Raw genomic sequence first — 144179 nt, 5'->3', positions numbered from 1 at the left:
ATGCGCTTCGTCAATGATTAATTCACGAAGGTCATGGAGGGTCGGGATCCAAACCCGATTTTTGAAGTAGAGAATTTAGTCCACGCGCTGTTCGAAATTCTTCTCATTGCCGTAAAGTTCCTCCTTTTCCAATTGTCCCTCTTTCAACGCCTCACGTTGAGCGACTCGAATCAGATCCGAAAAGTTCGACTGGACTATCATCCCCAACGCCCTCATTCGCAATGGCTTAACCCGATCGTTCCTACTCAAGGCATCGGTTACGACGTTAGCCTTGCCGGGTGGTAACGGATGTCATAGTCATAATTTTTTTTAACAACTCAACCCATCTTCGTTGCCTCATATTTAGTTCTTTCTGATCGAATATGTGATGCAAACTTTTATGATTGGTGAAGATGGTGCACTTCGTATCGTAGAGGCAATGTCTCCACATTTTAAGTGCATAGATAACCCCTCCCAGTTCTAAGTCGTGAGGAGTGTAATTTTACTCGTGTACTTTTAACTGTCGGGAAGCATAGGCTATAACCTTAATATACTGCGTCAACACGCATCCTAACCCTTTACGCGATGCGTCACAATATGCGACAAAACCATCGTCTCCATCAGGGAGACTTAAAATCGGCGCTTGGCACAACTTTAATGGTTTCTATCTTATTTGGATCTTTGTGAAATCCTTGTTGCTTTACAACATGACCAAGGGATTATGCATTCTTTATTCAAAATCACCTTTTGAAAACTTCGCGTACAACTCCCCTTGTTTTAACACTTCCATAATTTTCCTTAACCGTCGATCGTGCTCTTCTTTACGTTGCGAATATATTAAAATATCATCAATGAATGTTATGACAAATTTGTCAAAATAAAGTTACAGACTCGGTTCATGAGTTCCATGAATGCTGCCGGCGCATTTGTTAGCCCGAAAGGCATAACTAAGAATTCATAATGGCCGTAGCGAGTCCGAAACACTGTCGTTGCAACGTCTTCCTCTTGGATCTCTCATTTGGTGATAACTATATCCACGATCAATTTTTTTTTTCTAAAAATAAATCGTCCCTTGCAGTTGGTTAAACAGATCATTCACTTCGAAGAAGTGAGCACCTACTCTTGATCGTCATTTTATTCAATTCTCCCTAATCAACACATATCCTAACACTTCCGTCCTTCATTTCCCAATTAAAACTGGTGCACCCCATGGTGACTAACTAGGTCGTATAAAATCTTATCCAGCAATTCTTGTAACTGATTGGATAATTCTTGCATATCGGACGGTGCAAGTCAGCAGGATGCTTTAGCAACAGGGCCAGCTTGAGACATTAAATCGATTCTTAATTCGACCTGTCGGGCTGGAGGTAATCCAGGGAGTTCTTCTGGGAAAACTTGTGGAAATTTGCGCACCACCGGGATATCTTCTATATGTTTTCTTTTAAATACTTAGGCAATCACGTTTGTTAAATACACCACGTCTTCTTGTCGTAAATATTATAACATCTCAAGATGAGATTTGAGTGGCAACATAATACCGTACACTTTTCTCTGTATTTAATCGCTTCATCGTCCGAAAGAGAGCTTCTAATCATCTTCTTTTCATATTTGATTTCTGCTTCATGTTGAGTTAGCCAATCCATGCTAACTATTACGTCAAAACTTCTTTGCTTTACTGGTCGTAGGTCAATAAGGAAAGGTTAATCGTTCAGAATAATAGGACAATTCCGTACAATTTAGTTAACCATTAGGGATTTACCGTTAGCGATTCTACAGTATAGGGTTCTATAGTTTCACTAATCGGTATCTTTCCAAAGGGTAGGAGGTTAGCAGGAACTAACTTCTATCGACGACCGTAAAAATATCACTGAAGCCTATTGATTTAAAACTACAACGTACTTAATACTACTTTTGGATCATGACGTGCTTTATTTGAATTACTCACAAAAGCACGGCTCCTTGCTTGATCAGAGGTTGATGCTTGTCATGAGGTTCGTCTTCCAATGACACCTTGGTTCAACTTTGGGCAATTTCTCTTGAAACGTTCTGTACTACCACATTCATAGCAAGTTCCACTGTTTGGCATTCTTTGATTTCTTTGGATGGATGGTTATTGAAGCTGTTGGGTTCGGAGTGGTTGTACACGAATGGGTTGGGGTCGCCGGTTCACATGGCTTCAATTGGTTCTACAATTGGGGCATTACGTCCATCTTTACCACACCTGTGGCCTACTATCACTCGACATTCTTCTTTCTGCCGATAACCATATTTTCCACATTTAGGGAAGGACCTTTCATGCAGTTCATGTTTTCACACCAGAACTAGTCTTAGTATAATTCTGGGTTGTAGGACATACTTACTTATTCAAAAGCCCATCTTGCACTATACCTTTATCATTTCTCTTCTTCAACACTCGACGTCTCACCTAACGTCCTTCCAGTCCGCTTCCATAGTGTCAAATATGTCAATGCTGGCTTGTGACACAACCCTTCCGAAGGTTGTATGTTTTACAGGATTGACTATACTCGTTATCGATGGAGTTAGTCCCCGATATAGCGCTCACTTCGCTTAGTTTCAGGAGTAATTAGCCATGTTATTAGACATGACAATTCCTTCAAACGATTAGAGTGTTCTAAGTGATCAGCACACAACATTTCTATCTTCCATAGCTCAGTTTCCAACTCTGAACTCAATTACTCGAATAAAAGTGCTCTAGCACAAGAATTTTAAATTCTGACCATATCATCTGAGTAAAAATTTTCTAACTATAATTTTGTACCATCGTGTTCCCTCACGACACAACATAATCTACCAACATATCTGTAGCATATTTCACTACACAATGTTTTAGACTCTTACCAATATCCTTAACCATTTCGATCTTTTCTATCCACTCGCTAATCTATCCCTCCCTTTACCATCAGTAACTATTAATGATTTCCTTACCACAAACAATAACATATCCTTCATACCGGATCTAATTCATTACGACTACTATTCATGTTTAGTTTATAACTAATACCCGTAGTCATAAAAGCATTCGGTGGGACATTATCACTCTTAGTAATACCACTAAGGATTGAAATATTCATAATCATGTGATTGCTCGATCTATAATTCTGCGTTCACATTTGCATCAACACTAGCAGTGATCTGTGATACTACATTCGGTATCATCATCTGCTATCCTTGAGCAATCAACTGAATCATATCAATCTCCATCATTGGAGTTACTCTTTTTATGTCATTCTACCGTACTCATCCCGTACGTAGTAATCAATACTAATCTCACCGTATAACTCGTTACCAGTTCAATCATAACAGCAGGTACACATACACACCAAACATTATCATATATATTACACATACCGGCATCTAGTATAAATATATGTCCCACAAATATAATAACATACGGACTTAACCTGACGTCGGTTAACTTTTAAATACGCTTCATAACCCTTGTCACTAACTGACATAGAGATCTTCTCAACAAAGATCAATGTTTAATATGCTTGATTTCAATATCCGTCTGCATGTCAGCATAACCGATACATGCTCACCGTGAGCACCAAACGATTACATACCACGGAGTTATAATATCCTTGTCTATTCGTATATTCGGCATACACGGCATGCTACCTACGAACGAATATTCAACAACGCTATAATGATTCCAACACCTCTTTGTGTATAGGTAATCATTCTATTCGAGTATACATAGGTGTAAACATCTAACGGATGTAAGGATAACATAGGAAGTTGCAAGGTTCAAGGTAATCGCGCAACATGGGTTGCCTTCAAATATTATTAATTACTATTATGGGAAATTCTACACTTGCTCAGTCAATATCCTCAGGCATTCTAGGTTCGTTGAAATCGGTAATTCTCGATCTGGAGGTGGTATGTCTCATATGTTTGAGAGTGAGAAATACATATATATACTTCTATATATTATTTTTTATCTGCTGATTAATTATCAAATTTATTATTATCATTATTTATTTATTTATTTACCTTAATGGAATAAGAATGGGTTCAAGTACGGATCCGTCCGTACGTGAGGGTCGACGGTTCGGGTGAACATCTGGGGTTATTAGAATATACGGTACCAGTGTTGGTATGGTAAGGAACTTATCAATTTTGGTTGGGAGTGACGGTTACTAGATATTTCTGGTTAATGTCAAACGGGAGATCTAACTTGGTACTATCATAACTATGACCCGATAAGTCAGACTCATCATCAACCGATGCTCTTAGAAATTTCAGCATCCTCGGTACTTTTATTATTTCATCCCTCGGTTCCTTATCCGGGTCCCATTTCTCAATACATGTACCCACAAGATATGTACACATATATATATGTACACATTAGCACGTATAAATAATATTATATACTTTACACATATGTTGCCATTTTTACCTATTAATGTACCCCGTGACTTCCCCTGAATTCCCTCGTGCGGACAAGTCTGTTATTATGTTCCGGACCATAACAACTCACTTGTCCATCCAAGTTCATCCAGACCTCGTCACTATAAATTATTAGTTGATATTCAGATCCTATAATACTTGAGCTACTGGTTATATTTTAGGTATCTTTTAAAGACATCCTAATTCTTTTATAACCAATGGCTCTGATACCAAGTTCTGTAACACCCCGTAACCGCAGCGGAAACGTAAACGGGATGCGACAGACACCTCTGATATCAACCACATTGTTTATAAAGAAAACCGAATGCATTAATATACTTCAAAATTACATTATCTCGTCTTTCATTACCGTCTAGGTGATACACACATCATACAATACGGTTCATAATTCTATCTGTTATAATGTATCCTAACGTCCAGCACGCAAACCTTACACACATCAAGCACTTAGCACGTAATCAATCACTTTATCTTAGTTGTACCTGAAAAGCAGGTGAGAAAACGGGTCAACTACGAATAGTTGGTGAGTTTCATAATTTTAGTAAACCATGATAAATCCATATCATAATATAATATTATATCGGGACACTGTTAACCCATAAACACCTTTAATAACCTCTGGGGACACTGTTAACCCAGAACACTTCCAGTAACCTCTGGGGACACTGTTAACCCAGAACACTTCCAGTAACCTCTGGGGACACTGTTAACCCAGAACACTTCCAATAACCTCTGGGGACACTGTTAACCCAGAACACTGTTGCGGGACCTTATAATATTAACAACTCAGACAATTACCATTTTAATACATTACCGTACGATTCCCATACAATAAACATTATATAAATACATTCATTTCCATGCGATCAGCATGTACTTAAACATTTTGATAGAAACATGCTTTCCGCCCCGGGAAAATATTTAAAACATTTCAGTAAAAAGGGGCCCGTGAAACTCACCTTAGCACATGCAAGCAGGTAACGACAATCATTATCAATTAACACGTCCAATCTGTAATATGATCCCTACGATCGTTATTATACAATTATTGTTTATATAATCTTTAACCTTATCAATCGGTACATCTGGGGACACTGTTAACCCAGTACTGTACCTGTTCCGGGGGCAATGTTAACCCAGAAATACTTCTCCGGACTCAGATTGTGATGTCGTTTAGAGTTCCATGGTCACAATTTCTATTAGTCGTTTTCTCGTTTTGCGTGCCTAGCACGAATATCCGTTTTATGTTTCAAAAATGAGTTTGGTCACACACGACCCGAATATAGTGGTTGTCTGATAATTTAATTCAAAATGTGAAATCATAGCTCGGTTTAGACGTCCCGATTGGCCGCGGGACTCGTTTCCGTCTTTGGCGTACCGGAAACCGTTAAAATCGGTTAAAAATACCCAAATCATCCGACTTATTTTCGGATGATTCATTTTTACTTGTTTAACTCAATTATATGAAAATAGTCCATTTTTAAGGTTTTTATACACCAGTCAGCTCGCTTAAGCGAACTTCACCGGTTTACGCGTTTTAACTTTAAAAGTTTGATAATCTGCACGATTAATTATCCGTTTACTCTCGGATCTTGAAATTTTGCACAAATCACTTTTTAATAGTGGGGAATTTTATAAAAATATTTCCAGAATTAATTCTTATATTTAAAATTTATTTATCTATTTTTAAACACCATTTAAACACTAAATATGTCGTAAATACCAAACGACCTTAGAAAAATGCCAAATTTTTCCTGGATGTCCCCTGCCATCCACATAGTGCCCTGTAATTTTTCCAGAACCAAAATCTTCTTTTACATGCCCTTTTTCCAAAATCGAGCTAGAAATCCCTAGAACTCGTTTAACCGAAAAGCCTACTTAGACTTCTACAACGGACCTCAAATTTTGTGTGTGACTTATACATGATATGAAAAGCTTATCTGAAATTTTCCAGAATTTTTCATGATATTTAACTATTTTTCACCATTTTTGGCCAAAACCGAGCATTAAATTCACCAAATATTCATCCTTTATCCAAAAATTACCAAAAATTCACAGAACTCATCTTTTCATGTGTTTAACACCTCTGTAAAATTTCATGACCTAACTCTAAAACATCAACAATCTGTCCACATTTCCCAAAACCGAACATAACCGAATATACCTTTCGTTTTCCGCCACTACAAGCTACAAACTCATCTTTCCGCCTTAACTACCACTAAATACAGAGCCTACAAACAACATACCACAATACCAAGCAAGTTACATGTCACACCCCGACTAGGTAGTTGCGGAAGCGTAATACGGGAATGTAACAGATAACACTGGTATCAACAACATTGTTTATAAAGAAAATTCAACAGCTAATTTACATCATATTACATGGGTAGGTACTATGTTTACAAACTAGGTGAAAAACACATAACCGGTTTACGAGCTTCTAAAACAGTATTATATCAGCGTCTATTCACAGCTATTCAACTTGTCTTTCTAACACCAAGCATGTAAGCAAATCATTCCACTTTTGCTTTACCTGAAAAGCATGTTAAAACGGGTCAACTACGTCTAGTTGGTGAGTTTCAAGTTTCACGAGTATCAATGAAATCAGTTCACGAGTTCGTAAAGTTTACAGTGTGTATGTATATATGTCTGTGTATGATGCATTATACTAAGCCACAAGTGAAACCGAAACGAGCTATACTGCATGGCCTCTCCTGCCCATGCACTCCTGTTGGCATTTAACAGCCAATTTGCCCCATGTATGTACTATGTCTAACACCACATAGCAGTATGTAAATATATAATGACAATGTGCAACTGGTTTTTACATATGTTCCGGCTTACCCCACCGGCTCTGTCACAGTTGGGTTTGTCAAACCGATAGTACTATCCACACGCCACCGGCACGAAGTTAATCACTTGTGTTTGTGGGGACTTGTCAAGTGTTAGTACTTAGATAATCCACATCATCACACGTTTTCAAGTATATCAGTATATGTAAACATGCTTTTCACCCCAAAAGTTCGTAAAACAGTTTAGAAAGTGGGGGTCGTGAAACTCACCTTATCGTAGTTCGCACAGAAATCACGTATCAAATAGTCAGATGTCTCGTTTATAGCCTGATTCCTATAAACGGTATCGTATTGTTATTACTAGTACAGTGTTTAAGCTAAGTCGGGCTGTATAGATAATCTGGGTATAGCTGTTAGGCCCAGAACATGACCATAGTCTTAGATTGTGACGTTGTATACCATGAAATGTTTAAAACTGGATTTGGCTCAGTTTCACCGTTTTCCGAGCCTAGCTCAGTTGATCGTTTATACGTTTCGGGATTAGGTAAGATCACATAAAACTTAAGTAAATATATTGATTGATAAAATAAGTTGATTTATGAAAGAATTTTAAAGTTTCGGTATCTGGTTTGATTGCAGGGCTCGAATCCGTTTTCACACGGGTTTGATTATACAAAACGCGCACAATCCACCCGAATTGTCCGGAATTTTCGTAAAAAGTTTGTTTTTATTAATATCATTCAAAAATATGATATTTGACCACTTTTGATATTTTGACATACCAGTCAGTCCGTTAAACACAAAACTGCCGGTTTCGTTAAAACAATTATAATTTAAATCTTTGATAAATCATAACTAAATATGTAATTATATATAAATTATGTAAATTTTTGTAAAAATACGATAAGACATGGAGAATTTTATAAAAATATTTTCAGAAATTTTATGATTATTTATTTATTTATAAAAATTCATTTTATTGGTTATAATCGTGTAATAAATGGCCCGTTTATATCAAACGACCTCCGAAAAATCCGATAATTTTTACCAATGGCCTCAATGTCATTACATAGCCCCTGCAAAATTTCCAGAACTTAACTCTTTTGACAAAATGCCTTTTTGTGCGTTTTTCGGCTGTTAAAATTCGGTTAAACCATGATCGTACAAACCATACTTAGGCATTTCCAATGATTCCCAAACTTTACCAGTGATCTTACCATCCCATATCAAACTCCAAAACCAAGTTTCATAATTTTTCAATATGTTTAGCTATTTTTCCCAAATAAACGCTCATAAACGGGAATAAATTCACCAAATATTCTCCGTTTTTTGAAAAATTACCAAATATGAACAGGGACTCATTTATATGATCCCTAATGTCCCTGCAAATTTTCACAAGCTAACAACAAGCACGTCACAACCTAATACTAAACAGCCCCTAAACGAGTATTACGGGTTTACCTTGTCGGTTTTCGATGAATTTTGCTAGCTTAAACGACTTTCCGGGTCTCGGGTTGCAAACTCAGTATATCTACATATCATATAACATCAAACCAAGCATAAATCATCCATGTAACAGCCTTGATAATTAGGGTTTCGGTTTTGGGTTCAAACCGAACTTTCTAACCGTAAAAACGTTGTATACATGTTCTAATCCGCGTCTTTGACCAAAAAAGTATATGTTCCAGGTTTGTAAACATGTTTAACATCAAAACATAATTTTAGTTGATTTTTAGGGTTTTTGGATGGTTAAACATGTTTAACATTAACTAAAACATGTTTATAAGTTAATTATATGCATTAAACTTGGTTCAATCTTTATATATTTTGAGCTTACCTTAGGGTTTTGGGCAGGGGTTTGGAAGAACAGAGCTGCTGCTGGACTTGAAATTTTGTGATATGTTATAATGAATAAAAAGTCTTAGGTAATAAGTTATTTAAAAAGAAATGTGTGTGTGTGGCTGTTCCGATCGGAATGCTAAATGGAGCCTTAATGGGCTGTTTTGGCCCATCAATTATATATATACCAGCCCAAACATGAAAAGCCCATTTTAAGTTTAGTTCGGGTTCGGTTTTTCGCAAGAAAATTAATTCGGGTGTGAGAAATAACGTAAAAACGTGTGTTTTTCAGCTTGTTTTTGTAAAATAAGAAAAACGTACTGACTCGTTGTAAAATTCCAAAATATTTTCACGGATGGCTTAGAACATGTCATATAAGTGTTTTATAAATCTTTTTCGGCTTAACGGATGCTACAATGCTTGTTTTGACATTAACGATTGCGTTTAAGCTTATAGCGTATCGATAAACGAAACCTTTTTCGTTTAAAGAGTTTTAAACGTACCGAGGCCTAAATATCAATATGTTAGCCTCTATAACATATATATAACTCGTATATGACCCCTCAGTATATATACGGGTCATAATTAGTATCGGTCGGTTACTCGTTTAAGCACTACGAATTAACCGATTTATCGTTTACTTGTTACGTAAAGAATATAGTATACCTCGTTTTATCATGAATGTCACATTCTCCCCCCGTTAAGAAATTTCGTCCCCGAAATTTAATGTGTCATCGGTTTTCTAGGGAACAGGTGTGGGTATTTCTTTCGGAATTCGTCCTTTCGTTCCCAAGTATATTCGGGTCCTTGTTTTGAATTCCACCGAACTTTTACTAATGAAATTTTGTTGTGTCGTAACTGTTTGGTTTTCCCGTCTACAATTTCTACCGGTTCCTCTACGAAGTTAAGCTTTTCGTTAATCTGAACATCTTCCAGTGGTACTATTGTCGTTTCATCAGTCAAACACTTCTTCAGATTCGATACATGAAACACGTCGTGAATAGTGCTCAGTTCTAAGGGTAGTTTTAATCGGTAAGCTACGGGACCAATTTTTGCAACAATCTCAAAAGGTCCGATGTATCTCGGGGCTAGTTTACCAGTCTTTCCAAATCTTATAACACCTTTCCATGGCGATACTTTTAAAAATACCTTATCACCTATTTCAAAAGATAACGGTTTCCTGCGAACATCGGCATAACTCTTTTGTCGGTCACGAGCAGCTTTCAATTTTTGCTTAATCTGGTGAATTTTATCGGTGGTAAACCAGGCAACTCGTCGGGGAATACATCTGAATACTCGTGTACCACTGGGATGTCCTCTATTCGTTTTCCCTCGGGTTCCTTAACTGTCACGCTCGCCAAGTATAATGTACAACCTTGGCGTAAATATCTCAATGTCTTAAGTTGAGATATGAGAGGCAGTACTGTACCAGATTTCTCACCTTGAACAATTATAGCCTCATCATTCGAAAGAGGTATTCTAACGGTCTTATCCTTACAAATAATTTCAGCTTTATACTTAGATAGCCAGTCCATACCGACTATAACATCGAAACTTCCCAATTCCACTGGGAGTAAATCAATAAGGAATGGGTGGTCGTTTAGGATAAGGGAACAGTCTCGGACTATTCGGTTAACAAGTATAGGCTTACCGTTAGCGAGTTCTATAGTATATGGTTTTGTTAGTTCATTAACCGACATATTTTCTAAAGGTAAGAAATTAACAGATACGAAACTTCTATCGGCACCCGTATCAAACAAAACTGAAGCATACTGACCCGAAACGAAGAATGTACCTGTCACCACATTCGGATCTTGACGCGCTTCACCCGGTCCTAATACAAATGCGCGTCCCTTAGCTGTGTTGGAGGTTGATGCTTGTGCTTGGTTCTGCCTTTTCACTGTACTCGGGTTCAAATTAGGGCAGTATCTCCGAAAATGTTCCGTACTGCCACATTCATAGCAGGCACGGAGGTTCGTGGTAGGTGGGGTTTGTTGGTTGAGTTGTGGGCGGTTTGATTGAGGTCGAGGGAGTTGAGTTGATTGCGGTGGACGGTTAACAGTGTTGGTGGGAGTTCTACAGTTGGGGGCATAGTGTCCCGTTCTTCCACACTTTTGACAGGTGATCGGTTTGCAATCACCCACATGATGAAGATTACATCTTCTGCACTTCGGTAACGTCCCTTTATAGGACTCTTGTTTTACATTAGAACTGGTCATGGCATAACTTCGGGTATTCGGACAAGCCCGTTTGTTCTGAGGGTTTCCTTGTATTCTTGTCCCATAATCAGTTCGTTTTAAACTTGTTGTTTCACCTGGCATCCTTATCACTCCACTTCTCATCAAATCAAAAGTAACGACACCCGTTTGAGATACAGCACTTTCTAATGTCGGGTGGGCAACTGAATTTACTATACTTCTCACAGCAGGGGTCAGTCCCCAGATATAACGTTCAATTCGCTTCGCTTCCGGTGTAACTAACCATGGGACTAAGCGGGACAGTTCGTTAAAATGATTCGTGTATCCCACATGATCCGCTCCTTTCATTTCCAGATTCCATAACTCGTGTTCCAACCTCTGAATCTCACTTTTAGGACAAAAATGCTCTAACATGAGGGTTTTTAATTCAGTCCATGACATACGATTAATGGCATCTTGTCCCCTTATTTGGACTACTGTATTCCACCACATCAGCGCTTGGTCTAGAAACATACTGGTAGCAAATTTGACTACGCGGTTCGGTGGACACTCACTGATATTAATTACTGATTCGGTCTTTTCTATCCATTTGACTAGCCCGCTAGGTCCTTCAATACCCTTAAACTCAATCGGTTTACATGATGTAAATTGTTTGTATGAGTACTCCTGACGCGGGGGTTCTCAGTTATTATTATTAGTTGTGTTAACAACCGGTACAGGGTTCGGGTTCGGGATATTATCAGGGTGCACAACAGGTTCCGGGTTCCCAGTGACATTCATAGTTGGGAGAGTGTTATTATTATTTATGACAGTATCAGTATTCACCGGGGTAGTAACACCCGGGGCTACATTAGTGTCCGGCGGAGGTGTATTAACAGTGGCCGTGGTGGTGCTCGTAGGTTGATTAACAATATTGTTAGCACGTATGCCTGCAGTGACTTGGGCTACAATGGTTGGTATCACTGCTTGTAGTTGACGAGCAATCATTGCGGCCACTTCCGCCTCAGACAAAGTGTTTGTTTTCTTTGGGGCCATTCTATAAAATAATCAATTATGTAATAATCAACATCGTTTCACCATGACCAGCACAACTTTACGATATCACACTTTCACAACACATAACTATGCCAAAGAAAACACGTTTGTATTAATTATAATCATTACTGTACATATGCATCCAAAATTAGCGCATAGGCTTAACCTGGTATAGGCCAGCGCTTGTATATGCGTATCAAAATTTGTCACTAAGTGACATGTAGACTTAACCCGATAAGGGCCAGTGCTTGAGATAGTACTAAACCACCAACAACTCCCAAGTCAGCCCAACATGCTGTACAAAATACTACTTGGGATATCAAAAGACTATATACATAAGACCAGACTACTAGGTCCTATCCATTCTTTGTAACATGGAACCACAACCAAACAACAGCAGCCACTAGGGCCGCATTAACCGCTAAACACGCCCCCAGTAGTATCATCGCTCGATCCTGACGCCCGTGGCTGTCAGCACTGGATCTTTGTACAATTCTGATTTCCTGCTGCATATACCTCATGTGATCATACATATCGTGTCTATGCTGGTTTAGACTATTTATCATGTGTGAGTGTTCTAAGAGCTGATCAGTTGCTAAACCAAACCATGCTGAATCAGAATGACAGGGTGGCTCGGGTACCGGGGCGGGTAAACCCCAAGTAGGAACAGGTATCTCTGTTACCCGGACACGCGATGTTTCTCCCCTATGGTACGTAGATCGAGGTGGGAAAGAAGTGTGCTCAGGTGGACGCACTGAAATACGAGCGGTCTGACGGTTTCTAATAGTGGGTGGAGGTACTGGTGTATGCTGTACAGGTGGAGTAGGGGATCTGGGTGCTCTAACAGGTGAACGATAAGCGCTAGTAGCTCCCTGTTCTACTACATTCCTAGGGGATTCCCTAGGGGGATAGGTGTCACAACGATAACCCGATAAGTCGGGTTGATCCGCGGGTACCTCGTAAGGAATTACCGCATCTGTACCTTCTCCTATCTCCTCTGGTTCTTCCTCAGTTTCTTCCTCCGGATCCTCCTCCTCCTCCTCAGGCCTTGTTGGTAGGGTATTAGGTACACGATCAATGGATCTTGACATATTCCTGCACAATGGTTAGTGATAAGAATAATATCCTTCTATATTAATCATAGTAAGATACGTGCAGGTATTTATACACATAAGCACAAATAATCGTTTATATACACATATGTTGCTGTTTTTACCTATTCGATTGTTTATCGACTTCTTCTCGAATTTCCTCGTACAAACAAGTCTGTTATTACGTTCCGGACCATAATAACCCACTTGTCCATTCGCGTTCATCACGAGAATCATTGGTGTATATTAATTAATATTATTTTATTCCCAGAGTTAATCGAGCCTACGGTTATCTTAGGGTATCCTAAGGGACATCCTAATTCTTTATAACCAATGGCTCTGATACCAACTTCTGTCACACCCCGACTAGGTAGTTGCGGAAGCGTAATACGGGAATGTAACAGATAACACTGGTATCAACAACATTGTTTATAAAGAAAATTCAACAGCTAATTTACATCATATTACATGGGTAGGTACTATGTTTACAAACTAGGTGAAAAACACATAACCGGTTTACGAGCTTCTAAAACAGTATTATATCAGCGTCTATTCACAGCTATTCAACTTGTCTTTCTAACACCAAGCATGTAAGCAAATCATTCCACTTTTGCTTTACCTGAAAAGCATGTTAAAACGGGTCAACTACGTCTAGTTGGTGAGTTTCAAGTTTCACGAGTATCAATGAAATCAGTTCACGAGTTCGTAAAGTTTACAGTGTGTATGTATATATGTCTGTGTATGATGCATTATACTAAGCCACAAGTGAAACCGAAACGAGCTATACTGCATGGCCTCTCCTGCCCATGCACTCCTGTTGGCATTTAACAGCCAATTTGCCCCATGTATGTACTATGTCTAACACCACATAGCAGTATGTAAATATATAATGACAATGTGCAACTGGTTTTTACATATGTTCCGGCTTACCCCACCGGCTCTGTCACAGTTGGGTTTGTCAAACCGATAGTACTATCCACACGCCACCGGCACGAAGTTAATCACTTGTGTTTGTGGGGACTTGTCAAGTGTTAGTACTTAGATAATCCACATCATCACACGTTTTCAAGTATATCAGTATATGTAAACATGCTTTTCACCCCAAAAGTTCGTAAAACAGTTTAGAAAGTGGGGGTCGTGAAACTCACCTTATCGTAGTTCGCACAGAAATCACGTATCAAATAGTCAGATGTCTCGTTTATAGCCTGATTCCTATAAACGGTATCGTATTGTTATTACTAGTACAGTGTTTAAGCTAAGTCGGGCTGTATAGATAATCTGGGTATAGCTGTTAGGCCCAGAACATGACCATAGTCTTAGATTGTGACGTTGTATACCATGAAATGTTTAAAACTGGATTTGGCTCAGTTTCACCGTTTTCCGAGCCTAGCTCAGTTGATCGTTTATACGTTTCGGGATTAGGTAAGATCACATAAAACTTAAGTAAATATATTGATTGATAAAATAAGTTGATTTATGAAAGAATTTTAAAGTTTCGGTATCTGGTTTGATTGCAGGGCTCGAATCCGTTTTCACACGGGTTTGATTATACAAAACGCGCACAATCCACCCGAATTGTCCGGAATTTTCGTAAAAAGTTTGTTTTTATTAATATCATTCAAAAATATGATATTTGACCACTTTTGATATTTTGACATACCAGTCAGTCCGTTAAACACAAAACTGCCGGTTTCGTTAAAACAATTATAATTTAAATCTTTGATAAATCATAACTAAATATGTAATTATATATAAATTATGTAAATTTTTGTAAAAATACGATAAGACATGGAGAATTTTATAAAAATATTTTCAGAAATTTTATGATTATTTATTTATTTATAAAAATTCATTTTATTGGTTATAATCGTGTAATAAATGGCCCGTTTATATCAAACGACCTCCGAAAAATCCGATAATTTTTACCAATGGCCTCAATGTCATTACATAGCCCCTGCAAAATTTCCAGAACTTAACTCTTTTGACAAAATGCCTTTTTGTGCGTTTTTCGGCTGTTAAAATTCGGTTAAACCATGATCGTACAAACCATACTTAGGCATTTCCAATGATTCCCAAACTTTACCAGTGATCTTACCATCCCATATCAAACTCCAAAACCAAGTTTCATAATTTTTCAATATGTTTAGCTATTTTTCCCAAATAAACGCTCATAAACGGGAATAAATTCACCAAATATTCTCCGTTTTTTGAAAAATTACCAAATATGAACAGGGACTCATTTATATGATCCCTAATGTCCCTGCAAATTTTCACAAGCTAACAACAAGCACGTCACAACCTAATACTAAACAGCCCCTAAACGAGTATTACGGGTTTACCTTGTCGGTTTTCGATGAATTTTGCTAGCTTAAACGACTTTCCGGGTCTCGGGTTGCAAACTCAGTATATCTACATATCATATAACATCAAACCAAGCATAAATCATCCATGTAACAGCCTTGATAATTAGGGTTTCGGTTTTGGGTTCAAACCGAACTTTCTAACCGTAAAAACGTTGTATACATGTTCTAATCCGCGTCTTTGACCAAAAAAGTATATGTTCCAGGTTTGTAAACATGTTTAACATCAAAACATAATTTTAGTTGATTTTTAGGGTTTTTGGATGGTTAAACATGTTTAACATTAACTAAAACATGTTTATAAGTTAATTATATGCATTAAACTTGGTTCAATCTTTATATATTTTGAGCTTACCTTAGGGTTTTGGGCAGGGGTTTGGAAGAACAGAGCTGCTGCTGGACTTGAAATTTTGTGATATGTTATAATGAATAAAAAGTCTTAGGTAATAAGTTATTTAAAAAGAAATGTGTGTGTGTGGCTGTTCCGATCGGAATGCTAAATGGAGCCTTAATGGGCTGTTTTGGCCCATCAATTATATATATACCAGCCCAAACATGAAAAGCCCATTTTAAGTTTAGTTCGGGTTCGGTTTTTCGCAAGAAAATTAATTCGGGTGTGAGAAATAACGTAAAAACGTGTGTTTTTCAGCTTGTTTTTGTAAAATAAGAAAAACGTACTGACTCGTTGTAAAATTCCAAAATATTTTCACGGATGGCTTAGAACATGTCATATAAGTGTTTTATAAATCTTTTTCGGCTTAACGGATGCTACAATGCTTGTTTTGACATTAACGATTGCGTTTAAGCTTATAGCGTATCGATAAACGAAACCTTTTTCGTTTAAAGAGTTTTAAACGTACCGAGGCCTAAATATCAATATGTTAGCCTCTATAACATATATATAACTCGTATATGACCCCTCAGTATATATACGGGTCATAATTAGTATCGGTCGGTTACTCGTTTAAGCACTACGAATTAACCGATTTATCGTTTACTTGTTACGTAAAGAATATAGTATACCTCGTTTTATCATGAATGTCACATTACACTCATGATCAAGCCATTTCTTTCATGGTTACGGTTATGATACTAAAAACAAAGATTTAACCGTAAAAATTCGTTTTTGATTCGTTTAACTCATTTCTTGGACCAAGATCCCTTGTATAACCCGTATACATCACTTGATCATGCAAGAATCGGTTTTCATCTTTGAAACCTCATTTTCTTGCAAACAAACTCAAGAAACGAAGATGGAAACGTATATAATTCGATCTTTACCTTGGTTTTTCTTGTTAAAAGTCTCAGTTTTTGATCAAGGAGTTGAGAGGATTTGATGATCTTGAATGTTTTGATGTAGAAAAAAGAATTGAAATGGGGTATAATCCCCCCCCCTATACCGATCGGAACTCACGGAGGGTGGGGTGGGGCCCACCTCTCCATTCTAGGTCACATGTTTGGATTTCGGATATCCGGATAATGTTTTGGATAATCTGGTTCAGTTCGTTTCTCGGTTAAACGTTTAATTCGGCTTAAAACGAGGCCAAAACGGTTGTTTTTCGGCTAAAAAATGAAATTTATATAAAACCGATTTAAAACTTAAACCATGATATTTATTAACTTAAAACATCATAGTATTAGTTATTACGCATCTTTTTCGGCTTGATCGATCGTCTCTTGCTCGGTTTGGTATTAAAGGTTTCGTTTAACGTACCGACGTACTATTAAATCGAAATCCTTTTTCTGTGCTTTAATCCACTTACCCCGAAGCTTTAATACTTCGTAACATCACTAAATATCATATATCTCGTCTATAATTGAACCCTCGATTCATTCGGGTTTCAATAACTATCGATCGTTTGATCGCATATTCAATACGGTGAATTATATATTCACATACAATCAATACAATGAACCATGTATTCTCGTATAATTACCATGGTAACTCATGTACCCGACATTACATATGACCTAACTAACGTCTACCGGTTAGGGTATACCTGGTTTCGTCGGAATCGTTACACGTACAGCGCTTCAAACGGCGCTGCTTTAATACTTGCGTGGTAGCTGTTATTATACGAAAACTCTACCAAAGGTAAGTGAGGTTCCCAACTTTTTCCGAAATCCAACACAGAGGCACGCAGCATGTCCTCTAAGGTCTGAATAGTTCGTTCACTTTGCCCATCCGTCTGAGGATGGTATGCTGTGCTCATATCAAAACAGGTGCCTAGTGCGCTCTGTAGTGACTTCCAAAAGTGCGAAGTGAAAAGAGAATCTCGATCGGAAATGATTGAGACAGGCACTCCGTGTCTAGACACCACTTCTTTCATGTAGACGCGAGTCAGTCTTTCCATTTTGTCCGATTCCTTAATCGCTAAAAAGTGTGCCGACTTAGTCAACCGGTCAACGATCACCCAGATGGTATCGCATCCCGTCGGTGTCTTAGGTAATCCCGTGATGAAGTCTATTGAAATGTGTTCCCATTTCCAAATTGGAAGTTTCGGTTGTTGTAGTAGGCCAGATGGTTTCTGGTATTCTATTTTGACTCGGGCGCAAGTCAAGCATTTGCTTACGTAGGTGGCAATGTCGGCTTTCATGTTCGGCCACCAGTAAAGTGCCTTTAAGTCATGGTACATCTTATCTGAGCCAGGGTGGATAGAATATCGGGACTTGTGTGCTTCGTCCATCACTAGAGTTCTCAACTCTCCGTATCGTGGAACCCAAATCCGGTTCTCAAAATATTGGACCCCGTCCGATTTGGTTTCAAGTTGCTTGTTCATGCCCCGCATGAGTTCTGATGGAAGATTATCATCTTTCAAAGCTTCGAGTTGCGCCTCACGAATTTGATCGGGTAAGTTGGCATGAATTGTGAGTTGCAATGCTCGCACTCGCATGGGTTTATCAGTTTCTTTCATGCTGAGAGCGTCGGCCACTACATTGGCCTTGCCAGGGTGGTACTTGATGGCACAATCATAATCCTTAAGCAGCTCGACCCAACGACGCTGTCGCATGTTCAGCTCCTTCTGATCGTAGATATGTTGGAGACTCTTGTGGTCGGTGTAAATGGTAAACTTGGTACCGTACAAGTAATGCCTCCATATCTTAAGGGCAAACACCACAGCTCCGAGTTCCAAATCATGGGTCGTGTAGTTCTTCTCGTGAACCCGTAGTTGTCGAGAGGCATAAGCTATAACCTTCTCGAGTTGCATCAGCACACAACCGAGACCTTGTATCGATGCGTCACAGTGTACCTCAAAATTCTCCGTTCCCTCGGGTAGGGCTAGAATAGGGGCGCTACAGAGTTTGGTTTTCAACAGTTGAAAAGCAGATTCTTGCGCGTCACCCCAATTGTACTTAGTACCTTTGTGAGTCAAAGCGGTGAGGGGTTGCGCAATCTTTGAAAATCCCTCGATGAAACGCCGGTAGTAGCCGGCCGGTCCTAGGAATTGCCGCATCTCAGTCGGAGTCTTAGGCGCTTCCCAGTTTTTGATGGCCTCTACCTTACCGGGATCGACATGGATACCATTCTCGTTGATTACATGTCCTAAAAAGTGAACCTCGCGAAGCCAAAACTCACATTTAGAGAGTTTTGCGTACAGTTGTTCCTTCTTCAATAATTCCAGAATTACCCTTAAGTGTTCCTCATGGTCACCCTTGTCCTTGGAGTAGACGAGGATATCATCAATAAACACAATCACAAACTTGTCGAGGTACGCCTTGCATACTCGATTCATGAGATCCATAAATACGGTTGGTGCATTGGTTAGACTAAAAGGCATAATCGAAAACTCAAAGTGACCATACCGTGTTCTGAAAGCCGTCTTTGAAATATCTTCCTCACGCACTCTAAGCTGATGGTAACCGGATCGCAGATCGATCTTCGAGTAATAACTCGATCCTTGAAGCTGGTCAAACAGATCATCAATTCGGGGTAAAGGATAACGGTTCTTGATCGTCACCTTGTTCAACTCCAGGTAGTCGATACACAATCGGAAAGTCCCGTTCTTCTTTCTGACAAATAAGACAGGGGCTCCCCATGGCGATGAGCTAGGTCGGATAAAACCCTTATCCAACAAATCTTGCAACTGAGTGGACAGTTCCTGAAGCTCCGCCGGTGCGAGCCGATACGGGGCTCGTGCTATGGGTGCTGCACCGGGTGTCAACTCGATTTGGAATTCGACTTGACGAATAGGAGGGAGTCCAGGCAAATCCTCCGGGAAAACTTCCGGAAAATCTCGCATAATCGGTATATCTTCAATTAGCTTCTCCTCCGCGGGTTTCTCAACAATATGCGCCAAAATTGCAGGATGACCCTTTCGTAGATACTTCTGCGCCTTCATGAGGGTAATGACGCTGGTGGTCATGCCGCTTCTCTCGCCCCGGATCGAAACGATCTCGCCGGAAGGGGTAGCAATGTGGACTATCTTGTCGTGACATATAATCTCCGCTCGGTTCTCGGATAACCAGTCCATGCCGACCACGACATCGAAACTACTAAGCGTAAAAGGAATATGGTCGATATCAAAGACATGACCTGACAGTTTTAACTTACATCCCGCAAGTACATGAGTCGTTACTATAGTCTTACCGTTAGCTAATTCAACATGAAACTTAGCATCTAACGGGGTTGGGGTTAAGTCTAAGAGTTGGCTAAAGGCTTTCGACACAAACTCCTATCAGCTCCAGTGTCAAACAATACAGAAGCAAAACAATCGTTCACAGGGAACTTACCAGTCACCACGTACGGATCATTGCGGGCTTGACCCGACCCAATAACAAAAGCTCTTCCTTTACCATTGCTTCCACCACCACTGCCACTTCCATTACCTCCATTGTTGTCGTTCTGTTTCAGCTTAGGGAAGTCCTTCTTAAAATGTCCCTCTTGTCCACACTCAAAACATCCATTGGTTGTCATGGGTGGTTTAGGAGCACCCTTTTCCGCAAGGTCCCCTCTACATTCCTTTGCCTGGTGACCCATCTTTTCGCATCTCAGACACTTGACACGGTCACACGGGCCAGCATGATGGTAGTTGCACCTGTTGCACTTCGGATATTTCCCAGCATATCCGCTCGAACACTGCCCGTTACCTGATTGTTGAAGCTTCGAGTGAATTCGGGCTTGCGGTAGTGTTGTTGTTGCTGTGGGGGATTCGAGGATGAGGATCTAGTATTGTCAAACTTTCTCTTCCCGCTGCTCGGGTTGCTGTTGTTGTTGTTGTTGTCAGTGCTCGGGTTGTCACGGGCTTTAGTGGTCGAACCCCTAGGTGGTAACGCACCTTGGGTCACTGCTTGATCCATCAGTTTTTGAGCTAACCGGATCGCTTGTTGAATCGTGGTTGGTCTGGAAGACGTCACCATGCCCAGAATTTGCGGTGCTAACCCATCAATATACATTTCAATCCTCTTACTCGGCGGGTCTACCATCCGCGGACACATCACAGCTAACTCGTGAGAACGGGTAGTGTAGGCTTCGATTTCCGAACCCACCATCTTCAATGACCAAAATTCTGACTCCAACTTTGCAATCTCCTCTCTTGGACAGTACTCCTCTCGCATCATGTTTTTAAACTCCCCCCAGTTCATCGCGTTAGCCAGTTCCAATCCAAGGATCTGTACGTTCGAATTCCACCAAGTGAGGGCAGAATCTTCAAGTGTTCCAGCAGCAAATTTGACCCTACTTGCAGGGGGACAATTACACATCTCAAATGCCGACTCGACCTTCTCAGCCCACCGCAGAAAGCCTATAGCTCCCTCAGTGCCCTTAAACGTACTGGGCTTGCAGTCAAGGTAATTCTTGAAGGTACACGTTCCAATTGGACCTCCAGCCTGGTTCTGTACATGTGCAGCTAGAGCGGCCGCCGCATGGTCGTTTAGCAGAGTTTGGAGTTCTGCTGCAGTCAGGTTGATGTTACCACGTTCGTGTCCAGCGTTTCATCCTGCCATTTCCTAGAATCACAGTATTAAATGTTAAACATGAATTTTTCTTTCATATGCAACACACCATACACGTAATAAAAAGATAGGTAAGAAAGAAATAAGAAGCAAACATCACATCACAACCATATATTTATCCAAATAATAATTCATGATTAAAACCATTGTATTCGCTACAAAGTATTAAAACCAATCCTTAATATCATAGAAAAATAATAGTTTGGATGGAGACAACCCCTCCATCTAGGTGTTATCATCACTAGATGTCATCATCTTAGGACACCTCTGAGTGTGCCTCCTCCTCAGCCGGTTCTTCCTCCGGTTTTTCTTCAGTTCCTCCTCGGGATCCTCCTCAGGTTCCTCTTCGGGATCTTCTTCAGGTTCCTCTTCAGGCTCTGCCTCAGGCTCGGCTGCGTTCTGAGCAATCTGCATTTGTAAGACATCGCAACGCTCTAGAGCTATCTCGGTTAGGGTCCTTACTACTTGGAGTTGCTCTTGCAAGTCTATTATTTCGGCTTGCATCTTTCTCATAATCTTCATCTGTTGATCACTAGCCTCCTGCATTTCCTTCATGGTCGCTGCCATGCGGGCAATTTCCTCCTTAGTCTCGGTTCCGTCTTTTAACAGTCCGGAAACGTTCGCTCTCGTATAGCGCATGTAACCCACGTCACGCTCCAAGCATGAAACAACAGCTGCGAGAACTCACTCTACGGGTTCGGTTATGGGTGGTAGGGTGTTGGGGTAAGCAGGATGGTTCGGGGGTGGTAATGGGGGAACTTGTTCATGATAGATCATACGTCTGATCATATTAGGGTACCAATCCCAGCTAACTTCGTTTTCGTACATGCCTCCGGATAAGCGATACCTCTTCGGTGCGGGAGCTTCGAGTTCCGGGACTACTCGGGGTGGCGATGCGGTAGGTAACCTCGGTTCCTTCCCGTGAGCATGAGTCATCGGATCGGATGATGATGAGGATGGCGTCGACATCCCTACAGGTAAGCCGTGTATGTGCGCGTATGAGTGAAAGAGGTAAAGAGATAAGATTACAAAGACTACACAAACATATGCAGTGCGTATCATTATAACTAATGGGTCGTCGCGGTTATAGTCTAGTATGCATGCAGCTTTTAGTTCGCTATAACCAATGGCTCTGATACCAATCCAATCTGTCACACCCTCAAAATCCACTAATGGAGTTTTACCGTCAGATGGTGTGAACTAACAGGATCGGAATCATTAGTTATAATCAAACCATAAAACAAAGTTTTAAAACCATGAAAACGTTTACGAGTAATAAAATACGGAAGCGTAAAACCATAGAAACCAATGTTGCGTCACGCAAGACGACTTAAAACCCAATGATAACAGTTTAAAATAAGTTTGCATAATTAAAAGTGTTTCAAGCAATGCATGATCTTAAACCGCGCGCCCGCCTAGGCTACCTGAGAATAACATACTAAAAGTGTCAACACAGGGTTGGTGAGTTCACGAGTTCAAATAAAATAAAGCGTTAGCGTTTGCATTCAGCGTTTTACGTTCAGCGTTTTGCGTTCAGCGTTTTGCGTTCAGCGTTTTGCGTTAAGCGTTTTGCGTTACCAGATAGTGTTATGTCAATTATATATCTATAGGTAGCTAGCCTATAAAACAAGTATTACTAAGTGTTCGACACCAAAGCTGACTGTTTATCATTTGCCTTGCCACCAGGTCTATCCCGACCATGATATGTGTTTAGCCAAGATTACACCCACTCGACCTCCAGTCGAGTTTAGCGTTGGGTGGTGTTTGTCAAACCCAGTAGTACTACTCAACAATTACTCGCTATTATCCAATATTAAACGGTTCGATGTGAATGAAGGACTTTTGTTAACGCGTTTGCCACTTAGTCTTTACAAGTGATATATAATCTATATTAACAAAATCTTAAATGCGTTTTCGGAGTATGTTATCTCCCCCAAGAGAAAAGCGTTTGAAAACAGTTTAAAAGGGGTAAGTGAACTCACTGTTTGCGAAGTATTCCCAAAATAAATCACCAAGATGCGCGTCACAGAAAAACTCTCTCTAGCGTTCTAAAACAACAAAGAGACTTTTCTAAGTGTCGGAATATTATTGAGTCTCTAGACCCGGCACATAATACCTATGCACACAGCATGTTTCGTGTTTCGTTTGTGAATCGTGTGTGACCTTAACAAGTACATTTGTGATACGATACGTGTGTGAGCAATTATTTACGTGTCATGTATTAATAATGTACATCACTAGCAATTACTCCCCGTAAGGGCAATTTGATCACACATAACAATTAACTAGCAATTATACCCCACGAGGGCAATTTGGTCAAATCATGACAATCAATTAGCAATTATTCCCCGCAAGGGAAATTTGGTCAAAACACGATAATAAATTAGAAATCACGTTGTTTCATGCAACTTTCACAAAATTCAGCAACTAGTTTCATCGAGACAGAAATTCTACTTGAAAGATTGTACTATTCCACCAATCATAGCGTCTCAATTAATTTACCAAAAATCATCACTAAAGAACATATGTCTTAGGTTTCCAGAACATATTTTATTATATTTTTATTCCACATAGGTTTCTCACAATAATCAAATCATTACAGCAAACTCATAACAGTCAAATTCATACGCAACAGAATGTTATTTGAAATTTCCGTTAAACGAAAAATCTAATAAATGCAAGACCACTTGGGTTAGGTTCCTAACTCAATAAGTCAACTTTCAGAAGTGGAACCAACCCAATTGGTCTCGTAGTTCATGAGATATAACATTTACAAAACAACCCAACAGCAGGTTTAACAACTCAACTTTGCACAACGTTTTTGTAAAATCATAAAGGTTAACTTTTACACGTCCAAAAATTGAAAATTTACATTCTTTAGAAACTAGACTCAACCCAGTTTACTGTAGTATCAATTATCGCAATCAATTTTCACTTTTACAACCCGTTAAAGTCAATCAAACATCAACAACACAATCTGTCCAGAAACTGTTTGCATCCAAACTCAACAATTTAACTATATATGGACAACAAATCATTCATATAACATTCTAGATACCATAACTACTATCCATGCATATCAATTACACCATACATACATAGTTAGGGTTTTATTTGATCTCAAACTCAAAGACACATCAATTAACATGCAATAATATCAAAACTAGTTATCAAATCATCATCAATACATCATCAAATCAACAACAATCATATGAACACCATACATACAAAAATCGGCCCCTAGGGTTTTCAATTAACCCATTAAAAATCGAAATTAAGTATAAAGGATGCAAGGGATAGTCGTTTATACCTTCCTAGCACCTTAATCTCCAATCAAAAGCTTGAATAATTGATTGTATGTGTGTATATGAGGCCGATCACAAGGGGGGGATCTAGAGTTGCCGTCGGGTTTGGGAGAAGTGGGAGAGGGAGCTAGGGTTTGATAATATTATATAATACTAACATGTTACACTTTAGTCCCTAAACTTCCAAATGTTACATCTCTAGCTTAATTAACTTAGTTTTGCACATTGAGTTAACATTATATAACATGTTATCACATAACACATAATCCTAACACATAATTATCACATAATTATTGTTTTGACGTTTCTCGTTTATTCACCAATCGTTTGCGTCAACTCGTTTGCGTTTCGGTGCAATTCCCGAAAGACTACACATGTAGTAAGTGTCAAGCGTCATTTAAACCCTAGTTTAAATGTAATGAGGTGTGCGTTATAGATTCAGTGATCTAAAGTTTGAATTGACGGAGTTGAGTTAACGGAGTTGAGTTAACGGAGTTAACGGAGTTAACCTGAAATTGACGATTGTCACATAATTCCCATGTTAAAGAATTTTCGTCTCGAAAATTTGAGTCAAGTCGTGATGAGTGTCTGAAAAGGTAAGAAAAATTTTCAGTTTGTCATATCATCCCCTAGTAGAAAGAAATTTCGTCCCGAAATTTAATTCATACCTCCGGTGATTTCTGACGGTTTGCCACGTTTCGCGGTTTTCTGTGTTTGGTCAGCCCTTCAAAAAGGTGAGGATACTTTTTCATCATTTGATCCTCGCGTTCCCACGTGAACTCCGGTCCATGTCTCGAGTTCCAACGAACCTTAACAATTGGAATTTTGCTTTGCTTGAGCGTTTTGGTTTCCCAATCCAAAACCTCAACTGGTTCTTCAATGAAGCGTAACTGTTCATCAACTTGCAGTTCATCCAAAGGGACTACTTGAGTTTCATCGGATAGGCATTTCTTTAAATTCGATACGTGAAAAACATTGTGTACACTGCTGAGTTCCGCTGGTAAGTCCAGCCGGTACGCCACTGGACCAACGCGTTCCGTTATCCGGTAAGGACCAACATATCGTGGGTTGAGTTTGTTTCGCTTTCCAAAGCGAACCACACCTTTCCAAGGTGAGACTTTGAGTAACACTCGATCGTTCACTTGAAATTCGAGAGGTTTTCGGCGCTTGTCGGCGTAACTCTTTTGGCGATCTCATGCTGCTGCCATGCGATTTCGGATTTGAACAATCTTTTCCGAAGTTTCGAGTACCAGTTCTGGACCAGTGATTTGGCTGTCACCCACCTCTGCCCAGCAGAGTGGTGATCGACACTTCCGTCCATACAGCGCTTCAAACGGCGCTGCTTTAATACTTGCGTGGTAGCTGTTATTATACGAAAACTCTACCAAAGGTTAGTGAGGTTCCCAACTTTTTCCGAAATCCAACACAGAGGCACGCAGCATGTCCTCTAAGGTCTGAATAGTTCGTTCACTTTGCCCATCCGTCTGAGGATGGTATGCTGTGCTCATATCAAAACGGGTGCCTAGTGCGCTCTGTAGTGACTTCCAAAAGTGCGAAGTGAAAAGAGAATCTCGATCGGAAATGATTGAGACAGGCACTCCGTGTCTAGACACCACTTCTTTCATGTAGACGCGAGTCAGTCTTTCCATTTTGTCCGATTCCTTAATCGCTAAAAAGTGTGCCGACTTAGTCAACCGGTCAACGATCACCCAGATGGTATCGCATCCCGCCGGTGTCTTAGGTAATCCCGTGAGGAATTCCATTGAAATGTGTTCCCATTTCCAAATTGGAAGTTTCGGTTGTTGTAGTAGGCCAGATGGTTTCTGGTATTCTATTTTGACTCGGGCGCAAGTCAAGCATTTGCTCACGTAGGTGGCAATGTCGGCTTTCATGTTCGGCCACCAGTAAAGTGCCTTTAAGTCATGGTACATCTTATCTGAGCCAGGGTGGATAGAATATCGGGACTTGTGTGCTTCGTCCATCACTAGAGTTCTCAACTCTCCGTATCGTGGAACCCAAATCCGGTTCTCAAAATATTGGACCCCGTCCGATTTGGTTTCAAGTTGCTTGTTCATGCCCCGCATGAGTTCTGATGGAAGATTATCATCTTTCAAAGCTTCGAGTTGCGCCTCACGAATTTGATCGGGTAAGTTGGCATGAATTGTGAGTTGCAATGCTCGCACTCGCCTGGGTTTATCAGTTTTTTCCTGCTGAGAGCGTCGGCCACTACATTGGCTTTGCCAGGGTGGTACTTGATGGCACAATCATAATCCTTAAGCAGCTCGACCCAACGACGCTGTCGCATGTTCAGCTCCTTCTGATCGTAGATATGTTGGAGACTCTTGTGGTCGGTGTAAATGGTAAACTTGGTACCGTACAAGTAATGCCTCCATATCTTAAGGGCAAACACCACAGCTCCGAGTTCCAAATCATGGGTCGTGTAGTTCTTCTCGTGAACCCGTAGTTGTCGAGAGGCATAAGCAATAACCTTCTCGAGTTGCATCAGCACACAACCGAGACCTTGTATCGATGCGTCACAGTGTACCTCAAAATTCTCCGTTCCCTCGGGTAGGGCTAGAATAGGGGCGCTACAGAGTTTGGTTTTCAACAGTTGAAAAGCAGATTCTTGCGCGTCACCCCAATTGTACTTAGTACCTTTGTGAGTCAAAGCGGTGAGGGGTTGCGCAATCTTTTAAAATCCCTCGATGAAACGCCGGTAGTAGCCGGCCGGTCCTAGGAATTGCCTCACCTCAGTCGGAGTCTTAGGCGCTTCCCAGTTTTTGATGGCCTCTACCTTACCGGGATCGACATGGATACCATTCTCGTTGATTACATGTCCTAAAAAGTGAACCTCGCGAAGCCAAAACTCACATTTCGAGAGTTTTGCGTACAGTTGTTCCTTCTTCAATAATTCCAGAATTACCCTTAAGCGTTCCTCATGGTCAGCCTTGTCCTTGGAGTAGACGAGGATATCATCAATAAACACAATCACAAACTTGTCGAGGTACGCCTTGCATACTCGATTCATGAGATCCATAAATACGGCTGGTGCATTGGTTAGACTAAAAGGCATAATCGAAAACTAAAAGTGACCATACCGTGTTCTGAAAGCCGTCTTTGAAATATCTTCCTCACGCACTCTAAGCTGATGGTAACCGGATCGCAGATCGATCTTCGAGTAATAACTCGATCCTTGAAGCTGGTCAAACAGATCATCAATTCGGGGTAAAGGATAACGGTTCTTGATCGTCACCTTGTTCAACTCCCGGTAGTCGATACACAATCGGAAAGTCCCGTTCTTCTTTCTGACAAATAAGACAGGGGCTTCCCATGGCGATGAGCTAGGTCGTATAAAACCCTTATCCAACAAATCTTGCAACTGAGTGGACAGTTCCTGAAGCTCCGCCGGTGCGAGCAGATACGGGGCTCATGCTATGGGTGCTGCACCGGGTGTCAACTCGATTTGGAATTCGACTTGACGAATAGGAGGGAGTCCAGGCAAATCCTTCGGGAAAACTTCCGGAAAATCTCGCGTAATCGGTATATCTTCAATTAGCTTCTCCTCCGCGGGTTTCTCAACAATATGCGCCAAAATTGCAGGATGACCCTTTCGTAGATACTTCTGCGCCTTCATGAGGGTAAAGACGCTGGTGGTCATGCCGCTTCTCTCGCCCCGGATCGAAACGATCTCGCCGGAAGGGGTAGCAATGTGGACTATCTTGTCGTGACATATAATCTCCGCTCGGTTCTCGGATAACCAGTCCATGCCGACCACGACATCGAAACTACTAAGCGTAAAAGGAATAAGGTCGATATCAAAGACATGACCTGACAGTTTAAAACTTACATCCCGCAAGTACATGAGTCGTTACTATAGTCTTACCGTTAGCTAATTCAACATGAAACTTAGCATCTAACGGGGTTGGGGTTAAGTCTAAGAGTTGGCTAAAGGCTTTCGACACAAACTCCTATCAGCTCCAGTGTCAAACAATACAGAAGCAAAACAATCGTTCACAGGGAACTTACCAGTCACCACGTACGGATCATTGCGGGCTTGACCCGACCCAATAACAAAAGCTCTTCCTTTACCATTGCTTCCACCACCACTGCCACTTCCATTACCTCCATTGTTGTCGTTCTGTTTCAGCTTAGGGAAGTCCTTCTTAAAATGTCCCTCTTGTCCACACTCAAAACATCCATTGGTTGTCATGGGTGGTTTAGGAGCACCCTTTGCCGCAAGGTCCACTCTACATTCCTTTGCCTGTTGACCCATCTTTTCGCATCTCAAACACTTGACACGGTCACACGGGCCAGCATGATGGTAGTTGCACCTGTTGCACTTCGGATATTTCCCAGCATATCCGCTCGAACACTGCCCGTTACCGTTGTTATTGTTGTTGTGACCCTGATTGTTGAAGCTTCGAGTGAATTCGGGCTTGCGGTAGTGTTGTTGTTGCTGTGGGGGATTCGAGGATGAGGATATGGTATTGTCAAACTTTCTCTTCCGCTGCTCGGGTTGCTGTTGTTGTTGTTGTTGTCAGTGCTCGGGTTGTCACGGGCTTTAGTGGTCGAACCCCTAGGTGGTAACGCACCTTGGGTCACTGCTTGATCCATCAGTTTTTGAGCTAACCGGATCGCTTGTTGAATCGTGGTTGGTCTGGAAGACGTCACCATGCCCAGAATTTGCGGTGCTAACCCATCAATATACATTTCAATCCTCTTACTCGGCGGGTCTACCATCCGTGGACACATCACAGCTAACTCGTGAGAACGGGTAGTGTAGGCTTCGATTTCCGAACCCACCATCTTCAATGACCAAAATTTTGACTCCAACTTTGCAATCTCCTCTCTTGGACAGTACTCCTCTCGCATCATGTTTTTAAACTCCCCCCAGTTCATCGCGTTAGCCAGTTCCAATCCAAGGATCTGTACGTTAGAATTCCACCAAGTGAGGGCAGAATCTTCAAGTGTTCCAGCAGCAAATTTGACCCTACTGGCAGGGGGACAATTACACATCTCAAATGCAGACTCGACCTTCTCAGCCCAACGGAGGAAGCCTATAGCTCCCTCAGTGCCCTTAAACGTACTGGGCTTGCAGTCAAGGTAATTCTTGAAGGTACACGTTCCAATTGGACCTCCAGCCTGGTTCTGTACATGTACAGCTAGAGCGGCCGCCGCATGGTCGTTTAGCAGAGTTTGGAGTTCTGCTGCAGTCAGGTTGATGTTACCACGTCCGTGTCCAGCGTTTCTTCCTGCCATTTCCTAGAATCACAGTATAAAATGTTAAACATGAATTTTTCTTTCATATGCAACACACTATACACGTAATAAAAAGATAGTTAAGAAAGAAATAAGAAGCAAACATCACATCACAACCATATATTTATCCAAATAATAATTCATGATTAAAACCATTGTATTCGCTACAAAGTATTAAAACCAATCCTTAATATCATAGAAAAATAATAGTTTGGATGGAGACAACCCCTCCATCTAGGTGTTATCATCACTAGATGTCATCATCTTAGGACACCTCTGAGTGTGCCTCCTCCTCAGCCGGTTCTTCCTCAGGTTCTTCTTCAGGTTCCTCCTCGGGATCCTCCTCAGGTTCCTCTTCGGGATATTCTTCAGGTTCCTCTTCAGGCTCTGCCTCAGGCTCGGCTGCGTTCTGAGCAATCTGCATTTGTAAGACATCGCAACGCTTTAGAGCTATCTCGGTTCGGGTCCTTACTACTTGGAGTTGCTCTTGCAAGTCTATTATTTCGGCTTGCATCTTTCTCATAATCTTCATCTGTTGATCACTAGCCTCCTGCATTTCCTTCATGGTCGCTGCCATGCGGGCAATTTCCTCCTTAGTTTCGGTTCCGTCTTTTAACAGTCCGGAAACGTTCGCTCTCGTATAGCGCATGTAACCCACGTCACGCTCCAAGCATGAAACAACAGCTGCGAGAACTCACTCTACGGGTTCGGTTATGGGTGGTAGGGTGTTGGGGTAAGCAGGATGGTTCGGGGGTGGTAATGGGGGAACTTGTTCATGATAGATCATACGTCTAATCATATTAGGGTACCAATCCCAGCTAACTTCGTTTTCGTACATGCCTCCGGATAAGCGATACCTCTTCGGTGCGGGAGCTTCGAGTTCCGGGACTACTCGGGGTGGCGATGCGGTAGGTAACCTCGGTTCCTTCCCGTGAGCATGAGTCATCGGATCGGATGATGATGAGGATGGCGTCGACATCCCTACAGGTAAGCCGTGTATGTGCGCGTATGAGTGAAAGAGGTAATGAGATAAGATTACAAAGACTACACAAACATATGCAGTGCGTATCATTATAACTAATGGGTCGTCGCGGTTATAGTCTAGTATGCATGCAGCTTTTAGTTCGCTATAACCAATGGCTCTGATACCAATCCAATCTGTCACACCCTCAAAATCCACTAATGGAGTTTTACCGTCAAAGGGTGTGAACTATAACAGGATCGGAATCATTAGTTATAATCAAACCATAAAACAAAGTTTTAAAACCATGAAAACATTTACGAGTAATAAAATGCGGAAGCGTAAAACCATGGAAACCAATGTTGCGTCACTCAAGACGACTTAAAACCCAATGATAACAGTTTAAAATAAGTTTGCATAATTAAAAGTGTTTCAAGCAATGCATGATCTTAAACCGCGCGCCCGCCTAGGCTACCTGAGAATAACATACTAAAAGTGTCAACACAGGGTTGGTGAGTTCACGAGTTCAAATAAAATAAAGCGTTAGCGTTTGCATTCAGCGTTTTACGTTCAGCGTTTTGCGTTCAGAGTTTTGCGTTCAGCGTTTTGCGTTCAGCGTTTTGCGTTAAGCGTTTTGCGTTACCAGATAGTGTTATGTCAATTATATATCTATAGGTAGCTAGCCTATAAAACAAGTATTACTAAGTGTTCGACACCGAAGCTGACTGTTTATCATTTGCCTTGCCACCAGGTCTATCCCGACCATGATATGTGTTTAGCCAAGATTACACCCACTCGACCTCCAGTCGAGTTTAGCGTTGGGTGGTGTTTGTCAAACCCAGTAGTACTACTCAACAATTACTCGCTATTATCCAATATTAAACGGTTCGATGTGAATGAAGGACTTTTGTTAACGCGTTTGCCACTTAGTCTTTACAAGTGATATATAATCTATATTAACAAAATCTTAAATGCGTTTTCGGAGTATGTTATCTCCCCCAAGAGAAAAGCGTTTGAAAACAGTTTAAAAGGGGTAAGTGAACTCACTGTTTGCGAAGTATTCCCAAAATAAATCACCAAGATGCGCGTCACAGAAAAACTCTCTCTAGCGTTCTAAAACAACAAAGAGACTTTTCTAAGTGTCGGAATATTATTGAGTCTCTAGACCCGGCACATAATACCTATGCACACAGCATGTTTCGTGTTTCGTTTGTGAATCGTGTGTGACCTTAACAAGTACATTTGTGATACGATACGTGTGTGAGCAATTATTTACGTGTCATGTATTAATAATGTACATCACTAGCAATTACTCCCCGTAAGGGCAATTTGATCACACATAACAATTAACTAGCAATTATACCCCACGAGGGCAATTTGGTCAAATCATGACAATCAATTAGCAATTATTCCCCGCAAGGGAAATTTGGTCAAAACACGATAATAAATTAGAAATCACGTTGTTTCATGCAACTTTCACAAAATTCAGCAACTAGTTTCATCGAGACAGAAATTCTACTTGAAAGATTGTACTATTCCACCGATCATAGCGTCTCAATTAATTTACCAAAAATCATCACTAAAGAAAATATGTCTTAGGTTTCCAGAACATATTTTATTATATTTTTATTCCACATAGGTTTCTCACAATAATCAAATCATTACAGCAAACTCATAACAGTCAAATTCATGCGCAACAGAATGTTATTTGTAATTTCCGTTAAACGAAAAATCTTATAAATGCAAGACCACTTGGGTTAGGTTCCTAACTCAATAAGTCAACTTTCAGAAGTGGAACCAACCCAATTGGTCTCGTAGTTCATGAGATATAACATTTACAAAACAACCCAACAGCAGGTCTAACAACTCAGCTTTGCACAACGTTTTTGTAAAATCATAAAGGTTAACTTTTACACGTCCAAAAATTGAAAATTTACATTCTTTAGAAACTAGACTCAACCCAGTTTACTGTAGTATCAATTATCTCAATCAATTTTCACTTTTACAACCCGTTAAACGCAATCAAACATCAACAACACAATCTGTCCAGAAACTGTTTGCATCCAAACTCAACAATTTAACTATCTATGGACCACAAATCATTCATATAACATTCTAGATACCATAACTACTATCCATGCATATCAATTACACCATACATACATAGTTAGGGTTTTATTTGATCTCAAACTCAAAGACACAACAATTAACATGCAATAATATCAAAACTGGTTATCAAATCATCATCAATACATCATCAAATCAACAACAATCATATGAACACCATACATACAAAAATCGGCCCCTAGGGTTTTCAATTAACCCATTAAAAATCGAAATTAAGTATAAAGGATGCAAGGGATAGTCGTTTATACCTTCCTAGCACCTTAATCTCCAATCAAAAGCTTGAATAATTGATTGTATGTGTGTATATGAGGCCAATCACAAGGGGGGGGGGGATCTAGAGTTGTCGTCGGGTTTGGGAGAAGTGGGAGAGGGAGCTAGGGTTTGATAATATTATATAATACTAACATGTTACACTTTAGTCCCTAAACTTCCAAATGTTACATCTCTAGCTTAATTAACTTAGTTTTGCACATTGAGTTAACATTATATAACATGTTATCACATAACACATAATCCTAACACATAATTATCACATAATTATTGTTTTGACGTTTCTCGTTTATTCGCCAATCGTTTGCGTCAACTCGTTTGCGTTTCGGTGCAATTCCCGAAAGACTACACATGTAGTAAGTGTCAAGCGTCATTTAAACCCTAGTTTAAATGTAATGAGGTGTGCGTTATAGATTCAGTGATCTAAAGTTTGAATTGACGGAGTTGATTTAAAGGAGTTGAGTTAACGGAGTTAACGGAGTTAACCTGAAATTGACGATTGTCACATAATTCCCATGTTAAAGAATTTTCGTCTCGAAAATTTGAGTCAAGTCGTGATTAGTGTCTGAAAAGGTATGAAAAATTTTCAGTTTGTCATATCATCCCCTAGTAGAAAGAAATTTCGTCCCGAAATTTAATTCATACCTCCGGTGATTTCTGACGGTTTGCCGGGTTTCGCGGTTTTCTGTGTTTGGTCAGCCCTTCAAAAAGGTGAGGATACTTTTTCATCATTTGATCCTCGCGTTCCCACGTGAACTCCGGTCCACGTCTCGAGTTCCAACGAACCTTAACAATTGGAATTTTGCTGTGCTTGAGCATTTTGGTTTCCCAATCCAAAACCTCAACTGGTTCTTCAATGAAGCGTAACTGTTCATCAACTTGCAGTTCATCCAAAGGGACTACTTGAGTTTCATCGGATAGGCATTTCTTTAAATTCGAAACGTGAAAAACATTGTGTACACTGCTGAGTACCGCTTGTAAGTCCAGCCGGTACGCCACTGGACCAACGCGTTCCGTTATCCGGTAAGGACCAACATATCGTGGGTTGAGTTTGTTTCGCTTTCCAAAGCGAACCACACCTTTCCAAGGTGAGACTTTGAGTAACACTCGATCGTTCACTTGAAATTCGAGAGGTTTTCGGCGCTTGTCGGCGTAACTCTTTTGGCGATCTCGTGCTGCTGCCATGCGATTTCGGATTTGAACAATCTTTTCCGAAGTTTCGAGTACCAGTTCTGGACCAGTGATTTGGCTGTCACCCACCTCTGCCCAGCAGAGTGGTGATCGACACTTCCGTCCGTACAGCGCTTCAAACGGCGCTGCTTTAATACTTGCGTGGTAGCTGTTATTATACGAAAACTCTACCAAAGGTAAGTGAGGTTCCCAACTTTTTCCGAAATCCAACACAGAGGCACGTAGCATGTCCTCTAAGGTCTGAATAGTTCGTTCACTTTGCCCATCCGTCTAAGGATGGTATGCTGTGCTCATATCAAAACGGGTGCCTAGTGCGCTCTGTAGTGACTTCCAAAAGTGCGAAGTGAAAAGAGAATCTCGATCGGAAATGATTGAGACAGGCACTCCGTGTCTAGACACCACTTCTTTCATGTAGACGCGAGTCAGTCTTTCCATTTTGTCCGATTCCTTAATCTCTAAAAAGTGTGCCGACTTAGTCAACCGGTCAACGATCACCCAGATGGTATCGCATCCCGTCGGTGTCTTAGGTAATCCCGTGATGAAGTCCATTGAAATGTGTTCCCATTTCCAAATTGGAAGTTTCGGTTGTTGTAGTAGGCCAGATGGTTTCTTGTATTCTATTTTGACTCGGGCGCAAGTCAAGCATTTGCTCACGTAGGTGGCAATGTCGGCTTTCATGTTCGGCCACCAGTAAAGTGCCTTTAAGTCATGGTACATCTTATCTGAGCCAGGGTGGATAGAATATCGGGACTTGTGTGCTTCGTCCATCACTAGAGTTCTCAACTCTCCGTATCGTGGAACCCAAATCCGGTTCTCAAAATATTGGACCCCGTCCGATTTGGTTTCAAGTTGCTTGTTCATGCCCCGCATGAGTTCTGATGGAAGATTATCATCTTTCAAAGCTTCGAGTTGCGCCTCACGAATTTGATCGGGTAAGTTGGCATGAATCGTGAGTTGCAATGCTCGCACTCGCCTGGGTTTATCAGTTTCTTTCCTGCTGAAAGCGTCGGCCACTACATTGGCCTTGCCAGGGTGGTACTTGATGGCACAATCATAATCCTTAAGCAGCTCGACCCAACGACGCTGTCGTATGTTCAGCTCCTTCTGATCGTAGATATGTTGGAGACTCTTGTGGTCGGTGTAAATGGTAAACTTGGTACCGTACAAGTAATGCCTCCATATCTTAAGGGCAAACACCACAGCTCCGAGTTCCAAATCATGGGTCGTGTAGTTCTTCTCGTGAACCCGTAGTTGTCGAGAGGCATAAGCTATAACCTTCTCGAGTTGCATCAGCACACAACCGAGACCTTGTACCGATGCGTCACAGTGTACCTCAAAATTCTCCGTTCCCTCGGGTAGGGCTAGAATAAGGGCGCTACAGAGTTTGGTTTTCAACAGTTGAAAAGCAGATTCTTGCGCGTCACCCCAATTGTACTTAGTACCTTTGTGAGTCAAAGCGGTGAGGGGTTGCGCAATCTTTGAAAATCCCTCGATGAAACGCCGGTAGTAGCCGGCCGGTCCTAGGAATTGCCGCACCTCAGTCGGAGTCTTAGGCGCTTCCCAGTTTTTGATGGCCTCTACCTTACCGGGATCGACATGGATACCATTCTCGTTGATTACATGTCCTAAAAAGTGAACCTCGCGAAGCCAAAACTCACATTTCGAGAGTTTTGCGTACAGTTGTTCCTTCTTCAATAATTCCAGAATTACCCCTAAGTGTTCCTCATGGTCAGCCTTGTCCTTGGAGTAGACGAGGATATCATCAATAAACACAATCACAAACTTGTTGAGGTACGCCTTGCATACTCGATTCATGAGATCCATAAATACGGCTGGTGCATTGGTTAGACTAAAAGGCATAACCGAAAACTCAAAGTGACCATACCGTGTTCTGAAAGCCATCTTTGAAATATCTTCCTCACGCACTCTAAGCTGATGGTAACCGGATCGCAGATCGATCTTCGAGTAATAACTCGATCCTTGAAGCTGGTCAAACAGATCATCAATTCGGGGTAAAGGATAACGGTTCTTGACCGTCACCTTGTTCAACTCCCGGTAGTCGATACACATTCGTAAAGTCCCGTCCTTCTTTCTGACAAATAAGACAGGGGCTCCCCATGGCGATGAGCTAGGTCGGATAAAACCCTTATCCAACAAATCTTGCAACTGAGTGGACAGTTCCTGAAGCTCCGCCAGTGCGAGCCGATACGGGGCTCGTGCTATGGGTGCTGCACCGGGTGTCAACTCGATTTGGAATTCGACTTGACGAATAGGAGGGAGTCCAGGCAAATCCTCTGGGAAAACTTCCGGAAAATCTCGCACAATCGGTATATCTTCAATTCGCTTCTCCTCCGCGGGTTTCTCAACAATATGCGCCAAAATTGCCGGATGACCCTTTCGTAGATACTTCTGCGCCTTAATGAGGGTAATGACGCTGGTGGTCATGCCGCTTCTCTCGCCCCGGATCGAAACGATCTCGCCGGAAGGGGTAGTAATGTGGACTATCTTGTCGTGACATATAATCTCCGCTCGGTTCTCGGATAACCAGTCCATGCCGACCACGACATCGAAACTACTAAGCGTAAAAGGAATAAGGTCGATATCAAAGACATGACCTGACAGTTTTAACTTACATCCCGCAAGTACATGAGTCATAACTATAGTCTTACCGTTAGCTAATTCAACAGGAAACTTAGCATCTAACGGGGTTGGGGTTAAGTCTAAGAGTTGGCTAAAGGCTTTCGACACAAACTCCTATCAGCTCCAGTGTCAAACAATACAGAAGCAAAACAATCGTTCACAGGGAACTTACCAGTCACCACGTACGGATCATTGCGGGCTTGACCCGACCCAATAACAAAAGCTCTTCCTTTACCATTGCTTCCACCACCACTGCCACTTCCATTACCTCCATTGTTGTCGTTCTGTTTCAGCTTAGGGAAGTCCTTCTTAAAATGTCCCTCTTGTCCACACTCAAAACATCCCTTGGTTGTCATGGGTGGTTTAGGAGCACCCTTTGCCGCAAGGTCCCCTCTACATTCCTTTGCCTTGTGACCCATCTTTCCGCATCTCAGACACTTGACACAGTCACACGGGCCAGCATGATGGTAGTTGCACCTGTTGCACTTCGGATATTTCCCAGCATATCCGCTCGAACCCTGCCCGTTACCGTTGTTATTGTTGTTGTGACCCTGATTGTTGAAGCTTCGAGTGAATTCGGGCTTGTGGTAGTGTTGTTGCTGTGGGGGATTCGAGGATGAGGATATGGTATTGTCAAACTTTCTCTTCCGCTGCTCGGGTTGCTGTTGTTGTTGTTGTTGTCAGTGCTCGGGTTGTCACGGGCTTTAGTGGTCAAACCCCTAGGTGGTAACGCACCTTGGGTCACTGCTTGATCCGTCAGTTTGTGAGCTAACCGGATCGCTTGTTGAATCGTGGTTGGTCTGGAAGACGTCACCATGCCCAGAATTTGCGGTGCTAACCCATCAATATACATTTCAATCCTCTTACTCGGCGGGTCTACCATCCACGGACACATCACAGCTAACTCGTGAGAACGGGTAGTGTAGGCTTCGATTTCCGAACCCACCATCTTCAATGATCAAAATTCTGACTCCAACTTTGCAATCTCCTCTCTTGGACAGTACTCCTCTCGCATCATGTTTTTGAACTCCTCCCAGTTCATCGCGTTAGCCAGTTCCAATCCAAGGATCTGTCGTTCGAATTCCTCCAAGTGAGGGCAGAATCTTCAAGTGTTCCAGCAGCAAATTTGACCCTACTGGCAGGGGGACAATTACACATCTCAAATGCCGACTCGGCCTTCTCAGCCCAACGCAGGAAGCCTATAGCTCCCTCAGTGCCCTTAAACGTACTGGGCTTGCAGTCAAGGTAATTCTTGAAGGTACACGTTCCAATTGGACCTCCAGCCTGGTTCTGTACATGTGCAGCTAGAGCGGCCACCGCATGGTCGTTTAGCAGAGTTTAGAGTTCGGCTGCAGTCAGGTTGATGTTACCACGTCCGTGTCCAGCGTTTCTTCCTGCCATTTCCTAGAATCACAGTATAAAATGTTAAACATGAATTTTTCTTTCATATGCAACACACCATACACGTAATAAAAAGATAGGTAAGAAAGAAATAAGAAGCAAACATCACATCACAACCATATATTTATCCAAATAATAATTCATGATTAAAACCATTGTATTCGCTACAAAGTATTTAAAACCAATCCTTAATATCATAGAAAAATAATAGTTTGGATGGAGACAACCCCTCCATCCAGGTGTTATCATCACTAGATGTCATCATCTGAGGACACCTCTGAGTGTGCCTCCTCCTCAGCCGGTTCTTCCTCCGGTTCTTCTTCAGGTTCCTCCTCGGGATCCTCCTCAGGTTCCTCTTCGGGATCTTCTTCAGGTTCCTCTTCAGGCTCTGCCTCAGGCTCGGCTGCGTTCTGAGCAATCTGCATTTGTAAGACATCGCAACGCTCTAGAGCTATCTCGTTTCGGGTCCTTACTACTTGGAGTTGCTTTTGCAAGTCTATTATTTCGGCTTGCATCTTTCTCATAATCTTCATCTGTTGATCACTAGCCTCCTGCATTTCCTTCATGGTCGCTGCCATGCGGGCAATTTCCTCCTTAGTCTCGGTTCCGTCTTTTAACAGTCCGGAAACGTTCGCTCTTGTATAGCGCTTGTAACCCACGTCATGCTCCAAGCATGAAACAACAGCTGCGAGAACTCGCTCTACGGGTTCGGTTATGGGTGGTAGGGTGTTGGGGTAAGCAGGATGGTTCGGGGGTGGTAATGGGGGAACTTGTTCATGATAGATCATACGTCTGATCATATTAGGGTACCAATCCCAGCTAACTTCGTTTTTGTACATGCCTCCGGATAAGCGATACCTCTTCGGTGCGGGAGCTTCGAGTTCCGGGACTACTCGGGGTGGCGATGCGGTAGGTAACTGCGGTTCCTTCCCGTGAGCATGAGTCATCGGATCGGATGATGATGAGGATGGCGTCGACATCCCTACAGGTAAGCCGTGTATGCGCGCGTATGAGTGAAAGAGGTAATGAGATAAGATTACAAAGACTACACAAACATATGCAGTGCGTATCATTATAACTAATGGGTTGTCGCGGTTATAGTCTAGTATGCATGCAGCTTTTAGTTCGCTATAACCAATGGCTCTGATACCAATCCAATCTGTCACACCCTCAAAATCCACTAACGGAGTTTTACCATCAGAGGGTGTGAACTAACAGAATCGGAATCATTAGTTATAATCAAACCATAAAACAAAGTTTTAAAACCATGAAAACGTTTACGAGTAATAAAATGCGGAAGCGTAAAACCATAGAAACCAATGTTGCGTCACGCAAGACGACTTAAAACCCAATGATAACAGTTTAAAATAAGTTTGCATAATTAAAAGTGTTTCAAGCAATGCATGATCCTAAACCGCGCGCCCGCCTCGGCTACCTGAGAATAACATACTAAAAGTGTCAACACAGGGTTGGTGAGTTCACGAGTTCAAATAAAATAAAGCGTTAGCGTTTGCGTTCAGCGTTTTACGTTCAGCGTTTTGCGTTCAGCGTTTTGCGTTCAGGGTTTTGCGTTAAGCGTTTTGCGTTACCAGATAGTGTTATGTCAATTATATATCTATAGGTAGCTAGCCTATAAAACTAGTATTACTAAGTGTTCGACACCGAAGCTGACTGTTTATCATTTGCCTTGCCACCAGGTCTATCCCGACCATGATATGTGTTTAGCCAAGATTACACCCACTCGACCTCCAATCGAGTTTAGCGTTGGGTGGTGTTTGTCAAACCCAGTAGTACTACTCAACAATGACTAGTTATTATCCAATATTAAACGGTTCGATGTGAATGAAGGACTTTAGTTAACGCGTTTGCCACTTAGTCTTTACAAGTGATATATAATCTATATTAACAAAATCTTAAATGCGTTTTCGGAGTATGTTATCTCCCCCAAGAGAAAAGCGTTTGAAAAAAGTTTAAAAGGGGTAAGTGAACTCACTGTTTGCGAAGTATTCCCAAAATAAATCACCAAGATGCGCGTCACAGAAAAACTCTCTCTAGCGTTCTAAAACAACAAAGAGACTTTTCTAAGTGTCGGAATATTATTGAGTCTCTAGACCCGGCACATATTACCTATGCACACAGCATGTTTCGTTTGTGAATCGTGTGTGACCTTAACAAGTACATTTGTGATACGATACGTGTGTGAGCAATTATTTACGTGTCATGTATTAATAATGTACATCACTAGCAATTACTCCCCGTAAGGGCAATTTGATCACACATAACAATTAACTAGCAATTATTCCCCACGAGGGCAATTTGGTCAAATCATGACAATCAATTAGCAATTATTCCCCGCAAGGGCAATTTGGTCAAAACACGATAATAAATTAGAAATCACGTTGTTTCATGCAACTTTCACAAAATTCAGCAACTAGTTTCATCGAGACAGAAATTCTACTTGAAAGATTGTACTATTCCACAGATCATAGCATCTCAATTAATTTACCAAAAATCATCACTAAAGCATATATGTCTTAGGTTTCCAGAACATATTTTATTATATTTTTATTCCACATAGGTTTCTCACAATAATCAAATCATTACAGCAAACTCATAACAGTCAAATTCATGCGCAACAGAATGTTATTTGAAATTTCAGATAAACGAAAAATCTAATAAATGCAAGACCACTTGGGTTAGGTTCCTAACTCAATAAGTCAACTTTCAGAAGTGGAACCAACCCAATTGGTCTCGTAGTTCATGAGATATAACATTTACAAAACAACCCAACAGCAGGTCTAACAACTCAGCTTTGCACAACGTTTTTGTAAAATCATAAAGGTTAACTTTTACACGTCTAAAAATTGCAAATTTACATTCTTTAGAAACTAGACTCAACCTAGTTTACTGTAGTATCAATTATCTCAATCAATATTCACTTTTACACCCTGTTACAGTCAATCAAACATCAACAACACAATCTGTCCAGAAACTGTTTGCATCCAAACTCAACAATTTAACTATCTATGGACCACAAATCATTCATATAACATTCTAGATACCATAACTACTATCCATGCATATCAATTACACCATACATACATAGTTAGGGTTTTATTTGATCTCAAACGCAAAGACACAACAATTAACATGCAATAATATCAAAACTGGTTATCAAATCATCATCAATACATCATCAAATCAACAACAATCATATGAACACCATACATACAAAAATCGGCCCCTAGGGTTTTCAATTAACCCATTAAAAATCGAAATTAAGTATAAAGGATGCAAGGGATAGTCGTTTATACCTTCCTAGCACCTTAATCTCCAATCAAAAGCTTGAATAATTGATTGTATGTGTGTATATGAGGCCGATCACAAGGGGGGGGGGGTCTAGAGTGGCCGTCGGGTTTGGGAGAAGTGGGAGAGGGAGCTAGGGTTTGATAATATTATATAATAATAACATGTTACACTTTAGTCCCTAAACTTCCAAATGTTACATCTCTAGCTTAATTAACTTAGTTTTGCACATTGAGTTAACATTATATAACATGTTATCACATAACACATAATCCTAACACATAATTATCACATAATTATTGTTTTGACGTTTCTCGTTTATTCACCAATCGTTTGCGTCAACTCGTTTGCGTTTCGGTGCAATTCCCGAAAGACTACACATGTAGTAAGTGTCAAGCGTCATTTAAACCCTAGTTTAAATGTAATGAGGTGTGCGTTATAGATTCAGTGATCTAAAGTTTGAATTGACGGAGTTGAGTTAACGGAGATAACGGAGTTAGCCTGAAATTAACGATTGTCACAAAACGTGAATCCGAGAACCTGAAACTGGTGTGGTTCGTTAATGTCTCGAAGCTCCATTTTCATATTCTCTACTGATTCGGTGAGTTGAACGAGACACATTTATGCGAGAAAATTCATTTCGGTGATTTCGTTGACAAGTTCTTTGACAAGACACTATTTAAGTGACAATATTTAAGAAACTCATTTAAATTCATAAAATCATAAAAGTCACATAACTTGTTCATACAACAACCGAATTCAAATAATAGCAAATAATATATTGTTCATTTTGCTAATATCCTAATAGTCTTGATAAACTTTTCTTCAAGTTCTCGAGTTAACCTAAATTCAAACCTGTAACATTGCACAAAATAGAATTTGTCAACACAAAGGTTGGTGAACAATTTCATAGTTTTGAACAATAAGTATATAATAGGAAATTCCATAATCTTGTATACAAAACAATAAATAATAACAACAATTTAGATAATGAAATTGTTAATAAGAATACATTAACGCCAACTTTTTATAAGGGGATGCCAAATATACTCGGATTTATGGATCAACCTACCAAAAGCGATAAACACATTAGCAATTAAGAATGTAAGCATATAACACTAAATCGAGCATTTATTTAAGTAAAGTATACAATAAAGTTTGTGGTTTAAGACTTAAGTATAAAACATTTAGTTTGAATAAGTATGCAATATCACCCCCAAAACGAAAGATGGAAAATGTGGGATGAAAGTACTCACGTTCATGTAATAAACTTGATTGATAAAATTACGAGTAACCGGAAGGATGCGGGTTAACAAGCAAACCCTAGATGAAAGGAAGTCTTGTATTAGGAAGGTTGTCTAGGAAGTCTTTAAATAAAATAAATGATAAGAAATGCAAACAATTTAGAGTTAAAGGTTTAAAATGTAAATAATTAAGAAGTTATAATAGTAGTCCTTTAAAAATATAAGTTTGCTCGAAATCGGGTTAAAGTATCTAGCCCTTAATATTTACTCAACCTATGTTAAGTAATAAGGTGCGTTAAAATGCAAGAATGCAAGTCCCTTTATAATAGATACTAAAACGGGTTTTAACGAGTGTTCGGGTTATTGGTTCGGGTCTTGATAATTGGTCAAACCCAAAGTCAACTTTCCAAAATATTGAATGTTATGAGATAACGCAATAAAATTTAAGAAGACTTAACCAAGTATGTAGTTCTATTGTTTTAGAACTAACAACGTCCTTTAAGCGGGTGTTCGGTTTTGTCGTTCCAAACTTTGTTATAAGATCAAGTTGGATTCACCATTCCAAGTACTTTAGAAAATAATTAAAATCAGTTTATAAAGTATTTTTAAATAAATCTACAAGTCTTGATAGCTAAAAAACACACTTGTGTGTCTTAAGCGAGTGAAATCGGTTTAGTTCGTTTTGGTTCGGTTCCCACCTCAGAATAAGACCAAGAATGGTTACTACATGCCCAAACATCAAAGAAATTGTATAATAATTTATAAATGATGATACTTAAGTTTTACATTCAAAAGTCAACAATAAAGTCTTTAAACAAAAGTTGGGTTTTCGGTTCGGACATTGTTTCGGGTTAAGACCGAGGTTAGATTCTTCAAACCCATAACCATGGAACTCATAAAAATGATTTTAGAAACTTAAATCTAACATAAAGCATGTTTATACAATTATTTAACAAAACTAGTAAATAAAGTTCGGTTTACGATTTAGAGCTATTTACGGTTAAACCAAGGCTGGTCTCTACAAACCCATAACCATAGAACTTCATATATATGACATAAAAACTAAAATGAGAAGAAGTTAGCATGTTTAGTAAGCATAAACAAGTTATATATATATATATATATATATATATATATATATATATATATATATATATATATCAAGGACTACGTAAGTCCTCCATGAAGCCTTACCTTACGAGGCCCGACACTCCACCAACCGACACCGGGGAAATGATCACCAAAGGTAACAAGGGGTGTATATTATATATATATATATATATATATATATATATATATATATATATATGTTGTGCCATAATTTATAAGTAGAAATATGATATTTAGAATCAAGTATTATGATCAGTTTGACTTTTGAAAGTCAAACTGCCAAGAACAAAGAAAACACCTTAAAAAACCTTGAATTTGAGAGAGAAAATCGATTTAGAGCTATTTACGGTTAAACCAAGGCTGGTCTCTACAAACCCATAACCATAGAACTTCATATATATGACATAAAAACTAAAATGAGAAGAAGTTAGCATGTTTAGTAAGCATAAACAAGTTATATATATATATATATATATATATATATATATATATATATATATATATATATATATATATATATATATCAAGGACTACGTAAGTCCTCCATGAAGCCTTACCTTACGAGGCCCGACACTCCACCAACCGACACCGGGGAAATGATCACCAAAGGTAACAAGGGGTGTATATTATATATATATATATGTTGTGCCATAATTTATAAGTAGAAATATGATATTTAGAATCAAGTATTATGATCAGTTTGACTTTTGAAAGTCAAACTGCCAAGAACAAAGAAAACACCTTAAAAAACCTTGAATTTGAGAGAGAAAATGAAATATGAGCAGAAGTTAATGAGGAAGAGGGTCTTGTATATATAGGATAATATTGAAGGGGGTTATGCATGAGATCTAATGTATAAAAATCGGATTGGATAATATAGTTTAAAGCACAAACAACAAACCAAAGATGCTGCTGAACTGAAGGGGATCGCGATAAGCGACCACCTATGGTCCTCACCCATCGCGTATGGCGATGTGGTGGGCGTCCAGACATTCAAAATTTTCAAAATTTGCAGATTTTGTCCCTGGAGTTGTTTTAAAGCGTTTTAAGGTATTTTAAGGACCGAAAAGTATGTTTTTGAGACCCAACAAGTATAAAACAATATTGTAACATAAAATCCATCATTTTGATTATATCGAAGGTTTTCTGTTTACAAAACGGGTCGCTTTACATGATAAACGAATACAAATAGGACTTGAAATTTACGAATGTCACACTAGATATAAAAGTTCCAATTGCAAATTGAAAGAATTAACGAAATCTGGCCTCAATACTTTACTAAAGAGAATAATTGAAGTTTAATCACAGTGACTTACACGATTGGCTGATTGAATAAGGTGCGAGATGAGCAGAGCACCATAAGAGATTAGTGAGTGGGAAATTACCCACACAAATTCAACAAAAACCTACAAATTAATATTAGGTGTAAAGCATACATGCGAGATCAATGTTGGTAAAACATATTGTAGATGACGGATGCACTGAGCGGTAAAGGAATTCATCTATCTATTATAATACAAATCAAAGAAATTGAAGGTGGTAGATTCTTAAGAGATAACTGATAATTGATTGCACATAATTATTAATGAATGTCGACAATTAGTGGTTACCAGAGCAATAAAGTATCGGATAACGTCGCTAGAGGGGTGAAGATACAATAAATATACCAGCGTCTGATATTATCTAACTATATAATAAAAGAGTGGATTCCATACAAATCCCCTTTTTATAATTCACTAGTAGTCTTCACATTGCCACATGACATTTCCTAATTTTTTTTTCTTTTTTCCTTTTAATCTCTTTAAAACAAAAATCACCCCTCCCTACTAATATTCAGATATTCTAAACCATAGCAATGAAGACAATCACTGTCTTCCCATTATGCTCAGAGTTTCTTTGAAATTGATCAATCATCAACAGGTATTTATCAAAACTTATGTCAGTTATTAAACAATCGATCAATCTTCAACATCCGAGGTTGATCGTTACATTGTCTGATTTGTCTAATCTTTGATATCTGATTTAAACAATCAACTATTTGTAAGCGATAATTTACAATCCAACCTATCAATTTTTGTACTCCGATTCACAGATTCAATTCAAATAAGGTTGCTGGCTGTTCAATATCAATTAACTTTAATTATTCGCAATTGTTATTAATTATGATTCGTATGAATGTTTTAGGTGTTAAAACGCAACTTAGATTTCGATGGTGTTGTAGTGGATCTCATGGCAAGCACCACCATGAAGGTAAATAATTTAAATGACGATCTCTTAGTTTTCAATATATTTATAATGTTTATGAACTTATTTTGCTTTTAAACGTTTGTTTCAATTTCAGTTAATTTTAGCGGGTTGATACAATCATATGAATAATCAATCTGTTAGAGGCTCCTCTTGCTTCTGCATCTTTGTTTTCATACGACCTGGTCCTGATTACTCTAAAATTCTTCTAACAAGGGCATTTAAGGTAAGTTAAAAGTTCAAAATTTTTAAAGTTTCAATGAGATATATAGTATTTGAAGTTTTGTTTATGGTTTTAGGCTTCAATAAGATATGAAATTTGTATTTTTTTCATTTGCATAGTAAGTAATTGTATTACAGTTACAGGATACAATCCATTTTTTTATAAGCTAAGTGATCCTGCTACTCAGTTGCCAAACGGGTGTGTAAAACATACATAGAAGTTCAATTCACAAGCTAAAGGGTAAGTTAGATATAAACTATTATGGATTTTTAAAGACCTATTATCTATATAGTATAATTAAGAAGTTTGGTACCACAAAACGTTTTTTTGAATATTTTATTATTTTTGTTTTGTTCTTATACATATCATTTTGATAGAAAAACAATTGTGATGTGTTAGGTGAGTTGGTTGACACTAAATTTGTTGTGAAGTTAGAATAGAGGAGGCTAGCTTAGCAAGCACGCAGGTTCGATTCTCTTAAATTAAAATTTCATCATCTCTACTTGAATGGATTTTTTTTCCTTTTTAAGTTATTTTATTTTGTTTTTGTTTAAATATCTTAATCTAAATAAGAGTTTTGGTGCCGCAAGTACCTTATTAGGCCACTTGACGTCATCTTAATGGCGCATGATATTTTTATTTGTTTTAGTTCGGTACCGTAACGAATGTGACAGAAATCGACCAAATCTTGTAGACTCATCGTGTTTGTTTTAGTTTCAGTATCGTAACAAACATAACAAAAACCAACCAAAACCGATCGAGTGTCAATTTTTTTTTTGTTTTAATAATGGTATCATAAACGTAGCGGAAACCGACCGACTTCGCGTAGACTCGCTTTGTTTGAGTCCTAACTAGGTTTTCACCCGGCGCGTTAGTTGGTAAACATCAACGTTGAAACCCGGGTGTTGGTAGAACCGGGCGTTACGTCAGTGATTGACGCGAATTAAGTTAGTATCGTTTACGTTCGTTATGGTATAGACACCATTAACATATAAAAAATATATTCGTCAAATTAACATATAAAAAAATTTATGTGGTGGTAAAACCCAAGCGTTGTCGGTCCTGGGCATTAAGGCGGTGACTAGACACAACATCGGTTGGTTTCGGCTAGGCTACGTTTGTCACGGTACGGGAGCTAAAAAGAGAAAAACATATATATAAAAACTGAGTGGACCAAAGGGGTGGTGTCGGTCGGTAAACTCAAACGTTGGTAAAACCGATCGTTGTTGGTCTCAAGTGTTGAGGTGTTGAGTCTGTGCGTTCGGTCGCTTTCCGTCATGTTCGTTATTGTACTAAAACAGTAAAAAAAAAATGCTATGGACAAGTATGGTGCCGCCAAATGGCCCAATGCCGGCTTAGCAGCACCAAACTTGTGTTTTATATATATTAGATAATGTGCATAACGAATATAACAAAAACCTACCGAATGTTAATTTTGTTTTTTTAGTTCCGATACCGTAACAAGCGTGACTGAAACTAACCCAATTTGGGTAGACTGAACGGTTGACTTATACCAACGATCGAGTTTTACCAACCGACGCACCCCATTGGTCCACCTCAAATTTATAATATTTTTGTTTTAGTTCCGATACAATAACGCACGCAACTGAAATTGGCCGAATTCACATTAACTTACCGCTTCAACGCTAGGGGACGACAACGCTTGGGTTTTACCAAAGTCTTAATTTTACCGACCTGCCTCGGTGCAACGCGCCGGGTAAACCACTAGTTAAAACTATTTATCATTTTTCGATACTTATTAGTTTATGTTTTGAATATTGGCAGAAATCTTCTTATACAAATGGCAGGGCAGACTATGACTCATGTTCAAATAATCATATAGAGAAAAATACAAAAAGGTAATATGATTTTATCCCTTCATGTACTCAAATGTGCATTAACTGTATGATAGTGTTTTAATCTGATATGTGCATAACAAGGATGATGGCTAATGTCAATGACATGTTATTTGTAATTGACAATTTCGGTTGGAACATACATCATGTATATGACCAACTAAAATGTTGTTGTGGGAATTCTATATAAACATATTTGCTTATCTTGAAATTTTTTATCTACTACCATTATTCTTTTATATTAATATTCTAAGGATTGCTTTTCATACTTACACTATGTTTTATAGGACTCATAAGCTGTAATTTTGAATACAGTGGTAATTTTGCAAAGTGTTTTAACAGCAGCTCAGCTTCAGTTTACAGCAAATTGTAAACAAGCCCACAAACAGGTCATAGGACATTTGGGTCATTTGGTATAAGTCAATCCAGTTACCAGTTGTTCATCAGGATGCAGATCTCTTTTTCGGTTTCAAGTTAATATTGGTTAACGGGTCAAAGGTGAAGGCTTTAACATGCAAATTTGGTGAAGGTTTGAGATTTGACTTAGTGAAGTCAATCTACAGGTTTTTGAGTTTTTTTTTTATCTTAATCGAGTCATTCAATCATTTTTCTTGTGATACACATGAATATTTTGACTCTTATGGTCAAACAATGAGAAATCTGTAATTTCTAAACCACATTAACTAAGAATGTGGGCTTAATTAATATTGGAAGGTCTAGGTTGTTGTCTTTTGTTTATGGTTTGAAAGAAAGGTTAAGGAACTGCTTTTAGGCTGTATTTTATTGTCCAACAAAAGAAATAAGTCAACTTGAGGTTTAAGTCTGCCATAACAGTATATGAAAGTTTTAAAAGATTATGGGTCGATATGTTAAACACTTAATGTGTTAAGAAAAACAATCAAAAAGATTAAGTGGCACGGTTAACCTAGATAATTTTCTAGGGCAATTTTGGTTTAGTCAAAGTTTTTGTTTATTTTATTTGACCAAAATATTGCCCGATTTTATTTTTATTGAATATGTAAATCTGCCCGACCATTGTGTATTTGGTTGTTTGGTTTTTTATTTTGGCCATATGGATGGTTCAAAGTTGTATTTAATTTTTCAGTTTTATTTAATGGTTTTTGGCCACTTTGATGGTTCAAAATTGTAATAGATAGGGTTTGGTTTTTCATTATATGTATTTTATAATATTGTAATGAAGAAGACCCAAAGGAAAACCGAGATGAGCTCATGGAGTTCTTTAAGTCAGTGAGAGTTAAAAAAGATGACGGGATGCACCAAGAGTCCATCCGTGAGGTTGTTTTATGTTGTGACCCCTTGACCCGATTGGCCTTGCTAATAGGCTCTAGCAAGGCCAATCACCTTTATTGGCCATTTAAGATATGCATATTCTTGTTTTCTATTGTGGTTGCTTGCTTTATTATAATAGGTTATAATTCTACCAACCTAATACCAAATATATTAAAATAAATTTTTAATTAACCAATTATGTTTTTTGCAAATTAAACATTATTTAATTTCCAAAGACTTATAACTTAACAGATTTTCTATTAACTTAAAATTGGTTAGTCATATCGCGACAAACTTAGTTTTAATAGGTTATTTAAAACTAAGTGTCCTGGGAGATGAAAGGGTTTCATCAAATAGTCCTAATTAATACAGTAAAACTGGACTTTTACTCTATTCGGTAAATTCTAAAATTAATCCCAATATTAAAATCAATAGTCTATGCCATCATACTATAAGCCACACTTGAGGCATACTGCGATATTTCAAGTGTTTGGAGCTACAGCACCGCACTTGTTTTCTAGTCTATCCCTTCAATGTTAAAGGGTTTCGTTGACACATCCGACCCTTTCACACGTGACTGTACTAGGGAGACTATTACTTTACTCTTTTTTTACGTGCTACAGCTGTCTAAAGACTAAAGTGGACATAGATGAGGCTAAACTTATCTACTTTGGCAATTGTTGTCTTAATAGGAATCATAACCGAGAGTTGTGCTTTATTCATAATTGGCAATCGTTATCAGTCTGCCTAACCACTTACTAATGTTGTGTGCTACATCTTCCATTACTAAATGGAAGCCAGATTCTCAAGTCCCATTTTATTAATGTTAATTGGGTCAATAATAATAGGATTATAACATCAAAAATACTAATTAAAATACTTTTGCATATTTAAAGAGATTCAACTGATAATAACTCCTCATTCACCCTCAAGACTATTCTTGAGAAAGAAAAGTTGAATGGCACAAAGTTTCTTGAATGGCACCGTAATTTGAGACTTGTTCTCAAAATGGCAAAGAAGCTCTATGTTCTCGATGGACCGGTTCCATTAGAGCCTGAAAACAATACAGCTGTTGCCAGAAAGGTTCTTGAGAAGCATAATGACGACTTTGCTGAAGTCGCTTGCATTATGCTAGCCACCATGTCTTACGTGAGATGCTTGAGAAACTCAAGTGTATGTTCTAGAAACAAGCCCGTCAAGAACGCTATGACACCATGAAACAACTAATCAGCTGCAAAATGGAACAAGGATCCCCTGTTAGAGCGCATGTCGTTAAGATGAAAGGGTGTATCGACCAATTGAAAAAACCTGATTATCCCCTGTCATTTGAAATGGCAGCGGACTTTATCTTGAACTCTCTTCCCAGCTCTTACGACCAGTTCGTAATGAATTTCAATATGAATGCATGTGTGAAGACAGTGCCGGAGCTTCATGGTATGCTCAACACGGCTGAGATGAATATTCCAACTAAAACTAATTAGGTTCTGATGGTTCGATCTGCTGGTGTCAAGAAGCATAAACCCAATAACCGGGGTTATCACAGTAAAAGGAAGAAGAAGGTTATTGTTGCTGCCAAGCATGCCACCAACACTAACAAGAGTGTTGCAATGGTACCACCGCCGCCTCCCGAGGAGCGTCAGTGCTACAAGTGCAACAAGATAGGGCACATAATGCGTAACTGCCCCGAGCATCTAGCTGAGCCTGCAAAGAAGAGGGTCGATGGTGAAGGCTCCTCTAAAGGTATTTCCATATACGTTATTGAACTTTTCACTGTTTCTAGCAACACATGGGTATTTGATACCGGACGTGGTTATCACATCGTTAATGTCTTGAAGGAGTCTGAAAAAGGGAAGAAAATGAAACAAGGCAGCATGGAACTCATCGTTGGAGATGGGAAGAGAGTCCCAGTTCTTGCAATTGGCACATATTGTTTTGCTTGTCCGCCTAGCCTTGTAGTTACTTTGAATAACTGTTTGTTTGCACCTGGTTTGACCATAAATATTATTTCAGTTTGTTTACTTTTTGAACAAGGATTTAAGTACGCTTTTAATGGTATTGCTATTTCTGCCTACTTGAATGATATCTTTTATTTTGAGACTAAACCTCAAAATGGTATTTATGAGATTGATATTCAAATTAACAATAATGTATTTAATATTTCTAAACGTATCAGATCTGGCATCAATGATACGTTTCTATGGCATTGCCGACTTGGTCACATAAGCAAGGCATTGGTTAAAAGACTCTACTCCGAAGGGATTCTTGAATCCACATGACTAGACTCATTTGACGATTGTGAGTCTTGTTTAGCTGGCAAACTCGCCAAAGACTCCTTCACTCAAAAAAGTGAACGAGTTAGGGATCTGTTAGGACTTATACATATATCTGTATGCGGCCCTTTTAGAACCATGTCTAGATTCCATGAAAGATAATTCATTTATTTTATTGACGATTATAGTCGATATGCTTATGTGTAACTTATGAAACACAAACACGAAACTTTTGAAAAGTTCAAAGACTTTCAAAACAAAGTGGAAAACCAACTCTGAAAAACTATTAAAATGCTTCGGCCAGATTGAGGTGGAGAGTATCTCAGCTCATAGTTCATCAATCATCTAAAAGAGTGTGGAATTGTTTCACAACTCACTCCACCCGGCACACCCCAACATAATGGCGTGAGCGAGAGGAGAAATCAAACCTTGCTAAACATGGTCCGATCGATGGTGTGTAGAACTAACTTGCCTCACTCCTTTTGGAGCTTTGCCCTTATGACCGCCGCCCGCATTGTTAATCTGGCTCCAACTAAAAAGGTAAACAAACCCCATATGAGATATGGCATGGGCGTAACCCAATTTGTCTTTACTTAGAGTATGGGGATGCGATGCATATGTCACCAGTGATTCTGATGACAAACTCGATCCTCGCGGCGTAACAGTTGTTTTTGCCGGATACTATAACTAAAGCGAATATTATTTCTTCCACCCTGATACAAATTTGATTTCTATCAAAAGAAAGGGCCACTTCCTCGAGAAAGAAATTCTCGATCAAGGAACTAGAAATAATATTGTCGATCTTGAAGAAATTCAAGAACCACAAGAAACCGCTGAGGAAGTTGGAGCGTCTGATCAACAAGAAGTTGTTGCTTATACATTAAACATAAACACGAGCGTTCGCAGAAGTAGTAGTTCTCGCATACCAAATTCTAAATACCTATGGTATCTAGATGGTCCCGAAGTCGTATTAGTAGCCGAGTCAAATGATGAACCTACTAACTACAAATCTGATGTCTTAGATCCGGAATATGAGATATGGCAAGAAGCCATGAACGCCGAGATGCAATCTATGCATGACAATCTAGTCTGGAACTTGGTTGAGCTACCCCCCGAAGGCCGGGCAGTAGGGAGCAAGTGGATTTTCAAAAGAAAAACCGATATGAATGGAAATGTACAGACCTATAAAGCACGACTAGTAGCGAAAGGTTTTACTCAAACTCAAGGGGTTGACTATGATGAAACCTTCTCGCCCGTTGCTATGACTAAGTCAATAAGGATATTACTTGCCATAGCCGCGTATTATGACTACGAGATGTGACAAATAAAAGTCAAAACCGCTTTTATTAATGGACACCTTTCGGAAGATGTCTATATGGTTCCGCCTGAAGGTTTTGTTGATCCAAAATATCCTAATAGGGTATGCAAACTGAATAAGTCCATTTATGGACTCAAACAAGCATCTCGCAGCTGGAATCTACATTTTGATGAGAAAATCAAAGAGTTTGGTTTGATCAAAAATGAAGATGAGCCTTGTGTTTACAGAAAGGCTAGTGGGAGCACTATATCATTCCTCATCCTGTATATGGATGATATATTGATCATTGGAAACACTGGTTGGGAAGTTAAGCACTGGTTGGGATCTTGTTTCGCAATGAAAGATCTTAGTGAAGCTGCTTATATTATGGGAATCAAGATCTACCGAGGTAGGTCTAAGCGGCTTCTAGGGCTAAGTCAAAACACATACATAGATAATGTCATGGCACGCTTCTCAATGGACAACTCCAAGAAAGGAGCTGTTCCCATTGCTAAAGGAATAGTGTTAAGCAAATCGCAATCTCCGGAAAGGAAAATAGAGACAAACCACATGCAAACAATTCCATATGCTTCAGCGATTGGCTCTATCATGTACGCTATGTTATGCACTAGACCTGACGTCTCGTATGCTTTAAGCATGACTAGCCGTTTTCAGCAAAGTTTTGGCGTTGCTCATTGGACTGTAGTGAAGAACATTCTAAGGTACTTGAAAAGGACCGATGATATGTTTTTAGTGTTTGGAGGAGTGGAAGAGGAGCTCACTGTAAGGTGTTACACTGATGCTAGCTTCCAGACTGACCGAGAGGATTCTCGCTCACAATCAGGATTTGTATACACTCTCAATAGAGGAGCTATTTACTGGAAAAGCTCCAAGCAGAGTGTGGTGGCAGATTCCACCACTGAGTCTGAATACATAGCTGCATCAGATGTTACTAAGGAAGCTGCTTGGATGAAGACGTTCATCGCTGATCTCGATTTGGTTCCAAGTATTCGCAAACCAATCGAGTTGTTATGTGATAACAGAGGTGCTATTGGTCAGGCCAAAGAGCCCATATCTCATTACAGAGCCAAGCACATTTTTAGGAAGTTCCACCTTTTTCTGAAAATAATGGAACAAAGAGACATTATAATCTGCAAAGTAGGCACAGATCAAAACCTAACAGACCCGTTCACTAAGCCGATGACTCAGGACAAGCATGACCAACACAGGAATGCTATCGGTCTTAGATTGGCTAGTTATTTGTTTTGATTTAGTATTTGGATGTATGAACATTTAAAAAATTATACTTTTGAATTCACTTTCGATTTAATGGTTAAATGCAAACATTGATGTGTTCATTTTAATACGTTTACATGAATATTGTATTCTAAATTATCCCTAGTTGGTCAGACTCGTGGGAACGATTCTAAATTAAGAATATTCTGACTTTGGACTCAAGGAGTTGACTTCCAAACTCACATACCTCATTATGAATGACATTGGATGTAAATTATCTTCATGGATCTTAATCATAAGATGTTTTGATATTGGTATACTCATTTAGTATCCTTAGACCTGAGATACATATTAGAACTTTCGTTTACTAAAGGCTATTATTTGATCAGTTTCAACCGCTGTCGCGTAACTGCCGGCTATAAAAATATTGGTTGGGTAAGTTCAGTGGCAGTTCTATGTAATCAAGATGGGATTCTGTACTCTTACATGATATGTAACAGTTAGACATCTTGGCACGTTCGTTGATTCAAACTAGTAAAGTGTGAGGCCTCACCCAAACTTATCGTGTGTCTGATTGGACTACTTTGACTCGAGAACGAAAACGATAATGATTGAACGCCATATGAGATTGATCTAATCCATGTCTCAATGTTCAATTGGTGTCTTATACGGAAAGGATAGATGACAATGATTACTATTAGTTCATTACCTTGCAATAGTGTATTCCAAGATCTTTTGGTTAATGAATTTAAAATGTCATAACCTGTTGGGGGCAACTATGTGTAGCTAGAGCACCGCTGGGTGTCAGCGTTGATCAACTTAACCAGAGACCGTGCAAGTGGGAGATTGTTGGAATTATGGACCTGCTCGGTTAAGTCAACACGGCCGACTGGGTTGTGTCCCGTGAGAGTTACACCGTGGGTAACGAACATAGACCGCTTACGCTAGATAACCGGTAACGACTAACGAACGAGATATGGACTTTTAAAAGGATTGGGCTTGGGATGGGCTTGGTGGCCCGACATGATTAACTAGTTATATTATGTCATTAGGGTTCAGAAAAGCAAATAAGCAAAAAAACCTAGCCACCACTCCCTCTCATTCTCTGCTCCTCCTGCTGTCGCTGCCCAGCCGCAGCCGCAGCAGCTGCAGCCATGCCGCAGCAGCAAGCCAAGCCAAGCCGCAGCCCAACCGCAACCGCCGCTCGTGCTACCATCGTTACCGGTCAATTCGTGCACTGCCTACGTTGGTCATTAATCTCATTTGGTCACCTAGCGTCGTCCGTTAGCCCTCAGTGTCTCAACAGGTTAGTTATTAACCGAGGTAAATTTAATAATGTTATGATTATTATTTTATTTACTTTGGATTGTTTTGAACCGTGCTCGTATTGTTTGTAACCGGATTCTGTATGGTTTTGTTAAATGGTGATTACTCGTTTTTGTATTCCGCTGCGTATTCAATTATTAATATAATTAATAATTGTGAAACTTTTTAATTAAAACCAGGTTTAATTGTTAAACCGTTGACTGATCACCAATGAAACCCAACAAACACATCAGTCTAAAACTTTATATAAACTGGTTATTCCAATGTTTGGTTCAAACCGGTACACATTACACCTTTCCTTAGTCTACATGTTTTTTTGACCGATTTATGTTTTCTTTGTTGTTACAACATTAACATTTTCGTTCACCTTGTATTCATAGCAACCATCTCAAAACCTGTAAAAACAGTTAACCAAATCCAAGCTATAAGCTGATAATTTTTGAATATGTGCAATAATATCAATCATAAACAACATGTGTTAGAAATTAATGGGGTATCTAATGCAAAGGAAGTTCTCAAGATCAACCATTATTTGAAGAAGAAAAGAATCAATCACATTAATAATTTCAATATTAACTAATTGTGGGTTTTAAGTATGAATTAGAAGCACTTTTTCTTTATTACAAAGAATATTCCACATTATCCGTATATGAGCTTGAAAACTATATACTATCTAATGGCTCACTAAGTTGAAATATAATGTATTAAAAGATAAACCCTAAAGATTTGAATGCTATATACCATGAATGACTTTTCTTTTTGACATTTTACTATTCAATTATTTGAACAAAATCCCACCCAAATTTATATTTCTAAATTTGAAAAAGCAGAGAGTTAAAACTAAAAATTATGGCAATAAGAGACTCGTGATCTGTCCGACCTGAACCTGTTCTGTCTTATAACCCGTAATCCACCCCGAAACCTTGACCCGTATCCGCCCCCACAAGTTGTTTATACAATGCTTTTGCTTCAGTGTTTGAGTAATACCTATCATTTGCTAATTGTGGATGCCGGATAGGTAGTACACCTATAACCTTTAAATTAGCTTTAAATACCTAGGGTAACCTTGTAATATATTCATTCTAAGTTTTCATTACTAAATTAAAAAAATTATAGAAAACGAAAGCTGAAATTTATGTGAATAAGAGACTCGTATTCACTATCCAGTCCAGCCCGAACATGTTCTGTCCCACAACCTAAAACCTAAAAATTGTTTATAAATACACGATGGTGAGTTGGTAACAAATCTATTCTAAGTTATTATTAAGAAAATAAGAAAATAGTACATGAAAACTGAAACTTATGATAATAAGAAACTCCAATCCCACACAACCCGAAACCATTTCTAAATAGGTAAAAGAAATCTAAAAGTTAAAAAAAGACTGTTATGTTTGTTTCGGTCAAAATTAACAAAGTAATTTTTGATCAAATTCGTATGTGAGGTAGAGTGCTTGATAAAAAATATGATGAACACAATGATTTGATTTAGAGGGAAAAAGCCTTTGATCGTGAGGATCTCCGGCACAAAAAACCTCCGGACGGTGAAAACTATCACTGTCTCTTTTATTAATAACAAAAAAGGTGATTACAAGTGGTGGAGCTGATAATTGCTCGAATACTAAGTGTTACAATGAGTCCTGATCACTATCAATGTGAAGTGTGTGTCCTCTAAACGTGTCTATCAGCCCATTTAAAAAAGAAAAAGTTACAACTGAAATCCCGGGAAATCTGCCATTGTCTTTAATAAAAACGTTTCTTGCTTTAATCTCGTGGTTTAATGGCTTTAAATGCAAAGTTATATGTTGGACTTGGTCTCTTAGCTGTTACTCCTCACGTCTTTGACCGATTCTTTAGGGAGTCACTTGTCAAACGTAGTCCCATCTGCAATATAACCTCAAATATTCGAGGATAATACAACAGTTAGTAATTATCGGGGATACCGAATATTGAATCCTGTCAATAAATCCGGGATCCTTATACATAGAAATGATTCCTGACAATAATAGAGTTCTCCTACGTGCTAATATTAACTATAAGTGCGAGATTTCAGCACAATAGTCAATATTTGACCATTAACCATTACTTGGTCCTTAATCTTAGCGGTTATAACTCATTCCACACGTTTTATGTAACCACCAACTGTGTATTTCGAATGGAGTAAATCAACAATTAATATATGCGGTTATAAATCAACACCAAGAGAGAAATATCTATTTATTAGCATTAATACTCAGAATACTAAACTTATTCGAGAATCCTGAACATATTCGGGATCCTGAGCATATTCAGAATCCTGAGCTGACCACGGATCCGACTATAAAATTTGGGCCTTAACAATGTTGTATTGCATTTGCAGTCGAAAATCAGTTTCGTTACAGGTCACAAGTTTCTAAAAGTTTGATCATAAATTATGCACATTCAGAATTTTTAATACTTTTTATGTTTGCATAAAACATAAATAAGTTCTTATTCATACTGGAACGTTGGGTGGGGTTTATATTTACACATGTCCATCTAATATTAAAAACTCAAAACAATTGTAATAGATATCCAGAACTGAATAATGAAGTTTTGTTAGTTGGAAACTTGTAGAATCTAACGAACAACCATGCTGCAACAGGTGCTTTAATTGCCATTATAATTGCTGGGCAATACTAACAAAATTAATCTGTAAATTTTGATAAACCATAACCCGCTATTCTTCTATCAAACTACCAAAACAATCAAGTCAGATAATTCACCAAAATCCAAAATTTAACATGAAAAGACCTATTTGTTTCCGTTTCACAATTTCAAAACCCTATATCGATGATACCTTCGATCTCTTCCATGTAGGAATTCGAGACGCACATGGTGATAACAACATGCATTTAGATGATGCAACCATCGTCAATTTATCTCCACCGATTCGGATTCATAATTATTCGATTGAAAAGGGGGAAATCCCTGATTATAAAGGTTCACTCCATCTCTTCTTCAGTTGGAGATCTTGATTGAAGACGAACCAGAAGACTATTTGGGGTGAGCATGGATTGAGGGAGGCAAGTTTTAAGGTTATTTGGTATTTGAGATGTTATGACCCGTCTAAGGGCTAAACTGGTTAAGTCAATGATATCTCGTAATTTACAAATCAAGCAATCTGGTGGCTTGAAAGAGGGTGGGGAGCGACACGTAGGATTTTATAGTAGACAATTATATAGTTAGTTAGATATATAAATATATAAAACTTATTTATAACAATCTTTTGCGTAGGTGATGTTGAAAACCTATGAGAATGTGGAGGTAGGGTAGTAGACCACAAGTACGACCGTTACTTATTACGTTACGCATGGTATTTATTATATTATTATTGTATACTAATAAATCCAATGAGCGAGCGAGGTGCATGGAGGCACATCTATGCTACGATTGACAATTTTGTGCATCGAGATGTTATACATATACCATTTAGGTTATACACATATGTTATTAATATATTAAGCATATATAAATATATATAAAACTTATTTATTACAAACTTTTGCATAGGTGATGTTGAAAACCTATGAGAATGTGGAGGTAGGGTAGTAGACCCTAGGTACGACCGTTACTTATTAAGTTACGTGATTTATTTATTACATTATTATTGTATACTAACCAAGGCCCAATGGGTTGGGGGTTGTGGAGGTTAGAGGTACACAAGAAACCCGAACCCGAAAAAACCCGGAATCGGTTTTTTTATACCCGGGTTTTTAATACTCGAAACCGTACCAAACCCTACCCGTAGGGTACGGATATGGTATGCATTTTAGTACCAAAACCATACCTGAACCGGAAAAGATTTGTACCCGGTAATACCCGAAACCCGAACCGGTTCCATACCCGGTACCAAGTTTTTCCAATCCCCGAAAGCGGGTTTTTCAAATACCCGATCTATGCCCGAAATTACCCAAAAATAACTGGAAAATACACGAAAAATACCCTTAAAAAGTTCAACCCCTAAAAAATTCCAATCTATACCCGAAAAATACCCGAAAGAAGACCCAAAGAAACCAGAAAATATGTTTTTTTCAATACCCGAAAATAGGGTATTCAATTACCCAGTTTTAGAATACCCGGTTCTATACCCGACCGGAACCCGATACATAGGGTATGGATTTTAGAGGCAATACCTGGACCCGAACCCGACCCAGGTATTGCGAATACCCGATATCCCAATACCCGAACCCGGGTTTTTCAAATACCCGATTTGTGCTCCTCTAGTGGAGGTAACTCCTAACTGGGCTAGGCCCAATAAGGTTACGAAAGTCCTATTTGACGTGTACGGATCGAAACACCGAGTATGCAATATACTATATAAGACAACATGCGAAAAACATTATGAGTTAAAGAACACAATAAGATTTCACTTTCTAATATACTTTATATTTATCATTAAGCTTCAACAGTGCAAAGGATATGACATATCAAATCAGTACAGGAATGAATCACTACGTAGAATGAACGGATATGTCTCATATTTATAGACATACCAATCTAGCGGATAAGACTTATCCAGACGATATGACATATCTGTGATATTCGTGACAAAACGAGGTATACTATATTCACTACGTAACAAGTAAACGATAAATCGATTAATTCGTAGTGCTTAAACGAGTAGCCGACCGATACTGATTATGACCCGTATATATACTGAGGGGGCAAATACGAGTTATATATATTTTATAGTTGCTAACATATTGATATTTAGGCCCCAGTACGTTTAAAACCATTTAAACGAAAAAGGTTTCGTTTATTGTTACGCTATAAGTTTAAACGCAATCGTTAACATCAAAACGAGCATTGTAGCATCCGTTAAGCCGAAAAAGATTTATAAAACACTTATATGACATATTCTAAGCAATCCATGAAAATAATTTGGATTTTTAAAACGGGTCAGTTCGTTTTTCTTATTTTGTAAAAATGAGTCGAAAAACGACCGTTTTTGCGTTATTTCTAGCACCCGAATTAATTTTCCTTGCGAAAAACCGAACCCGAATTAAATTTTGGACCAGACCGAACTTTAACACGCAAAACGATACACTAATGGGCCAAAGGGAGGCCCAAAGGCCCCCCTTACTTGCGGCCACAAATGGGGACACCCCCCCTTAGTTTATAGCTTCTTGTAAATAATATAAAAAGTAGATATTTTGCACAAAAATCGACATAGATCAATCACCTGCTGATTCTCTTCATCCTCAAGCCAAAAACCTACAAGGTAACCATTTAATTTCATGAAAATATTTGCTTAATTAACATAGTTTAAACATGAAAAATTAGTTCTTGATTTGTTTTAAACATGTTTAACCATTCAAAAACCATAAAAATCAAGTAAAATCATGTTTTGAGGTTAAACGTGTCTACAAAGCAGAAACATATCGATTTTTGGTCAAAAACGCGGATTAGAACATGAATACGACGTTTTTACAGTTCAAAAGTTCGGTTTGAAACCAAAACCGAAACCCTAGTTAACAAGGCTGTTCCATGGATGATTTATGCTTGTTTTGATATTATATGATATGTAGATACTCTGATTTTTCAACCCAAGACCCGGAGAGTCGTTTTAACTATCAAAAATCACCGAAAACCGACAAGGTAATACCGTATTACTCATTTAGGGGCTGTTTGTGCTTCAATTGTGACATGCTTTTTGTTAGCTTATCAAACTTTTCAGGGACATTAGGGATCATCTAAACGAGTCACTATTCAAATTTGGTAATATTTCGATAAACGGAGAATATTTGGAGAATTTATTACTGTTTATTAGCGTTTATTCGGGAAAAATAGGTAAACTTCATGAAAAATAATGAAATTTGGTTTGGAACCCAGAAATGTTAGGATAAGATCACTGGCATAGTTTGAGAACATTTGGAGATGTCTAAGTAATTTTCGTGCAATTGTATTTTAACCGAGTTTTAATAGCCGAAAAACATACAAAAATTCATTTTGGCCAAAGAGTTAGATTCTGTAGATTTTGCAGGGGCTATGTGATGATATTTATACCACTTGGAAAAATTATCGGATTTTTCGGATGTCGTTTGGTATAAACGGGCTATTTATTACTTAATTATAACACATTAAATGAATTTTTATAAATAGATAACTAATGATAAAATTTCTGAAATTATTTTTATCAAATTCTCCATATTTTAATTTATTTTACAAAAATTTCCATAATTTATATATAAGTACATAATTAGTTATGATTAATCAAATATTTAAACTATAATTGTTTTAACGAAACCAACAGTTTTGTGTTTAACGGACTGACCGGTATGTCAAAATGTCAAAAGTGGTCAAATATCTTATTTTTGTATGAATTTGATAAACGAACTTTCTACGAGAATTCCGGACAATTCGGGTAGATTGTATGCGTTTTGTATAATCAAACCCGTGTGAAAACGGAAACGAACCCTGCGATCAATCCAGATACCGAAACCTTAAAATTCTTTTATAAATTAAATCATTTTATCAATCAATATGTTTACTTAAGTTTATGTGATAGTACCTAATCCCGAAAAGTATAAACGATCAACTTGGCTAGGCTCGGAAAACGGTGAAACTGAGCCAAGTCTGATTTTGAACATTTCATAGTGTACAACGTCACAATCTAAGACTATGGTCATGTTGTGGGCTTAACAGCTATACCCAGACTAGTTATATAGCCCGATTTAGCTTAAACACTCTGCTAGTATTAACATTACGATACCGGTTATAGGACCTAAGCTATAATCGAGGCACACTACTTACTGACTCGTATTACTAGCCGGAACTACGATAAGGTGAGTTTCACGACCCCACTTTCTAAACTGTTTTACGAACTTTTGGGGTGGAAAACATGTTTAAATATACATATATACTTGAAAACATGTGATGATGTGAATTATTTAAGTACTAACACTTGAAAGTCCCCACAAACACAAGTGATTAATTTCGTGTTGGTGACGTGTGGATAGTACTATCGGTTTGACAAACCCAACTGACAGGGCCGGTGGGGTATGCCGGAACATGTTAACCCAGTTGCACATTGTCATTTAAACTTATTACATGACGCTATGTGGTGTTAGAAATAGTACATACTTGGGGCAACGTGGCTGTTAAATGCCAACGGGAGTGCATGGGCAAGGTTGGCCATGTGTTTTAACTCGTTTCGGTTTCACTTGTGGCTTAGTATAATACATCATACACATACATATATACATACTTACTATGAACCTTACGAACTCGTATACTGATTTTTGTTCATACTCGTGAAACTTGAAACTCACCAACTAGACGTAGTTGACCCGTTTTAACATGCTTTTCAGGTAAGCCGAAGTTGGAATGAAATGCTTACGTGCTTGGTGTTAGAAGCAAAGTTGAATAGCTGTGAATAGATGCAAATACATAGTAATGAATAAGAAGCCCGTGAACTGGTTATGTGATTTTCATCTAGTTTGTAAACTTAGTACCTACCAATGTAATATGATGTAAATTAGTTTGTTGAATTTCTTTATAAACAATGTAGTTGATACCAGTGTTATCTATTACATTCCCGTATTACGCTTGCGCAACTACCTAGTTGGGGTGTGACAGAAGTTGTTATCAGAGCCATTGGTTATAAAGAATTAGGATGTCCCTTAGGATACCATAATATAACCTTAGGCTCGATTAGCTCTGGGAATAAAATAATATTAAATAATATATACTGATGATTCTCGTGATGAACTCGAATGGGCAAGTGGGTTATTATGGTCCGGAACGTAATAACAGACTTGCTTGTACGTGGGAATTTGAGAAAAAGTCGTTAAACAATCCAATAGATAAAAACAGCAACATATGTGTATAAAATATAATAATAAATAATTATATATGTATATACACGAGTATCTGTGCTATGTGTATAAATACCTGCATGTATTAATTTATGATTAATATAATCGTAGGATAATATTCTTATTACTAACCATTGTGCAGGAATATGTCGAGGTCTACGGATCGTTTCCCTTTTGCGGTACCAACCTTACCTGGAGAGGAGGAGGACCCAGAAGAGGAAACTGGGGAGGAACCAGAGGAGGAGATGAGCGAAAGTCTAGGAGACGCGGTGGTCCCCCTTCAGGTACCCACAGATCAACCTGATTTATCGGGTTACCGTTGTGACACATATCCCCCTAGGGAATCCCTAGGAATGATATAGGACAGGGAGCCACTAGTGCCTACCGGACCCCGATGAGAGACCCTACACCTCCAGCACCCCATGTTTCCCCACCCACTATTTGAAACCGTCAGACCGCTCGTATTTCAGTGCGCCCACCCGAGCACACCTTTCCCCCACCTCAATCTACGTACCATAGGGGAGAAACATCACATGTCCAGGTCACTGAGATACCAATTCCTACTTGGGGTCTACCTGCACCGATACCAGATCCACCTATTCTGTCTGATTCCGCATGGTTGGGTTTAGCGACTGATCAGATCGTAGAACAATCTCACTCGATAAATAACCTTAATCAATTCAGACAAGAAACTCAGGAAGATGTTTGGTACCAACACCAAAATATGAGGGATGTGAAGAGAATGAGTGCTGGATCGATAGGGCGATAGGGCGATCTTGGTAGCTGTGATAGTTGTTCTTGTTTGGTTGGTTTATCTTGTACGTATGGATAAATAGAATAGAACAGTATAGTTGGTTGTACATAGTCTTTTAACTTCCCATGCAGCAATTTTGTAACAAAATGTTGGGCTGACTTGGGAACTGTTTATGGTTTAGCTTTATTACAAGCACTGGCCCTTAGCGGTTAAGACTATAATTAGTGACAAGTTTTGATACGCATATACAAGCGCTGGCCTATACCAGGTTAAGCCTATGCGCTAATTTTGGATGCATATGTACAGTAATGATTATAATTAATAAAAATGTGTTTTCTTTGGCATAGTTGTGTGTTTGTGAATTGTAATATCGTAATGTTGTGCTGGTTATAGTGGAACGATAATAATTATTATATAATTGATTGTTTTATAGAATGGCCCCGAAGAAAGCAAACACTTTGTCTGAGGCGGAAGTGGCCGCAATGATTGCTCATCAACTGCATGCAGTGATACCCATTATTGTAGCACAAGTCACTGCAGGCATACGTGCCAACAATGCTGTTAACGAACCTACGAGCACCACTATGGCCACTGCTAATATACCTCCGCTGGTGTTACTACCCCACTGAATACTGATAAGGTTATAAATACTAATAATTCTCACCCGACTGTTAATGTCGTTGGGAACCCTGAAACCGTTTTGAACACCGATAATGTCACGAGTCCAAACCCCATACCGGTTATCAACACAACTGCTAATAATAACACCCAACCAAATACCGGTAATAATCGTAATAATCCCGAACCCCCACGTCAGAATTACGCGTATAAACATTTCACATCGTGTAAACCGACTGAATTCAAGGGTATTGAGGGACCGAACGGATTGGTCAAATGGATTGAAAAGACTGAGTCCGTGATTAATATTAGTGAATGTCCACCAGGACCGTATAGTCAAATTTTCTACGAGTATGTTTTTGGATCATGCTTTGATGTGGTGGAACAAAGTGGTCCAAATAAGGAGACAGGATGCTATAAACCGTATGTCATGGACCGAACTTAAAACCTATATGCTAGAGCATTTTTGCCCGAAAAGTGAGATTCAAAGACTGGAACATGAATTGTGGAATTTGGAAATGAAAGGTGCTGACCATGTGGGTTACACAAACCATTTTAATGAACTCTCTCGCTTAGTACCATGGTTAGTTACTTCGGAAGCTAAACGTATTGAACACTACATCTGGGGATTGACTCCTGCCGTGAGGAGTATAGTTAATTCAGTAGCCCACCCAACATTGGAAAGTGCTGTATCTCAAGTGGGTGTTGTTACTTTTGATCTTATGAGAAGTGGTGTGATAAGAATGCCGGGGGAAATATCGAGTTTGAAACGATCTGATTTTGGGACAAGGATGCAAGAGAACCCTTCAAATAAACGAGCCCATCCGAATACTCAAAATTATGCCATGACCAGTTCGAACGTGAAACAAGAAGCTTATAAAGGGACACTACCGAAATGTGGGAAATGTAATCTTCATCATACGGGTGATTGTAAATCAGTAGTTTATCACAAGTGTGGAAGAACTGGACACTATGCCCCCAATTGTAGAACCCCCACCAATAATGTAAATCGACCGCAACAATCAACCCAACTACCTCGACCTCAACCAACCCGACCACAACTCAATCAACAAACCCCACCCACCATGAACCTCCGTACTTGCTACGAATGTGGTAGTACGGAACATTTTCGGAGATGCTGCCCCAAGCTGAACCAGGGTGCAGTGAGAAGGCAGAACCAAGAACAAGCATCAACCTCCAATGCAGCTAGGGGACGCGCGTTTGTAATAGGATCGAGTGAAGCGCGTCATGATCCGAACGTGGTAACAGGTACATTCTTAGTTTCCGGTCAGTATGCTTCAGTTTTGTTTGATACGGGCGCCGATAGGAGTTTCGTATCTGTTAACGTTTTACCCTTAGAAAATATGCCGGTTAGTGAACTAACAAAATATATACTATAGAACTTGCTAACGGTAAGTCTATACTTGTTAATCGAATAGTCCGAAACTGTTCCTTATCCTAAACGACCACCCATTCCTTATTGATTTACTTCCAGTGGAATTAGGAAGTTTCGATGTTATAGTCGGTATGGACTGGCTGTCTAAGTATAAAGCTGAAATTGTTTGTAAGGATAAGACGATTAGGATACCTCTCTCGAATGATAAGGCAATGACTGTTCAAGGTGAGAAATCTGGTACTATGTTGCCTCTCGTATCCCAACTTAAGGCATTAAAGTATTTGCGCCAAGGTTGTACATTATAATTGGCGAGCATAAAAGTCAAAGACCCCGATGAAAAGCGAATAGAAGACATCCCAATGGTACACGAGTATTCAGGTGTATTTTCCGATGAGTTGCCTGGTTTACCACCGACCCGACAAGTTGAATTCCGTATTGACTTGATACCGGGAGCAGCACCTATTGCAAAGGCACCTTATCGACTTGCACCTTCTGAAATGCAAGAACTGTCCAACCAGTTACAAGAGTTACTGGACAGGGGTTTTATCCGACCTAGTTATTCGCCGTGGGGAGCACAGTGTTATTTGTGAAAAAGAAAGATGGAAGTTTTCGAATGTGTATTGATTATCGGAAATTGAATAAAGTGACTATAAAGAATAGATACCCCATACCCCGAATTGATGACTTGTTTGATCAGCTCTAGGGTGCGAAGTATTTTTCGAAAATTGATCTCAGATCGGGTTATCGTCAAGTAAGAATTCAGGAAGAAGATATCCCAAAAACAGCATTCCGAACTCGGTATGGTCACTATGAATTTTTGGTTATGCCGTTTGGGTTGACAAATGCACCCGCAGTGTTTATGGATCTTATGAACCGAGTTTGCAAACCCTACCTTGATAAATTCGTGATAGTGTTTATCGATAACATTTTAATATATTCGAAAAGTAAAGAAGAACATGAACAACATCTGCGGGTAATCTTGGAGTTATTGAGACAAGAAAAGCTATACGCCAAACTGTCCGAATGTGAAATTTGGTTACAAGAAGTACAGTTCTTAGGACACATTGTGAACCAATAGGGAATCCAAGTAGACCCAAGCAAAATTGAGGCCATTAAGAATTGGCAAGTACCTAATCACCAAAAATTTTTTGCCAATTTTTGGGATTAGCCGGGTATTACCGACGATTTATTGAAAACTTTTCAAGTATTGCTCAACCTTTAACCCTCCTGACCCAAAAAGATCGAGCGTATGACTGGGGAGAAAAACAAGAAATGGCCTTCCAAACATTAACACAAAATTTATGTGAAGCTCCGATATTAAGTCTTCCAGATGGAACTGATATTCATTGGTGGTCTATTGTGACACGCCTCGTAAAGGTTTGGGAAGCATACTGATGCAACGAAAGAAAGTAATAGCGTATGCCTCCCGAAAATTAAAGGTACATGAGAAGAATTATCGATCTGCCCAAGACACATGTTAGAGTTGATGTGGCTAGTACGTATTGATCCAAGTCGGGTCATACCCAATAACAAGCTAGACAAACGCCACGATATTTATTATTAGATATGATCTAAGTAATAATTATCAACACTTATATATTTGAAATGGGTTTTCTAAATATTTGCATTTGTGTGTAAAATAAATTATATGGATAATTTACGAGAGACGTTATTTATTCGATAAGTAACAAAACGTGGTTAAAAGAAAATAAACAAAATTGTGTTTCGATTTTGGAGGGAAAACCCCTTTGTGGGCCGGCTCCCTTCACCACCCATTCTCTCTCTTGTTTATCTTTCCAAGAAATGCAAAGGTTGAGTGTGGACAACATTATTGTTCAAACACTCTCTCTCACACACATAAGTGACTCTCTCTTTCTCTCTTTCTTTTCGGCCGAGAAACAAAAGGAATAACAAGAAGAGTTTACATCAAGTGTAAGTCCCTAGCAACTTGGTGTTTGTTGATTAGCTTGTCGGGTATACAAGCTTGAGGAGTCATTTCCTTGGATTCTAGCCATTCAACTCATTCATCCCTCTCATTCACGTTCTTGAAAGGTATGTTTGTTTAACACCTTATGGTTGTGTTTTGATAGAATGCATGTCGTATATGGATCCTGGATTGGGTTTAACATAAACGAGTTTATGTATTAGGTAATAACAAGATTTAAAACTAATATCTTCCGCTGCGTTTTCCTTAATAAATGGTTATTTTGGACTTTGATAATCTTGCTAAAACCCAACAATGGCATCAAGAGCCGCTTATACGATAACATGCTTCAAAATGGGTTCTAAAGTGCTCGGGTTTGATGGTTTTTGTTACCATTTTGGCCAAGAACTTTAGGCATTTTGGTTGCCCCTTGATTTTCCAAGTTTAAACCATACATGCATGTGGTAGAAAATCTGGAAAATTGTCATTTTGGTTGCCAAATTTTGTTTGGGCTGAAACTGTGTTCTTCAGCTTTGGCCGAGAACTTAATGGTAAAAAACCTTAGTTCTTGGTCTGGCCGAAGACACCTGAAACCCTGTTCTTGGTTGGCCGAGAACTCATGGTTGGGAACCATGAGATTTCGGTTGACCGAAAACACTTGTTCTCGGTTGGACCGAGAACTCATGGTTGTAAACCATAGTTCTCGGTGTTGACCGAAAACAAGTTCTCGGCGTTGACCGAGAACAATAGGTTCTCGGTGAACCAAAGCTTCCGGGCCGAAAACTCTGAAGCTTTGGTCTTCTGGCCGAGAACTATGTGTTCTCTATTTTAGGCCGAGAACTAAGGGAAAGGGGAACCATTTCTGGTCAAGGGTTGACCTGCTCGGTCAAAGGTTGACCTGTTTGTGTATATGTTCATTTCCAAGCCATGACCTTGTGTATATTGAAGAATTATCGTTTGTGATTTGTACATTTGGATGTAATATTCTTTATTCGGGTTGTAATCTATTTATTCTTTCAAATGGTTTGTAATAATAAGTAGAATAGTTGTATTTCTTTTATTACACAGAGTGTATTAGGATATATTTTGTAAAAGAAGATGCAACTACAACACCTTTTGGTGGAAGCCCAAATAATGAAGATGGATCACAACAAGAAGTGAACGCTTGAAGCATAAGGATGCGGAGTCAAGTGGGAGTTCACCATCTTCTACCTTGTGTTATGCTCGTCCCTTAGGAGAGACCTTTTGACCCACTTGTTTCGGTCAACAAGTGTTGTCTATCTAGGTGGCTATGGATATGAACATGTCTTGTATTTTATGCTTGATTGGTTGTTTTAGTTTTATTGTTTTATCTTGTGTGGATGTTAACAATTAAAATCGACAACTAGCATAGAAGTGATTCCTTTGAAATTATTGAGTGATAAGGTTGGTTTTATTAACTATTAATGATTTCAAAATAAAATGGGTTTTATTAAAAGGAACTTGAAATTGGTTTTTCAAAAGTACCATACATTTGAATGCATGCAAATGAAAGGTACAATATATAGTTTTCCAATCTAGAATGTTGAAAACTAAAATCCCTTTTATAAACAAGTTGAACACCATCCTTTTACACGACACTTAAGTCACCTAGCCACTTTTAAGAAAACTTGTGACTTGAGGTGGTTTTACAATTGCTTTTGGCTTTAGGGTCACCTAACCACTTGTATGAGTAAACACACATGTGTGTGTAAAAAGGACGACTTGATTTGAAAACCATGACTATAGGGTCACCTTAACATGGCATTCAAAGGTGTTGATGGGATTAAACATACCAACTAAACATATGATGTTTAACCGATCCCATAAAACTAGAAGTTGCAAAGGGTTGCAATCGTCAAACGTCGACTACCTTGTTAATTCGAATAGTAGGATAAAGGTCACCGAGCTACTATTTGAATGAAACGTTGGATTCTAGATTTTAATCAATAATTGTCTTGGAGACATTAAAGGGTATTAAAGATTAAAATTTTATTAATTTAGAAAATACTAATTTGAACTTTGTTAAAATTCTTTAATAGATGGCCGCAAACAACGCACTGAACGCAATTATCCCACCTGTGCATAACTTATCACTGAGATCCTTTCTAGATAAGGATCATCTAAACTATAATAACTTCTTGGATTGGTATAGAAACTTGAGAATTGTTCTCAAGCAAGAAAAGAAGTCTTATATTTTAGACGACCCTATTCCCGATGAACCCGAAATTGACGACTTGGATGCCTATGCAAACTGGTTGAGATACACCGAAGACTCGGTGCAAGTTTCTTGCCTCATGTTGGGAACAATGATTCCCGAGATCCAAAAGGATTTCGAGAATCATGGGGCGTATAACATGATTACCCAGCTTAAGGAAATGTTCCTTACTCAAGCTAGGGTTGAGTGATTCGAAACGGTTCGAGCGCTTCATGCATGTCATATGGAAGAAACCCAATATATATCATCTTATGTACTTAAGATGAAAAGCCACATTGATCGGCTTGAACGGCTTAACTGTCCCATCTCAAAGGAGTTGGCCACGGATTTGATCCTAAATGGCCTAACTAAGAGATTTGAGACATTCGTCATGAACTACAACATGAACGGATGGGACAAAAGCATTGGTGAGCTTCACGCAATGCTTAAGACAGCCGAAGCCGGTGTGGGTAAAAAGGTTTTACCCGTTCTTGCGATCAATGAGATTGGTTCCTAGAAGAGGCATCACCCTGAACCCAAAACAAAGGTTGCTAGGGGTAAGGGGCAAGTAAAGAAGGGGTTCATGTGAAAGGCAAAGGCGGAGCCAAAACCAAAGAAGCTAAAGGTTAGCGCTGGGATCCGTGTTTTGGTTGTGAGGAGATAGGTCACTGGATGAGGAACTGTCCGACCTATCTCAGAGAGTTGAAAGCTAAAAGGGATGCGGGGCAAACCTCGGGTACAACTTTCATGATCCACATTGATCTTAATATTATTTCTTCTAACACATAGGTATTGGATACCGGATGTGGAACTCACATCTGCAATTCATTGCAGGGGTTCAAAAGAAGAAATGATGTGAAGAAAGGAGATATAAGTCTCTTCATGGGCAATGGAGCAAAGGTTAACGTCCAAGCCCGAGGAGATTATGTTTTAAAGCTTCCAAATGGTTTGGAAATTGTTTTGAAAAACATTCTATATTCCCCTAGTTTGACTAAGAAAATATTATATATGTTTCTGTATTAAGACAATCTGGTTATGATTTTAGGTTTGTTGACAATGGTATTTATGTTTTCATGGATAATGTCTTTTACTTTAAAGCGATGCCGTTTAATGGCATTTATGAATTAATTCATGATGACTCATACATTGATAACTCGTTGTACCAAGCTAACACCAAAATACTCAAAGTGGATTTGAGTAATACTTTTCTTTGGCATTGTCGACTTGGTCACATAAACAAGAATCGCATTCATACACTTCGAAAGAGTGGTCTTTTGAAATCAAATGTTGATTCATTTGATGAATGTGAATCTTGTTTATTGGGAAAGATGACCAAAGAGCCCTTTAATGGTACGAATGAAAGGGCGAAAGACTTATTAGGTATCATACATTCGGATGTATGTGGACCTTTTAGGACAATGACAAGGAATGGTGAAAGATAGTTTATTACCTTTACCGATGATTATAGTCGCTATGGGTATATGTTCTTGTTAAGACACAAAAATGAGGCCTTTGAAATGTTCAAAGTCTTCCAAAGTGAAGTACAAAATCAACTCAACAAGACAATCAAAGTACTACGTTCCGATAGAGGAGGTGAATACCTCAATGATGCGTTTCTAGAACATCTTAGGAGTTGTGGGATTGTCTCACAACTTACTCCACCTGGAACACCACAACATAATAGTGTATCTGAGAGGAGGAATCGAACCTTATTGGATATGGTTCGATCCATGATGGCTAGAAGCTCGTTACCTCTATCATTTTGGGGTTTCGCCGTGATCTCCGCAGCCCGTATTTTAAATATGGCACCAACCAAGAAAGTGGATAGGACACCCTTTAAAATATGGCATGGAAAGGCTCCATCATTATCATATTTAAAGGTATGGGGTTGTGAGGCTTATGTTAAGATCTACACCCCTGACAAACTCGAATGCTGATCCACTAAGTTTATATTTGTAGGATATTATTTCTACAATCCAAACGAGCATAAAGTGTTTATAGCTCGGAAGGCAAAGTTCTTGGAAAGAAGGTTCCTTATGGAAGGAACTGACAAAACTGTGGAACTCGAGGAGGATCGAGAACCACAAGCCGATACACGTATGGTTGACACTAGCAATCAACAAGAGGTTGTTGATAATGATCAAATGGTTGATCAAAACACACAAAACATTCGCAAATCTGGTAGAATTAGCACTCCACCTGAAAGATATGGATTTTTCATGGATGGATGCTACGTAGTAGATTCGGATGAACCAACCACATACCGAGATGCAATGTCACAATCTGATTGTGACAAATGGCTGGAAGCCAGGAATGTTGAGATGCAATCCATGCATGGCAATCAAGTATGGGACTTGGTTGCACCACCTCTAATTCCAAACTGGTTGGAAGTAAGTGGGTTTTCAAGAAGAAAACTGATATGCGTGGAAACTTGGATACTTATAAAGCTAGACTTGTAGCAAAGGGTTTCACTCAAACTCAAGGGGTTGATTATGATGAAACTTTCTCGCCTGTGGCGATGCTAAAGTCTATATGGATATTGTTTGCCATAGCCGCATATTATGACTATGAGATATGGAAAATGGATGTCAAAACTGCTTTTCTAAATGGCCATCTTGAGGAAGATGTCTATATGGTTCAACCTGAAGGTTTTGTCGATCCACAACATCCTAATAAAGTATGCAAGTTGAAGAAATCAATCTATGGATTGAAACAAGCATCTAGGAGTTGGAATCGCCGTTTTGATGATGAAGTTAAGAAATTTGGATTCATCAAAAACGCTGATGAAGCTTGTGTGTATAAGAAAGCTAGTGGGAGCATCATTACCTTTCTGGTATTGTATGTCGATGACATATTGTTATTTGGAAATGACATTCCAACCCTGGAAGGTGTAAAAGCCTAGCTTGGAAGTTGCTTTTCCATAAAGGATCTTGGTGAAGCCGCCTATATTCTAGGAATAAGAATCTATAGGGATAGATCGAGGCGGTTGATAGGTTTGAATCAAAGTGCATATATTGACAAAATCTTGAAAAGGTTCAAGATGGAAAACTCTAAGAAAGGTTTGGTACCTATTCAAAGAGGAACAATGTTGAGTGCTTCTCAATGTCCAAGCTCAAAGGATGAGCAAGACAAAATGAGTGGAATCCCATATGCATCTGCTATAGGATCCATCATGTATGCCATGATTTGCACTAGACCTGATGTGTCATGCGCCTTGAGCAGACAAGTCGATACCAACAAAAATCCGGGAACTTGCCATTAGATGGCTGTTAAGAGCATATTGAAATACCTTAGGAGGACTAAGGATATGTTTCTAATATATGGCTCTGGTTAGGAGGAACTCGTAGTAAAGGGTTACACTGATGCGAGATTCCAAACTGATCGAGATGATTCTCGATCACAATCGGGATATGTTTTCGTTCTCAATGGTGGTGCTGTCTCCTGGAAGAGCGCAAAACAAGACGTGGTCGCCTTGTCCACCACTGTATCTGAATACATCGCCGCTTCCCTAGCAGCTCAAGAAGCTGCATGGATTAGAAAGTTCATTTCCGATCTAGGAGTGGTCCGTACCATTCAGGACCCTCTAGAAATCTTTTGTGACAACGAGGGTGCGATTGCTCAAATCAAGGAACCTCGTGCACATCAAAAGACTAGGCACATTGAGCGGAGGTTCAACTACATAAGGGATGGAATTGAAAAGGGAAAGATATGTATTCGCAAAGTTCATACCGATCAAAACATTGCGGACCCACTCACGAAACTCCTTGAAAGGCCAAAGCATGAGGGTCATACTTGCACCTTAGGACTTCGATATTCTAGTGATTGGATTTGATCAAAAATTTGTATTTGGATATTGGAACAATTTTATTTTAACTCAATCATATGGTTTTGGTTATGGTCATGTTCTTGAGTTATGTTCCATTTTAGTATGTTTAAATCCCTGAATATTTTGAATTATTCTAAACATCTGTAGTCGATCATAGTTGTGGGAACAAATATGAAAGTAAGACTATTATGAACTTGGATTGGTAGATATTCAGGAGGTATGAATATAGCAAAGGGTTGCTGCCAAGGTTCATAGATATTTATGTGATAAATATTGGACCGACCCGCCCTCAATTTTACAGCATGGAATCCTTGGGATTTGTGATCATAAGTAAATTTGAGTAAAGGCAAACATCATAGTATCCTTCAACCTGAGATACATATTGGGTCTTGATATTCATCGCCTATTATGCTTTGACTTAGTTCTTCGCTGCTCTGAAATATGTCAGTACATAAGGCTAAGCTCAAGTATAGTACAAGATGATAGTAAGAGACGTATGTAGTCAATAGGGGATTTGTCCCTCTTATTCGTTGAGAGTTAAATGTCTAAGGCATGATAAGTTAAATCAACAGAGGATGATCACTCTGTGTCTCTGGATTTAACATGACATTTGTGGCAAAAGGATAAATGATAGTTTCACCTAAATCTTTTCAAGTATGGGACTTGAAAGGGATGATGTTATTGAATGGCACTTCGTCATGCGTATTAGGGATAGTAAACCGTTGTTAGGCGGTATTTGCTATTTGCATCAATCTTCTATGAATCTTGTGCAAGTGGGATATTGTTGGAATCGATCTGCCCAAGACACATGTTAGAGTTGATGTGGCTAGTACATATTGATCCAAGTCGAGTCATACCCAATAACAAGCTAGACAAATGCCACGATATTTATTATTAGATATGATCTAAGTAATAATTATCAACACTTATACATTTGAAATGGGTTTTCTAAATATTAGCATTTGTGTTTAAAATAAATTATATGGATAATTTACGAGAGACGTTATTTATTGGATAAGTAACAAAACGTGGTTAAAAGAAAATAAACAAAATTGAGTTTCGGTTTTGGGGGGAAATCCCCTTTGTGGGCCGGCTCCCTTCACCACCCATTCTCTCTCTTGTTTATCTTTCCAAGACATGCAAAGGTTGAGTGTAGACAACATTATTGTTCTAACACTCTCCCTCACACACATAAGTGACTCTCTCTTTCTTTTCGGCCGAGAAACAAAAGGAATAACAAGAAGAGTTTGCATCAAGTGTAAGTCCCTAGCAACTTGGTGTTTGTTGATTAGCTTGTCGGGTATACAAGCTTGAGGAGTCATTTCCTTGGATTCTAGCCATTCAACTCATTCATCCCTCTCATTCACGTTCTTGAAAGGTATGTTTGTTTAACACCCTATGGTTGTGTTTTGATAGCATGCATGTCGTATATGGATCCTGGATTGGGTTTAACATAAACGGGTTTATGTATTAGGTAATAACAAGATTTAAAACTAATATCTTCCGCTGCGTTTTCCTTAATAAATGGTTATTTTGGACTTTGATAATCTTGCTAAAACCCAACACAGTTATCTTTTGCCTTGAAGACCTGGAGACATTACTTGTATGGCACCAAATGCACCATTTATACTAACCACAAAAGCCTACAACACATATTTGATCAGAAGGAGCTGAACATGAGACAAACAAGATGGGTAGAACTGTTAAATGATTATGATTGTGAAATTAAATACCATCCGGGGAAGGCCAATATAGTAGTTGATGCTTTAAGCCGTAAAGACAGAGTTAAACCGTTGAGGGTACGAGCACTTGGAATGATTGTCCAAAGTATCCTAATCGAACAAGTTTGTGTTGCACAAGACGAAGCCTTAAAAGCAGACCAGTTAGAAAAGGAAGAACTACACGGGAACGAAAATAATTTTGAGAAGAAAATTGATGAAATATTCTATTATAAAAACCGGGTCTGGATTCCGACACTTCATAAACTCCGCGAACTTATTCTTGATGAAGCACACAAATCCAAATATTCTATTCATCCAGGTACTGATAAGATGTATAAAGATGTTAAGGAATTTTACTGGTGGCCTGACATGAAAAAGGATATAGCCTTGTATGTAAGTAAGTGTGCAACGTGTGCAAGAGTTATGGCGGAATATCAAAAACCTTCGGGAATGTTACAACAACCCGAAATCCCACAGTGGAAATGGGAAAAAAATAACCATGGATTTCGTAACACATCTGCCTAAAACCTCCCGAGGACATCATGCGATTTGGGTAATTGTAGACCGATTAACCAAATCCGCACACTTTATTCCAATCCGTAACAACTACACCACCGAAAACTCGCCCAAATTTACATCGATGAAATTGTATCTCGTCACGGAGTACCTATTTTGATTATTTCAGATCGAGACAGTCACTTTACTTCACATTTCTGGCAAGCAGTTCAAGAAGCTCTGAGAACCCGAATAGACCTGAGTACAGCTTACCATCCCCAAACAGATGGTCAATCCGAACGAACTATCCAAACCTTAGAAGATTTACCTCATGCTTATGTACTGGACTTCAAAGGGAATTGGTCTCAACAACTCCCGCTCATTGAATTCTCTTACAATAATAGTTACCATAGCAGTATACAAGCAGCACCTTATGAGGCCTTATACGGGCGAAAAAGTAGATCGCCACTTTGTTGGACAGAAGTGGGTGATACTCAAATTTCAAGATCCGAATTGATTCAAGAAACAACCGATAAGATTCACAAGATTAAAAAAAAGTTGAAAGCCTCCCGGGACAGACAGAAGAGTTATGCCGATATTCGTATAAAACAGTTATCTTTTGAAATGGGCGACAAGGTGTTTTTGAAAGTATCGTCGTGGAAAGGTGGTATATGGTTTGAAAGACCGGTAAATTAGCCCCGAGATACATTGGACCTTTTGAAATTATTGCAAAAATTGGTCCCGTAGCCTACCGATTAAAACTACCCTTAGAACTAAGCACTATTCACGATGTGTTTCATGTATCGAATCTGAAAAAGTGTTTGACTGATGAAACGGCAATAGTACAAATGGAAGATGTTCAGATTAATGAAAAGCTTAACTTCGTAGAGGAACCGGTAGAAATTATGGACGGGAAAACCAAACAGTTACGACACAACACAATCTCATTGGTAAAAGTTCGGTGGATTTCAAAACAAGGACCCGAATATACTTGGGAACGAAAGGACGAATTCCGAAATAAATACCCACACCTGTTCCCTAAAAAGAAAACCGATGATACATTAAATTTCGAGGAAGAAATTTCTTAACTGGGGGAGAATGTGACATTCGTGACAAAACGATGTATACTATATTCACTACGTAACAAGTAAACGATAAATCGTTTAATTCATAGTGCTTAAACGAGTAACAGGCCGATACTGATTATGACCCGTATATATACTGAGGGGTCATATACGAGTTATATATATATATTATAGTGGCTAACATATTGGTATTTAGGCCCCAGTACGTTTAAAACCATTTAAACAAAAACGGTTTCGTTTATTGTTACGCTATAAGTTTAAACGCAATCGTTAACATCAAAACGAGCATTGTAGCATCCGTTAAGCCGAAAAAGATTTATAAAACACTTATATGACATGTTCTAAGCAATCCATGAAAATAATTTGGATTTTTACAACGAGTCAGTTCGTTTTTCTTATTTTGTAAAAATGAGTCGAAAAACGACCGTTTTTGCGTTATTTCTCGCACCCGAATTAATTTTCCTTGCGAAAAACAGAACCCGAATTAATTTTTGGACCGAGACCGAACTTTAACACGCAAAACGAGACACTAATGTGCCAAAGGGAGGCCCAAAGGGCCCCCCCTTTACTTGCGGCCACAAATGGGGACACCCCCCCCCCCCATAGTTTCTAGCTTCTTGTAAATAATATAAAAAGTAGATATTTTACACAAAAATCGACATAGATCAATCACCTGCTGATCCTCTTCATCCTCAAGCCAAAAACCTACAAGGTAACCATTTAATTTCATGAAAATATTTGCTTAATTAACATAGTTTAAACATGAAAAATTAGTTCTTGATTAGTTTTAAACATGTTTAACCATTAAAAAACCATAAAAATCAAGTAAAATCATGTTTTGATGTTAAACACGTCTACAAAGCAGAAACATATTGATTTTTGGTCAAAAACACGGATTAGAACATGAATACGACGTTTTACGGTTCAAAAGTTCGGTTTAAAACCAAAACCGAAACCCTAGTTAACAAGGTTGTTCCTTGGATTATTTATGCTTGTTTTGATATTATATGATATGTAGATACTCTGAGTTTGCAACCCAAGACCCGGAGAGTCGTTTAAACTATCAAAAATCACCGAAAACTGACAAGGTAATACCGTATTACTCGTTTAGGGGCTGTTTGTGCTTTGATTGTGACGTGCTGGTTGTTAGAATATGAAACTTTTCAGGGATATTAGAGATCATCTAAATGAGTCCCTTCAAATTTGGTAATATTTCGATAAACGGATAATATTTGGCGAATTTATTACCGTTTATTAGCGTTTATTCGGGAAAAATAGGTAAACTTCATGAAAAATAATGAAATTTGGTTTGGAACCCAGATATGTTATGTTAAGACCACTGGAAAATTTTGAGAACGTTTGGAGATGTCTAGGTAATTTTTGGGCAATTGTGTTTTAACCGAGTTTTAATAGCCGAAAAACGCGCAAAAATGCATTTTAGCCAAAGTGTAAGATTCTGGAGATTCTGCAGGGGCTATGTGATGATATTAATACCACTTGGAAAAATTATCGGATTTTTCGGATGTCGTTTGGTATAAACTGGCTATTTACTTAATTATAACACATTAAATGAATTTTTATAAATAGATAACTAATCATAAAATTTCTGAAAATATTTTTATCAAATTCTCCATATTTTAATTTATTTTAACAAAAAATTCCATAATTTATATATAAGTACATAATTAGTTATGATTAATCAAAGATTTAAACTATAATTGTTTTAACGAAACCGGCAGTTTTGTGTTTAACGGACTGACTGGTATGTCAAAAGTGGTCAAATATCGTATTTTTGGATGAATTTGATAAAAAATAACTTTCTACGAGAATTCCGGACAATTCGGGTGGATTGTACGCGTTTTGTATAATCAAACCCGTGTGAAAACGGAAACGAACCCTACGATCAATCCAGATACCGAAACCTTAAAATTCTTTTATAAATTAAATCATTTTATCAATAAATTTGTTTACTTAAGTTTATGTGATCTTACCTAATCCCGAACCCATAAACGATCAACTTGGCTAGGCTCGGAAAACGGTGAAACTGAGCCAAGTCTGATTTTGAACATTTCATAGTGTACAACGTCACAATCTAAGACTATGGTCATGTTCTGGGCTTAACAACTATACCCAGACTAGTTATATAACCCGATTTAGCTTAAACACTGTACTAGTATTAACAATACGATACCGGTTATAGGACCCAAGCTATAATCGAGGCACACTACTTACTGACTCGTATTACTAGCCGGAACTACGATAAGGTGAGTTTCACGACCCCACTTTCTAAACTGTTTTACGAACTTTTGGGGGTGGAAAACATGTTTACATATACTTATATAATTGAAAACGTGTGATGATGTGAATTATCTAAGTACGAACACTTGAAAGTCCCAACAAACACAAGTGATTAACTTCGTGCTGGTGACGTGTGGATAGTACTATCGGTTTGACAAACCCAACTGACAGGGCCGGTGGGGTATGCCGGAACATGTTAACCCAGTTGCACATTGTCATTTAAACTTATTACATACTGCTATGTGGTGTTAGTCATAGTACATACTTGGGGCAAAGTGGCTGTTAAATGCCAATGGGAGTGCATGGGCAGGGGTGCCCATGTGTTTTAGCTCATTTCGGTTTCACTTGTGGCTTAGTATAATACATCATACGCATACATATATACATACATACTATGAACCTTACGAACTTGTATACTGATTTTTGTTCGTACTCGTGAAACTTGAAACTCACCAACTAGACGTAGTTGACCCGTTTTAACATGCATTTCAGGTAAGCCGAAGTTGGAATGAAATGCTTACGTGCTTGGTGTTAGAAGCAAAGTTGAATAGCTGTGAATAGATGCAAATACATAGTAATGAATAAGAAGCCCGTGAACTGGTTATGTGATTTTCATCTAGTTTGTAAACTTAGTACCTACCAATGTAATATGATGTAAATTAGTTTGTTGAATTTCTTTATAAACAATGTGGTTGATACCAGTGTTATCTGTTACATTCCCGTATTACGCTTCCGCAACTACCTAGTTGGGGTGTGACAATATCCGCCGTATAAGTACTTATACGTTGGATATCAACATATACGTTCATTTTACATTTAATCCTATTAAAATTTACAAAATACAAGATCCTAGAATTAGATATTATGCACTAACAAACTCCCTTTTGGATGATGCTAGATCTTGAATTCACCTCTGTCTTTCATTCCAATAGCTTTTTCCCTATATGCTTTGTGTGCTTCCTCAAATGAAGGTCTTGTAGATCTTCCTTGACGTGTCGGCCTAGAAACACCAACAGACATATTGTTAAACCTATTCCACGAAGCGCTTGTCATCTTTTCTTTACGTTCGGCTTCAGTCTTAGCTTCCTTTCTATTCTCTTCCCTCCCAACTGTTATCCAACTTGTTTCCTAGACTCTTACAGAATGAATGTTTTTAACATAACAAACGTTCACAGCACGTTGGGACTGTTGAGCATAGACTTCAAATTTATCAATTTACACTTGTATCTTATGATCTTGAAGCACCTCAATGTCTTTTCCAGAACAATTTATCAACCACATAAGATCCATAACAACTATAACATCATACTTTTTGTTTCCTCTATCCAGGTTGATCACAGCTTCCCTACTTGATTCATCATAATACCACCATAGAAAGAATTCACGAAAATTCTTTTCCATTGGATACAGTGGTACGACTTTCAAAGAATCCGGTTTTGAATATCTCAAAGTCTTGACAAAATCACCTATTTCAGGATTTTTCTTAACTCGAGATACATGAAGCTTAGGTTTTTGTGGAGTCCAACTCTTGAATCCACATTTTAATTATCGAACAATGAAATCCCAGATTTCGTAACATAGCCTTTCTTCGGAGCATACAATAACTTCTTTTGACAAATATCATACACGTCATACCAAGGTAAAGAATTTAGCTCCATTAAACTTTCAAAGTATTGCATTCCAAACTGTCTCTTCATGTATCGAATCTGAAAAAGTGTTTGACTGATGAAACGGCAATAGTACCACTGGAAGATGTTCAGATTAATGAAAAGCTTAACTTCGTAGAGGAACCGGTAGAAATTATGGACGGGAAAACCAAACAGTTACGACACAACAAAATCTCATTGGTAAAAGTTCGGTGGATTTCAAAACAAGGACCCGAATATACTTGGGAACGAAAGGACGAATTCCGAAATAAATACCCACACCTGTTCCCTAAAAAGAAAACCGATGATACATTAAATTTCGAGGAAGAAATTTCTTAACTGGGGGAGAATGTGACATTCGTGACAAAACGATGTATACTATATTCACTACGTAACAAGTAAACGATAAATCGTTTAATTCATAGTGCTTAAACGAGTAACAGGCCGATACTGATTATGACCCGTATATATACTGAGGGGTCATATACGAGTTATATATATATATTATAGTGGCTAACATATTGGTATTTAGGCCCCAGTACGTTTAAAACCATTTAAACGAAAACGGTTTCGTTTATTGTTACGCTATAAGTTTAAACGCAATCGTTAACATCAAAACGAGCATTGTAGCATCCGTTAAGCCGAAAAAGATTTATAAAACACTTATATGACATGTTCTAAGCAATCCATGAAAATAATTTGGATTTTTACAACGAGTCAGTTCGTTTTTCTTATTTTGTAAAAATGAGTATAAAAACGACCGTTTTTGCGTTATTTCTCGCACCCGAATTAATTTTCCTTGCGAAAAACAGAACCCGAATTAATTTTTGGACCGAGACCGAACTTTAACGCGTAAAACGAGACACTAATGTGCCAAAGGGAGGCCCAAAGGGCCCCCCTTTACTTGCGGCCACAAATGGGGACACCCCCCCTCCATAGTTTCTAGCTTCTTGTAAATAATATAAAAAGTAGATATTTTACACAAAAATCGACATAGATCAATCACCTGCTGATCCTCTTCATCCTCAAGCCAAAAACCTACAAGGTAACCATTTAATTTCATGAAAATATTTGCTTAATTAACATAGTTTAAACATGAAAAATTAGTTCTTGATTAGTTTTAAACATGTTTAACCATTAAAAAACCATTAAAATCAAGTAAAATCATGTTTTGATGTTAAACACGTCTACAAAGCAGAAACATATTGATTTTTGGTCAAAAACACGGATTAGAACATGAATACGACGTTTTACGGTTCAAAAGTTCGGTTTAAAACCAAAACCGAAACCCTAGTTAACAAGGTTGTTCCTTGGATTATTTATGCTTGTTTTGATTTATATGATATGTAGATACTCTGAGTTTGCAACCCAAGACCCGGAGAGTCGTTTAAACTATCAAAAATCACCGAAAACTGACAAGGTAATACCGTATTACTCGTTTAGGGGCTGTTTGTGCTTTGATTGTGACGTGCTGGTTGTTAGAATATGAAACTTTTCAGGGATATTAGAGATCATCTAAATGAGTCCCTGTTAAAATTTGGTAATATTTCGATAAACGGATAATATTTGGCGAATTTATTACCGTTTATTAGCGTTTATTCGGGAAAAATAGGTAAACTTCATGAAAAATAATGAAATTTGGTTTGGAACCCAGAAATGTTATGTTAAGACCACTGGAAAATTTTGAAAACGTTTGGAGATGTCTAAGTAATTTTTGTGCAATTGTGTTTTAACCGAGTTTTAATAGCCGAAAAACGCGCAAAAATGCATTTTAGCCAAAGAGTAAGATTCTGGAGATTCTGCAGGGGCTATGTGATGATATTAATACCACTTGGAAAAATTATCGGATTTTTCGGATGTCGTTTGGTATAAACTGGCTATTTACTTAATTATAACACATTAAATGAATTTTTATAAATAGATAACTAATCATAAAATTTCTGAAAATATTTTTATCAAATTCTCCATATTTTAATTTATTTTAACAAAAAATTCCATAATTTATATATAAGTACATAATTAGTTATGATTAATCAAAGATTTAAACTATAATTGTTTTAACGAAACCGGCAGTTTTGTGTTTAACGGACTGACTGGTATGTCAAAAGTGGTCAAATATCGTATTTTTGGATGAATTTGATAAAAAATAACTTTCTACGAGAATTCCGGACAATTCGGGTGGATTGTACGCGTTTTGTATAATCAAACCCGTGTGAAAACGGAAACGAACCCTACGATCAATCCAGATACCGAAACCTTAAAATTCTTTTATAAATTAAATCATTTTATCAATAAATTTGTTTACTTAAGTTTATGTGATCTTACCTAATCCCGAACCCATAAACGATCAACTTGGCTAGGCTCGGAAAACGGTGAAACTGAGCCAAGTCTGATTTTGAACATTTCATAGTGTACAACGTCACAATCTAAGACTATGGTCATGTTCTGGGCTTAACAACTATACCCAGACTAGTTATATAACCCGATTTAGCTTAAACACTGTACTAGTATTAACAATACGATACCGGTTATAGGACCCAAGCTATAATCGAGGCACACTACTTACTGACTCGTATTACTAGCCGGAACTACGATAAGGTGAGTTTCACGACCCCACTTTCTAAACTGTTTTACGAACTTTTGGGGGTGGAAAGCATGTTTACATATACTTATATAATTGAAAACGTGTGATGATGTGAATTATCTAAGTACGAACACTTGAAAGTCCCAACAAACACAAGTGATTAACTTCGTGCTGGTGACGTGTGGATAGTACTATCGGTTTGACAAACCCAACTGACAGGGCCGGTGGGGTATGCCGGAACATGTTAACCCAGTTGCACATTGTCATTTAAACTTATTACATACTGCTATGTGGTGTTAGTCATAGTACATACTTGGGGCAAAGTGGCTGTTAAATGCCAATGGGAGTGCATGGGCAGGGGTGCCCATGTGTTTTAGCTCATTTCGGTTTCACTTGTGGCTTAGTATAATACATCATACGCATACATATATACATACATACTATGAACCTTACGAACTTGTATACTGATTTTTGTTCGTACTCGTGAAACTTGAAACTCACCAACTAGACGTAGTTGACCCGTTTTAACATGCATTTCAGGTAAGCCGAAGTTGGAATGAAATGCTTACGTGCTTGGTGTTAGAAGCAAAGTTGAATAGCTGTGAATAGATGCAAATACATAGTAATGAATAAGAAGCCCGTGAACTGGTTATGTGATTTTCATCTAGTTTGTAAACTTAGTACCTACCAATGTAATATGATGTAAATTAGTTTGTTGAATTTTTTTATAAACAATGTGGTTGATACCAGTGTTATCTGTTACATTCCCGTATTACGCTTCCGCAACTACCTAGTTGGGGTGTGACAATATCCGCCGTATAAGTACTTATACGTTGGATATCAACATATACGTTCATTTTACATTTAATCCTATTAAAATTTACAAAATACAAGATCCTAGAATTAGATATTATGCACTAACAAACTCCCTTTTGGATGATGCTAGATCTTGAATTCACCTCTGTCTTTCATTCCAATAGCTTTTTCCCTATATGCTTTGTGTGCTTCCTCAAATGAAGGTCTTGTAGATCTTCCTTGACGTGTCGGCCTAGAAACACCAACAGACATATTGTTAAACCTATTCCACGAAGCGCTTGTCATCTTTTCTTTACGTTCGGCTTCAGTCTTAGCTTCCTTTCTATTCTCTTCCCTCCCAACTGTTATCCAACTTGTTTCCTAGACTCTTACAGAATGAATGTTTTTAACATAACAAACGTTCACAGCACGTTGGGACTGTTGAGCATAGACTTCAAATTTATCAATTTACACTTGTATCTTATGATCTTGAAGCACCTCAATGTCTTTTCCAGAACAATTTATCAACCACATAAGATCCATAACAACTATAACATCATACTTTTTGTTTCCTCTATCCAGGTTGATCACAGCTTCCCTACTTGATTCATCATAATACCACCATAGAAAGAATTCACGAAAATTCTTTTCCATTGGATACAGTGGTACGACTTTCAAAGAATCCGGTTTTGAATATCTCAAAGTCTTGACAAAATCACCTATTTCAGGATTTTTCTTAACTCGAGATACATGAAGCTTAGGTTTTTGTGGAGTCCAACTCTTGAATCCACATTTTAATTATCGAACAATGAAATCCCAGATTTCGTAACATAGCCTTTCTTCGGAGCATACAATAACTTCTTTTGACAAATATCATACACGTCATACCAAGGTAAAGAATTTAGCTCCATTAAACTTTCAAAGTATTGCATTCCAAACTGTCTCTTCATGTATCGAATCTGAAAAAGTGTTTGACTGATGAAACGGCAATAGTACCACTGGAAGATGTTCAGATTAATGAAAAGCTTAACTTCGTAGAGGAACCGGTAGAAATTATGGACGGGAAAACCAAACAGTTACGACACAACAAAATCTCATTGGTAAAAGTTCGGTGGATTTCAAAACAAGGACCCGAATATACTTGGGAACGAAAGGACGAATTCCGAAATAAATACCCACACCTGTTCCCTAAAAAGAAAACCGATGATACATTAAATTTCGAGGAAGAAATTTCTTAACTGGGGGAGAATGTGACATTCGTGACAAAACGATGTATACTATATTCACTACGTAACAAGTAAACGATAAATCGTTTAATTCATAGTGCTTAAACGAGTAACAGGCCGATACTGATTATGACCCGTATATATACTGAGGGGTCATATACGAGTTATATATATATATTATAGTGGCTAACATATTGGTATTTAGGCCCCAGTACGTTTAAAACCATTTAAACGAAAACAGTTTCGTTTATTGTTACGCTATAAGTTTAAACGCAATCGTTAACATCAAAACGAGCATTGTAGCATCCGTTAAGCCGAAAAAGATTTATAAAACACTTATATGACATGTTCTAAGCAATCCATGAAAATAATTTGGATTTTTACAACGAGTCAGTTCGTTTTTCTTATTTTGTAAAAATGAGTATAAAAACGACCGTTTTTGCGTTATTTCTCGCACCCGAATTAATTTTCCTTGCGAAAAACAGAACCCGAATTAATTTTTGGACCGAGACCGAACTTTAACGCGTAAAACGAGACACTAATGTGCCAAAGGGAGGCCCAAAGGGCCCCCCCTTTACTTGCGGCCACAAATGGGGACACCCCCCCCCCCATAGTTTCTAGCTTCTTGTAAATAATATAAAAAGTAGATATTTTACACAAAAATCGACATAGATCAATCACCTGCTGATCCTCTTCATCCTCAAGCCAAAAACCTACAAGGTAACCATTTAATTTCATGAAAATATTTGCTTAATTAACATAGTTTAAACATGAAAAATTAGTTCTTGATTAGTTTTAAACATGTTTAACCATTAAAAAACCATAAAAATCAAGTAAAATCATGTTTTGATGTTAAACACGTCTACAAAGCAGAAACGTATTGATTTTTGGTCAAAAACACGGATTAGAACATGAATACGACGTTTTACGGTTCAAAAGTTCGGTTTAAAACCAAAACCGAAACCCTAGTTAACAAGGTTGTTCCTTGGATTATTTATGCTTGTTTTGATATTATATGATATGTAGATACTCTGAGTTTGCAACCCAAGACCCGGAGAGTCGTTTAAACTATCAAAAATCACCGAAAACTGACAAGGTAATACCGTATTACTCGTTTAGGGGCTGTTTGTGCTTTGATTGTGACGTGCTGGTTGTTAGAATATGAAACTTTTCAGGGATATTAGAGATCATCTAAATGAGTCCCTGTTCAAATTTGGTAATATTTCGATAAACGGATAATATTTGGCGAATTTATTACCGTTTATTAGCGTTTATTCGGGAAAAATAGGTAAACTTCATGAAAAATAATGAAATTTGGTTTGGAACCCAGAAATGTTATGTTAAGACCACTGGAAAATTTTGAGAACATTTGGAGATGTCTAAGTAATTTTTGTGCAATTGTGTTTTAACCGAGTTTTAATAGCCGAAAAACGCGCAAAAATGCATTTTAGCCAAAGAGTAAGATTCTGGAGATTCTGCAGGGGCTATGTGATGATATTAATACCACTTGGAAAAATTATCGGATTTTTCGGATGTCGTTTGGTATAAACTGGCTATTTACTTAATTATAACACATTAAATGAATTTTTATAAATAGATAACTAATCATAAAATTTCTGAAAATATTTTTATCAAATTCTCCATATTTTAATTTATTTTAACAAAAAATTCCATAATTTATATATAAGTACATAATTAGTTATGATTAATCAAAGATTTAAACTATAATTGTTTTAACGAAACCGGCAGTTTTGTGTTTAACGGACTGACTGGTATGTCAAAATGTCAAAAGTGGTCAAATATCGTATTTTTGGATGAATTTGATAAAAAATAACTTTCTACGAGAATTCCGGACAATTCGGGTGGATTGTACGCGTTTTGTATAATCAAACCCGTGTGAAAACGGAAACGAACCCTACGATCAATCCAGATACCGAAACCTTAAAATTCTTTTATAAATTAAATCATTTTATCAATAAATTTGTTTACTTAAGTTTATGTGATATTACCTAATCCCGAACCCATAAACGATCAACTTGGCTAGGCTCGGAAAACGGTGAAACTGAGCCAAGTCTGATTTTGAACATTTCATAGTGTACAACGTCACAATCTAAGACTATGGTCATGTTCTGGTCTTAACAACTATACCCAGACTAGTTATATAACCCGATTTAGCTTAAACACTGTACTAGTATTAACAATACGATACCGGTTATAGGACCCAAGCTATAATCGAGGCACACTACTTACTGACTCGTATTACTAGCCGGAACTACGATAAGGTGAGTTTCACGACCCCACTTTCTAAACTGTTTTACGAACTTTTGGGGGTGGAAAGCATGTTTACATATACTTATATAATTGAAAACGTGTGATGATGTGAATTATCTAAGTACGAACACTTGAAAGTCCCCACAAACACAAGTGATTAACTTCGTGCTGGTGACGTGTGGATAGTACTATCGGTTTGACAAACCCAACTGACAGGGCCGGTGGGGTATGCAGGAACATGTTAACCCAGTTGCACATTGTCATTTAAACTTATTACATACTGCTATGTGGTGTTAGTCATAGTACATACTTGGGGCAAAGTGGCTGTTAAATGCCAATGGGAGTGCATGGGCAGGGGTGGCCATGTGTTTTAGCTCATTTCGGTTTCACTTGTGGCTTAGTATAATACATCATACGCATACATATATACATACATACTATGAACCTTACGAACTTGTATACTGATTTTTGTTCGTACTCGTGAAACTTGAAACTCACCAACTAGACGTAGTTGACCCGTTTTAACATGCATTTCAGGTAAGCCGAAGTTGGAATGAAATGCTTACGTGCTTGGTGTTAGAAGCAAAGTTGAATAGCTGTGAATAGATGCAAATACATAGTAATGAATAAGAAGCCCGTGAACTGGTTATGTGATTTTCATCTAGTTTGTAAACTTAGTACCTACCAATGTAATATGATGTAAATTAGTTTGTTGAATTTCTTTATAAACAATGTGGTTGATACCAGTGTTATCTGTTACATTCCCGTATTACGCTTCCGCAACTACCTAGTTGGGGTGTGACAATATCCGCCGTATAAGTACTTATACGTTGGATATCAACATATACGTTCATTTTACATTTAATCCTATTAAAATTTACAAAATACAAGATCCTAGAATTAGATATTATGCACTAACAAACTCCCTTTTGGATGATGCTAGATCTTGAATTCACCTCTGTCTTTCATTCCAATAGCTTTTTCCCTATATGCTTTGTGTGCTTCCTCAAATGAAGGTCTTGTAGATCTTCCTTGACGTGTCGGCCTAGAAACACCAACAGACATATTGTTAAACCTATTCCACGAAGCGCTTGTCATCTTTTCTTTACGTTCGGCTTCAGTCTTAGCTTCCTTTCTATTCTCTTCCCTCCCAACTGTTATCCAACTTGTTTCCTAGACTCTTACAGAATGAATGTTGTTAACATAACAAACGTTCACAGCACGTTGGGACTGTTGAGCATAGACTTCAAATTTATCAATTTACACCTGTATCTTATGATCTTGAAGCACCTCAATGTCTTTTCCAGAACAATTTATCAACCACATAAGATCCATAACAACTATAACATCATACTTTTTGTTTCCTCTATCCAGGTTAATCACAGCTTCCCTACTTGATTCATCATAATACCACCATAGAAAGAATTCACGAAAATTCTTTTCCATTGGATACAGTGGTACGACTTTCAAAGAATCCGGTTTTGAATATCTCAAAGTCTTGACAAAATCACCTATTTCAGGATTTTTCTTAACTCGAGATACATGAAGCTTAGGTTTTTGTGGAGTCCAACTCTTGAATCCACATTTTAATTATCGAACAATGAAATCCCAGATTTCGTAACATAGCCTTTCTTCGGAGCATACAATAACTTCTTTTGACAAATATCATACACGTCATACCAAGGTAAAGAATTTAGCTCCATTAAACTTTCAAAGTATTGCATTCCAAACTGTCTCTTCACAGCTATCATTCGAATTTTCTTCAAATAAGCAATACTTATGCATTTTCCCAAAGCAATGCCTATCTTTGTCTTCTTATAATACTTGACTGGTATTAGACATTGTTTCTCGAGTTCAACCTGATGGTCTTTGAACAAGTCATTCTTTCTTTTACTTGTAACCTCATCTTCAATAGGTTTACCAAATTCATCGAATTCTTGACTAATCATTTCAATCTTTTCATCAAAATCTTCATCGAACTCACCAAATTCTCGATCATCAGGTGTAACATATCTAACATGTTCTTTCGCCAATACCTCTTCATAATCATCAGAAGGTTTGAACTCCTGTTTATTATAACAAACTCCACCTATGTCCCGTTCAAAATCAAAATTAAACTCTTCTTCAGTGACATTCAACATTTTAGCTAGATCAGCTCGAGTCATAACAATCTCACCGTCTTCGGCTTCATATCCGTTACCTTTCTTTTGAAATAACGTTGTTGCAATAGGATCAACATCATAGATCTCAGTATCCTCAACTGTCTTATCTTCAATACTATCAACTTGTGCATGATCTTCATACTCTTGATTTTCTCGAACATGATCACCACGAGCTTTACCACCTTTTGAACCTACAACAAACCAATTACACCACCAGTATCATCATCATCATCATCATCAAGATCATCTTAATCTTCACCCGCAGATAAATCTAGGCTACCTTCATCTTCTTCATCTTCATTATCATCACCTTGAACTATCGGTTCAAATGGTACTAACATCTAAGGTTCTACAGTCAACAGTTCATCAACCTTTGATTTATAAACAACCAAATCCATCACAAATTTGTCTACCACATGTTGTTGTGTACCACCCATCATTGACGATGATCCAACATTCGGTTCAACATTATTTTTAGATAAACTGGATAAACTGATGGGTTCTTCTTTAACTTCAGCTTTACCCTTTAGATCAACTTTCTCTTTATCCCATCATCCGGAAATCCTCTAACCCAATATCTCCTTCACATACACGATAAAGATAGTATCATCGGCCTTCTCTGTTTCAGATAATAAACGTATACCTAACTTCTCTTCAATAATGACAACATATTTCATATTTTGATTGAGTAGATCTGCTTGTAAGGAACGTTTCTTTTCACTTTTTACCAATCTTGCTTTATCTCAAAATTAATCTTTTCTCAATCTTCCATTTTCCTCAGATAAACTTTCAATTCGTACATCTTGTTCTTTAACACGGACTTTCAATAAATCAAATTCTTGTTTAGAAGGTCCATCAATAAACATATTTGTATTAATTTCAGGAAAACTACCAAAAGATTGGCCTTGAGATGTAAAATTTGGTGTAGGCTTCTTTGGTGTTAACTTCTTTTGTGTTGGTTATGCCCTAACTTCCAGAGTCTTCAAAATATTATCATTTCGACTCAAATCAACAGCCAGTTCCATATCAATATGTGACGTCCGTGGCAAAACCAAGTACACCTTAGTACTTACAAACTCGAATAAGCGTTTAACCGCTTATTGCGTAACGAACAAACAAATAACCAAACGGGTCTGGTTATGGTCCGGATATCCCAGGGTGCCATCCATAAGTGATATATAATCTATGCAAGCTAAAATATTAGTAATATGGCCTTAGTTCGATAGCAAACAAAACGAGGTACACTATATTCATTTCGTAACAAGTAAACGATAGATCGGTTAATTCGTAGTGTTTAAACGAGTAACCGACCGATACTAATTATGACCTGTATACATACCGAGGGGTCATATACGAGTTATATATATGTTATAGAGGCTAACATATTGATATTTAGGCCTTAGTACGTTTAAAACTCTTTAAACGAAAAAGGTTTCGTTTATCGATACGCTATAAGCTTAAACGCAATCGTTAATATCAAAACAAGCATTGTAGCATCCGTTAAGCCGAAAAGGACTTATAAAACACTTATATGACATGTTTTAAGCAATCCGTGAAAATATTTTGGAATTTTACAACGAGTCAGTACGTTTTTCTTATTTTACAAAAATAAGCTGAAAAACACTCGTTTTTGCGCTATTTCTCACACCCGAATTAATTTTTTTGCGAAAAAAACCGAACCCGAACTAAATTTTGGACCGACTTTTACGTGTGGCATGAAAACCGAGGCACCATTGGGCCAAAAAGAGGCCCAATGGGCCCCTAGAAGTTGCGGCCGCCAAAATTGAACAAGGCCTCCATGTTTATTTTTTTTATATAAACAAGATAGGAGATATTTACAACACAAAAAAAATCTGGATCCTTCCTTCTTCAATACAGAACTTCAAGCAAACCCTAGGTATGATCTCATAAAAGCTCGATTTTGATTCGTTTATACTCGTTTAATAGCATAAAAACATGTCTTGGCTAGTAAAAATCAAAGTTAACGGTGTAAAACTCTCAAAAATCATCCAAAATTATGTTTTGATGTTAAACATGTTTACAAACCAGGAACATATACTTTTTTGGTCAAAAACGCGGATTAGAACATGAATACAACGTTTTTACGGTTAGAAAGTTCGGTTTGAACCCAAAACCGAAACCCTAATTATCAAGGCTGCTACATGGATGATTTATGCTTGGTTTGATGTTATATGATATGTAGATATACTGAGTTTGCAACCCAAGACCCGGAGAATCGTTTAAACTAGCAAAATTCATCGAAAACCGACAAGGTAAACCTGTAACACTCGCTTAGGGGCTGTTTAGTATTAGGTTGTGACGTGCTTGTTGTTAGCTTGTGAAAACTTGCACGGACATTAGGGATCATAAAAATGAGTCCCTGTTCAAATTTGGTAATTTTTCGATAAACGGAGAATATTTAGTGAATTTATTTCCGTTTATGAGCGTTTATTTGGGAAAAATAGCTAAAAATGTTGAAAAATTCTGAAACTTGGTTTTGGAGTTTGATATGGGATGGTAAGATCACTGGTAAAGTTTGGGAATCATTAGAAATGCCTAAGTATGGTTTGTGCAATCATCGTTTAACCGAATTTTAACAGCCGAAAAACGCACAAAAAGGCATTTTTTCAAAAGAGTTAGGTTATGGAAATTTTGCAGGGGCTATGTAAGAACATTAAGGCCATTGGTAAAAATTATTGGATTTTTCGGAGGTCGTTTGATATAAACGGGCCATTTATTACATGATTATAACCTATTAAATGAATTTTTATAAATAAATAATTAATCATAAAATTTCTGGAAATATTTTTATAAAATTCTCAATGTCTTAATGTATTTTTACAAAAATTTTCATAATTTATATATAAGTACATATTTAGTTATGATTAATCAAAGATTTAAATTATAATTGTTTTAACGAAACCGGCAGTTTTGTGTTTAACGGACTGACTGGTATGTCAAAATGTCAAAAGTGGTCAAATATCATATTTTTGAATGATATTGATAAAAACGAACTTGTTACGAAAATTCCGGACAAATCGGGTGGATTGGGCGCGTTTTGTATAATTAAAACCGTGTGAAAACGGAAACGAACCCTGCGATCAAACCAGACACCGAAACCTTAAAATTCTTTCATAAATCAAATCATTTTATCAATCAATATATTTACTTAAGTTTATGTGATCTTACCTAATCCCGAAACGTATAAACGATCAACTGAGCTAGGCTCGGAAAACGGTGAAACTGAGCCAAATCCAGTTTTAAACATTTCATAGTATACAACGTCACAATCTAAGACTATGGTCATGTTCTGGACCTAACAGCTATACCCAGATTATCTATACAGCCCGACTTAACTTGAACACTGTCCTAGTATTAACGATACGGTACCGTTTATAGGAATCAGGCTATAAACGAGGCATCTGACTTATTGACACGTGATTTCTGTGCGAACTACGATAAGGTGAGTTTCACGACCCCCACTTTCTAAACTGTTTTACGAACTTTTGGGGTGGAAAGCATGTTTATACACGTTATCGATCTGAAAACGATTCGGGACATAATAAATATCTGAACAATTATATATGAAAAGTCCCTACAAACATAATGATTGACTACGTGCTGATGAAAGATGATTATTATCATTGACTGGTATATTGAGTGGAGATAATACGAATTGCAAAACATAATGAAATTACACGTGACAACATGTTTATACAAACACATTGTATAATGTTAAACATAACTAATTTGAGAAACAACATGGTCTGTAATGGCCATGGGGATAACGTGGTCTATGATATTTATGGGGCTATTGTGGGCGGAAGGGTGGCCACAATAGTAACAAACTAAAGTTGAGTATGGCTTATGAGCCAAATTCTGCTGCAACTTATAAACTAAAGTTGAGTATGGCTTATGAGCCAAGTTCTGCTGCAACTTATAAACTAAAGTTGAGTATGGCCTCTGAGCCAAGTTCTGCTGCAACTTACTAAACTAAAGTTGAGTATGGCCTATGAGCCAAGTTCTGCTGCAACTTATAAACTAAAGTTGAGTATGGCCTATGAGCCAAGTTCTGCTGCAACTTATTAAACGAACTAACTTGATTATGACATGAATGTTAAGAGAATAATGTGATTATGCGTATTGTGGGCGGATGGGGAGCTACCGTATTTGGTGATACGTGATAAATACTATATGTGTATATGTGTCTATATACATGCTACGTGATTAGCCGTAGGAAATATTATGTGTAGAATATACTAATTATTTGCGTGTACACTATATAATGTTTGAGTTTACGTGGAATCATTGTGGGTGGAAGGGGGACCACAGTGGTCGATGTTAACACGGAACCGTTGTGGGCGGAAAGGGGGCCACAGTGGTTGGTTAAACACGGAAATTGGAAACAGGTAGTACGAACAAACAACCACGATTTTACCGAAATTTCAAATTTATATTATAAACTTACAAGTGTGCATATGCACACACAAGGATATGGCTGTACATATTTATACAAACGTAAACACATATTTTTACATACGCGCGTACATACAAACTATGACTGTGTGGTACGCAGAACTGATTTCGTTAAACTTATGAAACTCACCAACTATTCGTAGTTGACCTATTTTAACATGCTTTTCAGGTAATCAGATATGAGAAGTAATTTTCTGTGCGTTACGTGTCTGATTGGTGGTTGCTGTCATGGGCATTTGAGTTAGAAGTAAAGTAATTGAAGAACCGGTTTGATAGTATCACCTAGTTTGTAAAAGATGTTAGAACAATATAATATATTGTAAACTAGTTAGTAATGTTTCTTTATGAACAATGTATTTGATACCAGTTGTATCTGTTGCATTTCCGTTTTACGCTTCCGCAATACGCTTAACGGGGTGTGACAGAAGTTGGTATCAGAGCCATTGGTTATAAAGGATTAGGTTATCCCTTAGGATACCTATAATATAACCGTAGGCTCGATTATCACTGGGAAACTTATTAATGAGTAACGATAGATATTGATGAATGCCGGGATGAACTCGTAGGGCAAGTGAGTTATTATGGTCCGGAACGTAATAACAGACTTGCTTGTACGAGGGAATTCGGGGTGAAGTCGCGGAACATATTGATAGGTAAAAATGGCAACATACGTGCATAAAGGTGACGTGAAGTATATATGAAATGTGCATACGTGCTTATCTGAGATGAGATATAGGGATATGTGTGTGTACGATACTACCGATGATATTGAATCTTATTGTAACGAATATTATATTCGGTCATAATTAATATTAATTTATATTATGATTAAAATTATATCGTATCAAAATTTATATTATACCTGTTCGTAACAAATAAAATATTTAACTTCGGTATTAATTAATAATATCCTTTACGATGATCTAAGCTACCGAAAAACGTTTTCTTCTGATTAACGATTGCACCGAAAGATGTCGAGATCGGGTAGCCTTATGACAACTAAGGAACCGGTGTTTCCTGTAAACGAGAATACGAGAACGCTTAACCGACCTCAAACTAAATCTGGTGATATGACGAAACCACTAAGGAACCTAATATACAAGGCCCGGGAATGAATCACGAGAGGCGTGTCCTACAGATAATGATTTCAAGAATATATATATATACACATATAATACCTCTCAGCCTGGGTCTAACCTTTATTTCATGTACTCGTTTCTTTGACACTAAATTAAACTATTTTCTGGTCATCCTTCGATTTCTGTTGTTTGAAAAACAAACACCATCCCGGGGGAAATACTTAGTGATGAATCCAACTTATTGAATTATAAATATAATAACTACTTTATTGATTCCCCAATTCTATAAACAGACCGTGACTACCAGTACATATAATATACTAATGATATTTCAAAAAGAAATATTAATAATAATTTCCTTTACAATTTACCAGTACAACTAACTCTGATGAACCTCCTTAACTAGCAAACTCTTTGAACCATCTACGAATAAGAATATCCAACCTCTCCTATATCTTTCCTATTCCAATTGGTTACTGTAGGAGAGAAACCTCATGCTCACGAAATGATGACGTGTCTCGACTGGAATGAAACCTAATTACCTCCAACCAGCAAACTACTACTTTTATTAAGTACGACATGCCTACGAATACAGAATGACCTGACGAAAGAATATATGTTACAATATTAGTTAACAACATTTAGAAGTCAGGTGAAATATACACGTGCATTCCCACTATAACATACTGATTAAACTCGTAGCGAGCAAATATCTACCTACGGGAGAGACCGAACAAAAACAGCTTCCCAATAATGGGATCATATCGGAACAATTGTCGTACAAGTTGTGAATTATTTATAATTGTTATAACGCGTACTTTGATAGATAAGGATAGTACGGTATTGTCGTGTATAGTTTCTGATACTCCATACAAGCATATGGTGGTGCGCTATACTAATATGGAGGACGATTTGGGCATTTTTAATACAAACATTGACCCCTATTGGGTTAAAATTTCTTGTCATGAGATGACAACTTTTAATATATATGCAAACTTTGGTGTTTGCTAGGCTAATTTTATATACTATCCTTAGTATTCAGACTCGAGAACAAACCTGTGTGATACATACGTGTTAATTGAAATACCTGATTACTTGTTATTGTAAGTCCTTTTTGTGATTATTAGCGTATGTGAATTGTGTTAATCGTGAGATAACTGGTTTTTATATTAGAATGGCCCCGAAGAAAGTAAACATGTTGTCTGAGGCAGATATAGCCGAAATGATCGCTCGACAACTACAAACAGTACTTCCGACAATAGCAGCACAATTCGCTGCTGGTATCCATACAACTATGAATACAAATCAAGTGCCGAATGCTAACGCGGCTGTAAATACTAATCCCTCGACAAATACTAATACAACCACAAATGCTCCCCCGAAAAATACTGATACTATCGCAACTAATACTCCCCCGTTGAATACCAATATTACTTTCAATAATGATAATCTCCTACCGAACTTGAACAATAGTTGTAACAATCAAAATCCCCCGCAACACGGATATCAACTTAAAAACTTCATGCTATGTAAACCTATGGAATTTAGTGGTACTGAAGGACCAAATGGACTGGTAAAGTGGATCGAAAAGACTGAATCTATCATTAATATCACTAACTGTCCACCAGCTTGTATTGTCAAATTTGCTACTTCTACATTTGTAGACCACGCGCTAATGTGGTGGAATACTGTTGTGCAAATTCAAGGACAAGAGGCAACCAATCGTATGTCTTGGACCGAACTTAAAAATCTTATGATAACACGCTTTTGTCCGATAAACGAAATTCAGAAATTAGAGCAAGAACTCTTGAATCTGGAAATGAAGGGTGCAGATCACTTGGAGTATACCCATCGCTTTAACGAACTGGCTCGTCTAGTCCCATGGTTAGTTACCCCAGAATCTAAACGTACTGAACGCTACATTTGGGGTTTAGCCCCCAAAGTCAGGAGTTTGGTTAATTCAACTAGCCCTGTAACTTTCGAAAATGCCGTGTTACAAGCCGGCATTGTAACTTCTGATTTGATTAGAAGTGGTTCATTAAGAATGCCCGGGGAATCATCTGGTACAAAACGAACCAATTATGGAGCGGGAATACAAGAAAGACAACTAAATAAAAGCGCGCGCCTTGCAATACAAAATTACGCTATGATCAGTTCCGATGTGAAGCAAAATAAGTATAACGGACTTTTGCCTAGATGTGGAAAATGTGGTTATCATCATGTTGGTGAATGTCGGACCAATGTGTGTCACAAATGTGGGAAGGTGGGACACTATGCCCGAAATTGTAGAACCGTTATGAATACTATAAATCCATCAACCCAACTCCAGGACTCACAACTACCCCAACCGCAACCAACACGACAACAACCAGTCTACCAAAACCAACCCATAATAAACCGTAATGCCTGTTATGAGTGTGGTAGTATGGAGCACATCAAGAAAGACTGCCCTAGATTGAACCCAATTGCGATGGAAAGACAAAGGCAAGGACCGACATCGACGTCCAACTCGACTAGGGGACAAGTATTGTGAATAAACCGGATAGAACAAATGTAGTAACATGTACGTTCTTAGTAATGCCTAATATACTTTAGTTTATTGATTATGGACACTGATAGACGTTTCGTTCCTACAAGTTATTACCTTGGAAAATATACTGTCTAGTAAAATAACAATTCTGTATACTATAGAAACCACCAAAAGTAAGACTATAAATACTAACCATATTACTCGAAAAACTACCCTCTTAACCTAAATAACTAGCTATTCCCTATCAATGCACTCCCGGTGAAAGTGAGGAGTCATTGTGTAATAGTCAGTATGGACTAGTTAATTAAGTTCAAATGAAGGTTATATATAGAAATAAAACTGTTATACTACCTCTTCTAGATAAAGAAGTGACCCGGTACACGGAACAAAACCTAGTACCCCAATGACGAAACACGGATGAGGAAATCTACACTATCCGTAACCGAAACTTGAACTTTAAACTTTTATAGCAAACTGAGTGATGAACAAGGAAAAGCCAGGCCAGATGTGCGGATAAACTGAGTAATAATATATAGATGCAAGCGAAAGATATGAAGGAATCATAGGCACATATGTTGTAAAGTGTGCACTATTATAAGTTAATGGGGAATACAAAAGATCCTCGGAGATGCTACAACAATTCGAGATACCCCATTAGAAGTGGGAAACAAACTACAATGGATCTCTTAACACATATTCCTAAAACATCCTGAGAAAGCAATGCCAGTTAAATGATAGTTTCTTGACTAATCCACTCCGAATACTTTCTTCCGAATGGTAACAACTATCCAACTGAAAAAGCCTTAACAAAACCTTACTCTTGGTGAACTGGGTATGAAATTTTAGATCCCTAATTGGCCTAAGCTCAATCTATAATCCTCTATAAAACAATCAAATCAAATAAACTATTCAAACCTTAGAGGAGAGTAAGACCGGTAATGTCAATCCTCGTACATTAACAATCATCGTAATATTATGTAAACGCCTATATACTATATTATACGAGCAAGAATGTAATTCGCCATCTTATTGAAATTGAAAAATTGGCGACATCCAAAATAAAATCCGATTCGATTTCGATAACCATAAATAAAACTCGTGATATTAATAACAAACCGAAGGCCGCCTAAGGCTAACAAGAGGGCTATACTGAGAAATACGAGAAGTTATCAAATTTTGAAAGTTGTTAGTTGGGTTGAGGAAAACGATGGGCTGATTCTAAAATACCTTAGCTCGAACCGTAACGTATTAAACAAAATTATCTCATTCCCATTATATATATATATATATATCGAATCAAAATGAGTGCCCTACTGACATGGCGGGATTAGTACTATTTGAAAACTTTTATACAGCTAAATTCTATAAAGAGACTCATGGAAATGCTGAGTGGGGAAAATCAAACAGTTGTGACACAATAAAATCTTATTGAATAAAATCCAGTGGAATCCACAATGGGGAATCAAACGTGTTCGGAAACAGAAAAACGAATTCCAAAACAAATGATTATAAAATTTTCCCCAAAAAGAGCATATATGGCATATTGAATTTCGGGGACGAAATTTTTTAACAGGGGGAGAATGTGACGTCCGTGGCAAAACCAAGTACACCTTAGTACTTACAAACTCGAATAAGCGTTTAACCGCTTATTGCGTAACGAACAAACAAATAACCAAACGGGTCTGGTTATGGTCCGGATATCCCAGGGTGCCATCCATAAGTGATATATAATCTATGCAAGCTAAAATATTAGTAATATGGCCTTAGTTCGATAGCAAACAAAACGAGGTACACTATATTCATTTCGTAACAAGTAAACGATAGATCGGTTAATTCGTAGTGTTTAAACGAGTAACCGACCGATACTAATTATGACCCGTATACATACCGAGGGGTCATATACGAGTTATATATATGTTATAGAGGCTAACATATTGATATTTAGGCCTTAGTACGTTTAAAACTCTTTAAACGAAAAAGGTTTCGTTTATCGATACGCTATAAGCTTAAACGCAATCGTTAATATCAAAACAAGCATTGTAGCATCCGTTAAGCCGAAAAGGACTTATAAAACACTTATATGACATGTTTTAAGCAATCCGTGAAAATATTTTGGAATTTTACAACGAGTCAGTACGTTTTTCTTATTTTACAAAAATAAGCTGAAAAACACTCGTTTTTGCGCTATTTCTCACACCCGAATTAATTTTTTTGCGAAAAAAACTGAACCCGAACTAAATTTTGGACCGACTTTTACATGTGGCACGAAAACCGAGGCACCATTGGGCCAAAAAGAGGCCCAATGGGCCCCTAGAAGTTGCGGCCGCCAAAATTGAACAAAGGCCTCCATGTTTATTTTTTTTATATAAACAAGATAGGAGATATTTACAACACAAAAAAAATCTGGATCCTTCCTTCTTCAATACAGAACTTCAAGCAAACCCTAGGTATGATCTCATAAAAGCTCGATTTTGATTCGTTTATACTCGTTTAATAGCATAAAAACATGTCTTGGCTAGTAAAAATCAAAGTTAACGGTGTAAAACTCTCAAAAATCATCCAAAATTATGTTTTGATGTTAAACATGTTTACAAACCAGGAACATATACTTTTTTGGTCAAAAACGCGGATTAGAACATGAATACAACGTTTTTACGGTTAGAAAGTTCGGTTTGAACCCAAAACCGAAACCCTAATTATCAAGGCTGCTACATGGATGATTTATGCTTGGTTTGATGTTATATGATATGTAGATATACTGAGTTTGCAACCCAAGACCCGGAGAATCGTTTAAACTAGCAAAATTCATCGAAAACCGACAAGGTAAACCCGTAACACTCGCTTAGGGGCTGTTTAGTATTAGGTTGTGACGTGCTTGTTGTTAGCTTGTGAAAACTTTCAGGGACATTAGGGATCATATAAATGAGTCCCTGTTCAAATTTGGTAATTTTTCGATAAACGGAGAATATTTAGTGAATTTATTTCCGTTTATGAGCGTTTATTTGGGAAAAATAGCTAAACATGTTGAAAAATTCTGAAACTTGGTTTTGGAGTTTGATATGGGATGGTAAGATCACTGGTAAAGTTTGGGAATCATTGGAAATGCCTAAGTATGGTTTGTGCAATCATCGTTTAACCGAATTTTAACAGCCGAAAAACGCACAAAAAGGCATTTTGTCAAAAGAGTTAGGTTCTGGAAATTTTGCAGGGTCTATGTAAGAACATTAAGGCCATTGGTAAAAATTATTGGATTTTTCGGAGGTCGTTTGATATAAACGGGCCATTTATTACATGATTATAACCTATTAAATGAATTTTTATAAATAAATAATTAATCATAAAATTTCTGGAAATATTTTTATAAAATTCTCCATGTCTTAATGTATTTTTACAAAAATTTGCATAATTTATATATAAGTACATATTTAGTTATGATTAATCAAAGATTTAAATTATAATTGTTTTAACGAAACCGGCAGTTTTGTGTTTAACGGACTGACTGGTATGTCAAAATGTCAAAAGTGGTCAAATATCATATTTTTGAATGATATTGATAAAAACGAACTTGTTACGAAAATTCCGGACAAATCGGGTGGATTGGGCGCGTTTTGTATAATTAAAACCGTGTGAAAACAGAAACGAACCCTGCGATCAAACCAGACACCGAAACCTTAAAATTGTTTCATAAATCAAATCATTTTATCAATCAATATATTTACTTAAGTTTATGTGATCTTACCTAATCCCGAAACGTATAAACGATCAACTGAGCTAGGCTCGGAAAACGGTGAAACTGAGCCAAATCCAGTTTTAAACATTTCATAGTATACAACGTCACAATCTAAGACTATGGTCATGTTCTGGACCTAACAGCTATACCCAGATTATCTATACAGCCCGACTTAGCTTGAACACTGTCCTAGTATTAACGATAAGGTACCGTTTATAGGAATCAGGCTATAAACGAGGCATCTGACTTATTGACACGTGATTTCTGTGCGAACTACGATAAGGTGAGTTTCACGACCCCCACTTTCTAAACTGTTTTACGAACTTTTGGGGTGGAAAGCATGTTTATACACGTTATCGATCTGAAAACGATTCGGGACATAATAAATATCTGAACAATTATATATGAAAAGTCCCTACAAACATAATGATTGACTACGTGCTGATGAAAGATGATTATTATCATTGACTGGTATATTGAGTGGAGATAATACGAATTGCAAAACATAATGAAATTACACGTGACAACATGTTTATACAAACACATTGTATAATGTTAAACATAACTAATTTGGGAAACAACATGGTCTATAATGGCCATGGGGATAACGTGGTCTATGATATTTATGGGGCTATTGTGGGCGGAAGGGTGGCCACAATAGTAACAAACTAAAGTTGAGTATGGCTTATGAGCCAAATTCTGCTGCAACTTATAAACTAAAGTTGAGTATGGCTTATGAGCCAAGTTCTGCTGCAACTTATAAACTAAAGTTGAGTATGGCCTCTGAGCCAAGTTCTGCTGCAACTTACTAAACTAAAGTTGAGTATGGCCTATGAGACAAGTTCTGCTGCAACTTATAAACTAAAGTTGAGTATGGCCTATGAGCCAAGTTCTGCTGCAACTTATTAAACGAACTAACTTGATTATGACATGAATGTTAAGAGAATAATGTGATTATGCGTATTGTGGGCGGATGGGGAGCTACCGTATTTGGTGATACGTGATAAATACTATATGTGTATATGTGTCTATATACATGCTACGTGATTAGCCGTAGGAAATATTATGTGTAGAATATACTAATTATTTGCGTGTACACTATATAATGTTTGAGTTTACGTGGAATCATTGTGGGTGGAAGGGGGACCACAGTGGTCGATGTTAACACGGAACCGTTGTGGGCGGAAAGGGGGCCACAGTGGTTGGTTAAACACGGAAATTGGAAACAGGTAGTACGAACAAACAACCACGATTTTACCGAAATTTCAAATTTATATTATAAACTTACAAGTGTGCATATGCACACACAAGGATATGGCTGTACATATTTATACAAACGTAAACACATATTTTTACATACGCGCGTACATACAAACTATGACTGTGTGGTACGCAGAACTGATTTCGTTAAACTTATGAAACTCACCAACTATTCGTAGTTGACCTATTTTAACATGCTTTTCAGGTAATCAGATATGAGAAGTAATTTTCTGTGCGTTACGTGTCTGATTGGTGGTTGCTGTCATGGGCATTTGAGTTAAAAGTAAAGTAATTGAAGAACCGGTTTGATAGTATCACCTAGTTTGTAAAAGATGTTAGAACAATATAATATATTGTAAACTAGTTAGTAATGTTTCTTTATGAACAATGTATTTGATACCAGTTGTATCTGTTGCATTTCCGTTTTACGCTTCCGCAATACGCTTAACGGGGTGTGACACAATATCTAATTCTGGAACAAACCTTTCAACCACAATCGGTTCATTAGTCTCACCCTAAGGGTTTGATTCCACATCAATAAATTTTAATGACGATCCACCACGTTTAGCCATTCTTTTACCTCGTCTTTTCTTTTTCTCTTTCACAACTTCAGGAACGCATGTTTTATCAGATTCTTCCTCTGTTTTATTTCTTTACCGTTCTATTCTCAAATCTGCCATCATTCGAGGATCTGCAAATACACTTTTATTCAAATCTGTGTTAGACTCAGTACCCTCATCATCTTTAATTGGCGTAGCCGAATACACAGGTTGATCAGTTTTTGGTGTAACCTTGGGTGTAACCATTTCGAGATTTACATCAGCGTTCTTTCTTTTTCTCTTACCTTTTTGTGAATCGTCCACCACACCGTCCTCTGTTTATACAAACCATTTACTTCCCCCAATAGCCTTGAATTTATCCATGATTATGTTTTCATATTCCCGATCTGAGTCACTATTATCGTGCCTCCAATTATTCCCTTCCGGAGCAACATACTCAGCATTCTTTAAATGTCCAAACAAACCCCGAAATTTTGGAATATCATCTTCACCCTTGTTCTTATATGCCAATTTCACACAATTATTCCTAGCCATGTGCGACCGATGAATCTTTTCTCCAATTTTCTTAACTTCTGGATATTGGTCTTCCACAATCAATTGAATAAATAGAGGATACATCAACCATTTCTCCTTTTCAAAGTATTGCTTTATATTGTCAAATATCACTTTTGATAAATTATACTTTAGGTTGAGACATAATGCAACAATGATACCATCTGGGAATCCAAGATTTCCTCATATCCTCCCTTCCTGTGTTGCAAGCATTGTACAACTACATGCACCAAAAACTTGTATGGTCTTGGCAACCCGGTCTTCAAATAAGGTTCTCGGTTGATATCATTTTGAAACCCCATTCTAATTAAGCATCCTTTAACCAAACACTCATCCAATGTATCAGGATCAGTTTCAGCATCCCAAACTCCAATAACTTTCTGATAACCCCTTCAGATATAACAATATCTTTGCCTTGAACTTTAGACTTAATTTCTGATCCTTCATCAGTAGCATTCTTCCAAAAATCATCTACCTCATAATGATAAGGCTCACAATGCACAGTAATCGCCTTATAGATCCTTGAACGTAATAAGAACGGGATGATAACCTTGAAGTGTTGAGTTTTCTTATCTTCTAAATATAGATATGCACAAATATTATGCATCGGATCAGTGCCTTTACCTTTACGAGCCATCTGCATTATCAACAAAATTATTTAGAATATGGAACTAATTAAACATATACGTTAGTTAATTTCAATGTATAAGATCATTTAAACGAATATGACACAATCAACGGATAAGATCTGAAGAACAGATATTATCACTCATACATATAAGTTATACCACGTATAAGTCAATAATGACTTATCCTCCGTATAAGTAAATGACATACATCCGTATAAGTCAAGATTTGACTTATCCGGCGTATATGTTATTTACACTTATACTCGTATATGTCAAAATGGCATATCCGGCGTATAAGTCTTATACGCATAACAGAAACGTCGAAATTCAAATTAATCAAGAATGATCCAACAGTTTATCAATTCAATGATCTAAACAAGTATCGTTCAAACCTAAAACATTATCAATTTCAACAAATTTCAGTTTAATCTTAATTTTAGTTAATAGATTAGATCTACTTCTGATCTAGAATAACCCAATGATTAACAATCAAATTATATAAGTTAAAATGGTGTCAATATGTCCTCAATGAAGTTTAATCTACGAATCCATCATCGATTTATATCACACCAGATCTGGAACATAATTTTCTGTCAAAACCCTGCAAAAATATCTAGAAGAATCAATACAAAATACCTTTTACAATTATAAAGGTGTGTAGATAACCAGTATAATCAACGTTTACAATTGCAACGGATATGAACTGATATAACTTTGAGAGAGAATGAATGGATATAAAAGTAAAAAACAGATATAATAAGTCAAGCGTGTTGGGTTTTAGCAAGATTATCAAAGTCCAAAATAACCAATTATTAAGGAAAAAGTAGCGGAAATAAAATTTTAAATCTTGTTTTACCATTATACATAAACCCGTTTATGTTAAACCCAATCCAGGATACGATGTACACACTATCAAAGCACAACCATAGGGTAAACATACCTTCAAGTCCGAGAATGAAAGGGATGAATGAGTTGAATGACTAGAATCCAAGGAAAGGAATCCTCAAGCTTGTATACCCAACAAGCTCCAACAAACACCTAGGTTGCTAGGGTCCAAAACACTTGCAAAATCTCTTATGTTCTTCCTCTTGTTCTCGGCTTTGAGTAGAGAGAAAGACGAGAGAGTTCTTATGTGTGTGTAAGAGAAAGTGTAGTGTCTTGTAAGAATGAATAATCATCCACCACTAAGGAGGCATGCATGTCTTGAAAGGATAAAAAAGAAAGAGAGTGTGTAAGAGGGGCCGGCCCCAATGGGGGTTTTCCCCCAAAAACCAAAGCTCCAAATTGTTTATTTTTCATTATACATTTTATTATTTATCCAAATAAATAATATTTCTCTTAAACATAAATTATCCATATAATTTGTTTAACACACAAATGCAAATATCTAGAAAACCCATTTCCCAAATATACAAGTGTTGATTATTATTACATAGATCATATCTAATAATAATTATTGTGGCGTTTGTCTAGCTTGTTATTGGGTATGACCCGACTTGGATTAATACGTACTAGCCACATCAACTCTAATATGTGTCTTAGGCAGATCGATTCCAACAAAGCGTATAAGTCACTGATATTTATACCACATACTTATCCACCGTATATGTCTTGATAAGACATATGTTCCGTATATGTATTATACATATACGTCCTATATGTAACAAATCACATATACGCAGTATATGTTTAATACATATCCGCCGGATATGTAGTATTAAACATATCAAACATAAAATTCACATTTTCCAGTTCGGTCAAGTCCAAATTAATGACCTTGATTAAACTATTTTGAAGAAAATTCTCTTGTTTTGAATCTTTTTGAAAAGATCAAGTCCAACTTAATGACATTGATTTACATTTTATCCCTTTGTAAATATATTTTAAAACAACAACTCAGTTTGAAATTCTCAACATTTCATCCCAAAATATTACAAACTATTCATCAAGAGTCGAAAATAACTCAGAACAGTAAAAACTTTTTGGTTTTAACAATTAAAAAAATCAAACTATTTATGCACATATTTTTGTGAGTTTGAGCAAGGAATCAAATTAACCAAATCTCATTTCCATCACAGTTTTATATTTCAGCATTATTGTGACTGGTAATAAGTCAGTCATTGGTATTGTTGTCCACGTAAACATTAACAAACTTTTCTGAAATTTCAGTGATATGATTAAGGTTCAATTAAGCACACAATATCAGGAACTGATCAGTCTCTATCTTGATTCTTACTTTTTTTTATTTTTACCATGTCATCACAACTTGACTTAAACCTTAGAACAAGCAGATCAAAACATTTCAAATTTTAACATTCACACAAGGTATACTGTAACGATTCCGACTAAACCAGGTAGACCCTAACCGGTAGACAATAGTTACGTTATATTTAATGTCGGGTACATGAATTACCATAGTAATTATACGAGAATACATGGTTCACTGTATTGATTGTACGTGAATATATAATTCATCGTATTGAATATGCGATTAATCGATCGATAATTATTGAAACCCGAACGAATCGAGGGTTCAATTATAGACGATATCTATAATATTTAGTGATTTTATGAAGCATTAATGCTTCGGGATAAGTAAAGTACGGCACAGAAAAAGAATTTCGATTTAATGGTACGTCGGTACGTTAAACGAAACCTTCAATACCAAACCGAGCAAGAGACGATCGATCAAGCCGAAAAAGATGCGCAATTATTAATAATATGATGTTTTAAGTTAATGAAAGTCATGGTTTAAGTTTTTTTTTTAAGTTTTTAAAGTGGTTTTATATAAATTTCATTTTTAAGCCGAAAACGACCGTTTTAGCCTCGTTTTAAGCCGAATTAAACATTTAACCAAAAAACGAAATGAACCAGATTATCCAAAACATTATCCGGATTGCGAATATCCAAACATGTGGCTAGAAATGGAGAAGTGGGTCCCACCCCACCTCCCACTTAATCCCGATCGGAAAGGGGGATGTACCCCATGCTCTTATTTCTTTTTTTTTACATCAAACATTCAAGAATTTACTCTCCCTCTCCATTCTATGATCCAAAATCCAGAATTTTTAGCAAGAAAACTCAAGGTAATTGTATATTGTGATGGCTAAATCTTGATTTTTGTTCCACTTCTTGAGTTTATTTGCAAGAAAATGAGGTTTCAAAGATGAAAACCGATTCTTGCATGATCAAGTGATGTATACGGGTTATACAAGGGATCTTTGTCCAAGAAAGGAGTTAAACGAACCAAAAATGAATTTTTACGGTTTAAATCTTTGTTTTTGAATCATAATCGAAACTATAGTGTAAGAGGATTGATCGTGAGTGTAACTTGCTTGGTATTGTGGTATGTTGGTTGTAGGGTCTGTATTTAGTGGTAGATAAGGTGGAAAGACGAGTTTGTAGCTTGTAGTGGCGGAAAACGAAAGGTATATTCGGTTTATGTTCGGTATTGGATTTTTGGACAGATTGTTGTAGGTTTAGAGTTGGGTCATGAAATTTTACAGGGATGTTCTACACATGAAAATAAGAGTTCTGTGAAATTTTGGTAATTTTTGGACAAAGGATGAATATTTGGTGAATTTAATGCTCGGTTTTGACTAAAAATGGTGAAAAATAGTTAAATATCATGAAAAATTCTGTAAAATTCCAGATAAGCTTTTTATAAAATTTATAAGTCACACACAAAATTTTAGGTCAGTTGGATAAGTCTAAGTAAGCTTTTCGTTAAACGAGTTCTAGGGTTTTCTAGCTCGGTTTTAGTGAAAATGGCATGTAAAAAGAGATTTTGGTTCTGGAAAAATTACAGGGGACTATGTGGATAGCAGGGGACATCCAGGAAAAATTTGGGATTTTTCTAAGTTCGTTTGGTATTTACGACATATTTAGTGTTTAAATGGTTTTTAAAAATAGATAAATAAATTTTTAATATAAAAATTAATTCTGGAAATATTTTTATAAAATTCCCCACTGTCAAAAAGTGATTTGTACAAAATTTCAAGATCCGAGATTAAACGGATAATTATTTGTGCTAATTATCAAACTTTTAAAGTTTAAATGCGTAAACCAGTAAAGTTCGCCTAAACGAGCTGACCGGTGTATAAAAACCCTGAAAATGGACCATTTTCATGTAATTAAGTTAAACAAGTAAAAATAAATCATCCGAAAATAATTCGGATGATTTGAGTAATTTTATCCGATAAAACAGTTTCCGGTGCGCTAAAGACGGAAACAGGTCCCGCGGCCAAACGGGGCGTCTAAACCGAGCTCTAATTTCACAACATTAATTAAGTTATCAGTCATCAACTATTTTCGGGTCGTGTGTGACCAAACTCATTTTTGAAACGTAAAAACGGATAACCGTGCTAGGCACGCAAAACGGGAAAAAACGACTAATAGAAATTTGACTAGTGAACTCTAAACGATATCACAATCTGAGTCTGGAGAAGTGTTTCTGGGTTAACATTGCCCTCGGAACGGGTACAGTACTGGGTTAACAGTGTCCCCAGATGTACCGGTTAACACGGTTAAAGTTATATTAATAATGAGTGTATAGTAACGATCGTAGGGATCATATTACAGATTGGACGTGTTAACTGATAATGATTGTTGTTACCTGCTTGCATGTGCTAAGGTGAGTTTCACGAGCCCCTTTTTCTGAATTGTTTTTAAATATTTTCCCGGGGCGGAAAGCATGTTACTATTGAATTGTTTAAGTACATACTGAACGCATGGATTTGCGTGTATTTATAAATATTTGATTGTACGGGAATCGTACGGAATGGGTACAGTACTGGGTTAACAGTGTCCCCAGATGTCTCTAGAAGTGTTTCTGGGTTAACATTGCCCCCGGAATGGGTACAGTACTGGGTTAACAGTGTCCCCAGATGTCCCTAGAAGTGTTTCTGGGTTAACATTGCCCCCGGAATGGGTACAATACTGGGTTAACAGTGTCCCCAGATGTCCCTAGAAGTGTTTCTGGGTTAACATTGCCCCCGGAATGGGTACTGTACTAGGTTAACAGTGTCCCCAGATGTCCCTAGAAGTGTTTCTGGGTTAACATTGCCCCCGGAACGGGTACAGTACTGGGTTAACAGAGGTTTCAATTGTGGGCTCAGCATAATTACATCGATAATATTATATTATGATATGGATTTATCATGGTTTATTCAAATTGTGAAACTCACCAACTATTCGTAGTTGACCCGTTTTCTCACATGCTTTTCAGGTACAATTAAGATGAAGTGATTGCTTACGTGCTAAGTGCTTGATGTGTGTAAGATTTGCGTGCGGGGTGTTATGATACATTATAATAAATAGAATTATGTATCGTAATGCATGATGTGTGTATCACCTAGACGGTAATGAAATACGAGATAATGTAATTTGAAGTATATTAATGTATTCAGTTTTCTTTATAAACAATGTGGTTGATATCAGAGGTGTCTGTTGCATCCCGTTTACGTTTCCGCTGCGGTTACGGGGTGTTACAGAACTTGGTATCAGAGCCATTGGTTATAAAGAAATAGGATGTCTTTAAAAGATACCTAAAATATAACCAGTAGCTCAAGTATTATAGGATCTGAATATCAACTAATAATTTATATTGACGAGATCTGGATGAACTTGGATGGACAAGTGAGTTATTATGGTCCGGAACATAATAACAGACTTGTCCGCACGAGGGAATTCAGGGGAAGTCACGGGGAACGTTAATAGGTAAAAATGGCAACATATGTGTAAAGTATATAATATTATTTATGCGTGCCTATGTGTATACATATATATATGTACATATCTTGTGGGTACATGTATTGAGAAATAGGACCCGGATAGGGAACCGGGGGATGAAATAATAAAAGTACTGAGGATGCTGAAAATTTCTAGAGCATCGGTTGATGATAAGTCTGACTTATCGGGCCATATTTATGATAGTAACAAGTTAGATCTCCCGTTTGATATTAACCAGAAATATCTAGTAACCGTCACTCCCAACCAAAATTGATAAATCCCTTACCCTATCAACACCGGTATCGTATATCCTAGTAACCCCCTATGTTCACCCGAACCGCCGACCCTCACGTACGGACGGACCTGTACCTGAACCCATTCTTATTCCATTAAGGTAAATAAATAAATAAAAAATAATAATAATAATAAATTTGATAATAAATGAGCAGATAAAAATAATATATAGAAACATATATGTGTATTTCTCACTCTCAAACATATGAGACATACCGCCTCCAGATCGAGAATTACCGATTTTAGCGAACCTAGAACGCCTGAGGACATTGACTGCGCAAGTGATAGAGTTTCCCATAATAGTAATTGATAATATTTGAAGGCAACATGGGTTGCGCGATTACCTTGAACCTTGCAACTCCCTATGTTATCCTTACATCCGCTAGATGCCTATACCCATGTATACTCGAATAGAATGATTACCCATACACAAAGAGGTGTTGGAATCATTATAGCATAGTTGGTTATTCGTTCGTAGGTGGTATACCGTGTATGCCGGATATACGAATAGACACGGATATTATAACTCCGTGGTACGTAATCGTTTGGTGCTCACGGTGAGCATGTATCGGTTATGCTGACATGCAAAAGGATATTGAAATCAAGCATATTAAAACATTAATCCTTATTGAGAAAGATCTATATGTCAGTTGGTGACAAGGGTTATGAAACATATTTAAACGTTAACCGACGTCAGGTTAAGTCCATGTGTTATTATATTTGTGGGACATATATATACTAGATACTGGTATGTAATATGTATGATAATATTTGATGTGTATGTGTACCTGCTGTTATGATTGAGCTGGTAACGAGTTATACGGTGAGATTAGTATTGATTACTGCGTACGGGATGGGTACGGCAGAATGACATAAAAAGAGTAACTCCAATGATGGAGATTGATATGATTCAGTTGATTGCTCAAGGATAGCAGATGATGATACCGAATGTCGTATCACAGATCACTGCTAGTGCTGATGCAAATGTAATCGCAGAATTATAGATCGAGCAATCACATGAATATCAATATTTCAATTCTTAGTGGTATTACTAAGAGTGATAATGTCCCACCGAATACTATTATGACTACAAGTGTTAGTTATAAACTAAACATGAATAGTAGTCGTAATGAATTAGATCCGGTATGAAGGATATGTTTGTTGATTGTGTTAAGGAAATTATTAATAGTTTGCTGATGGTAAAGGGAGGAATAGATTAGCGAGGGGATAGAAAATATCGAAATGGTTAAGGAGATTGGTAAGAGTCTAGAACATTGTGTAGTGAAATATGCTACAGATATGTTGGTAGATTATGTTGTATCGTGATGGAACACGATGGTGCAAAATTATAGTTAGAAAATTTTTACTCAGATGATATGGTCAGAATTTAAAATTCTTGTGCTAGAGCACTTTTATTCAAGTAATTAAGTTCAGAGATTGGAAACTGAGCTATGGAAGATAGAAATGTTGTGTGCTGATCACTTAGAACACGCTAATCGTTTGAAGGAATTGTCATGTCTGGTAACATGGCTATTACTCCTGAAACTAAGCGAAGTGAGCGCTATATTGGGAACTAACTCCATCGATAAGGAGAATATTCAACACTGTAAAATATACAACCTTTGGAAGGGTTGTGTCACAAGCCAGCATTGATATATTTGACTCTATGGGAAGCGGACTGGAAGGACGTTAGGTGAGACGTCGAGTGTTAAAGAAGAGAAATGATAAAGGTATAGTGCAAGATAGGCTTTTGAACAAGTAGGTATGTCCTACAACCCAGAATTATACTAAGACTAGTTCTGGTGTGAAAAACATGAACCGCATGAAGGGTCCTTCCCTAAATGTGGAAAATATGGTTATCGGCAGGAAGAAGAATGTCGAGTGATAGTAGGCCACAGGTGTGGTAAAGATGGACGTAATGCCCTAATTGTAGAACCAATTGAAGCCATGTGAACCGGCAACCCCAACCCATTCGTGTACAACCACTCCGAACCCAACAACTTCAATAACAATCCATCCAAAGAAACCAAATTATGCCAAACAGTTGTACTTGCTATGAATGTGGCAGTACAGAACGTTTCAAGAGAAATTGCCCAAAGTTGAACCAAGGTGTCGTTGGAAGATGAACCTCATGACAAGCATCAACCTCTGATCAAGCAAGGAGCCGTGCTTTTGTGAGTAATTCGAATAAAGCACGTCATGATCCAAAGGTGGTATTGAGTATGTTGTAGTTTTAAATCAATAGGCTTCAGTGATATTTTTACGGTCGCCGATAGAAGTTAGTTCCTGTTAACCTCCTATCATTTGGAAAGATATCGATTAGTGAAACTATAGAACCCTACACTGTAGAATCGCTAACGGTAAACCCCTAATGGTTAACTAAATTGTTCGGAATTGTCTTATTATTCTGAACGATTAACCTTTCCTTATTGACCTGCGACCAGTAAAGTTAAGAAGTTTTGACGTAACAGTTAACATGGATTGGCTAATTCAACATGAAGCTGAAATCAAATATGAGAAGAAGATGATTAGAAACTCTCTTTCGGACGATGAAGCGATTAGATACAGAGAAAAGTGTACGGTATTATGTTACCACTCTAATCTCATCTTGAGATGGTATAATATTTACGTCAAGAAGACGTGGTGTATTTAACAAACGTGATTGCCACAGATTTAAAAGAAAACATATAGAAGATGTCCTGGTGGTACGCGAATTTCCACAAGTTCTCCCAGAAGAACTTCCTAGATTACCGCCAACCCGACGGGTCGAATTCAGAATCGATTTAATGCCTCAAGCTGGCCCTGTTGCTAAAGCACCCTACCGACTTGCACCAACTGAAATGCAAGAATTATTGGATAAGGTTTTATACGACCTAGTTAGTCACCATGGGGTGCACCAATGTTATTTGGAAATGAATGACGGAAGTGTTAGGGTATGTATTGATTATGGAGAATTGCATAAAGGAACGATCAAGAATAGGTATTCACTTCTTCGAAGTAAATAATCTGTTTAACCAACTGCAAGGGACGATTTATTTTTAGAAAATTGATCTTAGATATAGTTATCACCAAATGAAAAATCCAAGAGGAGGACGTTGCAACAACAGCGTTTCAGGCTCGTTACGGCCATCATGAATTCTTATTTATGCAGTTCGGGCTAACAAATGCGCTGGCAGTGTTCATGGACCTCATGAATCGAGTCTGTAAACCCTACCTCGACAAATTCGTCATCGTGTTTATTGACGATATTTTGATTTACTCGAAAAGTAAAGAAGAGCACGAGCAACACTTAGGAATAATTTTAGAGCTTCTGAATCATGAGAAGTTGTATGCAAAATTCTCCAAGTGTAACTTCTGGTTACAAGAAGTGCAATTCCTCGGTCACGTTGTAAACCACCATGGAATACACGTTGATCCGAGTAAGGTTGAAGTAATTAAGAATTGACAAGCGCCTAAGGCGCCAAAGGAAATGCGCCAATTTTTAGGACTAGCCGGAGACTATCAGCGGTTTATTGAAGAATTTTTAGCATTACCCAACTCATAATCCTTTGTACGACGCAAATGTACAAATTTTATAAATGATAAGAGACCGCAGTCTCATATTCATCGAAGATGGGTCGAGTTGTTAAGCGATTATGACTGTGACATCCGTTATCACCCAGGCAAGGCTAACGTCGTAGCCGATGCCTTGAGTTGGAAAGATCGGGTTAAGCCATTGCGAGTGCGAGCGCTAGGGATGATAGTCCAGTCGAACCTTTCGGACCTGATTCGATTCGCTCAACGTGAGGCGTTGAAAGAGGAACAATTGGAAAAGGAGGGACTTTACGGCAATGAGAAGAATTTCGAACAGCGCGTGGACGAAATTCCTTATTTCAAAAATCGGATTTGGATCCCGACTCTCCATGACCTTCGTGAATTAATCATGGACGAAGCGCATAAATCGAAATATTCCATACATCCGGGATCGGATTAGACTATTGATGATACGAATATCTGAAAGGATTTTAATAATGGCCGAGTTTGGAGAAAGATATGGTTACGTATGTTGGTGAATATTTAAGTTATGCAAGAGATAAGGCTGCACACCGAAAACCCTAGGGAACGCCACAACGACAGAAAATTCGCCAATGATAGTGGGAATAAATTACAATGGATTTCGGGACGCAAATTCCCAAGATATATCAAAGGCATGATGTAAATTGGGTAATCGCGGATCGATTAACCAATCCTCGCATTTCATCCCAATCCATGACGATTACCACAATGAATCCTCGCCCAAATTCATGATGGTGAAATGGTATCTCGTCGTGGAGTACCATTTTCAATTATCTCAGATTGAAATAGTCATCCTACTTCCATTATTGGAAGACGGGGAAGGAAGCATCGAGAGCTTGAAGCTTCCTATGGGTGAAGTAATTATCACCAATTTGTTAAATTGAAAATGGGCGTCAATCAAGCCATAAGATTTGAATTGATTCGAGAAACAACCAATCGGATCTATAATACTTAAGATAAGTTGAAAGCAGCGCGGGATTGGCAAAGGATTTATGCCAACATTCATAGGAAACCATTGTCACTGGAAAGAGGTGACAAGGCATTTTTAAGGCATCACCTTAGAGAGGTGATATGAGGTTTGGTAAAACCGAAAATAGCTCTTTAATATATTGGACCTCATGAGACTATCTCCATGATTGGTCATTTAGTTTATCGATTAAAGCACTCCAAGGGCTAAGGGCTATACATGATGTTTTGCCATGTATACGGATCGAAAAGTACCTAAGCGATGAGGCAACAAAAGTACCAGTAATGGAGGTACTCATTGAAGTCATGCTTGATATCATAAATAATTCCGTAGAGATAGCAGACGGGAAAACTAAACAATTTGGACATACCAAGCTTTATTGACTAAGATTAAGTGAAATTCACAGCGAGGACCAGATTACACCTGGTAACGCGAGGGTGAATTCTGAAAGAAAAACCCCCACCTTTCTCTCGGAAGGGGATAGTGGGCGTGTATAATTTCGAGGACGAAATTTCTTAACGGGGGGAGAATGTAATGATTCCGACTAAACCAGGTAGACCCTAACCGGTAGACAATAGTTACGTTATATTTAATGTCGGGTACATGAATTACCATAGTAATTATACGAGAATACATGGTTCACTGTATTGATTGTACGTGAATATATAATTCATCGTATTGAATATACGATTAATCGATCGATAATTATTGAAACCCGAACGAATCGAGGGTTCAATTATAAACGATATCTATAATATTTAGTGATTTTACAAAGCATTAATGCTTCGGGATAAGTAAAGTACGGCACAGAAAAAGAATTTCGATTTAATGGTACGTCGGTACGTTAAACGAAACCTTCAATACCAAACCGAGCAAGAGACGATCGATCAAGCCGAAAAAAATGCGCAATTATTAATAATATGATGTTTTAAGTTAATGAAAGTCATGGTTTAAGTTTTTTTTTTAAGTTTTTAAAGTGGTTTTATATAAATTTCATTTTTAAGCCGAAAACGACCGTTTTAGCCTCGTTTTAAGCCGAATTAAACATTTAACCGAAAAACGAAATGAACCAGATTATCCAAAACATTATCCGGATTGCGAATATCCAAACATGTGGCTAGAAATGGAGAAGTGGGTCCCACCCCACCTCCCACGTAATCCCGATCAGAAAGGGGGATGTACCCCATGCCCTTATTTCTTTTTTTTACATCAAACATTCAAGAATTTACTCTCCCTCTCCATTCTATGATCCAAAATCCAGAATTTTTAGCAAGAAAACTCAAGGTAATTGTATATTGTGATGGCTAAATCTTGATTTTTGTTCCACATCTTGAGTTTATTTGAAAGAAAATGAGGTTTCAAAGATGAAAACCGATTCTTGCATGATCAAGTGATGTATACGGGTTATACAAGGGATCTTGGTCCAAGAAAGGAGTTAAACGAACCAAAAATGAATTTTTACGGTTTAAATCTTTGTTTTTGAATCATAACCGAAACTATTGTGTAAGAGGCTTGATCGTGAGTGTAACTTGCTTGGTATTGTGGTATGTTGGATGTAGGGTCTGTATTTAGTGTTAGATAAGGCGGAAAGACGAGTTTGTAGCTTGTAGTGGCGGAAAACGAAAGGTATATTCGGTTTATGTTCGATATTGGATTTTTGGACAGATTGTGGTAGGTTTAGAGTTGGTCATGAAATTTTACAAGGATGTTAAACACATGAAAATAAGAGTTCTGTGAAATGTTGGTAATTTTTGGACAAAGGATGAATATTTGGTGAATTTAATGCGCGGTTTTGGCTAAAAATGGTGAAAAATAGTTAAATATCATTAAAAATTCTGGAAAATTCCAGATAAGCTTTTTATAACATGTATAAGTCACACACAAAATTTTAGGTCATTTGGAGGAGTCTAAGAAGTCTTTTCGGTTAAACGAGTTCTAGAGTTTTCTAGCTCGGTTTTAGTGAAAATGGCATGTAAAAAAAGATTTTGGTACTGGAAAAATTACAGGGGACTATGTGGATGGCAGGGGACATCCAGGAAAAATTTGGGATTTTTCTAAGTTCGTTTGGTATTTACGACATATTTAGTGTTTAAATGGTGTTTAAAAATAGATAAATAGATTTTTAATATAAAAATTAATTCTGGAAATATTTTAATAAAATTCCCCACTGTCAAAAAGTGATTTGTGCAAAATTTCAAGATCCGAGATTAAACGGATAATTATTTGTGCTAGTTATCAAACTTTAAAAGTTTAAAACGCATAAACCGGTAAAGTTCGCCTAAACGAGCTGACCGGTGTATAAAAACTCTGAAAATGGACTATTTTCATGTAATTAAGTTAAACAAGTAAAAATAAATCATCCGAAAATAATTCGGATGATTTGAGTAATTTTATCCGATAAAACAGTTTCCGGTGCGCTAAAGACGGAAACGGGTCCCGCGGCCAAACGGGGCGTCTAAACCGAGCTCTAATTTCACAACATTAATTAAATTATCAGTCATCAACTATTTTCGGGTCGTGTGTGACCAAACTCATTTTTGAAACGTAAAAACGGATAACCGTGCTAGGCACGCAAAACGGGAAAAAACGACTAATAGAAATTTGACTAGTGAACTCTAAACGATATCACAATCTGAGTCCGGAGAAGTGTTTCTGGGTTAACATTGCCCCCGGAACGGGTACAGTACTGGGTTAACAGTGTCCCCAGATGTACCGGTTAACACGGTTAAAGTTATATTAATAATGAGTGTATAGTAACGATCGTAGGGATCATATTACAGATTGGACGTGTTAACTGATAATGATTGTTGTTACCTGCTTGCATGTGCTAAGGTGAGTTTCACGAGCCCCTTTTCCTTAATTTTTTTTAAATATTTTCCCGGGGCGGAAAGCATGTTACTATTGAAATGTTTAAGTACATACTGAACGCATGGATTTGCGTGTATTTATAAATATTTGATTGTATGGGAATCGTACGGAATGGGTACAGTACTGGGTTAACAGTGTCCCCAGATGTCCCTAGAAGTGTTTCTGGGTTAACATTGCCCCCGGAATGGGTACAGTACTTGGTTAACAGTGTCCCCAGATGTCCCTAGAAGTGTTTCTGGGTTAACATTGCCCCCGGAATTGGTACAGTACTGGGTTAACAGTGTCTCCAGATGTCCCTAGAAGTGTTTCTGGGTTAACATTGCCCCCGGAATGGGTACTGTACTGGGTTAACAGTGTCCCCAGATGTCCCTAGAAGTGTTTCTGGGTTAACATTGCCCCCGGAACGGGTACAGTACTGGGTTAACAGAGGTTTCAATTGTGGGCTCAGCATAATTACATCGATAATATTATATTATGATATGGATTTATCATGGTTTATTCAAATTGTGAAACTCACCAACTATTCGTAGTTGACCCGTTTTCTCACATGCTTTTCAGGTACAATTAAGATGAAGTGATTGCTTACGTGCTAAGTGCTTGATGTGTGTAAGATTTGCGTGCGGGATGTTAGGATACATTATAATAAATAGAATTATGTATCGTAATGCATGATGTGTATATCACCTAAACGGTAATGAAATACGAGATAATGTAATTTGAAGTATATTAATGTATTCAGTTTTCTTTATAAACAATGTGGTTGATATCAGAGGTGTCTGTTGCATCCCGTTTACGTTTCCGCTGCGGTTACGGGGTGTTACATATACCCCCATTATCAAGCAATACCCCAAATTTCCTTAACCATGAATGAGTATGTGTGACACTCATCAATTTTAGGTTAACTCCGTTAACCCAAACCCAGTTAATTGAAACTCAAGATCACACGAACTATGTCATTCCAGTTAACGCATTTCTCATTGCATTTAATTAGAGTTTAAATGACACATGACAATCATTACACAAGTAGTCTTTCGGAGTTTCACCGAATCACATATGAGTCGACTCAAACCGTTGGTGAACAAACAATAAATATCATAAACAAGTACTTGGTATAAATACATGTTATGTTTATATGTAATTTGGTGCTTGTATGTATAACATCATATTATGGATGAAAAAGATTAGTTTGTGCTAGAATTAAACTAAATAAAAGTTGAGGGTGCAAGTTGTAACATGTGAAATAATTAAATATTATATAAAAAACTTAATAACACAAACCCTAACCCTTTCCCTCTCTCCCTCTCCCTCTCCCTCTTGCGACGGTAGCCACTCCCCACTATCTTGTTCGGCCGAAACACACAACACACACACACACACACATACAATCATCCTTGCAAGCTTGTTGAAGGTTTAAGGTGCTAACTAGGTAAACTAAACACTATATCTAACCTATTCTATAGATTTTTGGCATTATTAAACATATTACTCATAAACCCTAGATGTTAAAGTTTTTTGATTATTGATGAGTTAGGGTTGTATGCATGGTTATTTGTTCATAGGTTAGTAGTTTGATAAATGTTGGTGACAACTGATGCTAGACAGAACCATAAATGCATGTTAAAACGACTGTAACTTGATGTTAATGAAATGTTTTGAAGTGATTATTGATTCTATGATGTTTGCAATATGTTTGACGTATTTGCCCTTGCGGTAGATGTTTTACTGATAATGTATCGTAGTAACACTTAACACTATACTTAATTACTGTGACATTCGTGACAAAACGAGGTATACCTTATTCATTACGTAGCAAGTAAACAATAAATCGATTAATTCGTAGTGCTTAAACGAGTAACCGACCGATACTAATTATGACCCGTATATATACTGAGGGGTCATGTACGAGTATATATATATATATATATATATATATATATATATTATAGTGGCTAACATATTGATATTTAGGCCCCATTACGTTTAAAACCATTTAAACGAAAAATGTTTCGTTTATTGATACGCTATAAGTTTAAACACAATCGTTAACATCAAAACGAGCATTGTAGCATCCGTTAAGCCGAAAAAGATTTATAAACACTTATATGGCATGTTCTAGGCAATCCGAGAAAATATTTTGGATTTTTACAACGAGTCAGTACGTTTTTCTTATTTTACAAAAAGAAGCTGAAAAACACTCGTTTTCTCGCTGGTTTTCGCACTCGAACTAGTTTTCTTGCGAAAAACCGAACCCAAATTAAATTTTGGACCGAATTTTACGTGTGGCAAGAAAACCGAGGCACCATTGGGCCAAAAGGAGGCCCAATGGGCCCCTTAGACTTGCGGCCGCAAAAGGGTGGGACACCCCCCTTGGTTCTAACTTATTATATATATTAGAATAGTAAAGATATTTTGCACATTAACCAAAATAAGATCAAGATCAGCTGAGTTCTGCATCATCCCTTCCAAAATCCTAAAGTAAACATTAAATTCATGAAGATTTCAAGCTTGTTTAGTAAGATTTAAACATAGAAAATTAGTTCTTGATTAGTATTAAACATGTTTAACCATCCAAAAATCATAAAAATCAAGTAAAATCATGTTTTTGTGTTAAACATGTTTACAAACCAGTAACATATACTTTTTTAGGTCAAAAACGCGGATTAGAACATGAATACAACGTTTTTACGGTTTGAAAGTTCGGTTTGAACCCAAAATCGAAACCCTAATTATCAAGGCTGTTACATAGATGATTTATGATTGATTTGATGTTATATGATATGTAGATACACTGAATTTGCAACCCGAGACCCGGAAAGTCGTTTAAGCTAACAAAACTCATCGAAAACCGACAAGGTAAACTCGTAACACTCGTTTAGGGGCTGTTTAGTATTAGGTTGTGACGTTATTGTTTTTAGCTTTTGAAAAATTGCAGGGACATTAGGGATCATTTAAATGAGTCCCTGTTCAAATTTGGTAATTTTTCGATAAACGGAGAATATTTGGCGAATTTATTACCGGGTTTATTAGCGTTTATTCAGGGAAAATAGGTAAAATTCATGAAAAATTATGAAATTTGGTTTGAAACCCAGAAATATTATGTTAAGATCACTGGAAAATTTAGAGAACATTTGGAGATGTCTAAATAATTTTTGTGCAATTGTGTTTTAAACGAGTTTTAATTGCCGGGAAACGTGCAAAAATGCATGTTGGCCAAAGAGCTAGATTCTGGAAATTTTTCAGGGACTATATGATGATATTAAGACCTCTTGGAAAAATTATCCGATTTTTCAAATGTCGTTTGGTATAAACGGACTATTTATTAGTTAATTATAACATATTAAATGAATTTTTATAAATAGATAATTAATCATAGAATTTCTGAAAATATTTTTATAAAATTCTCCATATTTTAATTTATTTTTAAAAAAATTTACATAATTTATAGGTAAGTACATAATTAGTTATGATTAATCAAAGATTTAAACTATAATTGTTTTAACGAAACCGGCAAGTTTTATGTTTAACGGACTGACTGGTATGTCAAAATGTCAAAAGTGGTCGAATATCGTATTTTTGGATGAATTTGATAAAAAAACGAACTTTTTACGAGAATTCCGGACTATTCGGGTGGATTGTACGCGTTTTGTATAATCAAACCCGTGTGGAAACGGAAACAAACCCTGCGATCAATTCAGATACCGAAACTTCAAAATTCTTTCATAAATCAAATCATTTTAACAATCAACATGTTTACTTAAGTTTGTATGATCTTACATATTCCCTAAACGCGTAAACGATCAACTTGGCTATGCTCGGAAAACGGTGAAACTGAGCCAAATCTGGTTTTCAGCATTTCATAGTATACAACGTCACAATCTAAGACTATGGTCATGTTCTGGGCCTAACAGCTATACTCATACTAGTTATACAGCCCGATTTAGCTTAAACAATGTACTAGTATTAATATATACTTATATACTTGAAAACATGTGATGATGTGAATTATCTAAGTACTAACACTAGAAAGTCCCCACAAACACAAGTGATTAACTTCGTGCCGGTGACGTGTGGATAGTACTATCGGTTTGACAAACCCAACTGACAGGGCCGGAGGGGTATGCCGGAACATGTTAACCCAGTTGCACATTATCATTAAACTTGTTACATTCTTCTATGTGGTGTTAGACATAGTACATACTTGGGGCAAAGTGGCTGTTAAATGCCAACGGGAGTACATGGGCAGGGGTGGCCATGTGTTTTAGTTCGTTTCGGCTTCACTTGTGGCTTAGTATAATACATCATAAACATACTTATGTACATACGTACTGTGAAATTTACGAACTCATATACTGATTTTGTTCATACTCGTGAAACTTGAAACTCACCAACTAGACGTAGTTGACCCGTTTTAACATGCTTTTCAGGTAAGCCGAAGTTGGAATGATTTACTTACGTGCTTGGTGTTAGAAGGAAAGTTGAATAGCTGTTAATAGATGCAAATACGTACTAATGAATAAGGAACCGAGAACTGGTTATGTGTTTTTCATCTAGTTTGTAAACTTAGTACCTACCAATGTAATATGATGTAAATTAGTTTGTTGAATTTCTTTATAAACAATGTGGTTGATATCAGTGTTATCTGTTACATTCCCGTATTACGCTTCCGCAACTACCTAGTCGGGGTGTGACAGAAGTTGGTATCATAGCCATTGGTTATAAAGAATTAGGATGTCCCTTAGGATACCCTAATATAACCTTAGGCTCGATTTGCTCTGGGAATAAAATAATATTAAATAATATATACTGATGATTCTCGGGATGAATTCGAATGGACAAGTGGGTTGTTATGGTCCTGAACGTAATAACAGACTTGTTTGTACGAGGGAATTCGAGAAGGAGTCGTTGAACAATCTAATAGGTAAAAACAGCAACATATGTGTATAAAATATAATATTAAATATTTATACATCTATATAAAGGATTATCTATTCTAATGTGTGCGAATACGTGTAAGTACTAAATTGTAATTAATATTATACATTATTAGAATTAATGTTATCAAGAATTGTTATTATTATAGTAACCTTTGAAAAGAGGGATGCAGAGAACCAGATATGATGCAACTAATCAAGTACCAACACTATCTCTTGAGAAGGAAGAACCAAAAAAACACTCAGAGGAGAACAAATATGTAGAACAGATGGAAATGAGAGAAATGAGGTGAATCCATATGAGGCGCCATTGATAAGCCTTTCCTATCAGGATATAGATGAGACAATTATTCCCCTAGAACATCACCTAATCATGAGGTAGGATTAACCAATACTTACTACTAGAACTCCTAGATCTCCCACACCATCATCACATCATACCCCGGTGACTGCACCCACTCATAGAGCTAGTCAGACTGACCGTACGTGTGTACTGTCACCTGATAGTATGCCTTCCCCACCCATATTGACTTATCATAGGGGAAGAACCTTCAGTATCTATGTTACCAAGATACCTTACATGGAGTATACTTGTACTTAATCCAGAACCTCCCTATTTAGCCGACCCAGCCTGGTTAGTTGTATTGACTAATCAGATACTAAAGCACTTAATAGCTATAATCACCAACATATAGAGAAGACGTGAGCTATATGATTACATGCTGGATATACAACAGGTAGTGATGAGCTTACATTGATCCGATACTCATTATTGACGGCTCTTGGACATAGTGACAACCAAGTTATGCGGTTGTCAAGCAATTATTGCAGCCTAAATGGTTGTTTGTGTGTGGTTATTGTATTTATACATATGGATAAATATAAATAAAAGTAGTATGGTTTGTTATACATAGTCTTTTGATACCCCATGCAGCACTAGTAGTAACATATTGCGCTGACATGGAGGATGTTTTTAATCTACTATTGTTACAAGCACTGACCCTTACCGGGTTAAGGCTCTATATAGTGACAAATTTTAGTATATCTATTTAAGAGCTGGCCGATGCCAGGTTAAGTCCATGCGCCGGGTTTGGATTACATATGTACAGTAACAGTTATGTGTAATACAAATGTGTTCTTTGGCATAGTTGTGTGTTTATGATTATTGTTATAGAATGGTCCCGGAGAAAACTAATACTATATTTGAGGCGGAGGTGGGCGAAATGATTACTCGCCACCTACAAGCAGTGATACTGACTATTGTAGCGCAAGTCACTTCTGGCATACGTGAAAATACAACAGTTAACCAACCGTCGAGCACTAATACAACCGCTAATACTACACCTCCGCCGAACACTAATACAGCTACGAATAGTATTTCCCCGTTGAATACAAATAATGTCACGAATATAACTCCCCCACTGTATACTAATATTTCTGGTAACACAAATTCCGTTCGTATGAAAAGTTTATGTCGTGTAGACCTATAAATTTCAGTGGTACTGATGACCTAGCGGATTGGTAAAATGGATTGAGAAAACCGAGTCTGTAATCAACATTAGTGAATGTCCACCGGACCGTATAGGCAAATTCACCACTATTATGTTTCTAGATCATTCCTTGATGTGGTGGAACACAGTGATACAATTAAAGGGACAAGATGCTATAAACCATATGTCCTGGACCGAACATAAAGTATTAGAACATTTTTGCCCAAGAAATGAGATCCTGAAATTAGAATACGAACTTTGGAATTTGGAAATGAGAGACGCTGATCATTTAAGTTACACAAATCGTTTCAATGAATTGACTCGTTTAGTACCATGGTCAATTATTCCAAAATTCAAGCGCATTGAGCGTTATATTTGGGGACTGACCTCAGCCGTGAGAAGTATAGTCAATTCCACAACCCACCCAACTTTAGAAAGTGTTGTGTCACAATCCAGCGTTATTACCTTTGACCTTACAAGAAATGGTGTATTAAGAGTACCAGGAGAATCGTCCGGTTTAAAACGAACTAGTTATATCTCTAGAACACAAGTGAAATCTCAGAATAAACGAATCTGCCCTACAACTCAGAACTATGCTAAGACCAGTTCCGACATGAAACAAGATGCATACAAAGGGTTGTTGCCAAAGTGTGGAAAGTGTAATTTGCATCACACTGGTGAATGTCGAACGACCATATGTCAAAGATGCGGAATGATTGGGTATTATACCACAAGTTGTAGAACTATAATGAATACTTCAAACCGACAGTCTCAAACAACCCAACCTCGGTATCCACAAACACCTAGTCCCAACCATTTCGACAACAATCTAATCAACAAACCCCATCTTCAATGAGCCTCCAGACATGTTATAAGTGCGGTAGTACGAAACACTTTAGGAGACACTGCCCCAAATTGAATCCCGATATAGTAAAACGACAAAATCAAGGGCAACATCAACTTCCTATCCGGCTAGGGGATGCGCTTCCGTAAATGGATCAGGCGAAGCGTGACAAGACCCACATGTAGTAATAGGAAGTTTTGATGTTATAGTTGGTATGGATTGGCTATCTAAGTATAAAGCTGAAATTGTCTGTAAAGATAAGACTGTTAGGATACTTCATTCGAATGATGAGGCAATGGTAGTTCAAGGCGAGAAATCTGGTACAATGTTGCCTCTCGTATCCCAACTTATGGTATTAAAGTATTTGCGCCAATGTTGTACATTATACTTGGCGAGCATAACAGTTAGGGAACCCGATGAAGAGCGGATAGAAGACATCCCAGTGGTACACGAGTATTCATATGTATTTCTCGATGAGTTTCATGGTTTACCACCGATCCGACAAGTTGAATTCCGTATTGATCTGATACTGGGAGTAGCTCCAATTACTAAGGCCCCTTACCGACTTGCACTTTCTGAAATGCAAGAATTGTCCAACCAATTGCAAGAGTTACTAGACAGGGGATTTATCCGACCTATTTATTCACCATGGGATACCCTAAGATAACCTTAGGCTCGATTAGCTCTGGGAATAAAATAATATTAAATAATATATACCGATGATTCTCGGGATGAGCTCGAATGGACAAGTGGGTTATTATGGTCCGGAACGTAATAACGGACTTGTTTGTACGAGGGAATTCGTGAAGAAATCGATAAACAATCCGATAGGTAAAAACAACAACATATGTGTGTAAAATATATTATTATATAAATATATATATAAAGGATTATTTGTGCTAATGTGTACGAATACATGTATGTACTAAATCGTAATTAATATTATACATTATTATAATTAATATTATTAAGAATCGTTATTATTATTACTAACCCTTGTGTAGAAATATGTCAAGAACTACAATATCGTCTGTCTAACAAAATACCGGTATTGCATGATGACTAAGAGGACCCAGAAGAGGACCCTGAAGAGAAATCAGAGGAGGAAACGAGTGAACGCTTAGGGGATGTTGTGGTCCTGCTCGAGGTACCTACTGACCAGCTTGATTTATCGGGCTATCGTTGTGACACTAATTCCCCGAGGTAATCCCCTAGAAATGACTTAGGAGAAAGAGCCACCAATACTTACCACTCTCTTTCTAGAGCTCCGAGATCTACCACACCATTATCACACCATACCCCGGTGACTACACCCACTCATAGAGCTAGTCAGACTGACCGTACGTGTGTACCATCACCTGATAGTATGCCTTCCTCACCCATATTGACTTATCATAGGGGAAGAACCTTCAGTATCTATGTTACCGAGATACCTTTCCTTACATTGAGTATACATGTACTTGATCCAGAACCTTCCCATTTAGCCGACCCAGCCTGGTTAGCTGTATTGACTAATCAGATACTAAAGCGCTTAGTATCTATAATCACCAACATATATAGAAGACGTGAGCTATATGATTACATGCTGGATATACAACAGGTAGTGATGAACACACATTGATCCGATACTCATTATTGACGGCTCTTATACAAAGTGACAACCAAGACATGCGGTTGTCAAGCAATTATTGCAGCTTAAATGGTTGTTTGTGTTGGTTGTTGTATTATATACATATGGATAAATATAAATAAAAGTAGTATGGTTTGTTATATGTAATTTTTTGATACCCCATGCAGCACTAGTAGTAGCATATTGCGCTGACATGGAGGATGTTTTTAATCTACTATTTTTACAAGCACTGACCTTTACTGGGTTAAGCCTCTATATAGTGACAAATTTTAGTATATCTATTTAAGAGCTGGCCTACACCAGGTTAAGTCTATGTGCTGGGTTTGGATTACATACGTACAGTAACAGTTACGTGTAATACAAATGTGTTCTTTGGCATAGTTGTGTGTTTATGATTATGTTATAGAATGGTCCCGGAGAAAACTAATACTATTTTTGAGGCGGAGGTGGGCGAAATGATTGCTCGCCACCTACAAGCAGTGATACTGACTATTGTAGAACAAGTCACTGCAGGCATACATGCCAACAATATTGTTAACGAACCTACGAGCACCACTACGGCCACTGCTAATATACCTCCGCCGGACATTAATGTAGCCCCGGGTGTTACTACCCCGGTGAATACTGATAATGTTATAAACACTAATAATACTCGCCCGACTATTAATGTTGTTGGGAACCCTGAGACCATTTTGAACACCGATAATGTCACGAATCCAAACCCCGTACCGGTTATCAACCCAACTGTTAATAATAACACTCAACCAAATATTGGTAATGATCGTAATAATCCCGAACCCCCACGTCATGATTACGCTTATAAACAGTTCACATCGTGTAAACCAACTGAATTCAAAGGTATTGAGGGACCGAACGGATTGGTCAAATGGATTGAAAAGACCGAGTCCGTAATTAATATTAGTGAATGTCCACCAGACCGTATAGTCAAATTCGCTACGAGTATGTTTCTGGATCATGCTTTGATGTGGTGGAACACAGTGGTCCAAATAAGGGGACAAGATGCTATAAACCGTATTTCATGGACCGAACTTAAAACCCTTACGCTAGAGCATTTTTGCCCGAAAAGTGAGATTCAAATACTGGAACATGAATTGTGGAATTTGGAAATGAAAGGTGCTGACCACGTGGGTTACACAAACCATTTTAATGAACTCTCTCGCTTAGTACCGTGGTTAGTTACTCCAGAAGCTAAACGTATTGAACGCTACATCTGGGGGTTGACTCCTGCCGTGAGGAGTATAGTTAATTTAGTAGCCCACCCAACATTGGAAAGTGTTGTATCTCAAGCGGGTGTTGTTACTTTTAATCTTATGAGAAGTGGTGTGATAAGAATGCTGGGGGAAACATCGAGTTTGAAACGATCTAACTATGGGACAAGGATGCAAGAGAACCCTCAAAATAAACGAGCCCGTCCGAATACTCGAAATTATGCCATGACCAGTTCGAACGTGAAACAAGAAGCTTATAAAGGGATACTAACGAAATGTGGAAAATGTAATCTTCATCATATGGGCGATTGCAAACCGGTAGTTTGTTACAAGTGTGGAAAAACTGGACATTATGCCCCCAGTTATAGAACCCCCGCCAATAATGCAAACTGACCACAACAACCAACCCAACTACCTCGACCTCAACCAACCCGATCCCAACTCAATCAACAAACCCCACCCACCATGAACCTCCGTACTTGCTACGAATGTGGTAGTACGGATCATTTTCGGAGATACTGCCCCAAGCTGAACCAGGGTGCAGTGAGAAGGCAGAACCAAGCACAAGCATCAACCTCCAACGCAACTAGGGGACGCGCGTTTGTATTAGGATCGGGTGAAGCGCGTCATGATCCGAATGTGGTGACAGGTACATTCTTAGTTTCCGGTCAGTATGCTTCAGTTTTGTTTGATACGGGCACCGATAGAAGTTTCGTATCTGTTAACTTCTTACCTTTAGAAAATATGTCGGTTATTGAGCTAACAAAACCATACACTATAGAACTCGCTAACGGTAAGTCAATACTTGTTAACCGAATAGTCCGAAACTTCTCCCTTATCCTAAATGACCACCCGTTCCTTATTGATTTACTTCCAGTGGAATTAGGAAGTTTTGATGTTATAGTCGGTATGGACTGGCTATCTAAGTATAAAGCTGAAATTGTCTGTAAGGATAAGACTGTTAGGATACCTCTTCCGAATGATGAGGCTATGACTGTTCAAGGTGAGAAATCTGGTACTATGTTGCCTCTCGTATCCCAACTTAAGGCTTTAAAGTATTTGCGCCAAGGTTGTATATTATACTTGGCGAGCGTAACAGTCAAAGACCCCAATGAAAAGCGAATAGAAGACATCCCAGTGGTACACGAGTATTCAGATGTATTTCCCGACGAGTTGCCTGGTTTACCACCGACCCGACAAGTTGAATTCCGTATTGACTTGATACCGGGAATTGAATAAAGTAACTATAAAGAATAGATACCCCTTACCCCGAGTTGATGACTTGTTTGATAAGCTCCAGGGTGCGAAGTATTTTTCGAAAATTGATCTCAGATCAGATTATCATCAAGTAAGAATTCAGGAAGAAGATATCCCAAAAACAGCATTTCGAACTCGGTATGGTCATTATGAATTTTTGGTTATGCCGTTTGGGTTGACAAATGCACCTGCAGTGTTTATGGATCTTATGAACCGAGTTTGCAAACCCTACCTTGACAAGTTCGTGATAGTGTTTATCGATGACATTTTGATATATTCGAGAAGTAAGGAGGAAAACGAACAACATTTGCGGGAAATCTTAGAATTATTGAGGCAAGAAAAGTTATACGCTAAACTGTCCAAATGTGAATTCTGGCTACAAGAAATTCAATTTTTAGGACATATTGTGAATCAAAAAGGAATCCAAGTCGGCCCCGGTAAAATTGAGGCCATTAAGAATTGGCAAGTACCTAAATCGCCTAAAGAAATTCGCCAGGATTAGCCGGGTACTACCGACGATTTATTGAAAACTTTTCAAGTATTGCTCAACCTTTAACCCTCCTAACTCAGAAAGATCAAACGTATGAATGGGGAGAAGAACAAGAAATGGCCTTTCAAACATTAAAACAAAAGTTGTGTGAAGCTCTAATATTAAGTCTTCCAGATGGAACTGATGAATTGGTGGTCTATTGTGACGCATCTCGTAAAGGTTTAGGATGCGTACTGATGCAAAGAAAGAAAGTAATAGCATATGCTTCCTGACAATTAAAAGTACATGAAAAGAATTATACGACCCACGATTTGGAATTGGGAGCAGTTATCTTTGCATTGAAGATTTGGAGACATTACTTGTATGGCACCAAATGTACCATCTATACTGATCACAAAAGCCTACAACACATATTTGATCAGAAGGAGCTGAATATGAGACAAAGAAGATGGGTAGAACTGTTAAATGATTATGATTGTGAAATTAAATACCATCTGGGTAAGGCCAATATAGTAGCTGATGCTTTAAGCCGAAAAGATAGAGTTAAACCGTTGAGGGTACGAGCACTTGGAATGATTGTCCAAAGTAGCCTAATTGAACAAGTTCGTGTTGCACAAGACGAAGCCTCAAAAGCAGATCAGTTAGAGAAGGAAGAACTACACGGGAACGAAAAGAATTTTGAGAAGAAAATTGATGAAATATTCTATTATAAAAACCGGGTATGGATTCCAACACTTCATAAACTTCGCGAACTGATTCTTGATGAAGCACACAAATCCAAATATTCTGTTCATCCAGAGTGAAGGCGGAATATCAAAAACCTTCGGGAATGTTACAACAACCTGAAATCCCACAGTGGAAATGGGAACAAATAACCATGGATTTCGTAACACATCTACCCAAAACCTCCCGAGGACATAATGCAATTTGGGTAATTGTGGATCGATTAACCAAATCCGCACACTTTATCGCAATCCGTAATACTTACTCTACCGAGAAACTTGCCCAGATTTACATTGATGAAATTGTGTCTTGACACGAAGTACCTCTGTCGATTATTTCAGATAGAGACAGTCACTTTACTTCACATTTCTGGCCAGCAGTTTAAGAAGCTCTGGGAACCCGAATAGACCTGAGTACCGCTTACCATCCCCAAACAGATGGTCAATCCGAACGAACTATCCAAACCTTAGACAATTTACTTCGTGCTTTTGTACTAGATTTCAAAGGCAACTGGGATCAACACCTCCCACTCATTGAGTTTTCTTACAATAACAGTTTTCACGGTAGTATACAAGCAGCACCTTATGAAGCCTTATACGGGCGAAAATGTAGATCACCACTTTGTTGGACAGAGGTGGGTGATACTCAAATATCAAGATCCGATTCGATTCAAGAAACAACCGATAAAATTTATAAGATTAAACGAAAGTTAAAAGCCGCCCGGGACCGACAGAAGAGTTATGCCGATATTCGTAGAAAACCGTTATCTTTTGAAATAGGCGACATGGTGTTTTTAAAAGTATCGCCGTGGAAAGGAGTTATAAGGTTTGGAAAGACTGGTAAATTAGCCCCGAGATACATTGGTCCTTTTGAGATTATTGCAAAAATTGGTCCCGTAGCCTACCGATTAAAACTACCATTAGAATTGAGCACTATTCACGATGTGTTTCACGTATCGAATCTAAAAAAGTGGTTGACTGAGGAAACGGAAATAGTACCACTGGAAGATGTTCAGATCAATGAAAAGCTCAACTTCGTAGAGGAACCAGTAGAAATTGGGGACGGGAAAACCAAACAGTTACGACACAACAAAATATCTCTGGTAAAAGTTCGGTGGAATTCAAAACAAGGACCCGAATATACTTGGGAACGAAATGACGAATTCCGAAAGAAATACCCACACCTGTTCCCTAAAAAGAAAACCGATGACACATAAAATTTAGAGGACGAAATTTCTTAACGGGGGGAGAATGTGACATTCGTGACAAAACGAGGTATACTATATTCACTACGTAACAAGTAAACGTTAAATCGGTTAATTCGTAGTGCTTAAACGAGTAACCATCGAAACTAATTATGACCCGTATATATACTGAGGGGTCATATACGAGTTGTAGATATATTATAGTGGCTAACATATTGATATTTAGGCCCCATATACGAGTTATATATATATATATATTATAGTGGCTAACATATTGATATTTAGGCCCCGGTACGTTTAAAACTCTTTAAACGAAAAATGTTTCATTTATTGATACGCTATAAGTTTAAACACAATCGTTAACATCAAAACGAGCATTGTAGCATCCGTTAAGCCGAAAAAGATTTATAAAACACTTATATGACATATTCTAGGCAATCCGTGAAAATATTTTGGATTTTTACGACGAGTCGGTATGTTTTTCTTATTTTACAAAAAGAAGCTGAAAATTACTCGTTTTCGCGCTGGTTTTCGCACTCGAACTAGTTTTCTTACGAAAAACCAAACCCGAACTAAATTTTGGACCGACTTTTATGCGTGGCAGGAAAACCGAGGCACCATTGGGCCAAAAAGAGGCCCAATGGGCCCCTTATACTTGCGGCCGCAAAAGGGTGGGACACCCCCCTTGGTTTTAACTTGTTGTATATATTAGAATAGTAAAGATATTTTGCACATTAACCAAACTAAGATCAAGATCAGCTGAGTTCTGCATCATCCCTTCCAAAACCCTAAAGGTAAACATTAAATTCATGAAGATTTCAAGCTTGTTTAGTAAGATTTAAACATAGAAAATTAGTTCTTGATTAGTATTAAACATGTTTAACCATCCAAAAACCATAAAAATCAAGTAAAATCATGTTTTGATGTTAAACATGTCTACAAAGCAGAAACATATTAATTTTTGGTCAAAAACACGGATTAGAACATGAATACAACGTTTTTACGGTTTGAAAGTTCGGTTTGATACCAAACCGAAACCCTAGTTATCAAGGCTGTTACATGGATTATTTATGCTTGGTTTGATGTTATATGATATGTAGATACACTGAGTTTGCAACCCGTGACCCGGAAAGTTGTTTAAGCTAGCAAAACTCATCGAAAACCGACAAGGTAAACCCGTAACACTCGTTTAGGGGCTGTTTAGTATTAGGTTGTTACGTGCTTGTTTTTAGCTTGTGAAAATTTTCAGGGACATTATGGATCATTTAAATGAGTCCCTTTTCAAATTTGGTAATTTTTCGATAAACGGAGAATATTTGGCGAATTTATTACCGTTTATTGGCGTTTATTCGGGAAAAATAGTTAAACTTCATGAAAAATTATGAAATTTGGTTTGGAACCCATAAATGATATATTAAGATCACTGGTAAAGTTTGAAAACATTTGGAGATGTCTATGTATTATTTGTGCAATTGTGTTTTAACCGAGTTTTAATAGCAGAAAAACGCGCAAAAAAGGCATTTTGGCCAAAGAGTTAGATTTTGGAGATTTTTCAGGGGCTATGTAATGATATTGAGATCAATTTGAAAAATTAACGGATTTTTCAAATATCGTTTGGTATAAACGGGCTATTTATTACTCAATTATAGCACATTAAATGAATTTTTATTATTAGATAGTTAATCATAAAATTTCTGAAAATATTTTTATAAAATTATCCATATTTTAATTTATTTTTATAGAAATTTCCATAATTTATATATGAGTACATAATTAGTTATGATTAATCAAAGATTTAAACTATATTTGTTTTAACGAAACCGGCAGTTTCGTGTTTAACAGACTGACTGGTATGTCAAAATGTCAAAAGTGGTCAAATATCATAGTTTTAGATGAATTTGATAAAAACGAACTTTTTACGAGAATTCCGAACAATTCGGATGGATTGTACGCGTTTTGTATAATCAAATCCGTGTGAAAACGGAAACGAACCATGCGATCAAACCAGATATCGAAACTTCAAAATTCTTTCATAAATTAAATCATTTTATCAATTAATACGTTTACTTAAGTTTATGTGATCATACCTAATCCCGAAACGCATAAACGATAAACTTGGCTAGACCTAGGAAACGGTGAAACTGAGCCAAATTTGGTTTTGAAAATTTCATAGTGTACAACGTCACAATCTAAGACTATGGTCATGTTCTGGGCCTAACAGTTATAACCAGACTAGTTATACAGCCCAATTTGGTTTAAACACTGTATTAGTATTAACAGTACGATACCGATTATAGGATACGAGTTATAATCGAAGCATAACACTTATTGACGTATATTACCTGCTCAAACTACGATAAGGTGAGTTTCACGACCCCACTTTCTAAACTGTTTTACGAACTTTTGGGTGGGGGGGGGGAAAGCATGATTACATATACTTATATACTTGAAAACGTGTGGTGATGTGAATTATCTAAGTACTAACACTTGAAAGTCCCCACAAACACAAGTGATTAACTTCGTGCCAGTAACGTGTGGATAGTACTATCGGTTTGACAAACCCAACTGAAGGCGCCGGTGGGGTATGCCGGATATACTTGTTTACGCAGTTGCACATTGTCATTTATACTTATTACATTCTGCTATGTGGTGTTAGACATAGTACATACTTGGGGCAAAGTGGCTGTTAAATGCCAACGGGAGTACATGGGCAAGGGTGGCCATGCAGTTCGAGCTGTCTTGGGTTCACTTGTGGCTTAGTATAATACATCATACACATATTATATACATACGTATTGTGAACTTTACGAACTCGTATACTGATTTTGTTCGTACTCGTGAAACTTGAAACTCACCAACTAGACGTAGTTGACCCGTTTTAACATGCTTTTCAGGTAAGCCGAAGTTGGAATGATTTTCTTACGTGCTTGGTGTTAGAAGGAAAGTTGAATAGCTGTGAATAGATGCAAATACGTGGTAATGAATAAGAAGCCCGTAAACTGGTTATGTGATTTTCATCTAGTTTGTAAACTTAGTACCTACCAATGTAACATGATGTAAATTAGTTTGTTGAATTTCTTTATAAACAATGTGGTTGATACCAGTGTTATCTGTTACATTCCCGTATTACGCTTCCGCAACTACCTAGTCGGGGTGTGACACTTGGTAATCTCAAAACTTGACTTTCCGAGTGCACTGTATGCTAGAAGTCCTTTTCCGGGCTCACTTTGTACTATAGGAAGGTTATGCGGGCATACTTGGCCTAAGAAGGTTGTTCGGGCACGATAAAACATTGTGAAGGTTGCTCGGGCACACTATGTTTCCAAATATGCTTGATTGAATATATTTTTAATATGCTTGATTGTATCTGTTTTTAGTATGATTGATTGATTATGATTCTTATTTCCTGAGGGTTTATGCTAGATTAAGTCAATTAATTTGAATTCAAGAAATTTATACGGGGATCTTAATTGATTCCTAGTAAGGATGCTTATTTGATATTTTTATACTTGATTATGTGTCTTGTGATTAATTTCTCAAGAAATCTGGTATTTCGGGTAAGCTTTCTTCAATAGTGTCTTGACTTCAAATTACTTAGACCAAGCAAGGTTTGATGCTTATTTTTCGGGTAAGCTTTGTGTAAGTGAAGTATACCGAGTAGACTCTGGATATATTAAACCCTCTGAGTAAGGTTTTACTAACTTAAAAGATAAATACTGTTTTTAATATATCAAGTGGATAATGTTACTATTTGACAGCTAATAATTCACAAAATGACAAAAAGCATTTAAAACCACTTTCAAAAGGTATATAAGAGGGAGTTAGGCAAAATTTTCAACATTACTTTTCCCTCTCTCTCCTTCCACTGCAACTGCTTATTCACAAAGAAACCTAAACCGACTTATCGCATTCAACTTTAATCTAAACCCAAACTTGAATTAGCCCTCTAATTCCGACTCGGTAAGCAATAGTAATGTGTTTTCCGATCACGATTAGACTGCAATGGGCTTTGATTATGTATCTGATTACTAATACTCTGTTTATGTGTTTAGGTTATAAACTTGTCGAAGAACAGGTTCTTGATGATTTTCTCTCTCTTTCTTTTTCATTTCTATAACTTGAAATAATCTAAAGTACTGAAATTTATGACTAATTTCACTTTGAATATGTTTATTTATGTGATTCAGATATGGCAGAAGATCAACCCAAATATGTCTTCGAACCAAACATAACATGTGTGCACTGTTACAAGTCACACCTGTAACGATTCCGACGAAACCAGGTGTACTCTAACCGGTAGACAATAGTTACGTTATATTTAATGTCGGGTACATGAATTACCATAGTAATTATACGAAAATACATGGTTCACTGTATTGATTGTACGTGAATATATAATTCATCGTATTGAATATGCGATTAATCGATCGATAGTTATTGAAACCCGAACGAATCGAGGGTTCAATTATAGACGATATCTATAATATTTAGTGATTTTACGAAGCATTAATGCTTCGGGATAAGTAAAGTACGGCACAGAAAAAGAATTTTCGATTTAATGGTACGTCGGTACGTTAAACGAAACATTTAATACCAAACCGAGCAAGAGACGATCGACCAAGCCGAAAAAGATGCGCAATAATTAATAATACGATGTTTTAAGTTAATAAATGTCATGGTTTAAGTTTTTAAAGTTTTTAAATCGGTTTTATATAAATTTCATTTTTAAGCCGAAAACGACCGTTTTAGCCTCGTTTTAAGCCGAATTAAACATTTAACCGAAAAACGAACTGAACCAGATTATCCAAAACATTATCCGGATTTCGAGAATCCAAACATGTGGCTAGAAATGGAGAGGTGGGTCCCACCCCACCCCCTCATATTCCGATCGGCCTAAGGGGGGGTTTAACCCCTTGCCTTATGTTTTTTTTAATCAAACACTCAACAATCTTTCAACTCTCTCCAAATCATGAACTAAAAACCCGAGATTGTAGCAAGAAAAACAAGGTAAAGGTCGAGTTATTTACGTTTACATCTTCGTTTCTTGAGTTTATTTGCAAGAGAATGAGGTTTCAAAGATGAAAACCGATTCTTGCATGATCAAGTGATGTATACGGGTTATACAAGGGATCTTGGTCCAAGAAAGGAGTTAAAGGAACCAAAAACGAATTTTTACGGTTTAAACTTTAGTTTTGGAAACCGAAACTATAGTGTAAGAGGCTTGATCGTGAGTGTAAATTGCTTGGTATTGTGGTATGTTGGTTGTAGGTTCTGTATTTAGTGGTAGATAAGGCGGAAAAACGAGTTTGTAGCTTGTAGTGGCGGAGATCGAAAGGTATCTTCGGTTTATGTTCGGTATTGGATTTTTGGACAGATTGTGGTAGGTTTAGTGTTAGGTCATGAAATTTTACAGGGATGATCTACACATGAAAATATGAGTTCTGTGAATTTTTGGTAATTTTTGGGCAAAGGATGAATATTTGGTGAATTTAATGCTCGGTTTTGGCTAAAAATGGTGAAAAATAGTTAAATATCATGAAAAATTCTGGAAAATTTCAGATAAGCTTTTTATATCATGTAAAAGTCACACACAAAATTTTAGGTCAGTTGGAGAAGTCTAAGTAGGCTTTTCGGTTAAACGAGTTCTAGGGTTTTCTAGCTCGGTTTTAGTGAAAATGGCATGTAAAAAGAGATTTTGGTTCTGGAAAAATTACAGGGGACTATGTGGATGGCAGGGGACATCCAGAAAAATTTGGTATTTTTCTAAGTTCGTTTGGTATTTACGACATATTTTGTGTTTAAATGGTGTTTAAAAATAGATAAATAAATTTTAAATATAAAAATTAATTCTGGAAATATTTTTATAAATTTCCCCACTGTCAAAATGTTATTTGTGCAAAATCTCAAGATCCGAGGATGAACGGATATTTATTTGGAATAAAAGTGAACTTTTATAATATAAAACGCGTAAACCAGCAAAGTTCGGGTAGACGAGCTGACTGGTGTATAAAAACCATAAAAATGAACTATTTTCATATAACTGAGTTAAACAAGTAAAAATAATTATCCGAAAATAATTCGGATGATTTGAGTAATTTTATCCGATAAAACAGTTTCCGGTGCACTAAAGACGGAAACGGGTCCCGCGGCCAATCGGGGCGTCTAAACCGAGCTCTAATTTCACAACTTTACTTAAACTATCAGTCAACCACTATTTTCGGGTCGTGTGTGACCAAACTCATTTTTTAAACGTAAAAACGGATAACCGTGCTAGGCACGCAAAACGAGGAAAACAAACTAATAGTAATTTTGACTGTAGAACTCTAAACGATATCACAATCTGAGTCCGGATAAGTGTTTCTGGGTTAACATTGCCCCCGGAATGGGTACAGTACTGGGGTTAACAGTGTCCCCAGATGCCCCTAGAAGTGTTTCTGGGTTAACATTGCCCCCGGAACGGGTACAGTACTGGGTTAACAGTGTCCCCAGATGTACCGGTTAACACGGTTAAAGTTATATTAATAGTGAGTGTATAGTAACGATCGTAGGGATCATATTACAGATTGGACGTGTTAACTGATAATGACTGTTGTTACCTGCTTGCATGTGCTAAGGTGAGTTTCACGAGCCCCTTTTTCTGAATTGTTTTTAAATATTTTCTCGGGTCGGAAGCATGTTATTACTGAAAGGTTTAAGTACATACTGAACGCATGGATTTGCGTGGATTTATATATATATTTTTTTTGTACAGGAATTGTACGGAAATGTACTAAGATGGTAATTGTCTGAGTTGCTAACATTCTAAGGCCTCGGAACACGAGTGATTAACTGAAAGCCGGTAGAGTGTGGATAGTACTATTGGTCTGACAAACCCAACTGGTCCGGCATGGATTTGCTGATGTTTCCCAGCCAGTTGCACATGTCTATTTTGTTGTTATTTATTTTGCTATGTAATGTTAAACATAGCGGTTTGGGGCAGGTCCGTGGGCGGGGGATATGCCACGGGGGTTGTGTGTGATAGTCAGAGGTTTCACTTGTGGGCTCAGCATAATTACATCGATAATATTATCTTATGATATGGATTTATCATGGTTTACTCAAATTGTGAAACTCAACAACTATTCGTAGTTGACCCGTTTTCTCACATGCTTTTCAGGTACAATTAAGATGAAGTGATTGCTTACGTGCTAAATGCTTGATGTGTGTAAGATTTGCATGCGGGATGTTAGGATACATTATAATAAATAGAATTATGTATCGTATTGTATGATGTGTGTATCACCTAGACGGTAATGAAATATGAGATAATGTAATTTGAAGTATATTAATGTATTCAGTTTTCTTTATAAACAATGTGGTTGATATCAGAGGTGTCTGTTGCATCCCGTTTACGTTTCCGCTGCGGTTACGGGGTGTTACAACACCTGATAATGAGCCGATGGCGAGGATGATAACATGGATGGCTCGGTCAAATGTCAGCTTTGTGTTCACTGAGTGCCCTGTCATCTACAGAAATCATTCTTTGGATTTCTGGAGATCTGCAGAACTCATTGAGGACATAAATAGAAAGAGAATCGAAGCAACCATTGCAAGACAAGAAATACACATAACAGAGAGGTTGATAAGAAGATGTCTACGGTTAAATGATGGTGATCATATTTCTATAAACTTCAGCACACCTCACTTGATGAATATATTTGAAGAAAAAATGGGGTATCAAGGAACTGTACATGATGGACAGTTTCAAAGGGGAATGTTCCCTATGCTGTATAGGTTTCTTATCCATCATGTGATACATGGATTTGCCTCAAGGAAGGGATCATGGACCTTGATGAGTCATGATTTGGCAAATGCCATGGTTGGAATTATGTATGATCTACCCTTCAATTTTTCAAAGATGATATTTGAAGGATTAGTAGGAAACTTGAAGAAGGAAGAAAAGAACAGATTCCTACAATATCCAAGGTTCCTACAGATAATCTTCAATAGTGAACTCCAATATCTACCCACTGTTGGAATTACACACCTACTGCAAAACCCTGACACATACAGAAGAATCAGAAATCCAGGTGTTTCTAATATGTATAACTCAAATGTCCCATTTGAGATGCTGCCATGGTTGTTGGACCATGACTTGAATGTGATGCCAGTGCCTGAGTTAAGCTCAGAGGAGGAAGGAGGAGATGATGTTGAGAGTGATGATGATGGCGATTCTGATGATGGAGATGATAATATTGATGGAGATGAAGGAGGAGCTGGAGTAGCTATGGATATTGTTGTACCTGATCAGGGGGAGCAACTTGAGCAAACAGAACAACCTATTCCAACACCACTACAATCACCACCACAAACTCCACCACATCAAACCACTCAATCCCCACCTCAAACCCTAACCATAAGCCAACAAGAAACATCAACACATACATCCCCTCCACCACAAACACCACCAGCACATAGCCCAACTCACACAGATCCATTCATTCCAAGCCCACCTCATACACAATCACCACCACTATCCATATTTCAAACCCACACCACAAACCAAGAACAACCTTAATATGAACAATTCATTACATCACCACCTACAACACCACCCATTGACACTGACCTGTTGACCTTGTGAAAAGAAAATGCTGAACTGAAGAGAATGAATGAGGAAGTGACAGAGGAGAATGTGATGTTGTTAGAGAAGTTGGTACAAGCTAATTTGAAAATTCAAGCCCTGGAGCAGGAGGTTGAGAAGACCTCAGCTGCCCCAAAACAGGGGGAGAATGAGAATATGCCAACTGTCTCTGGTGTAAACGTTGCTGAAACTGTAACAGTTGTGGAGACTGCAGACAGTTTAAAACTGATTATGAATGTTTATGATGATGGAGAGGAGAGTAGTGAGGAGAGGAGAGCTGAGGATGATGAGTATGAAGGTGATTGATCAGATGTGGGAGAACAAGACTATGATTACAATGATGAAATAGTAAATGTTGAGAGGGATGGAGAGAATGTTGAGACAGAGGATAGGGTTGAAAAGATAAATGTTGAGGAGTATGTAGCTGCTACTGATATGGCTACTGATGTCTTAACTGACATACAGACAGAAGTAGAGACTGAAGTAATGAATGAAGGAGATACTGCTACTGAGGAGATAGTACTCACTGAACCAGAAACTGAACAAGCAGAATGCTCCAAGACTGTAGAGTATGATGAGGAAATGGACGAGCTTGATAGAGACATTGATAATTTCCCTCCAGAAAGTGAAGAAGAATTAAAGAAAAGATTAGACAAGGGAAAAGCAAAAGTCATAGAAGAAGAGCCTGTCAAGGCCTATCCAGAAAAGGATGTGTCATTTAAAGATGATGCTATTGCTGCTACTGCTGCTCTAAGAGAACAAGAGAATATTTTAAGAGAAACAAGGGACAGAGAAATACTGGCCCAAACTATGAACCTTGTAGAGTTAGTAGAGCAGGAAAACTTGATCAACCAAGCCAGGTTTGCAAAAGAAGTTATTGAAGAAGTGGCTGATCAAGAGATGATTGAGGAGTTGATTAATTTGAGCAGAGTTGAGGAAGTAGACAACTCTTTGGCTTTGGTGGTTAGCATGTTTCAACCTCAGAGCCAACCTGAAAATGAATCTGAAGAAATGCCTCAAAAGGAACCTGAAAGGGAACCTGAAAGGCCAACTGGTGAATCTGTTGAAGAAATGATGGCTAATATCACCAGAATCAGGATGGAAAGAGCCAAAAGATTTGAGCAAGTGTATACAAGAAAGAGGAAGTTTGATGAACAGAAAAGGAATGATGAGAGGAAAACAAAGAGAGGGAGATGAGATAAAAAGAACAAATGCTATGTTGAGACTCCTGATGATGATGGTGATAATGATGCTAGCCCAATCAGAGAAATTCCACTGCAGACACTGCAACCAGGACAATAGATTCCAGGTGTTCCTGATGTGCCTGCTAGTTCTGAGCAAAATCCAGATCATCCACCCTCAGATGAACCAAAGATAGATGCAGTCAATGTATCAACTGAAGAGGATGATGAAACTGATGATTCTGATGAAAACAATGATGATCAAGGGAAAGGAGGTGAGGCTATTAATGTTGAATCTCCACAAGTTGAAATGACAGATGAGCAGAGAGCCAATATTGAGTTGAGCATGAGAGAAGCTAAAAGGGGTCATCCATTGGTTGTAAAGTTAGAAGATATGGCATAAGTTTTGAAACTTTGGCTGATCTTGATGATGATCAGTTGCAAAAGAGACTTGATAAGGAGAGAGATGACTTGAAGAAAAAGATGGAAGAGAAGAATAGGGAGAGTCAAAAGTTTAGAGAATACCTCAGAAGGCCACACTATTCAGAGAAAGATCTATCTCACTTTAACTTTGACCAACTCCAAGATCTATATAACAGTGAAAGAGAAAAGGTAATTGAGAAATGTGTAAGAGAAAATGAAAAACTGGAGAAGATGGAAACTTTGAAGAAAAAGTATGGAGGTATGTGTGGATATTTGCTGGAAAAAGGATTAAAGCCTGAAATTGTTGAAAACCTGTCAAGAGAATCAGTGTTGGATCAGCACAATAAACTAAAAAGAAAAGAGAAACTGAAGAGGGTCCAAACTGAGAGCTCTACCAAACAATCTGAAGCAACTGATAAACCTCAAGCAAAGAAAAGAAGAATTCAGACCATGAGGGAGAAACTAAAAGAACATGTCAGATCAGTTGAAACTCCTACCCCACAAGAAGTAAAGCCTAAACCTGAAGATGAACCCATTGTTCCTTGGGAAAATGAAGAAATGATAAATATTCTGAGGAACATAATGATCAATCAAAGGGGAATGAGTGAATCAGACTTTAATGTCTTGGAAAAGGAGGAGTTAAAGAACCTTTTCTATATTCAAAAAGCAGAGTGGGAGAAAGCTCTAAGGGAAGGAGAAAACCCTAGAAGCTTTGTAGATGGAAAGTTTGTACCTGCTGGTCTGTCAGACAGACCTGGTATGGCAAAGATGCTGCTTTATCTTAAGGAACTAGCAGGACTAGACATTGTCGATCTTGCCAACCTTCCACCAGAAATGGTA

This window comes from Bidens hawaiensis, unplaced genomic scaffold, assembly GCF_021521415.1.
Source record: "Bidens hawaiensis isolate Kalapana, Puna unplaced genomic scaffold, B.hawaiensis_p1.1 tig00004857_1, whole genome shotgun sequence".
Classification (NCBI taxonomy): Eukaryota; Viridiplantae; Streptophyta; class Magnoliopsida; order Asterales; family Asteraceae; genus Bidens; species Bidens hawaiensis.
This window is presented reverse-complemented; position numbering follows the sequence as displayed.